Here is a 144,179-nt window from a genome sequence, read left to right on the forward strand (position 1 = left end):
TAGTTTTAGGTTTACAGAAAAATGAGTGGAAAGTACAGAGAATATGACCGTTTGCCTACTCCTCACTCCAGCTTTCCCTCTTAACAGCTTCTGACATTGTTACACATTTGTTACAACTCTAGTTTGTAATGAACTCTAGTTTACATTGGGGTTCAATATTTGTGTCACACTTCTATGGGTTTTGACAAATATGTGTCCACCATTATAGTACATTATATAGACTCGTAGTGTCCTAAAAAAAAAAAAAAAAAAAAAAAAAAAAACCTGTGTTCCACCTATTCATCTCTCCATCCCTCCATGGAATCCTTGATAACCACTTATCTTTTAACTGTCCCCAGTGTTTGCCTTTTCTTGAATGTCATACAGGTGGAACCTTATCAGTAAATGTTTTTTTTCCCCCAGGTTGGTTTCTTACACTTAGCAATGTGCATTTAGGATTTCTCTGAGTAGGTTTGCAGCTTGATAGCTCCTTTCTTTATTCCACACTATATTTGTTTATCTATTCACTGACTCAAGGACATCTTGGTTGCTTACAAGGTTTGGAAATTATGAAAAAACTATAAACATTTGTGTACATGTTTCTGTGTGATTGCCAAACTTCCAAAGTGTGGGAAATAAAGCCCACTGGCCCAAACCTACAGAATGGACTTGGAGACACAAGGTAAAGTGGGAAACAAGGCTTTAGTGAAGGTCTTGCAAGATGAGGTGTCTGGTGGGCAGGCACACCCAGGACAGTTACAACAAGCAATTTATTTTCTAGCATGCAAGTCCCTTCCCCAGTTTCTCATTGGCTGAGTACTATGGGGTAGATGAACAATCTTTCCAGAGGTTGCCTAAGTATATTTCCTTCTTTATGGGCTCACCCCTCCCTAACATCTTATTTCCCCTTTTCCTGCACACTTATTCCCGTTCTTATGTTTTTGAATTCACCAATAGAATAAGCTTGCACAAAACCCTAAGCATCTCACCCTCCCTTTGTTTGGCTGCTGGTAATTATTTTTTTTCACTCAAAGCTAGCTACCCTTGAAAACGGATCATTTTAAGTTTTTATTTCTTACAAATACCCTCCTCTTTTTCTTTGTAACTTTTTTGGTCTTATTTTCATTCCCATTTTTTGAGTCTTTTGATTTTTAAATCATTCTAAGATCTGTTGACTCTCCTCATCAAGTGGTTGAATCTAATTTGGCTTTTAATAACAGTGAATTATTTTGTTGGTAGGTCATGGACATCTGTTCGTTTATTGTTGCCTCAGTTAATTTTTGTGTTAACCTTTTCACGCAAAGGATAATGCAACACCCTATTGCTGTTAAGACTTCTGCTGCTATTATGAGAATGGTGATAATTGAGGCTAGCATCCCTTTCCATTTTTTAAACCATCCTTTTAAACAATCTGAATGGATCATCAATTCCAGTATTCTCTGCCAGCTCATTGGCTAAGGTCATTAGTCCTTGTAATGCCTTCGTGATGGTTCCATCAGGAGCTGTATTATTGGTAATAAAGTACAGCATTTCCTTCTCAGCATAACACAAACACCCCCTTCTCTGCTAATATGTCTGGTGCGATTTTCCCAGACCATCCCACTGGGGGCATCCAGTTGGCTAGCTACTCCTTATAGGGTGTCTCTGGTATAGTTTATAAATATATAGATTTAGAAGAGCCTGCCACTGATCTCCGATTTTGATGGCTGGGTGGATTTTCGGGTACTTTGTGGAATGCCAGGGTGAAGGGAATGGCCAACTGAAGTAAGGTACAAGTCCCTGGCCAATTTGATGGCGGTCTATGAAGGAGGTTTCTTTTCCCACAAAACCACCAGACATTGGCCCAGGGCACGCGGATTAATGAGTAGTTACCATTGCTGGGCTCACCAGTAATGTTCAAGATGCTGGTACAAGTCGCAAGTTCTCCCCCGGGTCTACTGAACTCTTCCCCCCTGCCTAGAGAGGCAAGAATAGTAGTTCACATTCCCTATGGAGAAAGAGGGTCCATAGGGTCCAACCTTTGCAGTTCAGGAAAGAGTAATGACAGACTCTTGCAGGTCTCATTTCCCCACACATTCTTGTCCTGGTAGACAGTCAACATGCAGTGCATTCTTCCAGGATCAGTACCCCCTCCAAGGGTGAATGGAACCACCTGTGCCTGTGGATGTCCAACCGCATATGCATAACAATCACTCTTCCTGTGGGCTGGCACCGTAAATTTGACCCATTCGACCCAGGCATTTGTATCTCCATACCCTGTCTCAATTTCTGAAGTCTGTCTGAGATCTTTTATTTCTATTATTTTTACTCTTTGGGGATCATTTGGAGAAGGAAATGGCAACCCACTCCAGTATTCTTACCTGAAGAATCCCATGGACGGAGGAGCCTAGCAGGCTACAGTCCATGGGGTGGTAAAGAGTCTGGACACGACTGAGCAACTTCACTTTCACTTTCACTTGGGATCATTACTGTGAGGACTAAAGTGTTCTTTGGAGTCTGGGGTTGGGACAATCGCCAACAAACTCGAGGTCCTATTTTTGATGAGTTTAAGAACAAATCACCTAGGGGATCTCTCCCGGTGATATCTGCTCCCAACCTGTAAGTCCGAGGTGCTACTTTTGGCTCTTGATCTAGGGTAACTGGGTCATTAACAGTCAAAAGTATAGGGTTGTGGCTGGTCCGAGTGCAGTGGTGTTTACAATTAATTGATTACAGCCAGTTACAGATTTCTTTGTTCCTTCTCCACTCCCACTGCTTCACTTGACTAGCCTTAAAAAAAAAAAAAAAAAGTATAGGGTTGTATTTTAAGTCCTGGCTGACTTCTGGTGGGATACCCTCAGACAGGTGTATTTTGGCTTTTAAGGGCCTTCAGCTTGGAGTTACCCAGCCATGTTTACTGTACAGCCCTGGAATTGTGTGGTCCACCATACAATGTGGTCTAAACTAGGGCAAGGATTTGCTTTAGTGTAGCCTGTGTCTGGTTCAGGGCAGAGATATATGTCTGCCTGTGAAAGTTGTTTCCGGTTTTCTAGGTTTTCACAAGGCAAACTCTGGCATGTATCAGATCTTATGGTCTGAGGTACTGAGGTTTAGTTATATTAATCACTAGCTTGGGGTCCCTTTCCAATTTCCTCATTAGCCTTCTGCTTTGTGAATAATCCATCCTACATTTATTAGTTTCCAGAAGTAGAGCCAACCCATTCTGTTACTAAACCTTTTTCTTTAGGGTCATCTTTAAGGGCTTTTAAAGTGACCCATGCATCTCCCACTGTTCCTCTTCCCCCTTCTCTGAAGTCTCAGTTACCTGCTTTTTAGCCTGAGTATAATGAGTCCAACCCTTTTCAGCGGTCCACACAGCTGTCTCAGTGTTCAGGAGCACTTGTAGGGCCCTCCCAGCTTGGCTGTCTTCTTCCAGGTTTCGATTAACACCAAGTCACCTGGCTGGAAATGATGAACTGACTGGAATTCGAAAGGTGGAGTCTGGGCGAGGAGCCCTTTTAATCTAAGGGATGCTAAAGTAGAGGAAATGGCCAGTATATAGTTTCTTATAAATTGATTGTTGGCTTCCAAAGTTGGGAGATCTGTAGCTCCTCCCAAATATGGGAACCCATATAGCAATTCATATGGAGACAGCCCCACATCTCTCCTTGGAGCCATCCTGATCAGAAGCACTATTGGGAGGCACTTGAAAAGTGAAAGTCGCACAGTTGTGTCCAACTCATTGCGATTCCATAGACTGTAGCCTACCCGACTCCTATGTCCATGGGGATTCTCCAGGCAAGAACACTGGAGTGGGTTGCTGTGCCCTCCTCCAGGGGATCTTCCTGACCCAGGGATATAATCTGGTTTCCTGCATTGCAGGCAGATTCTTTACCAACTGAGCGAAGTGGCCTGCCTCTGGGAGGCATTTCGTTCATGGTAATTTACTTTCTGAAATTAATTTGGTTATTTACTTAATTATCTGATTTATTCATTTATTTGTTCTACTTTCCCAGAGGTAGGGGGATGCCAGGGGGTGTGATAGTCCCATTTAACGTGTAAACATTCCATGACCCCTCAAAATACCTTAAAAGATAAAGTCATTCCCATTGTCTGAATCAATATTTTCCACCAGGCCAAATTTAGGTATAATTTTCTCTAGAATTATTTTGGTTACATTACCAGCAGTGGTAGTCGGAAGAGGGAAGACTTCTACCCAGCCAGAGAAGTGATCAACTACTACTAGTAAATGTCTCAGCCTTCCCACCTTGGGCAATCCACTCCTCCCATAGTATGCTTCCTAATTACCCTTTCATTTATTTTCTGATACGTTAAACAACTTTCACAGTAACTTTTTATTCCTTTCTGTATCCATTATTTAGTTTTTTCATAATCAAAATTACTTCCTTTTTCCTTCATAAAATGTTATTTTTTTATGTTGAAAATATACATCCTATTTTCCTTAAGTACTCAAGAACTGTCCTTTGTATTAGCATCCTGTAGATTGGTGAACATAGATACCAGTGATAATTTCTAAAAACTTTTGCTTTCTTATAGAAAACATCTCAGGATGGCACCAAACATTATTAATAGTTCAAAATCTCTTTAGTTTCTCTGTAAAAGGGAATTAGCTTCCAGTAATCAGTGTTTCAAAATTTTATTTTATTTGGAAATGACCTCCCTATTTAATAAACTTTCATCACTTAGTTAAGCACAACTCTACTTATTTTAGATAGACATTCCTAAATTATAATTATTTTTTTTTATTTTTTTATTTTTAATTTATAATTATTCTTAATAGAGTTTATCTTAAAGCTCTTATCTCATTTACACTTTTTCCTTAGTTTTTCCCACTTGAGTTACTTTCCTTGCTGACAAAAACTTGTAACATATATAATAATATTTAACATATTAAACCTAGGCACAATGAAAATATTATGCTTAATGACTCTCAGACATGTCTACATTAGGTAGATCTACATGTAAACATTAATACCAGGTATTTAATACTGAGTATTTCCGAGTTCACGTGAACCTGATATTTATTTAGGTTAATTTCTCTTGTATTTAGAATTGCTCAGTTTGTAAGCACTTTTCTTTAGGCCAATTAGATTAGAACATTCTCAGCGATATTATCTAAAGACAAAGACACATACTGAGATATACATATATCCAAATAGACACAAGAGATCTCATAGCTTTGTTTTCCAAACTTAGTTATGAATTAGATATCACAATATAAAACTCACTAGCTGTAAACAACAGTTGGAATAAGAAGATAAACAACAGTTGGAATAAGAAAATTTTATAAAGGCTTTATTCCTTTTTTTTTTTTTTTTAGTTCTGATATACTTTCAAGCAGTTTCTTGTTGGTTTCCTGCAAGGAAGTTACTTTTTTAAGAAGCTTTTAGATACCAAAGTAATCATGCTTGGCCTTTTCTAATTGTGTATGCAAAAATATCAGTTTTGGAATATAAAAGAACCCCAATTTGGACATATTTGTTGAGATCTCCTTTAATATAATTTCCGCAAATAACTACGTATTGCAAGTATGAGCTCCGTATGTATTATACATGAATTTGGCTGGAATGTTGAGTTTAGCTTTCTGACACCCCCTCATTTTTTTGAGATTCTGTTTTCCATTTTAAATTGAATTTGTCAGGGATAAAAATTCATAGTTAGTTGCTCAGCTTGAAAAATAATTTCATTGTCAAAATAGTGTAAATTAAGATAAAACTGATGATCATTATAAAAGTATGAAAAATATAATAAAAATGAGAAATATTAATAGAAAAAAATTTCATAGTGAAATTGTGTGGTGGGTCTGTGTGCTGTTTGTGAGCATAACTCTTCCAGGAATTACCCAGAGTCATTTCAGCTCAGATTCTCCCTATGGCAATCTTAAGACCACCGTGGCTGCTCAGGTCGCTGAATGGCCAATTCTTTTTTTTTTTTTGAATGGCCAATTCTTATTGTGACCCCCCGGACTAGCAAGCGTTTTAATTAATGAGTGAGTTTCCCTATGGGACCACTGCACAGTATGAGGACTAGGCCTCCACCACGTCCGTAAATTTCTCAGTCACCTGAGAAAACTGTAACCGGCCAAGAGGAGTCTTGCCCAATTTCTTCAGAGCAAAGTTCTCATACACTCTCCTCACTTTTATCCTGACAAATCCTACACTTTCTGTCGGCTCCAAACTCCTTCTTTCAGTTACAGGGTACCTGGCACCAGATACACTGCGTCTGGGCCTTGCAGATGCCCTCGCAGAAACCCACACCACAGTCCTTGCTGCTAGAGTTGCAGGGCTGCCAGGTCCACTTCAGGTACTCGCTCCCCAGGCCTCCCTTGTTCACATTGTCTTTCTTTTGGGGCATCGCGGAGGTGAGCAACAGCAGGGAAAGGAGGGCCAGGAGGAAGCCTCGGAGCTGCATCTCACTTGCTGCCTGTGCTGCTCACTCCCACCGGCGTCCAACAGTCAGGCAAATTGAGGAAAAGTATCAGATCTGCCTCTTACCTAACCACTCAGCCAAAACCACCCAGTCTTTTATAACTGAGTAACCCTTGGGTCCGTTTTTTTCATTTTTTTACCCTGAACCCTCAACATTCTCCCCAGTGAACTATCTGGGGAATATCAGAGGAGAATCCCTATCTCCCCTTTTCTTGTTCCTTAGGCCTAGAAACTTATTTCCCATTCTGTTAGTCTCTGTGTTGTTTTTCCTATGCACTCAACCTCCCAACACTGAAGGTTTCTTACACACACTCCCAGATTCACTTCGTCCATCTCGGTCATTTGCCTCTCGGGATGACGGAACAGTGGATTGGGAACCCTCACTTGTTTCATGTCTAGGATACTTCTCAGTTACATACACTTGACCTCTGAGAATTCCCAACCACCAAGGCACTACTTAGTAGTCCAATTTTTCTACCTTAGCTTGTTCACGAGGTTGCCGTGGTGCCTGCTTTCTCTTTTCCCGTGTCATCTCCAGTGTCCTCCAAATAACGGTCTCAGGTCTGTCTATGGCTTCTGTAGAGAACGAGGCACATGGAGAGCAGGCGACCCAAAGTGGGGTGAGACATGTCTCCCCATTCTACTGGAGTCCCACCTCCATGCAGGCATAGAGATCCCAAACAAGGCCCCAAAACTGTGGGAAATAAAGCCCACTGGTCCAAAGCCAAAGAATGGACTTGAAGACACGAGGTGCAATGGGAAGGAGGCTTTAATGCTGGTCTTACAAGATGAAGTGTCTAGAGGGCAGGCACACCCAGGGCAGTTAAAACAAGCAATTTATTTTCTAGCACATAAGTCCCTTCCCCAGTTCCTCATTGGCTGAGTACTATGGGGTAGATAAATAATCTTTCCAGAGGATGCCCAAGTATATTTCCTTCTTTATGGCCTGGCCCTTTCTCTTGTTTCCACTTTAGCTCTCATTTATTACTGTTCTTATGTTTTGAATTCACCAACAAAAGAAGCCAGGGCGAAACCCTGAGCATCCCACTTTCCCTTTGTTTGCGTGCTAGTAAATTTTCTTTCTTCCTCAAAGATAGCTATGCTTCAAAATGGACCACATTAACTTTTCATTTATTACATAGAGTGGTTAGAATATTTTGTACTCCTGTTGGCAATGAATGAGTTCATCTTGATTAACAACTTGACTAAAATTGGGGTTGATGTCACTTTTTCCATGAAGTCAGGGGCATATTTCACCTTGCTATGACTACCACCAAGTCCTCCACCCACAACTCCACAGGGGTACTTTCATAAAAATAACGAACAACTCTTTGAAATAAAGACTGTCAGAAACTGCAGGAGGTAAAAATGGGGATTTATTGAATATATAGTATATTTAAAGCTTTCCTAAAACTACCTAGACATTTATAGTGATGATGATTACAGAATCTCTACTCCTATTCCGAAAGGATCCATATAAAACGAACACACATTTTGTATGCGAGGTTACAACCTAGATTTCTTCCAAGTGGCAAAGCCCTTCAACGAAAGCATAATTATTACATCATCAAGGGAATTCTGCCCTCAAACTTGACCAATAACCAACTGAGAGATTATATCACATACTGATCGCCAGAAAACGTACCGTCCAGGACATGTGGACTCAGAATTTGCTAGACTGCTGTGAACCTGGACTACAGGTGGAAAGGATACTTTGGATATCCTCAAAGATATGACCTTATTGCCAAGGAAAAGACACCTAAAGGAGACACCTCTTTCTTCAAGAGTCCAGTGGAGCCAACACAGCTGGAAGGGTTTGGAAGAATATTGTGCTACCAAGGGCCTTTTTTAACATGCAAAGGATGGACGGAGAGGCACAGATCAGAGGGTGGTTGGCATTTCTAGAGAAACAGTGCAATCAAGCGGAAACCTTTTGAGAATGTCATGCAGGCCTTTCCTGTATATCCTGCTGGGGGAAGGCCTGTGACTGGAGGAAGTGAGGGTCTGGAGATCTCGGAAGACCCTGGGCGAAACTCGTGGCCTGTCTCTTCACCAGAACAGGTGTGGGAACAACAGGCAGTGGAATTCGGGGGCCTGGCATACCAAGCAAGGAGCCCTTGGTTGTCAAGCGCTCGGGGGCATGGCGTCGGCAGCGGCCATGTTCAAGAACAAGGCTCTGAAGCGCCTGCCCCCGGCCACCTGGCGATCCTGCAGGAAGGCTACTTTTGATAGGTTTACAAGGACTCAGGTTGCTGAACTAACGCTGCCTTTGCTCAGTCTTAGCATTAACGAAGCACCCCCATGGAAATAGGGCAAACTGGATTAAGATACTTCGGAAAATCATCTTTCTCAAAGGCAAAGGAGTAAACCAAACAGTACACCGGTGAGTTCTCTTCCACACCCATCAGACAGGTGAAATCGGCTCCAGGAACATAATGGCCCTTGCCAGGCTCAAGTTAAAATGGAATTCAGGCGCCCTTGAACTTGAGAATGGTTGATAGTTGAATCAAGCAGGGAAAACTGTAGCCACTAAGGATAGCTGAACACGCTACTAACCAGACAGTAACCCGAGAAATTCGCTGAGAGACCTGCCCTGAGAGGGGTGGCCTACTGTACTAAGCGGGTAACAGAACCAAAGCACGGCTGAGGGCTGTATTCCGCACCTACGAGAAGTGTGAAATCAGTGTCTGGTCTCGGTCTATGCCTCAACGCTGGCTCCACACCAAGGCAACGAAGGAGCCGGCGATCACGCTCTTTTCTTACTTTAGCGAGCCGCCACCTGGAAAGGAAAGAAAACACCATTTTGCACCTTTGCCACATATGCAGATCAACATCCTTCACTAAGAATTTAGCTTGAAAAATATAAGAAGCAAAACAAAAAACGCACCAGTCACCTCCTAGTTCCATTAACAGAAACCAAACAAAGAAACCCGATCGAACCACACTACCTACCCTGAGGAGTAAAAGTGAAAGTGAAGGCCCTCAGTCAAGTCCAACTATTTGCAAACCCACGGACTGGAGCCTAGTAGGGTCCTCCGTCCATAGGATATTCCAGGCAAAAATACTGGAGTGGGTTGCCATTTCCTTCTCCAGCAGCAGTCAGCCTAAATTTCCAGATGGTCTGGACTTTATTCTGGAAACCCACTGTGATGTAACTCACTGTGACCATTTAGTCGCCCGTAGAGTCACTTCCTGGCACTGAGGTTGCAGTTCCACATACTGATGACCTTACCTGCTTACCTAAACTAGTAGCCCTGAGGTTTGCGAAATGAATAACCTGTTAGCCCTGCATCCACGGATACACAACCGTTCTCACGCTTACCACTTATTGATTCCCGTGAGGGATGGATGGGTATCCTGGCACAAGGGCCACGTGACATAAGTCTAGGGTGTCTACAGCACGCTCAGTCACGTAGCTGGAAACCAGTGATCAAGGTGGACAGAGCCCCATAACTAAGAATGCTCTGTGGGGACCAATCTCTACACCTGCTCCAAAAGCATCCATAATTCCAGGAGCGCACACTATGATGCATGGCTAGAACCTGGATTTTTTCCAACTGCCAAGGGTTTTCAACCCAACCCTAATACGTGAATCATCAAGTTAATTCTGGTCCTAACCCTGATCAGTAACAACAAAGTGACAGAATCCATCACATCCCTGTCTCCCCAGGAAGCAGTGGCCAGGACACAGGGCTCAGAGTCTCGGACTGCTGTCTCAAGAGTCTCAGACTGCTGTCGATATGGACCAGAGCTGGACGGCTCCTCTCGATGTCCTTCTCTCTATGGACTTACTGCCCAGGAGAGCCCCCCGGAGAGGAGACACTCTTCCCCCAACACTCCAGTGGAGACAACGGAGCTGGGAGGGTTTGGAAGGTTTTTTTGGCTACCGTGGGCCTTTTTTAACACGCAAAGGGCGGAGGGAGAGGCCCAGCTCCAGAGGGTGGTTGGCATTTCTGGAGCAACAGTGCCATCAAGCGGAAACCTTTTGAGCATGGCATGCAGGCCCTTCCTGTGGATCCTGCTGGGGGAAGGCCCGTGACTGGGGTCTGGAGCACTCAGAAGATCCTGGGCGAACCTGGTGGCCAGCCACTTCAGCAGAACAGGTGTGGGACCAACAGGGAGTGGTGTCCTGGGGCCTGGCTTACCCACCAAGGAGCCCCTGGCTGTCAAGCGCTCGGGGGCATGGCGTCGGCAGCGGCCATGTTCAAGAACAAGGCTCTGAAGCGCCTGCCTCCGGCCACCTGGCGATCCTGCAGGAAGGCTACTTTTGATAGGTTTACAAGGACTCAGGTTGCTGAACTAACCCTGCCTTTGCTCAGTCTTAGCATTAACGAAGCACCTCCATGAAACCAGGGCAAACTGGATTAAGATGCTTCGGAAAATCATCTTTCTCAAAGGCAAAGGAGTAAAACACAAAGTATACCAGGGAGTTCTCGTCCACACCCATCAGATGTGTGAAATCGGCTCCAGGAAAAAAACGGCCCTTGCCGGGCTTGAGTTTAAATTAAATTCAGGCGCCTTCGAACTTGCAAATGTGTGACAGTTGAAACAAGCAGGGAAAACTTTTCTGATCATTACGGTCACACAACTGTAGCCACTGAGTATACCTCAACACGCTACTAACCAGACAGTAGCCCGAGATATTCGGTGAGAGACCTGCCCTGAGAGAGGTGTCTACTGTACAGAAGCGGGTAACAGAACCAAAGGACGACTGAGGGCTGTATTCCGCACCTACGAGACGTGTGAAATCAGTGTCTGGTCTCGGTCTATGCCTCAACGCTGGCTCCACACCAAGGCAACGAAGGAGCCGTTGATCACACTCTTCTCTTACTTTAGCAAGCCGCCACCTGGAATGGAAAGAAAACACCATTTTGCACCTTTGCCACATATGCAGATCAACATCCTTCAGTAAGAACTCAGCTTGAAAAACATAAGAAGCAAAACAAAAAACGCACCAGTCACCTCCTAGTTCCATTAACAGAAACCAAACAAAACCCTATCGAACCACACTACCTACCCTTAGGAGAAGTCAGCCTGAATGTCCAGATGGTCTGGACTTTATACTGCAAAGCCACTGTGACGTACCCGACTGTGACCATTTAGCCGCCCGTAGAGTCACTTCCTGGGACTGAGGTTGCAGTTCCACATACTAGTGACCGTTCCTGCTTACCTAAACTAGTAGCCCCGAGGTTTGCGAAATGAATAACCTGTTCGCCTTGCATCCACAGATACTCAAACGTTCTCCAGCTTACCACTTACTGATGCCCGTGGGGGATGGGTGTCCTGGCACAAGGGCCACGTGACATAAGTCTAGGGTTTGTTCAGCACGCTCAGTCACCTAGCTGGAAACAACTTACCAAAGTGGACGGAGCCCCATAAGTAAGAATGCTCTGTGGGGACCAATCTCTACACCTGTTCCAAAAGGATCCATTATTGCAGGAGAGCACACTATGATGCACGGGTAAAACCTGGATTTGTTCCACGTGGCAAGGGGTTTCTACCAAACCCTAATACGTGAATCATCGAGGTAATTCTGGTCCTAACTCTCATCAGTAACAACAAACTGACAGAATCCATCACATCCCGGTCTCCCCAGGACACAGGGCTCAGAGTTTCAGACACTGTTGTTGATGCGGACCAGCGCTGGCCGGCTCCTCTGGATGTCCTTTTCTCTATGGTCTCCTGGCCCAGGAGAGCCCCCGAGAGGAGACACCTCTTCCGCCGACATTCCAGTGGAGCCGACCCAGCTGGGAGGGTTTGGAAGGTTTTTCTGCCTACCGTGGGCCTTTTTTAACACGCAAAGGGCGGAGGGAGAGGCCCAGCTCCAGAGGGTGGTTGGCATTTCTGGGGCAGCAGTGCCATCAAGCGGAAACCTCTTGAGCATGGCGTGCAGGCCCTTCCTGTGGATCCTGCTGGGGGAAGGCCTGTGACTCTAGGAAGTGAGGGTCTGGAGCACTCAGAAGATCCTGGGCGAACGTGGAGGCCTGTCGCCTCACCACGTGCGTGTGGGAGGAACAGGTAGTGGTGTTCTGGGGCCTGGCATACCCACCAAGCAGCCCCTGGCTGTCAAGCGCTCGGGGGCGTGGCGTAGGCAGCAGCCACGTTGAGGAACAAGGCTCTGAAGCGCCTGCCCCCGGCCCCCTGGCCCATCCTGCAGGAAGGCTACTTCTGCTAGGTTTACAAGGACTCAGGTTGCTGAACTAAGCCTGCCTTTGCCCAGTCTTAGGATTAAGGACACACCTCCTTGGAACCAGAGTAAACTGGACTCACATCCTTCAGAAAATCATCTTTCTCAAAGGCAAAGGAGTAAACCAAACAGTACACCGGTGAGTTCTCTTCCACACCCATCAGACAGGTGAAATCGGCTCCAGGAACATAATGGCCCTTGCCAGGCTCAAGTTAAAATGGAATTCAGGCGCCCTTGAACTTGAGAATGGTTGATAGTTGAATCAAGCAGGGAAAACTGTAGCCACTAAGGATAGCTGAACACGCTACTAACCAGACAGTAACCCGAGAAATTCGGTGAGAGACCTGCCCTGAGAGGGGTGGCCTACTGTACTAAGCGGGTAACAGAACCAAAGCACGGCTGAGGGCTGTATTCCGCACCTACGAGAAGTGTGAAATCAGTGTCTGGTCTCGGTCTATGCCTCAACGCTGGCTCCACACCAAGGCAACGAAGGAGCCGGCGATCACGCTCTTTTCTTACTTTAGCGAGCCGCCACCTGGAAAGGAAAGAAAACACCATTTTGCACCTTTGCCACATATGCAGATCAACATCCTTCACTAAGAATTTAGCTTGAAAAATATAAGAAGCAAAACAAAAAACGCACCAGTCACCTCCTAGTTCCATTAACAGAAACCAAACAAAGAAACCGGATCGAACCACACTACCTACCCTGAGGAGTAAAAGTGAAAGTGAAGGCCCTCAGTCAAGTCCAACTATTTGCAAACCCACGGACTGGAGCCTAGCAGGCTCCTCCGTCCATAGGATATTCCAGGCAAAAATACTGGAGTGGGTTGCCATTTCCTTCTCCAGCAGCAGTCAGCCTAAATGTCCAGATGGTCTGGACTTTATTCTGGAAACCCACTGTGATGTAACTCACTGTGACCATTTAGTCGCCCGTAGAGTCACTTCCTGGGACTGAGGTTGCAGTTCCACATACTGATGACCTTACCTGCTTACCTAAACTAGTAGCCCTGAGGTTTGCGAAATGAATAACCTGGTAGCCCTGCATCCACGGATACACAACCGTTCTCACGCTTACCACTTATTGATTCCCGTGAGGGATGGATGGGTATCCTGGCACAAGGGCCACGTGACATAAGTCTAGGGTTTCTACAGCACGCTCAGTCACGTAGCTGGAAACCAGTGATCAAGGTGGACGGAGCCCCATAACTAAGAATGCTCTGTGGGGACCAATCTCTACACCTGTTCCAAAAGCATCCATAATTCCAGGAGCGCACACTATGATGCATGGCTAGAACCTGGATTTTTTCCAACTGCCAAGGGTTTTCAACCCAACCCTAATACGTGAATCATCAAGTTAATTCTGGTCCTAACCCTGATCAGTAACAACAAAGTGACAGAATCCATCACATCCCTGTCTCCCCAGGAAGCAGTGGCCAGGACACAGGGCTCAGAGTCTCGGACTGCTGTCTCAAGAGTCTCAGACTGCTGTCGATATGGACCAGAGCTGGACGGCTCCTCTCGATGTCCTTCTCTCTATGGACTTACTGCCCAGGAGAGCCCCCCGGAGAGGAGACACTCTTCCCCCAACACTCCAGTGGAGACAACGGAGCTGGGAGGGTTTGGAAGGTTTTTTTGGCTACCGTGGGCCTTTTTTAACACGCAAAGGGCGGAGGGAGAGGCCCAGCTCCAGAGGGTGGTTGGCATTTCTGGAGCAACAGTGCCATCAAGCGGAAACCTTTTGAGCATGGCATGCAGGCCCTTCCTGTGGATCCTGCTGGGGGAAGGCCCGTGACTGGGGTCTGGAGCACTCAGAAGATCCTGGGCGAACCTGGTGGCCAGCCACTTCAGCAGAACAGGTGTGGGACCAACAGGGAGTGGTGTCCTGGGGCCTGGCTTACCCACCAAGGAGCCCCTGGCTGTCAAGCGCTCGGGGGCATGGCGTCGGCAGCGGCCATGTTCAAGAACAAGGCTCTGAAGCGCCTGCCTCCGGCCACCTGGCGATCCTGCAGGAAGGCTACTTTTGATAGGTTTACAAGGACTCAGGTTGCTGAACTAACCCTGCCTTTGCTCAGTCTTAGCATTAACGAAGCACCTCCATGAAACCAGGGCAAACTGGATTAAGATGCTTCGGAAAATCATCTTTCTCAAAGGCAAAGGAGTAAAACACAAAGTATACCAGGGAGTTCTCGTCCACACCCATCAGATGTGTGAAATCGGCTCCAGGAAAAAAACGGCCCTTGCCGGGCTTGAGTTTAAATTAAATTCAGGCGCCTTCGAACTTGCAAATGTGTGACAGTTGAAACAAGCAGGGAAAACTTTTCTGATCATTACGGTCACACAACTGTAGCCACTGAGTATACCTCAACACGCTACTAACCAGACAGTAACCCGAGATATTCGGTGAGAGACCTGCCCTGAGAGAGGTGTCTACTGTACAGAAGCGGGTAACAGAACCAAAGGACGACTGAGGGCTGTATTCCGCACCTACGAGACGTGTGAAATCAGTGTCTGGTCTCGGTCTACGCCTCAACGCTGGCTCCACACCAAGGCAACGAAGGAGCCGTTGATCACACTCTTCTCTTACTTTAGCAAGCCGCCACCTGGAATGGAAAGAAAACACCATTTTGCACCTTTGCCACATATGCAGATCAACATCCTTCAGTAACAACTCAGCTTGAAAAACATAAGAAGCAAAACAAAAAACGCACCAGTCACCTCCTAGTTCCATTAACAGAAACCAAACAAAACCCTATCGAACCACACTACCTACCCTTAGGAGAAGTCAGCCTGAATGTCCAGATGGTCTGGACTTTATACTGCAAAGCCACTGTGACGTACCCGACTGTGACCATTTAGCCGCCCGTAGAGTCACTTCCTGGGACTGAGGTTGCAGTTCCACATACTAGTGACCGTTCCTGCTTACCTAAACTAGTAGCCCCGAGGTTTGCGAAATGAATAACCTGTTCGCCTTGCATCCACAGATACTCAAACGTTCTCCAGCTTACCACTTACTGATGCCCGTGGGGGATGGGTGTCCTGGCACAAGGGCCACGTGACATAAGTCTAGGGTTTGTTCAGCACGCTCAGTCACCTAGCTGGAAACAACTTACCAAAGTGGACGGAGCCCCATAAGTAAGAATGCTCTGTGGGGACCAATCTCTACACCTGTTCCAAAAGGATCCATTATTGCAGGAGAGCACACTATGATGCACGGGTAAAACCTGGATTTGTTCCACGTGGCAAGGGGTTTCTACCAAACCCTAATACGTGAATCATCGAGGTAATTCTGGTCCTAACTCTCATCAGTAACAACAAACTGACAGAATCCATCACATCCCGGTCTCCCCAGGACACAGGGCTCAGAGTTTCAGACACTGTTGTTGATGCGGACCAGCGCTGGCCGGCTCCTCTGGATGTCCTTTTCTCTATGGTCTCCTGGCCCAGGAGAGCCCCCGAGAGGAGACACCTCTTCCGCCGACATTCCAGTGGAGCCGACCCAGCTGGGAGGGTTTGGAAGGTTTTTCTGCCTACCGTGGGCCTTTTTTAACACGCAAAGGGCGGAGGGAGAGGCCCAGCTCCAGAGGGTGGTTGGCATTTCTGGGGCAGCAGTGCCATCAAGCGGAAACCTCTTGAGCATGGCGTGCAGGCCCTTCCTGTGGATCCTGCTGGGGGAAGGCCTGTGACTCTAGGAAGTGAGGGTCTGGAGCACTCAGAAGATCCTGGGCGAACCTGGAGGCCTGTCGCCTCACCACGTGCGTGTGGGAGGAACAGGTAGTGGTGTTCTGGGGCCTGGCATACCCACCAAGCAGCCCCTGGCTGTCAAGCGCTCGGGGGCGTGGCGTAGGCAGCAGCCACGTTGAGGAACAAGGCTCTGAAGCGCCTGCCCCCGGCCCCCTGGCCCATCCTGCAGGAAGGCTACTTCTGCTAGGTTTACAAGGACTCAGGTTGCTGAACTAAGCCTGCCTTTGCCCAGTCTTAGGATTAAGGACACACCTCCTTGGAACCAGAGTAAACTGGACTCACATCCTTCAGAAAATCATCTTTCTCAAAGGCAAAGGAGTAAACCAAACAGTACACCGGTGAGTTCTCTTCCACACCCATCAGACAGGTGAAATCGGCTCCAGGAACATAATGGCCCTTGCCAGGCTCAAGTTAAAATGGAATTCAGGCGCCCTTGAACTTGAGAATGGTTGATAGTTGAATCAAGCAGGGAAAACTGTAGCCACTAAGGATAGCTGAACACGCTACTAACCAGACAGTAACCCGAGAAATTCGGTGAGAGACCTGCCCTGAGAGGGGTGGCCTACTGTACTAAGCGGGTAACAGAACCAAAGCACGGCTGAGGGCTGTATTCCGCACCTACGAGAAGTGTGAAATCAGTGTCTGGTCTCGGTCTATGCCTCAACGCTGGCTCCACACCAAGGCAACGAAGGAGCCGGCGATCACGCTCTTTTCTTACTTTAGCGAGCCGCCACCTGGAAAGGAAAGAAAACACCATTTTGCACCTTTGCCACATATGCAGATCAACATCCTTCACTAAGAATTTAGCTTGAAAAATATAAGAAGCAAAACAAAAAACGCACCAGTCACCTCCTAGTTCCATTAACAGAAACCAAACAAAGAAACCGGATCGAACCACACTACCTACCCTGAGGAGTAAAAGTGAAAGTGAAGGCCCTCAGTCAAGTCCAACTATTTGCAAACCCACGGACTGGAGCCTAGCAGGCTCCTCCGTCCATAGGATATTCCAGGCAAAAATACTGGAGTGGGTTGCCATTTCCTTCTCCAGCAGCAGTCAGCCTAAATGTCCAGATGGTCTGGACTTTATTCTGGAAACCCACTGTGATGTAACTCACTGTGACCATTTAGTCGCCCGTAGAGTCACTTCCTGGGACTGAGGTTGCAGTTCCACATACTGATGACCTTACCTGCTTACCTAAACTAGTAGCCCTGAGGTTTGCGAAATGAATAACCTGGTAGCCCTGCATCCACGGATACACAACCGTTCTCACGCTTACCACTTATTGATTCCCGTGAGGGATGGATGGGTATCCTGGCACAAGGGCCACGTGACATAAGTCTAGGGTTTCTACAGCACGCTCAGTCACGTAGCTGGAAACCAGTGATCAAGGTGGACGGAGCCCCATAACTAAGAATGCTCTGTGGGGACCAATCTCTACACCTGTTCCAAAAGCATCCATAATTCCAGGAGCGCACACTATGATGCATGGCTAGAACCTGGATTTTTTCCAACTGCCAAGGGTTTTCAACCCAACCCTAATACGTGAATCATCAAGTTAATTCTGGTCCTAACCCTGATCAGTAACAACAAAGTGACAGAATCCATCACATCCCTGTCTCCCCAGGAAGCAGTGGCCAGGACACAGGGCTCAGAGTCTCGGACTGCTGTCTCAAGAGTCTCAGACTGCTGTCGATATGGACCAGAGCTGGACGGCTCCTCTCGATGTCCTTCTCTCTATGGACTTACTGCCCAGGAGAGCCCCCCGGAGAGGAGACACTCTTCCCCCAACACTCCAGTGGAGACAACGGAGCTGGGAGGGTTTGGAAGGTTTTTTTGGCTACCGTGGGCCTTTTTTAACACGCAAAGGGCGGAGGGAGAGGCCCAGCTCCAGAGGGTGGTTGGCATTTCTGGAGCAACAGTGCCATCAAGCGGAAACCTTTTGAGCATGGCATGCAGGCCCTTCCTGTGGATCCTGCTGGGGGAAGGCCCGTGACTGGGGTCTGGAGCACTCAGAAGATCCTGGGCGAACCTGGTGGCCAGCCACTTCAGCAGAACAGGTGTGGGACCAACAGGGAGTGGTGTCCTGGGGCCTGGCTTACCCACCAAGGAGCCCCTGGCTGTCAAGCGCTCGGGGGCATGGCGTCGGCAGCGGCCATGTTCAAGAACAAGGCTCTGAAGCGCCTGCCTCCGGCCACCTGGCGATCCTGCAGGAAGGCTACTTTTGATAGGTTTACAAGGACTCAGGTTGCTGAACTAACCCTGCCTTTGCTCAGTCTTAGCATTAACGAAGCACCTCCATGAAACCAGGGCAAACTGGATTAAGATGCTTCGGAAAATCATCTTTCTCAAAGGCAAAGGAGTAAAACACAAAGTATACCAGGGAGTTCTCGTCCACACCCATCAGATGTGTGAAATCGGCTCCAGGAAAAAAACGGCCCTTGCCGGGCTTGAGTTTAAATTAAATTCAGGCGCCTTCGAACTTGCAAATGTGTGACAGTTGAAACAAGCAGGGAAAACTTTTCTGATCATTACGGTCACACAACTGTAGCCACTGAGTATACCTCAACACGCTACTAACCAGACAGTAACCCGAGATATTCGGTGAGAGACCTGCCCTGAGAGAGGTGTCTACTGTACAGAAGCGGGTAACAGAACCAAAGGACGACTGAGGGCTGTATTCCGCACCTACGAGACGTGTGAAATCAGTGTCTGGTCTCGGTCTATGCCTCAACGCTGGCTCCACACCAAGGCAACGAAGGAGCCGTTGATCACACTCTTCTCTTACTTTAGCAAGCCGCCACCTGGAATGGAAAGAAAACACCATTTTGCACCTTTGCCACATATGCAGATCAACATCCTTCAGTAAGAACTCAGCTTGAAAAACATAAGAAGCAAAACAAAAAACGCACCAGTCACCTCCTAGTTCCATTAACAGAAACCAAACAAAACCCTATCGAACCACACTACCTACCCTTAGGAGAAGTCAGCCTGAATGTCCAGATGGTCTGGACTTTATACTGCAAAGCCACTGTGACGTACCCGACTGTGACCATTTAGCCGCCCGTAGAGTCACTTCCTGGGACTGAGGTTGCAGTTCCACATACTAGTGACCGTTCCTGCTTACCTAAACTAGTAGCCCCGAGGTTTGCGAAATGAATAACCTGTTCGCCTTGCATCCACAGATACTCAAACGTTCTCCAGCTTACCACTTACTGATGCCCGTGGGGGATGGGTGTCCTGGCACAAGGGCCACGTGACATAAGTCTAGGGTTTGTTCAGCACGCTCAGTCACCTAGCTGGAAACAACTTACCAAAGTGGACGGAGCCCCATAAGTAAGAATGCTCTGTGGGGACCAATCTCTACACCTGTTCCAAAAGGATCCATTATTGCAGGAGAGCACACTATGATGCACGGGTAAAACCTGGATTTGTTCCACGTGGCAAGGGGTTTCTACCAAACCCTAATACGTGAATCATCGAGGTAATTCTGGTCCTAACTCTCATCAGTAACAACAAACTGACAGAATCCATCACATCCCGGTCTCCCCAGGACACAGGGCTCAGAGTTTCAGACACTGTTGTTGATGCGGACCAGCGCTGGCCGGCTCCTCTGGATGTCCTTTTCTCTATGGTCTCCTGGCCCAGGAGAGCCCCCGAGAGGAGACACCTCTTCCGCCGACATTCCAGTGGAGCCGACCCAGCTGGGAGGGTTTGGAAGGTTTTTCTGCCTACCGTGGGCCTTTTTTAACACGCAAAGGGCGGAGGGAGAGGCCCAGCTCCAGAGGGTGGTTGGCATTTCTGGGGCAGCAGTGCCATCAAGCGGAAACCTCTTGAGCATGGCGTGCAGGCCCTTCCTGTGGATCCTGCTGGGGGAAGGCCTGTGACTCTAGGAAGTGAGGGTCTGGAGCACTCAGAAGATCCTGGGCGAACGTGGAGGCCTGTCGCCTCACCACGTGCGTGTGGGAGGAACAGGTAGTGGTGTTCTGGGGCCTGGCATACCCACCAAGCAGCCCCTGGCTGTCAAGCGCTCGGGGGCGTGGCGTAGGCAGCAGCCACGTTGAGGAACAAGGCTCTGAAGCGCCTGCCCCCGGCCCCCTGGCCCATCCTGCAGGAAGGCTACTTCTGCTAGGTTTACAAGGACTCAGGTTGCTGAACTAAGCCTGCCTTTGCCCAGTCTTAGGATTAAGGACACACCTCCTTGGACCCAGAGTAAACTGGACTCACATCCTTCAGAAAATCATCTTTCTCAAAGGCAAAGGAGTAAACCAAACAGTACACCGGTGAGTTCTCTTCCACACCCATCAGACAGGTGAAATCGGCTCCAGGAACATAATGGCCCTTGCCAGGCTCAAGTTAAAATGGAATTCAGGCGCCCTTGAACTTGAGAATGGTTGATAGTTGAATCAAGCAGGGAAAACTGTAGCCACTAAGGATAGCTGAACACGCTACTAACCAGACAGTAACCCGAGAAATTCGGTGAGAGACCTGCCCTGAGAGGGGTGGCCTACTGTACTAAGCGGGTAACACAACCAAAGCACGGCTGAGGGCTGTATTCCGCACCTACGAGAAGTGTGAAATCAGTGTCTGGTCTCGGTCTATGCCTCAACGCTGGCTCCACACCAAGGCAACGAAGGAGCCGGCGATCACGCTCTTTTCTTACTTTAGCGAGCCGCCACCTGGAAAGGAAAGAAAACACCATTTTGCACCTTTGCCACATATGCAGATCAACATCCTTCACTAAGAATTTAGCTTGAAAAATATAAGAAGCAAAACAAAAAACGCACCAGTCACCTCCTAGTTCCATTAACAGAAACCAAACAAAGAAACCGGATCGAACCACACTACCTACCCTGAGGAGTAAAAGTGAAAGTGAAGGCCCTCAGTCAAGTCCAACTATTTGCAAACCCACGGACTGGAGCCTAGCAGGCTCCTCCGTCCATAGGATATTCCAGGCAAAAATACTGGAGTGGGTTGCCATTTCCTTCTCCAGCAGCAGTCAGCCTAAATGTCCAGATGGTCTGGACTTTATTCTGGAAACCCACTGTGATGTAACTCACTGTGACCATTTAGTCGCCCGTAGAGTCACTTCCTGGGACTGAGGTTGCAGTTCCACATACTGATGACCTTACCTGCTTACCTAAACTAGTAGCCCTGAGGTTTGCGAAATGAATAACCTGGTAGCCCTGCATCCACGGATACACAACCGTTCTCACGCTTACCACTTATTGATTCCCGTGAGGGATGGATGGGTATCCTGGCACAAGGGCCACGTGACATAAGTCTAGGGTTTCTACAGCACGCTCAGTCACGTAGCTGGAAACCAGTGATCAAGGTGGACGGAGCCCCATAACTAAGAATGCTCTGTGGGGACCAATCTCTACACCTGTTCCAAAAGCATCCATAATTCCAGGAGCGCACACTATGATGCATGGCTAGAACCTGGATTTTTTCCAACTGCCAAGGGTTTTCAACCCAACCCTAATACGTGAATCATCAAGTTAATTCTGGTCCTAACCCTGATCAGTAACAACAAAGTGACAGAATCCATCACATCCCTGTCTCCCCAGGAAGCAGTGGCCAGGACACAGGGCTCAGAGTCTCGGACTGCTGTCTCAAGAGTCTCAGACTGCTGTCGATATGGACCAGAGCTGGACGGCTCCTCTCGATGTCCTTCTCTCTATGGACTTACTGCCCAGGAGAGCCCCCCGGAGAGGAGACACTCTTCCCCCAACACTCCAGTGGAGACAACGGAGCTGGGAGGGTTTGGAAGGTTTTTTTGGCTACCGTGGGCCTTTTTTAACACGCAAAGGGCGGAGGGAGAGGCCCAGCTCCAGAGGGTGGTTGGCATTTCTGGAGCAACAGTGCCATCAAGCGGAAACCTTTTGAGCATGGCATGCAGGCCCTTCCTGTGGATCCTGCTGGGGGAAGGCCCGTGACTGGGGTCTGGAGCACTCAGAAGATCCTGGGCGAACCTGGTGGCCAGCCACTTCAGCAGAACAGGTGTGGGACCAACAGGGAGTGGTGTCCTGGGGCCTGGCTTACCCACCAAGGAGCCCCTGGCTGTCAAGCGCTCGGGGGCATGGCGTCGGCAGCGGCCATGTTCAAGAACAAGGCTCTGAAGCGCCTGCCTCCGGCCACCTGGCGATCCTGCAGGAAGGCTACTTTTGATAGGTTTACAAGGACTCAGGTTGCTGAACTAACCCTGCCTTTGCTCAGTCTTAGCATTAACGAAGCACCTCCATGAAACCAGGGCAAACTGGATTAAGATGCTTCGGAAAATCATCTTTCTCAAAGGCAAAGGAGTAAAACACAAAGTATACCAGGGAGTTCTCGTCCACACCCATCAGATGTGTGAAATCGGCTCCAGGAAAAAAACGGCCCTTGCCGGGCTTGAGTTTAAATTAAATTCAGGCGCCTTCGAACTTGCAAATGTGTGACAGTTGAAACAAGCAGGGAAAACTTTTCTGATCATTACGGTCACACAACTGTAGCCACTGAGTATACCTCAACACGCTACTAACCAGACAGTAACCCGAGATATTCGGTGAGAGACCTGCCCTGAGAGAGGTGTCTACTGTACAGAAGCGGGTAACAGAACCAAAGGACGACTGAGGGCTGTATTCCGCACCTATGAGACGTGTGAAATCAGTGTCTGGTCTCGGTCTATGCCTCAACGCTGGCTCCACACCAAGGCAACGAAGGAGCCGTTGATCACACTCTTCTCTTACTTTAGCAAGCCGCCACCTGGAATGGAAAGAAAACACCATTTTGCACCTTTGCCACATATGCAGATCAACATCCTTCAGTAAGAACTCAGCTTGAAAAACATAAGAAGCAAAACAAAAAACGCACCAGTCACCTCCTAGTTCCATTAACAGAAACCAAACAAAACCCTATCGAACCACACTACCTACCCTTAGGAGAAGTCAGCCTGAATGTCCAGATGGTCTGGACTTTATACTGCAAAGCCACTGTGACGTACCCGACTGTGACCATTTAGCCGCCCGTAGAGTCACTTCCTGGGACTGAGGTTGCAGTTCCACATACTAGTGACCGTTCCTGCTTACCTAAACTAGTAGCCCCGAGGTTTGCGAAATGAATAACCTGTTCGCCTTGCATCCACAGATACTCAAACGTTCTCCAGCTTACCACTTACTGATGCCCGTGGGGGATGGGTGTCCTGGCACAAGGGCCACGTGACATAAGTCTAGGGTTTGTTCAGCACGCTCAGTCACCTAGCTGGAAACAACTTACCAAAGTGGACGGAGCCCCATAATTAAGAATGCTCTGTGGGGACCAATCTCTACACCTGTTCCAAAAGGATCCATTATTGCAGGAGAGCACACTATGATGCACGGGTAAAACCTGGATTTGTTCCACGTGGCAAGGGGTTTCTACCAAACCCTAATACGTGAATCATCGAGGTAATTCTGGTCCTAACTCTCATCAGTAACAACAAACTGACAGAATCCATCACATCCCGGTCTCCCCAGGACACAGGGCTCAGAGTTTCAGACACTGTTGTTGATGCGGACCAGTGCTGGCCGGCTCCTCTGGATGTCCTTTTCTCTATGGTCTCCTGGCCCAGGAGAGCCCCCGAGAGGAGACACCTCTTCCGCCGACATTCCAGTGGAGCCGACCCAGCTGGGAGGGTTTGGAAGGTTTTTCTGCCTACCGTGGGCCTTTTTTAACACGCAAAGGGCGGAGGGAGAGGCCCAGCTCCAGAGGGTGGTTGGCATTTCTGGGGCAGCAGTGCCATCAAGCGGAAACCTCTTGAGCATGGCGTGCAGGCCCTTCCTGTGGATCCTGCTGGGGGAAGGCCTGTGACTCTAGGAAGTGAGGGTCTGGAGCACTCAGAAGATCCTGGGCGAACCTGGAGGCCTGTCGCCTCACCACGTGCGTGTGGGAGGAACAGGTAGTGGTGTTCTGGGGCCTGGCATACCCACCAAGCAGCCCCTGGCTGTCAAGCGCTCGGGGGCGTGGCGAAGGCAGCAGCCACGTTGAGGAACAAGGCTCTGAAGCGCCTGCCCCCGGCCCCCTGGCCCATCCTGCAGGAAGGCTACTTCTGCTAGGTTTACAAGGACTCAGGTTGCTGAACTAAGCCTGCCTTTGCCCAGTCTTAGGATTAAGGACACACCTCCTTGGAACCAGAGTAAACTGGACTCATATCCTTCAGAAAATCATCTTTCTCAAAGGCAAAGGAGTAAACCAAACAGTACACCGGTGAGTTCTCTTCCACACCCATCAGACAGGTGAAATCGGCTCCAGGAACATAATGGCCCTTGCCAGGCTCAAGTTAAAACGGAATTCAGGCGCCCTTGAACTTGAGAATGGTTGATAGTTGAATCAAGCAGGGAAAACTGTAGCCACTAAGGATAGCTGAACACGCTACTAACCAGACAGTAACCCGAGAAATTCGGTGAGAGACCTGCCCTGAGAGGGGTGGCCTACTGTACTAAGCGGGTAACAGAACCAAAGCACGGCTGAGGGCTGTATTCCGCACCTACGAGAAGTGTGAAATCAGTGTCTGGTCTCGGTCTATGCCTCAACGCTGGCTCCACACCAAGGCAATGAAGGAGCCGGCGATCACGCTCTTTTCTTACTTTAGCGAGCCGCCACCTGGAAAGGAAAGAAAACACCATTTTGCACCTTTGCCACATATGCAGATCAACATCCTTCACTAAGAATTTAGCTTGAAAAATATAAGAAGCAAAACAAAAAACGCACCAGTCACCTCCTAGTTCCATTAACAGAAACCAAACAAAGAAACCGGATCGAACCACACTACCTACCCTGAGGAGTAAAAGTGAAAGTGAAGGCCCTCAGTCAAGTCCAACTATTTGCAAACCCACAGACTGGAGCCTAGCAGGCTCCTCCGTCCATAGGATATTCCAGGCAAAAATACTGGAGTGGGTTGCCATTTCCTTCTCCAGCAGCAGTCAGCCTAAATGTCCAGATGGTCTGGACTTTATTCTGGAAACCCACTGTGATGTAACTCACTGTGACCATTTAGTCGCCCGTAGAGTCACTTCCTGGGACTGAGGTTGCAGTTCCACATACTGATGACCTTACCTGCTTACCTAAACTAGTAGCCCTGAGGTTTGCGAAATGAATAACCTGGTAGCCCTGCATCCACGGATACACAACCGTTCTCACGCTTACCACTTATTGATTCCCGTGAGGGATGGATGGGTATCCTGGCACAAGGGCCACGTGACATAAGTCTAGGGTTTCTACAGCACGCTCAGTCACGTAGCTGGAAACCAGTGATCAAGGTGGACGGAGCCCCATAACTAAGAATGCTCTGTGGGGACCAATCTCTACACCTGTTCCAAAAGCATCCATAATTCCAGGAGCGCACACTATGATGCATGGCTAGAACCTGGATTTTTTCCAACTGCCAAGGGTTTTCAACCCAACCCTAATACGTGAATCATCAAGTTAATTCTGGTCCTAACCCTGATCAGTAACAACAAAGTGACAGAATCCATCACATCCCTGTCTCCCCAGGAAGCAGTGGCCAGGACACAGGGCTCAGAGTCTCGGACTGCTGTCTCAAGAGTCTCAGACTGCTGTCGATATGGACCAGAGCTGGACGGCTCCTCTCGATGTCCTTCTCTCTATGGACTTACTGCCCAGGAGAGCCCCCCGGAGAGGAGACACTCTTCCCCCAACACTCCAGTGGAGACAACGGAGCTGGGAGGGTTTGGAAGGTTTTTTTGGCTACCGTGGGCCTTTTTTAACACGCAAAGGGCGGAGGGAGAGGCCCAGCTCCAGAGGGTGGTTGGCATTTCTGGAGCAACAGTGCCATCAAGCGGAAACCTTTTGAGCATGGCATGCAGGCCCTTCCTGTGGATCCTGCTGGGGGAAGGCCCGTGACTGGGGTCTGGAGCACTCAGAAGATCCTGGGCGAACCTGGTGGCCAGCCACTTCACCAGAACAGGTGTGGGACCAACAGGGAGTGGTGTCCTGGGGCCTGGCTTACCCACCAAGGAGCCCCTGGCTGTCAAGCGCTCGGGGGCATGGCGTCGGCAGCAGCCATGTTCAAGAACAAGGCTCTGAAGCGCCTGCCCCCGGCCACCTGGCGATCCTGCAGGAAGGCTACTTTTGATAGGTTTACAAGGACTCAGGTTGCTGAACTAACCCTGCCTTTGCTCAGTCTTAGCATTAACGAAGCACCTCCATGAAACCAGGGCAAACTGGATTAAGATGCTTCGGAAAATCATCTTTCTCAAAGGCAAAGGAGTAAAACACAAAGTATACCAGGGAGTTCTCGTCCACACCCATCAGATGTGTGAAATCGGCTCCAGGAAAAAAACGGCCCTTGCCGGGCTTGAGTTTAAATTAAATTCAGGCGCCTTCGAACTTGCAAATGTGTGACAGTTGAAACAAGCAGGGAAAACTTTTCTGATCATTACGGTCACACAACTGTAGCCACTGAGTATACCTCAACACGCTACTAACCAGACAGTAACCCGAGATATTCGGTGAGAGACCTGCCCTGAGAGAGGTGTCTACTGTACAGAAGCGGGTAACAGAACCAAAGGACGACTGAGGGCTGTATTCCGCACCTACGAGACGTGTGAAATCAGTGTCTGGTCTCGGTCTACGCCTCAACGCTGGCTCCACACCAAGGCAACGAAGGAGCCGTTGATCACACTCTTCTCTTACTTTAGCAAGCCGCCACCTGGAATGGAAAGAAAACACCATTTTGCACCTTTGCCACATATGCAGATCAACATCCTTCAGTAAGAACTCAGCTTGAAAAACATAAGAAGCAAAACAAAAAACGCACCAGTCACCTCCTAGTTCCATTAACAGAAACCAAACAAAACCCTATCGAAACACACTACCTACCCTTAGGAGAAGTCAGCCTGAATGTCCAGATGGTCTGGACTTTATACTGCAAAGCCACTGTGACGTACCCGACTGTGACCATTTAGCCGCCCGTAGAGTCACTTCCTGGGACTGAGGTTGCAGTTCCACATACTAGTGACCGTTCCTGCTTACCTAAACTAGTAGCCCCGAGGTTTGCGAAATGAATAACCTGTTCGCCTTGCATCCACAGATACTCAAACGTTCTCCAGCTTACCACTTACTGATGCCCGTGGGGGATGGGTGTCCTGGCACAAGGGCCACGTGACATAAGTCTAGGGTTTGTTCAGCACGCTCAGTCACCTAGCTGGAAACAACTTACCAAAGTGGACGGAGCCCCATAAGTAAGAATGCTCTGTGGGGACCAATCTCTACACCTGTTCCAAAAGGATCCATTATTGCAGGAGAGCACACTATGATGCACGGGTAAAACCTGGATTTGTTCCACGTGGCAAGGGGTTTCTACCAAACCCTAATACGTGAATCATCGAGGTAATTCTGGTCCTAACTCTCATCAGTAACAACAAACTGACAGAATCCATCACATCCCGGTCTCCCCAGGACACAGGGCTCAGAGTTTCAGACACTGTTGTTGATGCGGACCAGCGCTGGCCGGCTCCTCTGGATGTCCTTTTCTCTATGGTCTCCTGGCCCAGGAGAGCCCCCGAGAGGAGACACCTCTTCCGCCGACATTCCAGTGGAGCCGACCCAGCTGGGAGGGTTTGGAAGGTTTTTCTGCCTACCGTGGGCCTTTTTTAACACGCAAAGGGCGGAGGGAGAGGCCCAGCTCCAGAGGGTGGTTGGCATTTCTGGGGCAGCAGTGCCATCAAGCGGAAACCTCTTGAGCATGGCGTGCAGGCCCTTCCTGTGGATCCTGCTGGGGGAAGGCCTGTGACTCTAGGAAGTGAGGGTCTGGAGCACTCAGAAGATCCTGGGCGAACCTGGAGGCCTGTCGCCTCACCACGTGCGTGTGGGAGGAACAGGTAGTGGTGTTCTGGGGCCTGGCATACCCACCAAGCAGCCCCTGGCTGTCAAGCGCTCAGGGGCGTGGCGTAGGCAGCAGCCACGTTGAGGAACAAGGCTCTGAAGCGCCTGCCCCCGGCCCCCTGGCCCATCCTGCAGGAAGGCTACTTCTGCTAGGTTTACAAGGACTCAGGTTGCTGAACTAAGCCTGCCTTTGCCCAGTCTTAGGATTAAGGACACACCTCCTTGGAACCAGAGTAAACTGGACTCACATCCTTCAGAAAATCATCTTTCTCAAAGGCAAAGGAGTAAACCAAACAGTACACCGGTGAGTTCTCTTCCACACCCATCAGACAGGTGAAATCGGCTCCAGGAACATAATGGCCCTTGCCAGGCTCAAGTTAAAATGGAATTCAGGCGCCCTTGAACTTGAGAATGGTTGATAGTTGAATCAAGCAGGGAAAACTGTAGCCACTAAGGATAGCTGAACACGCTACTAACCAGACAGTAACCCGAGAAATTCGGTGAGAGACCTGCCCTGAGAGGGGTGGCCTACTGTACTAAGCGGGTAACAGAACCAAAGCACGGCTGAGGGCTGTATTCCGCACCTACGAGAAGTGTGAAATCAGTGTCTGGTCTCGGTCTATGCCTCAACGCTGGCTCCACACCAAGGCAACGAAGGAGCCGGCGATCACGCTCTTTTCTTACTTTAGCGAGCCGCCACCTGGAAAGGAAAGAAAACACCATTTTGCACCTTTGCCACATATGCAGATCAACATCCTTCACTAAGAATTTAGCTTGAAAAATATAAGAAGCAAAACAAAAAACGCACCAGTCACCTCCTAGTTCCATTAACAGAAACCAAACAAAGAAACCCGATCGAACCACACTACCTACCCTGAGGAGTAAAAGTGAAAGTGAAGTCCCTCAGTCAAATCCAACTATTTGCAAACCCACGGACTGGAGCCTAGTAGGCTCCTCCGTCCATAGGATATTCCAGGCAAAAATACTGGAGTGGGTTGCCATTTCCTTCTCCAGCAGCAGTCAGCCTAAATTTCCAGATGGTCTGGACTTTATTCTGGAAACCCACTGTGATGTAACTCACTGTGACCATTTAGTCGCCCGTAGAGTCACTTCCTGGCACTGAGGTTGCAGTTCCACATACTGATGACCTTACCTGCTTACCTAAACTAGTAGCCCTGAGGTTTGCGAAATGAATAACCTGGTAGCCCTGCATCCACGGATACACAACCGTTCTCACGCTTACCACTTATTGATTCCCGTGAGGGATGGATGGGTATCCTGGCACAAGGGCCACGTGACATAAGTCTAGGGTGTCTACAGCACGCTCAGTCACGTAGCTGGAAACCAGTGATCAAGGTGGACGGAGCCCCATAACTAAGAATGCTCTGTGGGGACCAATCTCTACACCTGCTCCAAAAGCATCCATAATTCCAGGAGCGCACACTATGATGCATGGGTAGAACCTGGATTTTTTCCAACTGCCAAGGGTTTTCAACCCAACCCTAATACGTGAATCATCAAGTTAATTCTGGTCCTAACCCTGATCAGTAACAACAAAGTGACAGAATCCATCACATCCCTGTCTCCCCAGGAAGCAGTGGCCAGGACACAGGGCTCAGAGTCTCGGACTGCTGTCTCAAGAGTCTCAGACTGCTGTCGATATGGACCAGAGCTGGACGGCTCCTCTCGATGTCCTTCTCTCTATGGACTTACTGCCCAGGAGAGCCCCCCGGAGAGGAGACACTCTTCCCCCAACACTCCAGTGGAGACAACGGAGCTGGGAGGGTTTGGAAGGTTTTTTTGGCTACCGTGGGCCTTTTTTAACACGCAAAGGGCGGAGGGAGAGGCCCAGCTCCAGAGGGTGGTTGGCATTTCTGGAGCAACAGTGCCATCAAGCGGAAACCTTTTGAGCATGGCATGCAGGCCCTTCCTGTGGATCCTGCTGGGGGAAGGCCCGTGACTGGGGTCTGGAGCACTCAGAAGATCCTGGGCGAACCTGGTGGCCAGCCACTTCACCAGAACAGGTGTGGGACCAACAGGGAGTGGTGTCCTGGGGCCTGGCTTACCCACCAAGGAGCCCCTGGCTGTCAAGCGCTCGGGGGCATGGCGTCGGCAGCGGCCATGTTCAAGAACAAGGCTCTGAAGCGCCTGCCCCCGGCCACCTGGCGATCCTGCAGGAAGGCTACTTTTGATAGGTTTACAAGGACTCAGGTTGCTGAACTAACCCTGCCTTTGCTCAGTCTTAGCATTAACGAAGCACCTCCATGAAACCAGGGCAAACTGGATTAAGATGCTTCGGAAAATCATCTTTCTCAAAGGCAAAGGAGTAAAACACAAAGTATACCAGGGAGTTCTCGTCCACACCCATCAGATGTGTGAAATCGGCTCCAGGAAAAAAACGGCCCTTGCCGGGCTTGAGTTTAAATTAAATTCAGGCGCCTTCGAACTTGCAAATGTGTGACAGTTGAAACAAGCAGGGAAAACTTTTCTGATCATTACGGTCACACAACTGTAGCCACTGAGTATACCTCAACACGCTACTAACCAGACAGTAACCCGAGATATTCGGTGAGAGACCTGCCCTGAGAGAGGTGTCTACTGTACAGAAGCGGGTAACAGAACCAAAGGACGACTGAGGGCTGTATTCCGCACCTACGAGACGTGTGAAATCAGTGTCTGGTCTCGGTCTACGCCTCAACGCTGGCTCCACACCAAGGCAACGAAGGAGCCGTTGATCACACTCTTCTCTTACTTTAGCAAGCCGCCACCTGGAATGGAAAGAAAACACCATTTTGCACCTTTGCCACATATGCAGATCAACATCCTTCAGTAACAACTCAGCTTGAAAAACATAAGAAGCAAAACAAAAAACGCACCAGTCACCTCCTAGTTCCATTAACAGAAACCAAACAAAACCCTATCGAAACACACTACCTACCCTTAGGAGAAGTCAGCCTGAATGTCCAGATGGTCTGGACTTTATACTGCAAAGCCACTGTGACGTACCCGACTGTGACCATTTAGCCGCCCGTAGAGTCACTTCCTGGGACTGAGGTTGCAGTTCCACATACTAGTGACCGTTCCTGCTTACCTAAACTAGTAGCCCCGAGGTTTGCGAAATGAATAACCTGTTCGCCTTGCATCCACAGATACTCAAACGTTCTCCAGCTTACCACTTACTGATGCCCGTGGGGGATGGGTGTCCTGGCACAAGGGCCACGTGACATAAGTCTAGGGTTTGTTCAGCACGCTCAGTCACCTAGCTGGAAACAACTTACCAAAGTGGACGGAGCCCCATAAGTAAGAATGCTCTGTGGGGACCAATCTCTACACCTGTTCCAAAAGGATCCATTATTGCAGGAGAGCACACTATGATGCACGGGTAAAACCTGGATTTGTTCCACGTGGCAAGGGGTTTCTACCAAACCCTAATACGTGAATCATCGAGGTAATTCTGGTCCTAACTCTCATCAGTAACAACAAACTGACAGAATCCATCACATCCCGGTCTCCCCAGGACACAGGGCTCAGAGTTTCAGACACTGTTGTTGATGCGGACCAGCGCTGACCGGCTCCTCTGGATGTCCTTTTCTCTATGGTCTCCTGGCCCAGGAGAGCCCCCGAGAGGAGACACCTCTTCCGCCGACATTCCAGTGGAGCCGACCCAGCTGGGAGGGTTTGGAAGGTTTTTCTGCCTACCGTGGGCCTTTTTTAACACGCAAAGGGCGGAGGGAGAGGCCCAGCTCCAGAGGGTGGTTGGCATTTCTGGGGCAGCAGTGCCATCAAGCGGAAACCTCTTGAGCATGGCGTGCAGGCCCTTCCTGTGGATCCTGCTGGGGGAAGGCCTGTGACTCTAGGAAGTGAGGGTCTGGAGCACTCAGAAGATCCTGGGCGAACCTGGAGGCCTGTCGCCTCACCACGTGCGTGTGGGAGGAACAGGTAGTGGTGTTCTGGGGCCTGGCATACCTACCAAGCAGCCCCTGGCTGTCAAGCGCTCGGGGGCGTGGCGTAGGCAGCAGCCACGTTGAGGAACAAGGCTCTGAAGCGCCTGCCCCCGGCCCCCTGGCCCATCCTGCAGGAAGGCTACTTCTGCTAGGTTTACAAGGACTCAGGTTGCTGAACTAAGCCTGCCTTTGCCCAGTCTTAGGATTAAGGACACACCTCCTTGGAACCAGAGTAAACTGGACTCACATCCTTCAGAAAATCATCTTTCTCAAAGGCAAAGGAGTAAACCAAACAGTACACCGGTGAGTTCTCTTCCACACCCATCAGACAGGTGAAATCGGCTCCAGGAACATAATGGCCCTTGCCAGGCTCAAGTTAAAACGGAATTCAGGCGCCCTTGAACTTGAAAATGGTTGATAGTTGAATCAAGCAGGGAAAACTGTAGCCACTAAGGATAGCTGAACACGCTACTAACCAGACAGTAACCCGAGAAATTCGGTGAGAGACCTGCCCTGAGAGGGGTGGCCTACTGTACTAAGCGGGTAACACAACCAAAGCACGGCTGAGGGCTGTATTCCGCACCTACGAGAAGTGTGAAATCAGTGTCTGGTCTCGGTCTATGCCTCAACGCTGGCTCCACACCAAGGCAACGAAGGAGCCGGCGATCACGCTCTTTTCTTACTTTAGCGAGCCGCCACCTGGAAAGGAAAGAAAACACCATTTTGCACCTTTGCCACATATGCAGATCAACATGCTTCACTAAGAATTTAGCTTGAAAAATATAAGAAGCAAAACAAAAAACGCACCAGTCACCTCCTAGTTCCATTAACAGAAACCAAACAAAGAAACCGGATCGAACCACACTACCTACCCTGAGGAGTAAAAGTGAAAGTGAAGGCCCTCAGTCAAGTCCAACTATTTGCAAACCCACGGACTGGAGCCTAGCAGGCTCCTCCGTCCATAGGATATTCCAGGCAAAAATACTGGAGTGGGTTGCCATTTCCTTCTCCAGCAGCAGTCAGCCTAAATGTCCAGATGGTCTGGACTTTATTCTGGAAACCCACTGTGATGTAACTCACTGTGACCATTTAGTCGCCCGCAGAGTCACTTCCTGGCACTGAGGTTGCAGTTCCACATACTGATGACCTTACCTGCTTACCTAAACTAGTAGCCCTGAGGTTTGCGAAATGAATAACCTGGTAGCCCTGCATCCACGGATACACAACCGTTCTCACGCTTACCACTTATTGATTCCCGTGAGGGATGGATGGGTATCCTGGCACAAGGGCCACGTGACATAAGTCTAGGGTGTCTACAGCACGCTCAGTCACGTAGCTGGAAACCAGTGATCAAGGTGGACGGAGCCCCATAACTAAGAATGCTCTGTGGGGACCAATCTCTACACCTGTTCCAAAAGCATCCATAATTCCAGGAGCGCACACTATGATGCATGGCTAGAACCTGGATTTTTTCCAACTGCCAAGGGTTTTCAACCCAACCCTAATACGTGAATCATCAAGTTAATTCTGGTCCTAACCCTGATCAGTAACAACAAAGTGACAGAATCCATCACATCCCTGTCTCCCCAGGAAGCAGTGGCCAGGACACAGGGCTCAGAGTCTCGGACTGCTGTCTCAAGAGTCTCAGACTGCTGTCGATATGGACCAGAGCTGGACGGCTCCTCTCGATGTCCTTCTCTCTATGGACTTACTGCCCAGGAGAGCCCCCCGGAGAGGAGACACTCTTCCCCCAACACTCCAGTGGAGACAACGGAGCTGGGAGGGTTTGGAAGGTTTTTTTGGCTACCGTGGGCCTTTTTTAACACGCAAAGGGCGGAGGGAGAGGCCCAGCTCCAGAGGGTGGTTGGCATTTCTGGAGCAACAGTGCCATCAAGCGGAAACCTTTTGAGCATGGCATGCAGGCCCTTCCTGTGGATCCTGCTGGGGGAAGGCCCGTGACTGGGGTCTGGAGCACTCAGAAGATCCTGGGCGAACCTGGTGGCCAGCCACTTCACCAGAACAGGTGTGGGACCAACAGGGAGTGGTGTCCTGGGGCCTGGCTTACCCACCAAGGAGCCCCTGGCTGTCAAGCGCTCGGGGGCATGGCGTCGGCAGCGGCCATGTTCAAGAACAAGGCTCTGAAGCGCCTGCCCCCGGCCACCTGGCGATCCTGCAGGAAGGCTACTTTTGATAGGTTTACAAGGACTCAGGTTGCTGAACTAACCCTGCCTTTGCTCAGTCTTAGCATTAACGAAGCACCTCCATGAAACCAGGGCAAACTGGATTAAGATGCTTCGGAAAATCATCTTTCTCAAAGGCAAAGGAGTAAAACACAAAGTATACCAGGGAGTTCTCGTCCACACCCATCAGATGTGTGAAATCGGCTCCAGGAAAAAAACGGCCCTTGCCGGGCTTGAGTTTAAATTAAATTCAGGCGCCTTCGAACTTGCAAATGTGTGACAGTTGAAACAAGCAGGGAAAACTTTTCTGATCATTACGGTCACACAACTGTAGCCACTGAGTATACCTCAACACGCTACTAACCAGACAGTAACCCGAGATATTCGGTGAGAGACCTGCCCTGAGAGAGGTGTCTACTGTACAGAAGCGGGTAACAGAACCAAAGGACGACTGAGGGCTGTATTCCGCACCTACGAGACGTGTGAAATCAGTGTCTGGTCTCGGTCTACGCCTCAACGCTGGCTCCACACCAAGGCAACGAAGGAGCCGTTGATCACACTCTTCTCTTACTTTAGCAAGCCGCCACCTGGAATGGAAAGAAAACACCATTTTGCACCTTTGCCACATATGCAGATCAACATCCTTCAGTAAGAACTCAGCTTGAAAAACATAAGAAGCAAAACAAAAAACGCACCAGTCACCTCCTAGTTCCATTAACAGAAACCAAACAAAACCCTATCGAACCACACTACCTACCCTTAGGAGAAGTCAGCCTGAATGTCCAGATGGTCTGGACTTTATACTGCAAAGCCACTGTGACGTACCCGACTGTGACCATTTAGCCGCCCGTAGAGTCACTTCCTGGGACTGAGGTTGCAGTTCCACATACTAGTGACCGTTCCTGCTTACCTAAACTAGTAGCCCCGAGGTTTGCGAAATGAATAACCTGTTCGCCTTGCATCCACAGATACTCAAACGTTCTCCAGCTTACCACTTACTGATGCCCGTGGGGGATGGGTGTCCTGGCACAAGGGCCACGTGACATAAGTCTAGGGTTTGTTCAGCACGCTCAGTCACCTAGCTGGAAACAACTTACCAAAGTGGACGGAGCCCCATAAGTAAGAATGCTCTGTGGGGACCAATCTCTACACCTGTTCCAAAAGGATCCATTATTGCAGGAGAGCACACTATGATGCACGGGTAAAACCTGGATTTGTTCCACGTGGCAAGGGGTTTCTACCAAACCCTAATACGTGAATCATCGAGGTAATTCTGGTCCTAACTCTCATCAGTAACAACAAACTGACAGAATCCATCACATCCCGGTCTCCCCAGGACACAGGGCTCAGAGTTTCAGACACTGTTGTTGATGCGGACCAGCGCTGGCCGGCTCCTCTGGATGTCCTTTTCTCTATGGTCTCCTGGCCCAGGAGAGCCCCCGAGAGGAGACACCTCTTCCGCCGACATTCCAGTGGAGCCGACCCAGCTGGGAGGGTTGGGAAGGTTTTTCTGCCTACCGTGGGCCTTTTTTAACACGCAAAGGGCGGAGGGAGAGGCCCAGCTCCAGAGGGTGGTTGGCATTTCTGGGGCAGCAGTGCCATCAAGCGGAAACCTCTTGAGCATGGCGTGCAGGCCCTTCCTGTGGATCCTGCTGGGGGAAGGCCTGTGACTCTAGGAAGTGAGGGTCTGGAGCACTCAGAAGATCCTGGGCGAACCTGGAGGCCTGTCGCCTCACCACGTGCGTGTGGGAGGAACAGGTAGTGGTGTTCTGGGGCCTGGCATACCTACCAAGCAGCCCCTGGCTGTCAAGCGCTCGGGGGCGTGGCGAAGGCAGCAGCCACGTTGAGGAACAAGGCTCTGAAGCGCCTGCCCCCGGCCCCCTGGCCCATCCTGCAGGAAGGCTACTTCTGCTAGGTTTACAAGGACTCAGGTTGCTGAACTAAGCCTGCCTTTGCCCAGTCTTAGGATTAAGGACACACCTCCTTGGAACCAGAGTAAACTGGACTCATATCCTTCAGAAAATCATCTTTCTCAAAGGCAAAGGAGTAAACCAAACAGTACACCGGTGAGTTCTCTTCCACACCCATCAGACAGGTGAAATCGGCTCCAGGAACATAATGGCCCTTGCCAGGCTCAAGTTAAAATGGAATTCAGGCGCCCTTGAACTTGAGAATGGTTGATAGTTGAATCAAGCAGGGAAAACTGTAGCCACTAAGGATAGCTGAACACGCTACTAACCAGACAGTAACCCGAGAAATTCGGTGAGAGACCTGCCCTGAGAGGGGTGGCCTACTGTACTAAGCGGGTAACACAACCAAAGCACGGCTGAGGGCTGTATTCCGCACCTACGAGAAGTGTGAAATCAGTGTCTGGTCTCGGTCTATGCCTCAACGCTGGCTCCACACCAAGGCAACGAAGGAGCCGGCGATCACGCTCTTTTCTTACTTTAGCGAGCCGCCACCTGGAAAGGAAAGAAAACACCATTTTGCACCTTTGCCACATATGCAGATCAACATCCTTCACTAAGAATTTAGCTTGAAAAATATAAGAAGCAAAACAAAAAACGCACCAGTCACCTCCTAGTTCCATTAACAGAAACCAAACAAAGAAACCCGATCGAACCACACTACCTACCCTGAGGAGTAAAAGTGAAAGTGAAGGCCCTCAGTCAAGTCCAACTATTTGCAAACCCACGGACTGGAGCCTAGTAGGCTCCTCCGTCCATAGGATATTCCAGGCAAAAATACTGGAGTGGGTTGCCATTTCCTTCTCCAGCAGCAGTCAGCCTAAATTTCCAGATGGTCTGGACTTTATTCTGGAAACCCACTGTGATGTAACTCACTGTGACCATTTAGTCGCCCGTAGAGTCACTTCCTGGGACTGAGGTTGCAGTTCCACATACTGATGACCTTACCTGCTTACCTAAACTAGTAGCCCTGAGGTTTGCGAAATGAATAACCTGGTAGCCCTGCATCCACGGATACACAACCGTTCTCACGCTTACCACTTATTGATTCCCGTGAGGGATGGATGGGTATCCTGGCACAAGGGCCACGTGACATAAGTCTAGGGTGTCTACAGCACGCTCAGTCACGTAGCTGGAAACCAGTGATCAAGGTGGACGGAGCCCCATAACTAAGAATGCTCTGTGGGGACCAATCTCTACACCTGTTCCAAAAGCATCCATAATTCCAGGAGCGCACACTATGATGCATGGCTAGAACCTGGATTTTTTCCAACTGCCAAGGGTTTTCAACCCAACCCTAATACGTGAATCATCAAGTTAATTCTGGTCCTAACCCTGATCAGTAACAACAAAGTGACAGAATCCATCACATCCCTGTCTCCCCAGGAAGCAGTGGCCAGGACACAGGGCTCAGAGTCTCGGACTGCTGTCTCAAGAGTCTCAGACTGCTGTCGATATGGACCAGAGCTGGACGGCTCCTCTCGATGTCCTTCTCTCTATGGACTTACTGCCCAGGAGAGCCCCCCGGAGAGGAGACACTCTTCCCCCAACACTCCAGTGGAGACAACGGAGCTGGGAGGGTTTGGAAGGTTTTTTTGGCTACCGTGGGCCTTTTTTAACACGCAAAGGGCGGAGGGAGAGGCCCAGCTCCAGAGGGTGGTTGGCATTTCTGGAGCAACAGTGCCATCAAGCGGAAACCTTTTGAGCATGGCATGCAGGCCCTTCCTGTGGATCCTGCTGGGGGAAGGCCCGTGACTGGGGTCTGGAGCACTCAGAAGATCCTGGGCGAACCTGGTGGCCAGCCACTTCACCAGAACAGGTGTGGGACCAACAGGGAGTGGTGTTCTGGGGCCTGGCTTACCCACCAAGGAGCCCCTGGCTGTCAAGCGCTCGGGGGCATGGCGTCGGCAGCGGCCATGTTCAAGAACAAGGCTCTGAAGCGCCTGCCCCCGGCCACCTGGCGATCCTGCAGGAAGGCTACTTTTGATAGGTTTACAAGGACTCAGGTTGCTGAACTAACCCTGCCTTTGCTCAGTCTTAGCATTAACGAAGCACCTCCATGAAACCAGGGCAAACTGGATTAAGATGCTTCGGAAAATCATCTTTCTCAAAGGCAAAGGAGTAAAACACAAAGTATACCAGGGAGTTCTCGTCCACACCCATCAGATGTGTGAAATCGGCTCCAGGAAAAAAACGGCCCTTGCCGGGCTTGAGTTTAAATTAAATTCAGGCGCCTTCGAACTTGCAAATGTGTGACAGTTGAAACAAGCAGGGAAAACTTTTCTGATCATTACGGTCACACAACTGTAGCCACTGAGTATACCTCAACACGCTACTAACCAGACAGTAGCCCGAGATATTCGGTGAGAGACCTGCCCTGAGAGAGGTGTCTACTGTACAGAAGCGGGTAACAGAACCAAAGGACGACAGAGGGCTGTATTCCGCACCTACGAGACGTGTGAAATCAGTGTCTGGTCTCGGTCTACGCCTCAACGCTGGCTCCACACCAAGGCAACGAAGGAGCCGTTGATCACACTCTTCTCTTACTTTAGCAAGCCGCCACCTGGAATGGAAAGAAAACACCATTTTGCACCTTTGCCACATATGCAGATCAACATCCTTCAGTAAGAACTCAGCTTGAAAAACATAAGAAGCAAAACAAAAAACGCACCAGTCACCTCCTAGTTCCATTAACAGAAACCAAACAAAACCCTATCGAACCACACTACCTACCCTTAGGAGAAGTCAGCCTGAATGTCCAGATGGTCTGGACTTTATACTGCAAAGCCACTGTGACGTACCCGACTGTGACCATTTAGCCGCCCGTAGAGTCACTTCCTGGGACTGAGGTTGCAGTTCCACATACTAGTGACCGTTCCTGCTTACCTAAACTAGTAGCCCCGAGGTTTGCGAAATGAATAACCTGTTCGCCTTGCATCCACAGATACTCAAACGTTCTCCAGCTTACCACTTACTGATGCCCGTGGGGGATGGGTGTCCTGGCACAAGGGCCACGTGACATAAGTCTAGGGTTTGTTCAGCACGCTCAGTCACCTAGCTGGAAACAACTTACCAAAGTGGACGGAGCCCCATAAGTAAGAATGCTCTGTGGGGACCAATCTCTACACCTGTTCCAAAAGGATCCATTATTGCAGGAGAGCACACTATGATGCACGGGTAAAACCTGGATTTGTTCCACGTGGCAAGGGGTTTCTACCAAACCCTAATACGTGAATCATCGAGGTAATTCTGGTCCTAACTCTCATCAGTAACAACAAACTGACAGAATCCATCACATCCCGGTCTCCCCAGGACACAGGGCTCAGAGTTTCAGACACTGTTGTTGATGCGGACCAGCGCTGGCCGGCTCCTCTGGATGTCCTTTTCTCTATGGTCTCCTGGCCCAGGAGAGCCCCCGAGAGGAGACACCTCTTCCGCCGACATTCCAGTGGAGCCGACCCAGCTGGGAGGGTTTGGAAGGTTTTTCTGCCTACCGTGGGCCTTTTTTAACACGCAAAGGGCGGAGGGAGAGGCCCAGCTCCAGAGGGTGGTTGGCATTTCTGGGGCAGCAGTGCCATCAAGCGGAAACCTCTTGAGCATGGCGTGCAGGCCCTTCCTGTGGATCCTGCTGGGGGAAGGCCTGTGACTCTAGGAAGTGAGGGTCTGGAGCACTCAGAAGATCCTGGGCGAACGTGGAGGCCTGTCGCCTCACCACGTGCGTGTGGGAGGAACAGGTAGTGGTGTTCTGGGGCCTGGCATACCCACCAAGCAGCCCCTGGCTGTCAAGCGCTCGGGGGCGTGGCGTAGGCAGCAGCCACGTTGAGGAACAAGGCTCTGAAGCGCCTGCCCCCGGCCCCCTGGCCCATCCTGCAGGAAGGCTACTTCTGCTAGGTTTACAAGGACTCAGGTTGCTGAACTAAGCCTGCCTTTGCCCAGTCTTAGGATTAAGGACACACCTCCTTGGAACCAGAGTAAACTGGACTCACATCCTTCAGAAAATCATCTTTCTCAAAGGCAAAGGAGTAAACCAAACAGTACACCGGTGAGTTCTCTTCCACACCCATCAGACAGGTGAAATCGGCTCCAGGAACATAATGGCCCTTGCCAGGCTCAAGTTAAAATGGAATTCAGGCGCCCTTGAACTTGAGAATGGTTGATAGTTGAATCAAGCAGGGAAAACTGTAGCCACTAAGGATAGCTGAACACGCTACTAACCAGACAGTAACCCGAGAAATTCGGTGAGAGACCTGCCCTGAGAGGGGTGGCCTACTGTACTAAGCGGGTAACACAACCAAAGCACGGCTGAGGGCTGTATTCCGCACCTACGAGAAGTGTGAAATCAGTGTCTGGTCTCGGTCTATGCCTCAACGCTGGCTCCACACCAAGGCAACGAAGGAGCCGGCGATCACGCTCTTTTCTTACTTTAGCGAGCCGCCACCTGGAAAGGAAAGAAAACACCATTTTGCACCTTTGCCACATATGCAGATCAACATCCTTCACTAAGAATTTAGCTTGAAAAATATAAGAAGCAAAACAAAAAACGCACCAGTCACCTCCTAGTTCCATTAACAGAAACCAAACAAAGAAACCCGATCGAACCACACTACCTACCCTGAGGAGTAAAAGTGAAAGTGAAGGCCCTCAGTCAAGTCCAACTATTTGCAAACCCACGGACTGGAGCCTAGCAGGCTCCTCCGTCCATAGGATATTCCAGGCAAAAATACTGGAGTGGGTTGCCATTTCCTTCTCCAGCAGCAGTCAGCCTAAATGTCCAGATGGTCTGGACTTTATTCTGGAAACCCACTGTGATGTAACTCACTGTGACCATTTAGTCGCCCGTAGAGTCACTTCCTGGCACTGAGGTTGCAGTTCCACATACTGATGACCTTACCTGCTTACCTAAACTAGTAGCCCTGAGGTTTGCGAAATGAATAACCTGGTAGCCTTGCATCCACGGATACACAACCGTTCTCACGCTTACCACTTATTGATTCCCGTGAGGGATGGATGGGTATCCTGGCACAAGGGCCACGTGACATAAGTCTAGGGTGTCTACAGCATGCTCAGTCACGCAGCTGGAAACCAGTGATCAAGGTGGACGGAGCCCCATAACTAAGAATGCTCTGTGGGGACCAATCTCTACACCTGCTCCAAAAGCATCCATAATTCCAGGAGCGCACACTATGATGCATGGCTAGAACCTGGATTTTTTCCAACTGCCAAGGGTTTTCAACCCAACCCTAATACGTGAATCATCAAGTTAATTCTGGTCCTAACCCTGATCAGTAACAACAAAGTGACAGAATCCATCACATCCCTGTCTCCCCAGGAAGCAGTGGCCAGGACACAGGGCTCAGAGTCTCAGACTGCTGTCGATATGGACCAGAGCTGGACGGCTCCTCTCGATGTCCTTCTCTCTATGGACTTACTGCCCAGGAGAGCCCCCCGGAGAGGAGACACTCTTCCCCCAACACTCCAGTGGAGACAACGGAGCTGGGAGGGTTTGGAAGGTTTTTTTGGCTACCGTGGGCCTTTTTTAACACGCAAAGGGCGGAGGGAGAGGCCCAGCTCCAGAGGGTGGTTGGCATTTCTGGAGCAACAGTGCCATCAAGCGGAAACCTTTTGAGCATGGCATGCAGGCCCTTCCTGTGGATCCTGCTGGGGGAAGGCCCGTGACTGGGGTCTGGAGCACTCAGAAGATCCTGGGCGAACCTGGTGGCCAGCCACTTCACCAGAACAGGTGTGGGACCAACAGGGAGTGGTGTCCTGGGGCCTGGCTTACCCACCAAGGAGCCCCTGGCTGTCAAGCGCTCGGGGGCATGGCGTCGGCAGCGGCCATGTTCAAGAACAAGGCTCTGAAGCGCCTGCCCCCGGCCACCTGGCGATCCTGCAGGAAGGCTACTTTTGATAGGTTTACAAGGACTCAGGTTGCTGAACTAACCCTGCCTTTGCTCAGTCTTAGCATTAACGAAGCACCTCCATGAAACCAGGGCAAACTGGATTAAGATGCTTCGGAAAATCATCTTTCTCAAAGGCAAAGGAGTAAAACACAAAGTATACCAGGGAGTTCTCGTCCACACCCATCAGATGTGTGAAATCGGCTCCAGGAAAAAAACGGCCCTTGCCGGGCTTGAGTTTAAATTAAATTCAGGCGCCTTCGAACTTGCAAATGTGTGACAGTTGAAACAAGCAGGGAAAACTTTTCTGATCATTACGGTCACACAACTGTAGCCACTGAGTATACCTCAACACGCTACTAACCAGACAGTAACCCGAGATATTCGGTGAGAGACCTGCCCTGAGAGAGGTGTCTACTGTACAGAAGCGGGTAACAGAACCAAAGGACGACTGAGGGCTGTATTCCGCACCTACGAGACGTGTGAAATCAGTGTCTGGTCTCGGTCTACGCCTCAACGCTGGCTCCACACCAAGGCAACGAAGGAGCCGTTGATCACACTCTTCTCTTACTTTAGCAAGCCGCCACCTGGAATGGAAAGAAAACACCATTTTGCACCTTTGCCACATATGCAGATCAACATCCTTCAGTAAGAACTCAGCTTGAAAAACATAAGAAGCAAAACAAAAAACGCACCAGTCACCTCCTAGTTCCATTAACAGAAACCAAACAAAACCCTATCGAACCACACTACCTACCCTTAGGAGAAGTCAGCCTGAATGTCCAGATGGTCTGGACTTTATACTGCAAAGCCACTGTGACGTACCCGACTGTGACCATTTAGCCGCCCGTAGAGTCACTTCCTGGGACTGAGGTTGCAGTTCCACATACTAGTGACCGTTCCTGCTTACCTAAACTAGTAGCCCCGAGGTTTGCGAAATGAATAACCTGTTCGCCTTGCATCCACAGATACTCAAACGTTCTCCAGCTTACCACTTACTGATGCCCGTGGGGGATGGGTGTCCTGGCACAAGGGCCACGTGACATAAGTCTAGGGTTTGTTCAGCACGCTCAGTCACCTAGCTGGAAACAACTTACCAAAGTGGACGGAGCCCCATAAGTAAGAATGCTCTGTGGGGACCAATCTCTACACCTGTTCCAAAAGGATCCATTATTGCAGGAGAGCACACTATGATGCACGGGTAAAACCTGGATTTGTTCCACGTGGCAAGGGGTTTCTACCAAACCCTAATACGTGAATCATCGAGGTAATTCTGGTCCTAACTCTCATCAGTAACAACAAACTGACAGAATCCATCACATCCCGGTCTCCCCAGGACACAGGGCTCAGAGTTTCAGACACTGTTGTTGATGCGGACCAGCGCTGGCCGGCTCCTCTGGATGTCCTTTTCTCTATGGTCTCCTGGCCCAGGAGAGCCCCCGAGAGGAGACACCTCTTCCGCCGACATTCCAGTGGAGCCGACCCAGCTGGGAGGGTTTGGAAGGTTTTTCTGCCTACCGTGGGCCTTTTTTAACACGCAAAGGGCGGAGGGAGAGGCCCAGCTCCAGAGGGTGGTTGGCATTTCTGGGGCAGCAGTGCCATCAAGCGGAAACCTCTTGAGCATGGCGTGCAGGCCCTTCCTGTGGATCCTGCTGGGGGAAGGCCTGTGACTCTAGGAAGTGAGGGTCTGGAGCACTCAGAAGATCCTGGGCGAACCTGGAGGCCTGTCGCCTCACCACGTGCGTGTGGGAGGAACAGGTAGTGGTGTTCTGGGGCCTGGCATACCTACCAAGCAGCCCCTGGCTGTCAAGCGCTCGGGGGCGTGGCGAAGGCAGCAGCCACGTTGAGGAACAAGGCTCTGAAGCGCCTGCCCCCGGCCCCCTGGCCCATCCTGCAGGAAGGCTACTTCTGCTAGGTTTACAAGGACTCAGGTTGCTGAACTAAGCCTGCCTTTGCCCAGTCTTAGGATTAAGGACACACCTCCTTGGAACCAGAGTAAACTGGACTCATATCCTTCAGAAAATCATCTTTCTCAAAGGCAAAGGAGTAAACCAAACAGTACACCGGTGAGTTCTCTTCCACACCCATCAGACAGGTGAAATCGGCTCCAGGAACATAATGGCCCTTGCCAGGCTCAAGTTAAAATGGAATTCAGGCGCCCTTGAACTTGAGAATGGTTGATAGTTGAATCAAGCAGGGAAAACTGTAGCCACTAAGGATAGCTGAACACGCTACTAACCAGACAGTAACCCGAGAAATTCGGTGAGAGACCTGCCCTGAGAGGGGTGGCCTACTGTACTAAGCGGGTAACACAACCAAAGCACGGCTGAGGGCTGTATTCCGCACCTACGAGAAGTGTGAAATCAGTGTCTGGTCTCGGTCTATGCCTCAACGCTGGCTCCACACCAAGGCAACGAAGGAGCCGGCGATCACGCTCTTTTCTTACTTTAGCGAGCCGCCACCTGGAAAGGAAAGAAAACACCATTTTGCACCTTTGCCACATATGCAGATCAACATCCTTCACTAAGAATTTAGCTTGAAAAATATAAGAAGCAAAACAAAAAACGCACCAGTCACCTCCTAGTTCCATTAACAGAAACCAAACAAAGAAACCCGATCGAACCACACTACCTACCCTGAGGAGTAAAAGTGAAAGTGAAGGCCCTCAGTCAAGTCCAACTATTTGCAAACCCACGGACTGGAGCCTAGTAGGCTCCTCCGTCCATAGGATATTCCAGGCAAAAATACTGGAGTGGGTTGCCATTTCCTTCTCCAGCAGCAGTCAGCCTAAATTTCCAGATGGTCTGGACTTTATTCTGGAAACCCACTGTGATGTAACTCACTGTGACCATTTAGTCGCCCGTAGAGTCACTTCCTGGGACTGAGGTTGCAGTTCCACATACTGATGACCTTACCTGCTTACCTAAACTAGTAGCCCTGAGGTTTGCGAAATGAATAACCTGGTAGCCCTGCATCCACGGATACACAACCGTTCTCACGCTTACCACTTATTGATTCCCGTGAGGGATGGATGGGTATCCTGGCACAAGGGCCACGTGACATAAGTCTAGGGTGTCTACAGCACGCTCAGTCACGTAGCTGGAAACCAGTGATCAAGGTGGACGGAGCCCCATAACTAAGAATGCTCTGTGGGGACCAATCTCTACACCTGTTCCAAAAGCATCCATAATTCCAGGAGCGCACACTATGATGCATGGCTAGAACCTGGATTTTTTCCAACTGCCAAGGGTTTTCAACCCAACCCTAATACGTGAATCATCAAGTTAATTCTGGTCCTAACCCTGATCAGTAACAACAAAGTGACAGAATCCATCACATCCCTGTCTCCCCAGGAAGCAGTGGCCAGGACACAGGGCTCAGAGTCTCGGACTGCTGTCTCAAGAGTCTCAGACTGCTGTCGATATGGACCAGAGCTGGACGGCTCCTCTCGATGTCCTTCTCTCTATGGACTTACTGCCCAGGAGAGCCCCCCGGAGAGGAGACACTCTTCCCCCAACACTCCAGTGGAGACAACGGAGCTGGGAGGGTTTGGAAGGTTTTTTTGGCTACCGTGGGCCTTTTTTAACACGCAAAGGGCGGAGGGAGAGGCCCAGCTCCAGAGGGTGGTTGGCATTTCTGGAGCAACAGTGCCATCAAGCGGAAACCTTTTGAGCATGGCATGCAGGCCCTTCCTGTGGATCCTGCTGGGGGAAGGCCCGTGACTGGGGTCTGGAGCACTCAGAAGATCCTGGGCGAACCTGGTGGCCAGCCACTTCACCAGAACAGGTGTGGGACCAACAGGGAGTGGTGTTCTGGGGCCTGGCTTACCCACCAAGGAGCCCCTGGCTGTCAAGCGCTCGGGGGCATGGCGTCGGCAGCGGCCATGTTCAAGAACAAGGCTCTGAAGCGCCTGCCCCCGGCCACCTGGCGATCCTGCAGGAAGGCTACTTTTGATAGGTTTACAAGGACTCAGGTTGCTGAACTAACCCTGCCTTTGCTCAGTCTTAGCATTAACGAAGCACCTCCATGAAACCAGGGCAAACTGGATTAAGATGCTTCGGAAAATCATCTTTCTCAAAGGCAAAGGAGTAAAACACAAAGTATACCAGGGAGTTCTCGTCCACACCCATCAGATGTGTGAAATCGGCTCCAGGAAAAAAACGGCCCTTGCCGGGCTTGAGTTTAAATTAAATTCAGGCGCCTTCGAACTTGCAAATGTGTGACAGTTGAAACAAGCAGGGAAAACTTTTCTGATCATTACGGTCACACAACTGTAGCCACTGAGTATACCTCAACACGCTACTAACCAGACAGTAGCCCGAGATATTCGGTGAGAGACCTGCCCTGAGAGAGGTGTCTACTGTACAGAAGCGGGTAACAGAACCAAAGGACGACTGAGGGCTGTATTCCGCACCTACGAGACGTGTGAAATCAGTGTCTGGTCTCGGTCTATGCCTCAACGCTGGCTCCACACCAAGGCAACGAAGGAGCCGTTGATCACACTCTTCTCTTACTTTAGCAAGCCGCCACCTGGAATGGAAAGAAAACACCATTTTGCACCTTTGCCACATATGCAGATCAACATCCTTCAGTAAGAACTCAGCTTGAAAAACATAAGAAGCAAAACAAAAAACGCACCAGTCACCTCCTAGTTCCATTAACAGAAACCAAACAAAACCCTATCGAACCACACTACCTACCCTTAGGAGAAGTCAGCCTGAATGTCCAGATGGTCTGGACTTTATACTGCAAAGCCACTGTGACGTACCCGACTGTGACCATTTAGCCGCCCGTAGAGTCACTTCCTGGGACTGAGGTTGCAGTTCCACATACTAGTGACCGTTCCTGCTTACCTAAACTAGTAGCCCCGAGGTTTGCGAAATGAATAACCTGTTCGCCTTGCATCCACAGATACTCAAACGTTCTCCAGCTTACCACTTACTGATGCCCGTGGGGGATGGGTGTCCTGGCACAAGGGCCACGTGACATAAGTCTAGGGTTTGTTCAGCACGCTCAGTCACCTAGCTGGAAACAACTTACCAAAGTGGACGGAGCCCCATAAGTAAGAATGCTCTGTGGGGACCAATCTCTACACCTGTTCCAAAAGGATCCATTATTGCAGGAGAGCACACTATGATGCACGGGTAAAACCTGGATTTGTTCCACGTGGCAAGGGGTTTCTACCAAACCCTAATACGTGAATCATCGAGGTAATTCTGGTCCTAACTCTCATCAGTAACAACAAACTGACAGAATCCATCACATCCCGGTCTCCCCAGGACACAGGGCTCAGAGTTTCAGACACTGTTGTTGATGCGGACCAGCGCTGGCCGGCTCCTCTGGATGTCCTTTTCTCTATGGTCTCCTGGCCCAGGAGAGCCCCCGAGAGGAGACACCTCTTCCGCCGACATTCCAGTGGAGCCGACCCAGCTGGGAGGGTTTGGAAGGTTTTTCTGCCTACCGTGGGCCTTTTTTAACACGCAAAGGGCGGAGGGAGAGGCCCAGCTCCAGAGGGTGGTTGGCATTTCTGGGGCAGCAGTGCCATCAAGCGGAAACCTCTTGAGCATGGCGTGCAGGCCCTTCCTGTGGATCCTGCTGGGGGAAGGCCTGTGACTCTAGGAAGTGAGGGTCTGGAGCACTCAGAAGATCCTGGGCGAACGTGGAGGCCTGTCGCCTCACCACGTGCGTGTGGGAGGAACAGGTAGTGGTGTTCTGGGGCCTGGCATACCCACCAAGCAGCCCCTGGCTGTCAAGCGCTCGGGGGCGTGGCGTAGGCAGCAGCCACGTTGAGGAACAAGGCTCTGAAGCGCCTGCCCCCGGCCCCCTGGCCCATCCTGCAGGAAGGCTACTTCTGCTAGGTTTACAAGGACTCAGGTTGCTGAACTAAGCCTGCCTTTGCCCAGTCTTAGGATTAAGGACACACCTCCTTGGAACCAGAGTAAACTGGACTCACATCCTTCAGAAAATCATCTTTCTCAAAGGCAAAGGAGTAAACCAAACAGTACACCGGTGAGTTCTCTTCCACACCCATCAGACAGGTGAAATCGGCTCCAGGAACATAATGGCCCTTGCCAGGCTCAAGTTAAAATGGAATTCAGGCGCCCTTGAACTTGAGAATGGTTGATAGTTGAATCAAGCAGGGAAAACTGTAGCCACTAAGGATAGCTGAACACGCTACTAACCAGACAGTAACCCGAGAAATTCGGTGAGAGACCTGCCCTGAGAGGGGTGGCCTACTGTACTAAGCGGGTAACACAACCAAAGCACGGCTGAGGGCTGTATTCCGCACCTACGAGAAGTGTGAAATCAGTGTCTGGTCTCGGTCTATGCCTCAACGCTGGCTCCACACCAAGGCAACGAAGGAGCCGGCGATCACGCTCTTTTCTTACTTTAGCGAGCCGCCACCTGGAAAGGAAAGAAAACACCATTTTGCACCTTTGCCACATATGCAGATCAACATCCTTCACTAAGAATTTAGCTTGAAAAATATAAGAAGCAAAACAAAAAACGCACCAGTCACCTCCTAGTTCCATTAACAGAAACCAAACAAAGAAACCCGATCGAACCACACTACCTACCCTGAGGAGTAAAAGTGAAAGTGAAGGCCCTCAGTCAAGTCCAACTATTTGCAAACCCACGGACTGGAGCCTAGCAGGCTCCTCCGTCCATAGGATATTCCAGGCAAAAATACTGGAGTGGGTTGCCATTTCCTTCTCCAGCAGCAGTCAGCCTAAATGTCCAGATGGTCTGGACTTTATTCTGGAAACCCACTGTGATGTAACTCACTGTGACCATTTAGTCGCCCGTAGAGTCACTTCCTGGGACTGAGGTTGCAGTTCCACATACTGATGACCTTACCTGCTTACCTAAACTAGTAGCCCTGAGGTTTGCGAAATGAATAACCTGTTAGCCCTGCATCCACGGATACACAACCGTTCTCACGCTTACCACTTATTGATTCCCGTGAGGGATGGATGGGTATCCTGGCACAAGGGCCACGTGACATAAGTCTAGGGTTTCTACACCACGCTCAGTCACGTAGCTGGAAACCAGTGATCAAGGTGGACGGAGCCCCATAACTAAGAATGCTCTGTGGGGACCAATCTCTACACCTGTTCCAAAAGCATCCATAATTCCAGGAGCGCACACTATGATGCATGGCTAGAACCTGGATTTTTTCCAACTGCCAAGGGTTTTCAACCCAACCCTAATACGTGAATCATCAAGTTAATTCTGGTCCTAACCCTGATCAGTAACAACAAAGTGACAGAATCCATCACATCCCTGTCTCCCCAGGAAGCAGTGGCCAGGACACAGGGCTCAGAGTCTCAGACTGCTGTCGATATGGACCAGAGCTGGACGGCTCCTCTCGATGTCCTTCTCTCTATGGACTTACTGCCCAGGAGAGCCCCCCGGAGAGGAGACACTCTTCCCCCAACACTCCAGTGGAGACAACGGAGCTGGGAGGGTTTGGAAGGTTTTTTTGGCTACCGTGGGCCTTTTTTAACACGCAAAGGGCGGAGGGAGAGGCCCAGCTCCAGAGGGTGGTTGGCATTTCTGGAGCAACAGTGCCATCAAGCGGAAACCTTTTGAGCATGGCATGCAGGCCCTTCCTGTGGATCCTGCTGGGGGAAGGCCCGTGACTGGGGTCTGGAGCACTCAGAAGATCCTGGGCGAACCTGGTGGCCAGCCACTTCACCAGAACAGGTGTGGGACCAACAGGGAGTGGTGTCCTGGGGCCTGGCTTACCCACCAAGGAGCCCCTGGCTGTCAAGCGCTCGGGGGCATGGCGTCGGCAGCGTCCATGTTCAAGAACAAGGCTCTGAAGCGCCTGCCCCCGGCCACCTGGCGATCCTGCAGGAAGGCTACTTTTGATAGGTTTACAAGGACTCAGGTTGCTGAAGTAACCCTGCCTTTGCTCAGTCTTAGCATTAACGAAGCACCTCCATGAAACCAGGGCAAACTGGATTAAGATGCTTCGGAAAATCATCTTTCTCAAAGGCAAAGGAGTAAAACACAAAGTATACCAGGGAGTTCTCGTCCACACCCATCAGATGTGTGAAATCGGCTCCAGGAAAAAAACGGCCCTTGCCGGGCTTGAGTTTAAATTAAATTCAGGCGCCTTCGAACTTGCAAATGTGTGACAGTTGAAACAAGCAGGGAAAACTTTTCTGATCATTACGGTCACACAACTGTAGCCACTGAGTATACCTCAACACGCTACTAACCAGACAGTAACCCGAGATATTCGGTGAGAGACCTGCCCTGAGAGAGGTGTCTACTGTACAGAAGCGGGTAACAGAACCAAAGGACGACTGAGGGCTGTATTCCGCACCTACGAGACGTGTGAAATCAGTGTCTGGTCTCGGTCTACGCCTCAACGCTGGCTCCACACCAAGGCAACGAAGGAGCCGTTGATCACACTCTTCTCTTACTTTAGCAAGCCGCCACCTGGAATGGAAAGAAAACACCATTTTGCACCTTTGCCACATATGCAGATCAACATCCTTCAGTAAGAACTCAGCTTGAAAAACATAAGAAGCAAAACAAAAAACGCACCAGTCACCTCCTAGTTCCATTAACAGAAACCAAACAAAACCCTATCGAACCACACTACCTACCCTTAGGAGAAGTCAGCCTGAATGTCCAGATGGTCTGGACTTTATACTGCAAAGCCACTGTGACGTACCCGACTGTGACCATTTAGCCGCCCGTAGAGTCACTTCCTGGGACTGAGGTTGCAGTTCCACATACTAGTGACCGTTCCTGCTTACCTAAACTAGTAGCCCCGAGGTTTGCGAAATGAATAACCTGTTCGCCTTGCATCCACAGATACTCAAACGTTCTCCAGCTTACCACTTACTGATGCCCGTGGGGGATGGGTGTCCTGGCACAAGGGCCACGTGACATAAGTCTAGGGTTTGTTCAGCACGCTCAGTCACCTAGCTGGAAACAACTTACCAAAGTGGACGGAGCCCCATAAGTAAGAATGCTCTGTGGGGACCAATCTCTACACCTGTTCCAAAAGGATCCATTATTGCAGGAGAGCACACTATGATGCACGGGTAAAACCTGGATTTGTTCCACGTGGCAAGGGGTTTCTACCAAACCCTAATACGTGAATCATCGAGGTAATTCTGGTCCTAACTCTCATCAGTAACAACAAACTGACAGAATCCATCACATCCCGGTCTCCCCAGGACACAGGGCTCAGAGTTTCAGACACTGTTGTTGATGCGGACCAGCGCTGGCCGGCTCCTCTGGATGTCCTTTTCTCTATGGTCTCCTGGCCCAGGAGAGCCCCCGAGAGGAGACACCTCTTCCGCCGACATTCCAGTGGAGCCGACCCAGCTGGGAGGGTTTGGAAGGTTTTTCTGCCTACCGTGGGCCTTTTTTAACACGCAAAGGGCGGAGGGAGAGGCCCAGCTCCAGAGGGTGGTTGGCATTTCTGGGGCAGCAGTGCCATCAAGCGGAAACCTCTTGAGCATGGCGTGCAGGCCCTTCCTGTGGATCCTGCTGGGGGAAGGCCTGTGACTCTAGGAAGTGAGGGTCTGGAGCACTCAGAAGATCCTGGGCGAACGTGGAGGCCTGTCGCCTCACCACGTGCGTGTGGGAGGAACAGGTAGTGGTGTTCTGGGGCCTGGCATACCCACCAAGCAGCCCCTGGCTGTCAAGCGCTCGGGGGCGTGGCGTAGGCAGCAGCCACGTTGAGGAACAAGGCTCTGAAGCGCCTGCCCCCGGCCCCCTGGCCCATCCTGCAGGAAGGCTACTTCTGCTAGGTTTACAAGGACTCAGGTTGCTGAACTAAGCCTGCCTTTGCCCAGTCTTAGGATTAAGGACACACCTCCTTGGAACCAGAGTAAACTGGACTCACATCCTTCAGAAAATCATCTTTCTCAAAGGCAAAGGAGTAAACCAAACAGTACACCGGTGAGTTCTCTTCCACACCCATCAGACAGGTGAAATCGGCTCCAGGAACATAATGGCCCTTGCCAGGCTCAAGTTAAAATGGAATTCAGGCGCCCTTGAACTTGAGAATGGTTGATAGTTGAATCAAGCAGGGAAAACTGTAGCCACTAAGGATAGCTGAACACGCTACTAACCAGACAGTAACCCGAGAAATTCGGTGAGAGACCTGCCCTGAGAGGGGTGGCCTACTGTACTAAGCGGGTAACACAACCAAAGCACGGCTGAGGGCTGTATTCCGCACCTACGAGAAGTGTGAAATCAGTGTCTGGTCTCGGTCTATGCCTCAACGCTGGCTCCACACCAAGGCAACGAAGGAGCCGGCGATCACGCTCTTTTCTTACTTTAGCGAGCCGCCACCTGGAAAGGAAAGAAAACACCATTTTGCACCTTTGCCACATATGCAGATCAACATCCTTCACTAAGAATTTAGCTTGAAAAATATAAGAAGCAAAACAAAAAACGCACCAGTCACCTCCTAGTTCCATTAACAGAAACCAAACAAAGAAACCCGATCGAACCACACTACCTACCCTGAGGAGTAAAAGTGAAAGTGAAGGCCCTCAGTCAAGTCCAACTATTTGCAAACCCACAGACTGGAGCCTAGCAGGCTCCTCCGTCCATAGGATATTCCAGGCAAAAATACTGGAGTGGGTTGCCATTTCCTTCTCCAGCAGCAGTCAGCCTAAATGTCCAGATGGTCTGGACTTTATTCTGGAAACCCACTGTGATGTAACTCACTGTGACCATTTAGTCGCCCGTAGAGTCACTTCCTGGGACTGAGGTTGCAGTTCCACATACTGATGACCTTACCTGCTTACCTAAACTAGTAGCCCTGAGGTTTGCGAAATGAATAACCTGTTAGCCCTGCATCCACGGATACACAACCGTTCTCACGCTTACCACTTATTGATTCCCGTGAGGGATGGATGGGTATCCTGGCACAAGGGCCACGTGACATAAGTCTAGGGTTTCTACACCACGCTCAGTCACGTAGCTGGAAACCAGTGATCAAGGTGGACGGAGCCCCATAACTAAGAATGCTCTGTGGGGACCAATCTCTACACCTGTTCCATAAGCATCCATAATTCCAGGAGCGCACACTATGATGCATGGCTAGAACCTGGATTTTTTCCAACTGCCAAGGGTTTTCAACCCAACCCTAATACGTGAATCATCAAGTTAATTCTGGTCCTAACCCTGATCAGTAACAACAAAGTGACAGAATCCATCACATCCCTGTCTCCCCAGGAAGCAGTGGCCAGGACACAGGGCTCAGAGCCTCAGACTGCTGTCGATATGGACCAGAGCTGGACGGCTCCTCTCGATGTCCTTCTCTCTATGGACTTACTGCCCAGGAGAGCCCCCCGGAGAGGAGACACTCTTCCCCCAACACTCCAGTGGAGACAACGGAGCTGGGAGGGTTTGGAAGGTTTTTTTGGCTACCGTGGGCCTTTTTTAACACGCAAAGGGCGGAGGGAGAGGCCCAGCTCCAGAGGGTGGTTGGCATTTCTGGAGCAACAGTGCCATCAAGCGGAAACCTTTTGAGCATGGCATGCAGGCCCTTCCTGTGGATCCTGCTGGGGGAAGGCCCGTGACTGGGGTCTGGAGCACTCAGAAGATCCTGGGCGAACCTGGTGGCCAGCCACTTCACCAGAACAGGTGTGGGACCAACAGGGAGTGGTGTCCTGGGGCCTGGCTTACCCACCAAGGAGCCCCTGGCTGTCAAGCACTCGGGGGCATGGCGTCGGCAGCGGCCATGTTCAAGAACAAGGCTCTGAAGCGCCTGCCCCCGGCCACCTGGCGATCCTGCAGGAAGGCTACTTTTGATAGGTTTACAAGGACTCAGGTTGCTGAACTAACCCTGCCTTTGCTCATTCTTAGCATTAACAAAGCACCTCCATGAAACCAGGGCAAACTGGATTAAGATGCTTCGGAAAATCATCTTTCTCAAAGGCAAAGGAGTAAAACACAAAGTATACCAGGGAGTTCTCGTCCACACCCATCAGATGTGTGAAATCGGCTCCAGGAAAAAAACGGCCCTTGCCGGGCTTGAGTTTAAATTAAATTCAGGCGCCTTCGAACTTGCAAATGTGTGACAGTTGAAACAAGCAGGGAAAACTTTTCTGATCATTACGGTCACACAACTGTAGCCACTGAGTATACCTCAACACGCTACTAACCAGACAGTAACCCGAGATATTCGGTGAGAGACCTGCCCTGAGAGAGGTGTCTACTGTACAGAAGCGGGTAACAGAACCAAAGGACGACTGAGGGCTGTATTCCGCACCTACGAGACGTGTGAAATCAGTGTCTGGTCTCGGTCTACGCCTCAACGCTGGCTCCACACCAAGGCAACGAAGGAGCCGGTGATCACACTCTTCTCTTACTTTAGCAAGCCGCCACCTGGAATGGAAAGAAAACACCATTTTGCACCTTTGCCACATATGCAGATCAACATCCTTCAGTAACAACTCAGCTTGAAAAACATAAGAAGCAAAACAAAAAACGCACCAGTCACCTCCTAGTTCCATTAACAGAAACCAAACAAAACCCTATCGAAACACACTACCTACCCTTAGGAGAAGTCAGCCTGAATGTCCAGATGGTCTGGACTTTATACTGCAAACCCACTGTGACGTACCCGACTGTGACCATTTAGCCGCCCGTAGAGTCACTTCCTGGGACTGAGGTTGCAGTTCCACATACTAGTGACCGTTCCTGCTTACCTAAACTAGTAGCCCCGAGGTTTGCGAAATGAATAACCTGTTCGCCTTGCATCCACAGATACTCAAACGTTCTCCAGCTTACCACTTACTGATGCCCGTGGGGGATGGGTGTCCTGGCACAAGGGCCACGTGACATAAGTCTAGGGTTTGTTCAGCACGCTCAGTCACCTAGCAGGAAACAACTTACCAAAGTGGACGGAGCCCCATAATTAAGAATGCTCTGTGGGGACCAATCTCTACACCTGTTCCAAAAGGATCCATTATTGCAGGAGAGCACACTATGATGCACGGGTAAAACCTGGATTTGTTCCACGTGGCAAGGGGTTTCTACCAAACCCTAATACGTGAATCATCGAGGTAATTCTGGTCCTAACTCTCATCAGTAACAACAAACTGACAGAATCCATCACATCCCGGTCTCCCCAGGACACAGGGCTCAGAGTTTCAGACACTGTTGTTGATGCGGACCAGCGCTGACCGGCTCCTCTGGATGTCCTTTTCTCTATGGTCTCCTGGCCCAGGAGAGCCCCCGAGAGGAGACACCTCTTCCGCCGACATTCCAGTGGAGCCGACCCAGCTGGGAGGGTTTGGAAGGTTTTTCTGCCTACCGTGGGCCTTTTTTAACACGCAAAGGGCGGAGGGAGAGACCCAGCTCCAGAGGGTGGTTGGCATTTCTGGGGCAGCAGTGCCATCAAGCGGAAACCTCTTGAGCATGGCATGCAGGCCCTTCCTGTGGATCCTGCTGGGGGAAGGCCTGTGACTCTAGGAAGTGAGGGTCTGGAGCACTCAGAAGATCCTGGGCGAACGTGGAGGCCTGTCGCCTCACCACGTGCGTGTGGGAGGAACAGGTAGTGGTGTTCTGGGGCCTGGCATACCCACCAAGCAGCCCCTGGCTGTCAAGCGCTCGGGGGCGTGGCGTAGGCAGCAGCCACGTTGAGGAACAAGGCTCTGAAGCGCCTGCCCCCGGCCCCCTGGCCCATCCTGCAGGAAGGCTACTTCTGCTAGGTTTACAAGGACTCAGGTTGCTGAACTAAGCCTGCCTTTGCCCAGTCTTAGGATTAAGGACACACCTCCTTGGAACCAGAGTAAACTGGACTCACATCCTTCAGAAAATCATCTTTCTCAAAGGCAAAGGAGTAAACCAAACAGTACACCGGTGAGTTCTCTTCCACACCCATCAGACAGGTGAAATCGGCTCCAGGAACATAATGGCCCTTGCCAGGCTCAAGTTAAAATGGAATTCAGGCGCCCTTGAACTTGAGAATGGTTGATAGTTGAATCAAGCAGGGAAAACTGTAGCCACTAAGGATAGCTGAACACGCTACTAACCAGACAGTAACCCGAGAAATTCGGTGAGAGACCTGCCCTGAGAGGGGTGGCCTACTGTACTAAGCGGGTAACAGAACCAAAGCACGGCTGAGGGCTGTATTCCGCACCTACGAGAAGTGTGAAATCAGTGTCTGGTCTCGGTCTATGCCTCAACGCTGGCTCCACACCAAGGCAACGAAGGAGCCGGCGATCACGCTCTTTTCTTACTTTAGCGAGCCGCCACCTGGAAAGGAAAGAAAACACCATTTTGCACCTTTGCCACATATGCAGATCAACATCCTTCACTAAGAATTTAGCTTGAAAAATATAAGAAGCAAAACAAAAAACGCACCAGTCACCTCCTAGTTCCATTAACAGAAACCAAACAAAGAAACCCGATCGAACCACACTACCTACCCTGAGGAGTAAAAGTGAAAGTGAAGTCCCTCAGTCAAGTCCAACTATTTGCAAACCCACGGACTGGAGCCTAGTAGGCTCCTCCGTCCATAGGATATTCCAGGCAAAAATACTGGAGTGGGTTGCCATTTCCTTCTCCAGCAGCAGTCAGCCTAAATTTCCAGATGGTCTGGACTTTATTCTGGAAACCCACTGTGATGTAACTCACTGTGACCATTTAGTCGCCCGTAGAGTCACTTCCTGGCACTGAGGTTGCAGTTCCACATACTGATGACCTTACCTGCTTACCTAAACTAGTAGCCCTGAGGTTTGCGAAATGAATAACCTGTTAGCCCTGCATCCACGGATACACAACCGTTCTCACGCTTACCACTTATTGATTCCCGTGAGGGATGGATGGGTATCCTGGCACAAGGGCCACATGACATAAGTCTAGGGTGTCTACAGCACGCTCAGTCACGTAGCTGGAAACCAGTGATCAAGGTGGACGGAGCCCCATAACTAAGAATGCTCTGTGGGGACCAATCTCTACACCTGCTCCAAAAGCATCCATAATTCCAGGAGCGCACACTATGATGCATGGCTAGAACCTGGATTTTTTCCAACTGCCAAGGGTTTTCAACCCAACCCTAATACGTGAATCATCAAGTTAATTCTGGTCCTAACCCTGATCAGTAACAACAAAGTGACAGAATCCATCACATCCCTGTCTCCCCAGGAAGCAGTGGCCAGGACACAGGGCTCAGAGTCTCGGACTGCTGTCTCAAGAGTCTCAGACTGCTGTCGATATGGACCAGAGCTGGACGGCTCCTCTCGATGTCCTTCTCTCTATGGACTTACTGCCCAGGAGAGCCCCCCGGAGAGGAGACACTCTTCCCCCAACACTCCAGTGGAGACAACGGAGCTGGGAGGGTTTGGAAGGTTTTTTTGGCTACCGTGGGCCTTTTTTAACACGCAAAGGGCGGAGGGAGAGGCCCAGCTCCAGAGGGTGGTTGGCATTTCTGGAGCAACAGTGCCATCAAGCGGAAACCTTTTGAGCATGGCATGCAGGCCCTTCCTGTGGATCCTGCTGGGGGAAGGCCCGTGACTGGGGTCTGGAGCACTCAGAAGATCCTGGGCGAACCTGGTGGCCAGCCACTTCACCAGAACAGGTGTGGGACCAACAGGGAGTGGTGTCCTGGGGCCTGGCTTACCCACCAAGGAGCCCCTGGCTGTCAAGCGCTCGGGGGCATGGCGTCGGCAGCGGCCATGTTCAAGAACAAGGCTCTGAAGCGCCTGCCTCCGGCCACCTGGCGATCCTGCAGGAAGGCTACTTTTGATAGGTTTACAAGGACTCAGGTTGCTGAACTAACCCTGCCTTTGCTCAGTCTTAGCATTAACGAAGCACCTCCATGAAACCAGGGCAAACTGGATTAAGATGCTTCGGAAAATCATCTTTCTCAAAGGCAAAGGAGTAAAACACAAAGTATACCAGGGAGTTCTCGTCCACACCCATCAGATGTGTGAAATCGGCTCCAGGAAAAAAACGGCCCTTGCCGGGCTTGAGTTTAAATTAAATTCAGGCGCCTTCGAACTTGCAAATGTGTGACAGTTGAAACAAGCAGGGAAAACTTTTCTGATCATTACGGTCACACAACTGTAGCCACTGAGTATACCTCAACACGCTACTAACCAGACAGTAACCCGAGATATTCGGTGAGAGACCTGCCCTGAGAGAGGTGTCTACTGTACAGAAGCGGGTAACAGAACCAAAGGACGACTGAGGGCTGTATTCCGCACCTACGAGACGTGTGAAATCAGTGTCTGGTCTCGGTCTATGCCTCAACGCTGGCTCCACACCAAGGCAACGAAGGAGCCGTTGATCACACTCTTCTCTTACTTTAGCAAGCCGCCACCTGGAATGGAAAGAAAACACCATTTTGCACCTTTGCCACATATGCAGATCAACATCCTTCAGTAAGAACTCAGCTTGAAAAACATAAGAAGCAAAACAAAAAACGCACCAGTCACCTCCTAGTTCCATTAACAGAAACCAAACAAAACCCTATCGAAACACACTACCTACCCTTAGGAGAAGTCAGCCTGAATGTCCAGATGGTCTGGACTTTATACTGCAAACCCACTGTGACGTACCCGACTGTGACCATTTAGCCGCCCGTAGAGTCACTTCCTGGGACTGAGGTTGCAGTTCCACATACTAGTGACCGTTCCTGCTTACCTAAACTAGTAGCCCCGAGGTTTGCGAAATGAATAACCTGTTCGCCTTGCATCCACAGATACTCAAACGTTCTCCAGCTTACCACTTACTGATGCCCGTGGGGGATGGGTGTCCTGGCACAAGGGCCACGTGACATAAGTCTAGGGTTTGTTCAGCACGCTCAGTCACCTAGCTGGAAACAACTTACCAAAGTGGACGGAGCCCCATAAGTAAGAATGCTCTGTGGGGACCAATCTCTACACCTGTTCCAAAAGGATCCATTATTGCAGGAGAGCACACTATGATGCACGGGTAAAACCTGGATTTGTTCCACGTGGCAAGGGGTTTCTACCAAACCCTAATACGTGAATCATCGAGGTAATTCTGGTCCTAACTCTCATCAGTAACAACAAACTGACAGAATCCATCACATCCCGGTCTCCCCAGGACACAGGGCTCAGAGTTTCAGACACTGTTGTTGATGCGGACCAGCGCTGGCCGGCTCCTCTGGATGTCCTTTTCTCTATGGTCTCCTGGCCCAGGAGAGCCCCCGAGAGGAGACACCTCTTCCGCCGACATTCCAGTGGAGCCGACCCAGCTGGGAGGGTTTGGAAGGTTTTTCTGCCTACCGTGGGCCTTTTTTAACACGCAAAGGGCGGAGGGAGAGGCCCAGCTCCAGAGGGTGGTTGGCATTTCTGGGGCAGCAGTGCCATCAAGCGGAAACCTCTTGAGCATGGCGTGCAGGCCCTTCCTGTGGATCCTGCTGGGGGAAGGCCTGTGACTCTAGGAAGTGAGGGTCTGGAGCACTCAGAAGATCCTGGGCGAACGTGGAGGCCTGTCGCCTCACCACGTGCGTGTGGGAGGAACAGGTAGTGGTGTTCTGGGGCCTGGCATACCCACCAAGCAGCCCCTGGCTGTCAAGCGCTCGGGGGCGTGGCGTAGGCAGCAGCCACGTTGAGGAACAAGGCTCTGAAGCGCCTGCCCCCGGCCCCCTGGCCCATCCTGCAGGAAGGCTACTTCTGCTAGGTTTACAAGGACTCAGGTTGCTGAACTAAGCCTGCCTTTGCCCAGTCTTAGGATTAAGGACACACCTCCTTGGAACCAGAGTAAACTGGACTCACATCCTTCAGAAAATCATCTTTCTCAAAGGCAAAGGAGTAAACCAAACAGTACACCGGTGAGTTCTCTTCCACACCCATCAGACAGGTGAAATCGGCTCCAGGAACATAATGGCCCTTGCCAGGCTCAAGTTAAAATGGAATTCAGGCGCCCTTGAACTTGAGAATGGTTGATAGTTGAATCAAGCAGGGAAAACTGTAGCCACTAAGGATAGCTGAACACGCTACTAACCAGACAGTAACCCGAGAAATTCGGTGAGAGACCTGCCCTGAGAGGGGTGGCCTACTGTACTAAGCGGGTAACACAACCAAAGCACGGCTGAGGGCTGTATTCCGCACCTACGAGAAGTGTGAAATCAGTGTCTGGTCTCGGTCTATGCCTCAACGCTGGCTCCACACCAAGGCAACGAAGGAGCCGGCGATCACGCTCTTTTCTTACTTTAGCGAGCCGCCACCTGGAAAGGAAAGAAAACACCATTTTGCACCTTTGCCACATATGCAGATCAACATGCTTCACTAAGAATTTAGCTTGAAAAATATAAGAAGCAAAACAAAAAACGCACCAGTCACCTCCTAGTTCCATTAACAGAAACCAAACAAAGAAACCGGATCGAACCACACTACCTACCCTGAGGAGTAAAAGTGAAAGTGAAGGCCCTCAGTCAAGTCCAACTATTTGCAAACCCACGGACTGGAGCCTAGCAGGCTCCTCCGTCCATAGGATATTCCAGGCAAAAATACTGGAGTGGGTTGCCATTTCCTTCTCCAGCAGCAGTCAGCCTAAATGTCCAGATGGTCTGGACTTTATTCTGGAAACCCACTGTGATGTAACTCACTGTGACCATTTAGTCGCCCGTAGAGTCACTTCCTGGGACTGAGGTTGCAGTTCCACATACTGATGACCTTACCTGCTTGCCTAAACTAGTAGCCCTGAGGTTTGCGAAATGAATAACCTGGTAGCCCTGCATCCACGGATACACAACCGTTCTCACGCTTACCACTTATTGATTCCCGTGAGGGATGGATGGGTATCCTGGCACAAGGGCCACGTGACATAAGTCTAGGGTGTCTACAGCACACTCAGTCACGCAGCTGGAAACCAGTGATCAAGGTGGACGGAGCCCCATAACTAAGAATGCTCTGTGGGGACCAATCTCTACACCTGCTCCAAAAGCATCCATAATTCCAGGAGCGCACACTATGATGCATGGCTAGAACCTGGATTTTTTCCAACTGCCAAGGGTTTTCAACCCAACCCTAATACGTGAATCATCAAGTTAATTCTGGTCCTAACCCTGATCAGTAACAACAAAGTGACAGAATCCATCACATCCCTGTCTCCCCAGGAAGCAGTGGCCAGGACACAGGGCTCAGAGTCTCGGACTGCTGTCTCAAGAGTCTCAGACTGCTGTCGATATGGACCAGAGCTGGACGGCTCCTCTCGATGTCCTTCTCTCTATGGACTTACTGCCCAGGAGAGCCCCCCGGAGAGGAGACACTCTTCCCCCAACACTCCAGTGGAGACAACGGAGCTGGGAGGGTTTGGAAGGTTTTTTTGGCTACCGTGGGCCTTTTTTAACACGCAAAGGGCGGAGGGAGAGGCCCAGCTCCAGAGGGTGGTTGGCATTTCTGGAGCAACAGTGCCATCAAGCGGAAACCTTTTGAGCATGGCATGCAGGCCCTTCCTGTGGATCCTGCTGGGGGAAGGCCCGTGACTGGAGGAAGTGAGGGTCTGGAGCACTCAGAAGATCCTGGGCGAACCTGGTGGCCAGCCACTTCAGCAGAACAGGTGTGGGACCAACAGGGAGTGGTGTCCTGGGGCCTGGCTTACCCACCAAGGAGCCCCTGGCTGTCAAGCGCTCGGGAGCATGGCGTCGGCAGCGGCCATGTTCAAGAACAAGGCTCTGAAGCGCCTGCCCCCGGCCACCTGGCGATCCTGCAGGAAGGCTACTTTTGATAGGTTTACAAGGACTCAGGTTGCTGAACTAACCCTGCCTTTGCTCAGTCTTAGCATTAACAAAGCACCTCCATGAAACCAGGGCAAACTGGATTAAGATGCTTCGGAAAATCATCTTTCTCAAAGGCAAAGGAGTAAAACACAAAGTATACCAGGGAGTTCTCGTCCACACCCATCAGATGTGTGAAATCGGCTCCAGGAAAAAAACGGCCCTTGCCGGGCTTGAGTTTAAATTAAATTCAGGCGCCTTCGAACTTGCAAATGTGTGACAGTTGAAACAAGCAGGGAAAACTTTTCTGATCATTACGGTCACACAACTGTAGCCACTGAGTATACCTCAACACGCTACTAACCAGACAGTAACCCGAGATATTCGGTGAGAGACCTGCCCTGAGAGAGGTGTCTACTGTACAGAAGCGGGTAACAGAACCAAAGGACGACTGAGGGCTGTATTCCGCACCTACGAGACGTGTGAAATCACTGTCTGGTCTCGGTCTACGCCTCAACGCTGGCTCCACACCAAGGCAACGAAGGAGCCGTTGATCACACTCTTCTCTTACTTTAGCAAGCCGCCACCTGGAATGGAAAGAAAACACCATTTTGCACCTTTGCCACATATGCAGATCAACATCCTTCAGTAAGAACTCAGCTTGAAAAACATAAGAAGCAAAACAAAAAACGCACCAGTCACCTCCTAGTTCCATTAACAGAAACCAAACAAAACCCTATCGAACCACACTACCTACCCTTAGGAGAAGTCAGCCTGAATGTCCAGATGGTCTGGACTTTATACTGCAAAGCCACTGTGACGTACCCGACTGTGACCATTTAGCCGCCCGTAGAGTCACTTCCTGGGACTGAGGTTGCAGTTCCACATACTAGTGACCGTTCCTGCTTACCTAAACTAGTAGCCCCGAGGTTTGCGAAATGAATAACCTGTTCGCCTTGCATCCACAGATACTCAAACGTTCTCCAGCTTACCACTTACTGATGCCCGTGGGGGATGGGTGTCCTGGCACAAGGGCCACGTGACATAAGTCTAGGGTTTGTTCAGCACGCTCAGTCACCTAGCTGGAAACAACTTACCAAAGTGGACGGAGCCCCATAATTAAGAATGCTCTGTGGGGACCAATCTCTACACCTGTTCCAAAAGGATCCATTATTGCAGGAGAGCACACTATGATGCACGGGTTAAACCTGGATTTGTTCCACGTGGCAAGGGGTTTCTACCAAACCCTAATACGTGAATCATCGAGGTAATTCTGGTCCTAACTCTCATCAGTAACAACAAACTGACAGATTCCATCACATCCCGGTCTCCCCAGGACACAGAGCTCAGAGTTTCAGACACTGTTGTTGATGCGGACCAGCGCTGGCCGGCTCCTCTGGATGTCCTTTTCTCTATGGTCTCCTGGCCCAGGAGAGCCCCCGAGAGGAGACACCTCTTCCGCCGACATTCCAGTGGAGCCGACCCAGCTGGGAGGGTTTGGAAGGTTTTTCTGGCTACCATGGGCCTTTTTTAACACGCAAAGGGCGGAGGGAGAGGCCCAGCTCCAGAGGGTGGTTGGCATTTCTGGGGCAGCAGTGCCATCAAGCGGAAACCTCTTGAGCATGGCGTGCAGGCCCTTCCTGTGGATCCTGCTGGGGGAAGGCCTGTGACTCTAGGAAGTGAGGGTCTGGAGCACTCAGAAGATCCTGGGCGAACCTGGAGGCCTGTCGCCTCACCACGTGCGTGTGGGAGGAACAGGTAGTGGTGTTCTGGGGCCTGGCATACCCACCAAGCAGCCCCTGGCTGTCAAGCGCTCGGGGGCGTGGCATAGGCAGCAGCCACGTTGAGGAACAAGGCTCTGAAGCGCCTGCCCCCGGCCCCCTGGCCCATCCTGCAGGAAGGCTACTTCTGCTAGGTTTACAAGGACTCAGGTTGCTGAACTAAGCCTGCCTTTGCCCAGTCTTAGGATTAAGGACACACCTCCTTGGAACCAGAGTAAACTGGACTCACATCCTTCAGAAAATCATCTTTCTCAAAGGCAAAGGAGTAAACCAAACAGTACACCGGTGAGTTCTCTTCCACACCCATCAGACAGGTGAAATCGGCTCCAGGAACATAATGGCCCTTGCCAGGCTCAAGTTAAAATGGAATTCAGGCGCCCTTGAACTTGAGAATGGTTGATAGTTGAATCAAGCAGGGAAAACTGTAGCCACTAAGGATAGCTGAACACGCTACTAACCAGACAGTAACCCGAGAAATTCGGTGAGAGACCTGCCCTGAGAGGGGTGGCCTACTCTACTAAGCGGGTAACAGAACCAAAGCACGGCTGAGGGCTGTATTCCGCACCTACGAGAAGTGTGAAATCAGTGTCTGGTCTCGGTCTATGCCTCAACGCTGGCTCCACACCAAGGCAACGAAGGAGCCGGCGATCACGCTCTTTTCTTACTTTAGCGAGCCGCCACCTGGAAAGGAAAGAAAACACCATTTTGCACCTTTGCCACATATGCAGATCAACATCCTTCACTAAGAATTTAGCTTGAAAAATATAAGAAGCAAAACAAAAAACGCACCAGTCACCTCCTAGTTCCATTAACAGAAACCAAACAAAGAAACCGGATCGAACCACACTACCTACCCTGAGGAGTAAAAGTGAAAGTGAAGTCCCTCAGTCAAGTCCAACTATTTGCAAACCCACGGACTGGAGCCTAGTAGGCTCCTCCGTCCATAGGATATTCCAGGCAAAAATACTGGAGTGGGTTGCCATTTCCTTCTCCAGCAGCAGTCAGCCTAAATGTCCAGATGGTCTGGACTTTATTCTGGAAACCCACTGTGATGTAACTCACTGTGACCATTTAGTCGCCCGTAGAGTCACTTCCTGGGACTGAGGTTGCAGTTCCACATACTGATGACCTTACCTGCTTACCTAAACTAGTAGCCCTGAGGTTTGCGAAATGAATAACCTGGTAGCCCTGCATCCACAGATACACAACCGTTCTCACGCTTACCACTTATTGATTCCCGTGAGGGATGGATGGGTATCCTGGCACAAGGGCCACGTGACATAAGTCTAGGGTTTCTACAGCACGCTCAGTCACGTAGCTGGAAACCAGTGATCAAGGTGGACGGAGCCCCATAACTAAGAATGCTCTGTGGGGACCAATCTCTACAACTGTTCCAAAAGCATCCATAATTCCAGGAGCGCACACTATGATGCATGGCTAGAACCTGGATTTTTTCCAATTGCCAAGGGTTTTCAACCCAACCCTAATACGTGAATCATCAAGTTAATTCTGGTCCTAACCCTGATCAGTAACAACAAAGTGACAGAATCCATCACATCCCTGTCTCCCCAGGAAGCAGTGGCCAGGACACAGGGCTCAGAGTCTCGGACTGCTGTCTCAAGAGTCTCAGACTGCTGTCGATATGGACCAGAGCTGGACGGCTCCTCTCGATGTCCTTCTCTCTATGGACTTACTGCCCAGGAGAGCCCCCCGGAGAGGAGACACTCTTCCCCCAACACTCCAGTGGAGACAACGGAGCTGGGAGGGTTTGGAAGGTTTTTTTTGGCTACCGTGGGCCTTTTTTAACACGCAAAGGGCGGAGGGAGAGGCCCAGCTCCAGAGGGTGGTTGGCATTTCTGGAGCAACAGTGCCATCAAGCGGAAACCTTTTGAGCATGGCATGCAGGCCCTTCCTGTGGATCCTGCTGGGGGAAGGCCCGTGACTGGGGTCTGGAGCACTCAGAAGATCCTGGGCGAACCTGGTGGCCAGCCACTTCACCAGAACAGGTGTGGGACCAACAGGGAGTGGTGTCCTGGGGCCTGGCTTACCCACCAAGGAGCCCCTGGCTGTCAAGCGCTCGGGGGCATGGCGTCGGCAGCGGCCATGTTCAAGAACAAGGCTCTGAAGCGCCTGCCCCCGGCCACCTGGCGATCCTGCAGGAAGGCTACTTTTGATAGGTTTACAAGGACTCAGGTTGCTGAACTAACCCTGCCTTTGCTCAGTCTTAGCATTAACGAAGCACCTCCATGAAACCAGGGCAAACTGGATTAAGATGCTTCGGAAAATCATCTTTCTCAAAGGCAAAGGAGTAAAACACAAAGTATACCAGGGAGTTCTCGTCCACACCCATCAGATGTGTGAAATCGGCTCCAGGAAAAAAACGGCCCTTGCCGGGCTTGAGTTTAAATTAAATTCAGGCGCCTTTGAACTTGCAAATGTGTGACAGTTGAAACAAGCAGGGAAAACTTTTCTGATCATTACGGTCACACAACTGTAGCCACTGAGTATACCTCAACACGCTACTAACCAGACAGTAACCCGAGATATTCGGTGAGAGACCTGCCCTGAGAGAGGTGTCTACTGTACAGAAGCGGGTAACAGAACCAAAGGACGACTGAGGGCTGTATTCCGCACCTACGAGACGTGTGAAATCAGTGTCTGGTCTCGGTCTACGCCTCAACGCTGGCTCCACACCAAGGCAACGAAGGAGCCGGTGATCACACTCTTCTCTTACTTTAGCAAGCCGCCACCTGGAATGGAAAGAAAACACCATTTTGCACCTTTGCCACATATGCAGATCAACATCCTTCAGTAAGAACTCAGCTTGAAAAACATAAGAAGCAAAACAAAAAACGCACCAGTCACCTCCTAGTTCCATTAACAGAAACCAAACAAAACCCTATCGAACCACACTACCTACCCTTAGGAGAAGTCAGCCTGAATGTCCAGATGGTCTGGACTTTATACTGCAAAGCCACTGTGACGTACCCGACTGTGACCATTTAGCCGCCCGTAGAGTCACTTCCTGGGACTGAGGTTGCAGTTCCACATACTAGTGACCGTTCCTGCTTACCTAAACTAGTAGCCCCGAGGTTTGCGAAATGAATAACCTGTTCGCCTTGCATCCACAGATACTCAAACGTTCTCCAGCTTACCACTTACTGATGCCCGTGGGGGATGGGTGTCCTGGCACAAGGGCCACGTGACATAAGTCTAGGGTTTGTTCAGCACGCTCAGTCACCTAGCTGGAAACAACTTACCAAAGTGGACGGAGCCCCATAATTAAGAATGCTCTGTGGGGACCAATCTCTACACCTGTTCCAAAAGGATCCATTATTGCAGGAGAGCACACTATGATGCACGGGTAAAACCTGGATTTGTTCCACGTGGCAAGGGGTTTCTACCAAACCCTAATACGTGAATCATCGAGGTAATTCTGGTCCTAACTCTCATCAGTAACAACAAACTGACAGAATCCATCACATCCCGGTCTCCCCAGGACACAGGGCTCAGAGTTTCAGACACTGTTGTTGATGCGGACCAGCGCTGGCCGGCTCCTCTGGATGTCCTTTTCTCTATGGTCTCCTGGCCCAGGAGAGCCCCCGAGAGGAGACACCTCTTCCGCCGACATTCCAGTGGAGCCGACCCAGCTGGGAGGGTTTGGAAGGTTTTTCTGGCTACCGTGGGCCTTTTTTAACACGCAAAGGGCGGAGGGAGAGGCCCAGCTCCAGAGGGTGGTTGGCATTTCTGGGGCAGCAGTGCCATCAAGCGGAAACCTCTTGAGCATGGCGTGCAGGCCCTTCCTGTGGATCCTGCTGGGGGAAGGCCTGTGACTCTAGGAAGTGAGGGTCTGGAGCACTCAGAAGATCCTGGGCGAACCTGGAGGCCTGTCACCTCACCACGTGCGTGTGGGAGGAACAGGTAGTGGTGTTCTGGGGCCTGGCATACCCACCAAGCAGCCCCTGGCTGTCAAGCGCTCGGGGGCGTGGCGTAGGCAGCAGCCACGTTGAGGAACAAGGCTCTGAAGCGCCTGCCCCCGGCCCCCTGGCCCATCCTGCAGGAAGGCTACTTCTGCTAGGTTTACAAGGACTCAGGTTGCTGAACTAAGCCTGCCTTTGCCCAGTCTTAGGATTAAGGACACACCTCCTTGGAACCAGAGTAAACTGGACTCACATCCTTCAGAAAATCATCTTTCTCAAAGGCAAAGGAGTAAACCAAACAGTACACCGGTGAGTTCTCTTCCACACCCATCAGACAGGTGAAATCGGCTCCAGGAACATAATGGCCCTTGCCAGGCTCAAGTTAAAATGGAATTCAGGCGCCCTTGAACTTGAGAATGGTTGATAGTTGAATCAAGCAGGGAAAACTGTAGCCACTAAGGATAGCTGAACACGCTACTAACCAGACAGTAACCCGAGAAATTCGGTGAGAGACCTGCCCTGAGAGGGGTGGCCTACTCTACTAAGCGGGTAACAGAACCAAAGCACGGCTGAGGGCTGTATTCCGCACCTACGAGAAGTGTGAAATCAGTGTCTGGTCTCGGTCTATGCCTCAACGCTGGCTCCACACCAAGGCAACGAAGGAGCCGGCGATCACGCTCTTTTCTTACTTTAGCGAGCCGCCACCTGGAAAGGAAAGAAAACACCATTTTGCACCTTTGCCACATATGCAGATCAACATCCTTCACTAAGAATTTAGCTTGAAAAATATAAGAAGCAAAACAAAAAACGCACCAGTCACCTCCTAGTTCCATTAACAGAAACCAAACAAAGAAACCGGATCGAACCACACTACCTACCCTGAGGAGTAAAAGTGAAAGTGAAGTCCCTCAGTCAAGTCCAACTATTTGCAAACCCACGGACTGGAGCCTAGTAGGCTCCTCCGTCCATAGGATATTCCAGGCAAAAATACTGGAGTGGGTTGCCATTTCCTTCTCCAGCAGCAGTCAGCCTAAATGTCCAGATGGTCTGGACTTTATTCTGGAAACCCACTGTGATGTAACTCACTGTGACCATTTAGTCGCCCGTAGAGTCACTTCCTGGGACTGAGGTTGCAGTTCCACATACTGATGACCTTACCTGCTTACCTAAACTAGTAGCCCTGAGGTTTGCGAAATGAATAACCTGGTAGCCCTGCATCCACGGATACACAACCGTTCTCACGCTTACCACTTATTGATTCCCGTGAGGGATGGATGGGTATCCTGGCACAAGGGCCACGTGACATAAGTCTAGGGTTTCTACAGCACGCTCAGTCACGTAGCTGGAAACCAGTGATCAAGGTGGACGGAGCCCCATAACTAAGAATGCTCTGTGGGGACCAATCTCTACACCTGTTCCAAAAGCATCCATAATTCCAGGAGCGCACACTATGATGCATGGCTAGAATCTGGATTTTTTCCAACTGCCAAGGGTTTTCAACCCAACCCTAATACGTGAATCATCAAGTTAATTCTGGTCCTAACCCTGATCAGTAACAACAAAGTGACAGAATCCATCACATCCCTGTCTCCCCAGGAAGCAGTGGCCAGGACACAGGGCTCAGAGTCTCGGACTGCTGTCTCAAGAGTCTCAGACTGCTGTCGATATGGACCAGAGCTGGACGGCTCCTCTCGATGTCCTTCTCTCTATGGACTTACTGCCCAGGAGAGCCCCCCGGAGAGGAGACACTCTTCCCCCAACACTCCAGTGGAGACAACGGAGCTGGGAGGGTTTGGAAGGTTTTTTTGGCTACCGTGGGCCTTTTTTAACACGCAAAGGGCGGAGGGAGAGGCCCAGCTCCAGAGGGTGGTTGGCATTTCTGGAGCAACAGTGCCATCAAGCGGAAACCTTTTGAGCATGGCATGCAGGCCCTTCCTGTGGATCCTGCTGGGGGAAGGCCCGTGACTGGGGTCTGGAGCACTCAGAAGATCCTGGGCGAACCTGGTGGCCAGCCACTTCACCAGAACAGGTGTGGGACCAACAGGGAGTGGTGTCCTGGGGCCTGGCTTACCCACCAAGGAGCCCCTGGCTGTCAAGCGCTCGGGGGCATGGCGTCGGCAGCGGCCATGTTCAAGAACAAGGCTCTGAAGCGCCTGCCCCCGGCCACCTGGCGATCCTGCAGGAAGGCTACTTTTGATAGGTTTACAAGGACTCAGGTTGCTGAACTAACCCTGCCTTTGCTCAGTCTTAGCATTAACGAAGCACCTCCATGAAACCAGGGCAAACTGGATTAAGATGCTTCGGAAAATCATCTTTCTCAAAGGCAAAGGAGTAAAACACAAAGTATACCAGGGAGTTCTCGTCCACACCCATCAGATGTGTGAAATCGGCTCCAGGAAAAAAACGGCCCTTGCCGGGCTTGAGTTTAAATTAAATTCAGGCGCCTTTGAACTTGCAAATGTGTGACAGTTGAAACAAGCAGGGAAAACTTTTCTGATCATTACGGTCACACAACTGTAGCCACTGAGTATACCTCAACACGCTACTAACCAGACAGTAACCCGAGATATTCGGTGAGAGACCTGCCCTGAGAGAGGTGTCTACTGTACAGAAGCGGGTAACAGAACCAAAGGACGACTGAGGGCTGTATTCCGCACCTACGAGACGTGTGAAATCAGTGTCTGGTCTCGGTCTACGCCTCAACGCTGGCTCCACACCAAGGCAACGAAGGAGCCGGTGATCACACTCTTCTCTTACTTTAGCAAGCCGCCACCTGGAATGGAAAGAAAACACCATTTTGCACCTTTGCCACATATGCAGATCAACATCCTTCAGTAAGAACTCAGCTTGAAAAACATAAGAAGCAAAACAAAAAACGCACCAGTCACCTCCTAGTTCCATTAACAGAAACCAAACAAAAACACCCTATCGAAACACACTACCTACCCTTAGGAGAAGTCAGCCTGAATGTCCAGATGGTCTGGACTTTATACTGCAAACCCACTGTGACGTATCCGACTGTGACCATTTAGCCGCCCGTAGAGTCACTTCCTGGGACTGAGGTTGCAGTTCCACATACTAGTGACCGTTCCTGCTTACCTAAACTAGTAGCCCCGAGGTTTGCGAAATGAATAACCTGTTCGCCTTGCATCCACAGATACTCAAACGTTCTCCAGCTTACCACTTACTGATGCCCGTGGGGGATGGGTGTCCTGGCACAAGGGCCACGTGACATAAGTCTAGGGTTTGTTCAGCACGCTCAGTCACCTAGCTGGAAACAACTTACCAAAGTGGACGGAGCCCCATAAGTAAGAATGCTCTGTGGGGACCAATCTCTACACCTGTTCCAAAAGGATCCATTATTGCAGGAGAGCACACTATGATGCACGGGTAAAACCTGGATTTATTCCACGTGGCAAGGGGTTTCTACCAAACCCTAATACGTGAATCATCGAGGTAATTCTGGTCCTAACTCTCATCAGTAACAACAAACTGACAGAATCCATCACATCCCGGTCTCCCCAGGACACAGGGCTCAGAGTTTCAGACACTGTTGTTGATGCGGACCAGCGCTGGCCCGCTCCTCTGGATGTCCTTTTCTCTATGGTCTCCTGGCCCAGGAGAGCCCCCGAGAGGAGACACCTCTTCCGCCGACATTCCAGTGGAGCCGACCCAGCTGGGAGGGTTTGGAAGGTTTTTCTGGCTACCATGGGCCTTTTTTAACACGCAAAGGGCGGAGGGAGAGGCCCAGCTCCAGAGGGTGGTTGGCATTTCTGGGGCAGCAGTGCCATCAAGCGGAAACCTCTTGAGCATGGCATGCAGGCCCTTCCTGTGGATCCTGCTGGGGGAAGGCCCGTGACTGGAGGAAGTGAGGGTCTGGAGCACTCAGAAGATCCTGGGCGAACCTGGTGGCCAGCCACTTCACCAGAACAGGTGTGGGACCAACAGGGAGTGGTGTTCTGGGGCCTGGCTTACCCACCAAGGAGCCCCTGGCTGTCAAGCGCTCGGGGGCATGGCGTCGGCAGCGGCCATGTTCAAGAACAAGGCTCTGAAGCGCCTGCCCCCGGCCACCTGGCGATCCTGCAGGAAGGCTACTTTTGATAGGTTTACAAGGACTCAGGTTGCTGAACTAACCCTGCCTTTGCTCAGTTAATGCTTAGCATTAACGAAGCACCTCCATGGAACCAGGGTAAACTGGATTAAGATACTTCGGAACATCATCTTCCTCAATGGCAAAGGAGTAAAACACAAAGTATACCAGGGAGTTCTCGTCCACACCCATCAGATGTGTGAAATCGGCTCCAGGAAAAAAACGGCCCTTGCCGGGCTTGAGTTTAAATTAAATTCAGGCACCTTTGATTTTGAAATGTGTGACAGTTGAAACAAGCAGGGAAAACTTTTCTGATCATTGCGATCATACACTGTAGCCACTCAGTATACCTGGACAAGCTACTAACCATACAGTAACCCGAAGACTTCGGTGAGATACCTGCCTTGAGAGAGGTGCCTACTGTACAGAAGCGGGTAAGAGAACCAAAGCATGACTGAGGGCTGTATTCCGCACCTACGAGACATGTGAATTCAGTGTTTGCTCCTGGTCTATGGCTCAACGATGGTTCCACACAAAGGCAACGTACGAGCCATTCATCACTCTCTTTTCTTACTTTAGGAAGCCTCCACCTGGAAAGCAAAGAAAATACCATTTTACACCTTTGCCACATATGCAGATCAACATCCTTCAGTAAGAATTCATCTTGAAAAACATAAGAGACCAAACAAAAAACACACCAGTCACCTCCTAGTTCCAATAACAGAAAGCAAACAAAAACACCTGATTAAGCCACACTACCTACTTTTAGGAGAAGTCAGCCTAAATGTCCTGATGGTCTAGACTTTATACTTCAAACCCATTGTTATGTAACTGACTGTGACCATTTTGTTGCCCGTAGAGTCACTTGCTGGGAGTGAGGTTGCAATTCCACACAGTAATGATGTTTCCCGCTTACCTACACTAGTAACCCTGAGCTTTGCGAAATGAATAACCTGTTAGCCCTGCATCCACTGATACTCAAACGTTCTCCCGATTACCACTTATTGATTCCCGTGAAGGATGAGTGTCCTGCCAGAAGGGAGAAATGACAGTTAGGTATTTGCTGAGCACTCCCAGTCACCTAGTTAGAAAGAAGTTACAAAACTCGATGCAGCCACTTAAGTAAGAATTTTGTGTAGACACCAATATCCATACCTATTCCCCAAGGATCCCTATTACAGGAACACAGCCTTTGTATGTGTAGCTAGAACCCAGATTTATTCCAAGTAGCATAGGTCTTCAACCAGCCACTACTTATGTAAATCATCAAGGTTAATTCTGGCCCTAATCCTGACCAGTAATAGCAAAGTTACAGACTGAGGAGCTAAGATGGCGGAGTAATAGGACGGGGAGACCACTTTCTCCCCTACAAATTCATCGAAAGAACATTTGAACGCTGAGCAAACTCCACAAAACAATTTCTGATCACTAGCAGAGGACATCAGGCAGATGTCCCAGAAAACCAGCCCATTGTCTTCGAAAGGAGGTAGGACCAAATATAAAAGATAAAAAGAGAGACAAAAGAGTTAGGGACAGAGATCCGTCCTGGGAAGGGAGTCTTAATAGAGGAAGTTTCCAAACACCAGGAAACCCTCTCACCGGGATTCTGGGGGAAGTTTTCGAATCTCGGAGGGCAACCTAACCGGAAGGAAAAATAAAAACAATAAACAAAGTTACAGAATACATCACATCCCAGTCACCAGGAAATGGGGATCAGGCCATGTGGACTCAGAATCTCTTAGAGTGCTATGGACATGGACACAGATATGGATGGCTTCTTTTGCTCATCCTTATCTGTACATTCTTACTGCAGAGCAAAAGAGGAAACATCTCTTTCCACAACATTCCAGTGGATGGCTTGGAAGACTCTTGGCCCCCATGGGCCTTTTTTCACCTGCAAAGGGTGGAGGGAGAGGCCAGGCTCCAGAGTGTGGATAGCATTTCTGGGGCAAGAGTGCCATCAAGTGGAAACTTTTTGAGCCTGGCCTCTTAGTCCTTTGGTCAATCTTACAGGAAATCAGTCCTGAATATTCATTGGAAGGACTGATGCTGAAGCTGAAACTCCAATACTTTGGCCACCTGATTCAAAGAACTGACTCATTGGAAAAGACCCTGATGCTGAGAAATATGAAGGCAGGAGAGAAGGCGAGGACAGAAGATGCGATGGTTGGATGGCATCACCAGCTTGATGGACATGAGTTTGGGCAGTCTCCAGGAGTTGGTGATGGACAGGGAGACCTGGTGTGCTACAGTTCATGGGGTCACAAAGAGTGACTGAACTGAACTGAACTCCTGGTCCTACCCCTGGATCCCGCTGGGAAAGGCCTGTGAGGGGAAGAAGGGAGGGTTTGGAGCACACAGAGGATTCTGGGAGAACCTGGCCATGGTGCACCCCTCTAGAGCAGGTGTGGAAGGGACAGGCAGTGGTGTTGAGTGCGGGCTTGCAGGCCCAGTGAGGATACCAAAGCTGCAGGCCCTCCGGGGCGTGGCCTAGGCAGCTGCTATTTTCAGGAACAAGGAGCTGAAGCTACCGCCCCAGGGCCTCTGGCCAGGGGATCCTCGCCAGTCCCGCAGGAGCAAAGTCCGCCAGTGTAGTCCCTGGGGTCTCAGGGCTACCGGGGATCCAGGATCCATTGCTGCCAGGAGCCGTTATGGGAGGTCCCGCCCGTGACGAGGTCATGGAGAGATTGCCGGGCAGGCAAGGCCGTCCGGGACCCCATCCATGATGAGGTCACGAGGAAAAAACCTGACAGGCAAGGCCGTCTAGGATAAGGGACCCTCCAGGTTGGCCTCGGCCTCTACCCTACCCTATATCCTTCCCCCTTATCTGCTGTTGTTCTTGTTTGCCCTGCTGCGGATTCTTGTGTTGCCTGCCGAGAGCTCTCCTGCTCCTCTTTCACTGAATGAAGACCAACTTAAAACCCTAATTAATAAATCTCTTGGACGCTGGTACCCTATGAAGGGGCCAGGGATGAAGGAAATGCTTCAGTTCAAACCCTTTTGCTGGCATTCTGGCTTGTTTGATAAATGTGTGCTCTCGTTGCACAAAATGCTCATGATTGTTCTAAACATCCTAAGCACAGTACGCTAACAAAAGAAACTATTAAGCATAGGTCCCTCCACGGGGTGAGAAAAGCCCCACAAATATTGTAGCCACATATACGCCTAATAGAAAATAGTTTAGATAGAGATTAGCTGGTGACTTCTTGCAGGTAATTAACTTTTGGACTAAGAGCCTGTTTTGTGCCATATCTGCTGTTTTTGCAATCCTTTGCATTTCTGTTCTGTGAAAATGTAATACTATCTAGTTCCCACAGAGATGACGCTTATTAGAAAGAAAATAGATTAATTATAAGAAAGACAGGGTCGGCTACTGAAGTTGCTTAAAGTTGCACCAGGTGCAAACCATAAATTGTCAACAGGCCTGAAAGCCAAAAGATATTATACATAGAGATTAACCATTAAAAGGCCCTAATAGGCATAGAGCCCTTTGGGGGGTGAGGAAGCCCTATTAAAAAATACAAAAAATATTGTTTTAAAAGTGGTTACTAGATCAATGTTTGATTGATGTTAATGTGCTGAGGTTGTGCAGTGGAAACTATTGTTAATACAGTTGGAGATCTAGTAAAATAAGAGTTTAGCCCTAGTGTAAAAACAATAAGATAATTATTAATTTTAACCAAGAGTGCTAAACAGGGGCTGCCTCACCAGAGCCACAGAGTCTTTGTGTGTTAAACTTTTTGGATAAATTTAGCTGAGAATTTCTGCAAAAAGACTGACTTTTATGTTAACAAGATTGTATGTCTATTATGTTACAACTTGCTGTACCATGAGACTGCCACTTTTCTGTTTTCTGCTAACCTCAAGGCCAGAAGATAATGTACAAAAAATCTATGGGAAAAGACTCTCATAAACAAAAATATACAGAGCACTCCTGGTTTCGTGAAGGACAAGCTGATATAATGTTAAACTAAGTCTGTATGCTTATCTGCCCCTTAGAAATGTACCAACTTAGGGTATAAAGGCTATGGTGAAAAATAAAGCAACTGCCAGACTCTGCCGCACCTTCCTGGTCTGGTCTCTCTCTCTTTTTCTTTCTCTCTCTCTCTCTTTTTCTTTCTCTCTCTCTCTCATTCGCCGACGCCGTTCATCCTGAGGGTTCCCCTGGATCCTGCTGGGGCTGGACCCCGGCACATTGCCCAGGTGCAGGCGCAGTGCTTCGCCACCATGCACAAAGCTGAAACGGGAAAAGGTGGCCACCCTGTTAGGGGTAAACATCCAGCAGACAGGATGTGGAATTTTGCCTGATGTAGACTTGGTCCCAGACCCAGACAAATACATGTGCACTTTATGTCCGGCTTGGAGTTGAATTTTTGTTTACTTTTGCTACTGGCAAAGAGAGTCCGGATCTCATGCCCCACAGGATCCCGTGAGGCCCTTCCTGTACCTTATGACACAGGGTATCCAGACCCACTCGCGGTGGGAAGAAACTGGTCCCTGACTGGTACGCTGAGTTGGGCGTCACCATCCGCATCCAGCGAGGGGATCCAGGTCCATGTTCCGCCTGTATTACCGGACATTCCCTCACCTCTAGAATTGTTTCAAGTGGCCCCAAAACCTTTTTACCCATGAAATGCTTATAATCCCACTATAAACAATGTACAGTCCTTTACATGAAAATCCCTGACCGTTTTATTTCGATTGCCCTCCTTCCCTGATGGCTCAGTTGGTAAAGAATCTGCCTGCAATGCGGGAGACCCCGGTTCGATCTCTGGGTTGGGAAGATCCCCTGGAGGAAGGCATGACAACCCACTGCAGTATTCTCGCCTGTAGAATCCCATGGACAGAGGAGCCTGGCGGGCACAGTCCACGGGGTCGCAAAGAGTCGGACACGACTGAGCGACTAAGCACAGCACATTCTTCCACGTGGTTCAATGCATACCTGAGAATGGAGCTACATTTTTTTTTTTTTTTTTTAGGTCAAAAACCCATGAAAGGAAATGTTACTTCTCTAGGGATGCATTCCCAGATGCCCAGTCCCCGTGGGCAGCACGTCAATCTCACCCGACCAAGCGGACTCCAGGGCGGCCACATAAATGGGGAGGAAGGGAAAAGCAGCTGGCGAGCCTCCCACACTCCTCCGGCCCGCCCCGCCCTCTGCCCACTGGAACCGCTTCCAGGCCCACCGACCGGGAGGCCCGGGAGGCTCTACTTGGACCCTCTCCCTACTGGCGCGAGGGCACAGAACACACACGGCAGTACAATCCCGGTGCCCACGCTCACCCAGCCCAGCCTAAACGCCGAACCACGGCCTGGCCCACGCGGCGCCCCGCTGCCCGTCTCCGCCTCCCCCAGGCCGGCCGGGCTGCAGCCATCAGTGGCCTACCTTGCACGCAGGGTACAGGCTGCTCAGACGTTAGAGGATGGGGAGGGTCCCTGGGACCAGAAAGGCTGCCGGTCCCGGCCCGCGTCGCCTCGCGTTGCCCCAGGGAAAGGACACGAAGGAGGGCTGAGGGGACCAACGTGGCTGAGGCCACGCTCCGGCGGGAAAGACCCGATCCCCTCTGAGCTTCGCACGGTAGCCGGCGAGGTTCGGCTGCGACCCCGCTCACCCCTGCCGTAAAGCGTCGCCGGCGTTACCCGGCGAATACGACCCCATCCCCCACCCGCCCACCGTCGTGGGCGTCTCCTCGGAGACGCAATGGAGGTAGAGTGCTGAGGTGGGAGGGGTTGATCTTCGCCCCGCGTCGTGGGCGTCTCCTTGGAGACGCACTGGAGGTGGGGCGCTGACGAGGGAGGGGTTCCGAATCGGGTTCCTCGCTGTTGGCCCCGCCCAGGGGAGGGCTGAGACAGCTCTCAGTTTGTCCCAGGAGTGTGAGCGGGAGAGGAGAGATTGGGAAGGTGACAGGAAACCTCTGGAGAGCCCACTTGTCTCCCTTGTAGGGTCCATGCCGCCAGCAATGAAAGTGAAGGAATGGTAAAAACGGAAATTTTACTGTTCGGCAGTCGCAAAACTATACAGTGGAAGTGAGAAATAGATTTAAGGGGCTAGATCTGATAGAGTGCCTGATGAACTATGGATGAAGGTTTGTGACATTGTACAGGAGACAGGAATCAAGACCATCCCCAAGAAAAAGAAATGCAAAAAAGCAAAATGGCTGTCTGAGGAGGCCTTACAAATAGCTGTGAAAAGAAGGGAAGCGAAGGAGAAAAGGAAAGATATACCCATCTGAATGCAGAGTTCCAAAGAATAGCATGGAGAGATAAGAAAGCCTTCCTCATGGCTGCTATCCAAAAGTCTACAAGCAATAAATGCTGGAGAGGGTGTGGAGAAAAGGGAACCCTCTTACACTGTTGGTGGGAATGCAAACTAGTACAGCCGCTATGGAGAACAGTGTGGAGATTTCTTAAAAAACTGGAAATAGAACTGCCATATGACCCAGCAATACCACTCCTGGGCATACATACTGAGGAAACCAGATCTGAAAGAGACACGTGCACCCCAATGTTCATCGCAGCACTGTTTATAATAGCCAGGACATGGAAGCAACCTAGATGCCCATCAGCAAATGAATGGATAAAGAAGCTGTGGTACATATACACCATGGAATATTACTCAGCCATTAAAAAGAATTCATTTGAATCAGTCCTAATGAGATGGATGAAACTGGAGCCCCTTATACAGAGTGAAGTAAGCCAGAAAGATAAAGAACATTACAGCATACTAACACATATATATGGAATTTAGAAAGATGGTAACAATAACCCTATATGCAAAACAGAAAAAGAGACACAGAAATACAGAACAGACTTTTGAACTCTGTGGGGGAATGTGAGGGTGGGATATTTCAAAAGAACAGCATGTATATTATCTATGGTGCAACAGGTCACCAGCCCAGGTGGGATGCATGAGACAAGTGCTCGAACCTGGTGCACTGGGAAGACCCAGAGGAATCGGGTGGCGAGGGAGGGGGGAGGGGGGATCGGGATGGGGAATACGTGTAAATCTATTGCTGATTCATGTCAATGTATGACAAAACCCACTGAAAAAAATAAATAAATAAATTTAAAAAAAAAGAAAAAAAAAAAAAAAGAAAGCCTTCCTCAGTGATCAGTGCAAAGAAATAGAGGAAAACAATAGAATGGGAAAGACTAGAGATCTCTTCAAGAAAATTAGAGATACCAAGCGAATATTTCATGCAAAGATGGGCACAATAAAGGACAGAAATGGTATGGACCTAACAGAAGCAGAAGATATTAAAGAGGTGGCAAGAATACCCAGAAGAACTGTACAAAAAAGATCTTCATGACCCAGATAATCACGATGGTGTGATCACTCACCTAGAGTCAGACATCCTGGAATGTGAAGTCAAGTGGGCCTTAGGAAGCATCACTATGAACAAAGCTAATGGAGGTGATGGAATTCCAGTTGAGCTATTTCAAATCCTGAAAGATGATGCTGTGAAAGTGCTGCACTCAATATGCCAGAAAATTTGGAAAACTCAGCAGTGGCCACAGGACTGGAAAGGGTCAGTTTTCATTCCAATCCCAAAGAAAGGCAGTGCCAAAGAATGCTCAAACTACCGCACAATTGCACTCATCTCACACACTAGTAAAGTAAGGCTCAAAATTCTCCAAGCCAGGCTTCAGCAATACGTGAACCGAGAATTTCCAGATGTTCAAGCTGGTTTTAGAAAAGGCAGAGGAACCAGAGATCAAATTGCCAACATCTGCTAGATCATCAAAAAAGCAAGAGAGTTCCAGAAAAACATCTATTTCTGCTTTATTGACTATGCCAAAGCCTTTGACTGTGTGGATCACAATAAACTGTGGAAAATTCTGAAAGAAATGGAAATACCAGACCACCTGACCAGCCTCTTGAGAAACCTGTATGCAGGTCAGGAAGCAACAGTTAGAACTGGACATGGAACAACAGACTGGTTCCAAATAGGAAAAGGAGTATGTCAAAGCTGTATATTGTCACCCTGCTTATTTAACTTATATGCAGAGTACATCATGAGAAATGCTGGGCTGGAGGAAGCACAAGCTGGAATCAAGATTGCCAGGAGAGAAATATCAATAACCTCAGATATGCAGATGACACCACCCTTATGGCAGAACGTGAAGAGGAACTAAAAGGCCTCTTGATGAAAGTAAAGGAGGAGAGTGAAAAAGTTGGCTTAAAACTCAACATCCAGAAAACTAAGATCATGGCATCTGGTCCCATCACTTCATGGCAAACAGATGGGGAAACAGTGGAAAGAGTGGCTGACTTCATTTTTCTGGGCTCCAAAACCACTGCAGATGGTGATTGCAGCCATGAAATTAAAAGATGCTTACTCCTTGGAAGGAAAGTTATGACCAACCTAGATAGCATATTAAAAAGCAGAGACATTACTTTGCCAACAAAGGTCCGTCTGGTCAAGGCTGTGGTTTTTCCAGTGGTCATGTATGGATGTGAGAGTTGGACTATAAAGAAGGCTGAGCGCTGAAGCATTTGAACTGTGGTGTTAGAGAAAACTCTTGAGAGTCCCTTGGACTGCAAGGAGATCCAACCAGTCCATCCTAAAGGAGATCAGTCCTGGGTGTTCATTGGAAGGACTGATGCTGAAGCTGAAACTCCAATACTTTGGCCACCTGATGCGAAGAGCTGACTCATTTGAAAAGACCCTGATCCCAGGAAAGATTGAGGGCAGGAGGAGAAGGGGACGACAGAGGATGAGATGGTTGGATGGCATCACTGACACAATGGACATGGATTTGGGTGGACTCCGGGAGTTGGTGATGGACAGGGAGGCCTGCCATGCTGTGGTTCATGGGGTCGCAAATAGTGGGATACGATTGAGCGACTGAACTGAACTGAGTTGCAAAACTATTTAGAGGAAAAAGTTTAAGTAAGTACAATATCAAACGATGTTACAAGTTTGTATCCTTCATATGCTTGAGGTTATTATTACTTGAATTATCCCTCCTCAGGTGAGAGGCAGAGTCCCAAGAGGAGATGCTCTTTGTGCCTGGTCACCTTCTGCTCTTTGTCAAGGGCCTGTTTGGGAGCCACTACCTCTTAAGTGCCTTTTCCTGGGGTTACCTCAGGTGGTGTCCACACCGGCTTGGTGTGGGGATGTTATGTATCTGAGAGTCGCAGCGACACACAGGTTATTCCTGTTTGACGGGTGCCTTGACTAATTTTTCCTGTGGAGGAAAGTTACATTCTCCTCTAGGGAAATAACTTTCAAATAAAGGAGACATGGGCTTCCCCGGTGGCTCAGAGGTATAGAATTCGCCTGCAGTGCGGGAGACAGGTGTTCAATCCCTGAGTTCAGAAGATCCCCTGGAGAAGGAAATGGCAACCCACTCCAGCCTCCTTGTCTGAAGAATCCCATGGACAGAGAAACCTGGTGGGCTACAGTCCATGGTGTCGCACAGAGTCCCACACGACTGAAGCGACTTAGGCAAGGCAGAGAAAACACATGTAGCACAGATAAGAAAAAGAAGGTAACAGATAATGCCTCCACTCAGAGATGACAGATATTAAATCGGGGCTTGTGTCTACCTGGTACCTTGTTCTTTACAGAGGGATTAGTGGAGCCTAGCAAGTGGGAGATTGATACAAATAAAGATTGTCTTTAGAAACAATGGTCTCTTGGAGCTTGAGTAACCTGCAGCATTTTGGTGGCTAAAACGATCAAGACTGTGAAGATGGTCTTATTAGCTGGTTATTTCCATAGACAAATGTAATTCAAGCTTGATTATTCTTTAAGGAAAAACATCTTCACAAATACAGAAGTTTTTCAAGGGAGAACTGAAGTCACCCCTACCCAGAAACCCCTACCCTTCAAAGAAACATTTGAAGTAAACCCATGAGCTCTGCACCCACTGCAGGGCAGCACAACTGGCCTGCTGCCTACCCCTAATGCCTCAGGATTTCCTGCTCCCATTCTGCTCCCCACACAGGACCTGCACAGGCTGAGGGCCCCCAAGACCAACCTGCTGTCTGGCTAGTCCCAATCTTAGCTCAGGATCTGACTCTTGGCCCCTTTATGCCCCCATTCCCTGTTTTGTGGGCAGAGGTGGTGGGAATTTCCAGGGCAGAAAGGAGAAGGACAATGAGGGCCCTCAGGTGCTTAGTTCTGCCCAGGCAACTGCCTCCTTGCATTTCAGGTCAACAAGGAAATTTCACAAAACCCAGCCACTTGCAACTCCTAAGGAGTGAAGGGAGGAGTTCATGCCCTGCTACAACTTACCTACCTTGTTGAGGGTGGAAAGGGAAGAGAGTGTCCACGTCCTCTCCAGGTGGAATTGCCTGACCAGCCTCTGGGCTCTGGATCTCAGCTGCCCCTCTGGATTTCTCCGTGAGTTTCTTTTCCTTCACTCTAGGCAGAAGTGACTGTTTCTCCACATGGAGATCCAAGTCAAATTCTTTTTTAATGTGTCCCTTCCCTGCATGAACACAGATTAAATAATGACTCACTGTGCCTGGAAATCGAGGTCCAAAGAAGTTGCGTGGCTTTTCCACCTGGTTCACACACAGGGGGCTCTCATGGTGCAGATCCACTGCTCTCTCCATGCAAATAGCCACTGAATGCAAGAGAAGATGCTCAACATGAATAATCATTGGAGAAATCAACATGAAAATCCCGAGAGATACCACTTCACATCTACCAGGGCAACTCTTTTCTTTTCTTTTTTTTCAGGCTTCTTTCATTTTATTTTTTTTTCTTTTTTAAAAAAAATTATTTATTTTGATTGGAGGCTAATTACTTTACAATATTGTAGTGGTTTTTACCCAACATCGACATGAATCAGCCACAGGTGCACATGTGTTCCCCATCCAGAACCCCCCTCACACCTCCCTCCCCATCTCATCCTCCAGAGTCATCCCAGTGCACCAGCCCTGAGACTCTGTCTCATGCCTCGAACCTGGACCAGTGATCTGCTTCACATATGATAATATACATGTTTCAACACTACCCTCTCAAATCATCCCACCCTCGCCTTCTCCCACAGAGTCCAAAAGACTGTTCTTCACATCTGTGTCTCTTTTGCTGTCTCAGATCTAGGGTCATCGTTAACCATCTTTCTAAATTCCATATATATGCATTAGTATATGGTATCGGTGTTTTTCTTTCTGACTTACTTCACTCTGTATAATAGGCTCCAATTTCATCCACCTCATTAGAACTGATTCAAATGCATTACTTTTAATGGCTTAGTAATATTCCATTGTGTATATATATCACAATTTCCTTATCCATTCATCTGCCAATGCTCATCTAGGTTGCTTCCATGTCCTGGCTATTGTAAACAGTGCTGCAGTGAACATTGGGATACACGTGTCTCTTTCAATTTTGGTTTCCTCAGTGTGTATGCCCAGCAGTGGGATTGCTGGGTCATATGCCTGTTCTATTTCCAGTTTTTTAAGGAATCTCCACACTGTTCTCCATAGCGGCTGTACTAGTTTGCATTCCCACCAAGAGTGTAAGAGGGTTCCCTTTTCTCCACACCCTCTCCAGCATTTAGTGCTTGTAGACTTTTGGATAGCAGCCATTCTGACTGGTGTGAGGTGGTACCTCATTGTGGTTTTGATTTGCACCTCTCTGATAATGAGTGATGTTGAGCATCTTTACATGTGTTTGTTAGCCATCTGTATGTCTTTGGAGAAATGTCTGTTTAGTTCTTTGGCCCATTTTTTGATTGGGTCGTTTATTTTTCTGGAATTGAGCTGTAGGAGCTGCTTGTATATTTTTGAGGTTAATTCTTTGTCAGTTGCTTCAGTTGCTATTATTTTCTCCCATTCTGAAGGCTGTCTTTTAATTTTGCTTATAGTTTCCTTCGTTGTGCAAAAGGTTTTAAGTTTAATTAGGTCCCATTTGTTTATTTTTGCTTTTATTTCCATTACATGGGAGGTGAGTCATAGAGGATCCTGCTGTGATTTATGTCAGAGAGTGTTTTGCCTATGTTTTCCTCTAGGAGTTTTAGAGTTTCTGGTCTTACGTTGAGATCTTTAATCTATTTTGAGTTTATTTTTGTGTATGGTGTTAGAAAGTGTTCTAGTTTCATTCTTTTACAAATGGTTGACCAGTTTTCCCAGCACCAGTTGTTAAAGAGATGTCTTTTCTCCATTGTATACTCTTGCCTCCTTTGTCAAAGATAAGGTGTCCATAGGTGTGTGGATTTATCTATGGGCTTTCTATTTTATTCCATTGATCTATATTTCTGTCTTTGTGCCAGTACCATACTGTCTTGATGAGTGTAGCTTTGTAGTATAGTCTGATGTCAGGCAGGTTGAGTCCTCCAGTTCCATTCTTCTTTCTCAAGATTGCTTTGGCTATTCGAGGTTTTCTGTATTTCCATACAAATTGTGAAATTATTAGTTCTAGGTCTCTGAAAAATAACCGTTGGTAGCTTGATAGGGATTGCATTGAATCTGTGGATTGCTTTGGGTAGTATACTCATTTTCTTATATTGATTCTTCCAATCCATGAACACGGTATATTTCTCCATCTATTTGTGTCATGTTTGATTTCTTTCATTAGTGTTTTGTAGTTTTCTATGTATAGGTCTTTTGTTTCTTTAGGTAAATTTATTCCTAAGTGTTTTATTGTTTTCATTGCAATGGTGAATGAAATTGTTTCCATAATTTCTCTTTCTGTTTTCTCATTGTTAGTGTAAAGGAATGCAAGGGATTTCTGTGTGTTAATTTTATATCCAGGGCAGCTCTAATTTTAAAGATGAAAATAAATGGAATAAGGATATGCAGAAATTGAAACCCTTATATGCTGCCGTATGAGAATGTAAAATGGTGGGGACACTATAGAAAGTAGTTTGGCACTTCCACCAAAATTTCAACCTAGAGTGACCACATCAACAGCAATTTCACTCCTAGATATATATCCCAGAGAATTTAAAACAAACATTCAAATGGAAACTTGTACATGAATATTTATGGCTGCATTATTCACAAAGCCAAAGTGGAAACAACCCACATGTCCACTGACTGTTGAATTTTTATGCAAAATGTGCTATATACCCTTACCATGGATTTTTATTTAGCTATAATATGAAATGAAGTAGTGATACATACTGAAATATGAATGAATCTTGAAAACACTATGATAGATGAAAAAAGCTAGACACCAAAGAACACATTTTGTAAGATCTCATTCACTTAAAATATCCAGAATAGACACATCTACAGAGATTAAAAACTTAACTTGTGGTTTTCAGGGGTTTGTGAGAGGGAGTGTTGGAAAGAAAACATTTTTCTCTACTATCTCAGACTCAACTGGCTTGAGTCCTGAAAATTAATTAACAGTAAATTAATAGGAGAAAGGTTTATTAACTATGTAGGAACTTTCATATGAAAAGGCTCCTTAATGGGCTAGAGATAGGAGTTTATATACCAACTTTTCAAGGGGCTTGGTGGATTAGAACTTCAAAGGATGGAAGCATCTGATAAGGCTTATTTATGCAATCTTGAAATGTTCCCTGGTGGCTCAATTGGTAAAGACTCAACCTGCAATGCAAGAGACCTGAGCCTGATCCCTGCATCAGGAAGATCTCCTGGAGAAGGCGATAGCACCACACTCCAGATTCTTGCCTGGAGAATCCCATGGATAGAGGGGCCTGGCAGGCTACAGTCCATGGGGTCACAAAGAGTTGGACAGGACTTAGCAACTAAACCACTAAACCAATATCCAAGTTCAGGCCTCCTTGATTAGGGACACACATCCCCACCTCCCATTCCCACCTCCTAGCAATGTGGGTGGGGTTGTAACAGCTGTCTCTTACAAAGTTCAGCTTTAGTCAGATAAGACAGGTTCAGAAATGACTTATTTCTGTCTATTTCAAGGGCTTCCTGATAGCTCAGTTGGTAAAGAATCCGAATGCAATGCAGGAGACCCCAGTTCGATTCCTGGGTCAGGAAGATCTGCTGGAGAAGGGATAGTCTACCCACTCCAGTATTCTTGGGCTTCCCTTGTGGCTCAGCTGGTAAAGAATCTGCCTGCATACACACTGAGGAAACCAGATCTGAAAGAGACACGTGCACCCCAATGTTCATCGCAGCACTGTTTATAATAGCCAGGACATGGAAGCAACCTAGATGCCCATCAGCAGATGAATGGATAAGGAAGCTGTGGTACATATACACCATGGAATATTACTCAGCCATTGAAAAGAATACATTTGAACCAGTCCTAATGAGATGGATGAAGCTGGATCCCATTATACAGAGTGAAGTAAGCCAGAAAGATAAAGAACATTACAGCATACTAACACATATATATGGAATTTAGAAAGGTGATAACGATAACCCTATATGCAAAACAGAAAAAGAGACACAGAAATACAGAACAGACTTTTGAACTTTGTGGGGGAATGTGAGGGTGGGATATTTCAAAAGAACAGCATGTATACTATCTATGGTGAAACAGATCCCCAGCCCAGGTGGGATGCACGAGACAAGTGCTCGGGCCTGGTGCACTGGGAAGACCCAGAGGAATCGGGTGGAGAGGGAGGTGGGAGGGGGGATCGGGATTGGGAATACATGTAAATCCATGGCTGATTCATATCAATGTATGACAAAACCCACTGGAAAAAAAAAAATAAAAATTAAAAAAAAAAATTCAAAAAAAAAAAAAAAAGAATCTGCCTGCAATGCGGGAGACCTGGGTTCGATCCCTGGGTTGAAGAAGGGAAAGGCTACCCATTCCATTCTGGCCTGGAGGATTCCATGGACTGTATAGTCCATGGGGGTCACAAAGACCAGACACAACTGAGCAACTTTAATTTCACTTCACTGCCTCTCTTGTAGCTCAGATGTTTTTGATTTGAACTTAATCTTTGTACCATTCAGGTGGGTTATCAGTCCTATCAGGAGAATAGGCATTCATTGATAACAAGTATAGACTTTCTTTGGGGGATGTCGAAAATGTCCTAAAATTTATTGTGGTCATGGATCCACAATTTTCTGAAAATACTAAAAATCAGTAACCAGTACATTTTAATATTGTGAATTATATGGTATGTGAAGAGCATATCAAAAATTTAAATAGTAAATCAATGATACATTTAATAAAATTTCAGTAAAAGGTCGATGGGAAATTTTATATTGGGGGTGAATTAAGGTTAGAATACTACAACCCACTGATCAACCTTTACATCAAAGTGTGGGATACAACGTAGGTGTTCAGATATGATACAATAGGGGTACGAAGCATCATCTAAAATGTTCTTGCTAAAATAACTGAGCCTGAATTTAACCAAGTTCATAGATCTCACTACAGGATGTTCTGTTTCTAATGGAACCTGTTCAGGACAGGATGCATATAAATACAGAATGTGAGTGATGCTACGGGACAAATAATCCAGTCTTTTCATCAGGAGAATAGCAAAAAAAAAAAAAAAAAGAGGAGCAGGGGCTGTTATTGGTGAAAAAAGGACTAAGTCCTATTTCAGTTAATGCTATGTAAGTTACCTGTTCAGATCCTAAGAACAAATCAAATTTAAGAGAGATATTTAGGTCAAATAGCTATATTGGACATGGATAGTTTCATGTGGCATTAGGGAATAATTGTAATTTTTCTTAGATGTAGTAATTGTATTTTGGTTATATATTTTAAAGTCCTATTTGTTACAGTTTATGTTACAGTAGAGTATGTGGATGGAGGAAGGCTTCCCTCATACTAAGTTGGTAAAGAATCTGCCTGCAATGCAGGAGACCCTGGTTCAATTCCTGGGTCGGGAACATTTCCTGGAAAAGGAAATGGCAACCCACTCCAGTATTCTTGTCTAGAAAATCCCATGGACAGAGGAGACTGGCAGGCTACAGTCCATGGGGTCACAAGAGTCGGACACAACTTAGTGACTAAGCCACCACCACCACATGTGGAGGAAATAACTTCTTAAGGTTTAGACATGGTATCACAAAATACTGGGAATGTGCTTTGGAATATGCTAGAAAAAAAAGAAAACTTGACAAAATGTTGATTGTTAAAACTACTGACTGACATATAGAATTCTTATTATATTGTTATATATTCTTTGTTTGAAATGATTCATGATAAAGAGCTAAAACTATCCAAAAGCAACTATGCAAACAAAACTGATAGGTCATTGCATTTTGAGTATGCTATTGAGTAATATGGGTGAAAACATCAACCTGAAAGAGTTGATTCCGGTTGCATTACCAAGATGTAGTTGGTTGTATCTCCAGTTAGGACTGGAAACAGGTGATTTTTAAATAGTGTAGAATTATTCAACCTCTTAATTATAATGTGGAGTATCTATATCTAATGATCCCTGTGTAAGAATGTAAATATGGAGAAGAAGTTCTGGAGGATACATACTGTACATTTAACAGGGTCAGCTCAGAATGGCATGAACTTTTAGGGCTGGTGGCCAAAGGTAACCTTCATCATTTGCTGAGCACCTACTATGGGCTAACTACTCTTCCTCATGCTGGAAATACAGACACAAAAGAGACATAAATCCCTCTTCACATGGGGCTCACATTCTAGTGGGGGATACTGAAAAGTAAGCTCAATGAGATACAGGTGTATCCTGATAGATAATGACACCTGCTGTCTCCACAGAAAAGCAGAGAAGGGGAATTGGACATGGGGAGGGGGAGGGACCTGCACTTGCAGGTAGGTTGTCTGGCCAGGGCCTCCCTGAGAAGGGGACATAAAGGCCTGAAGAAGTGGCCAAGTGGTGTGGGGATGTCCCTGTGGAAATCTGGGGCATCATCCTCTGAGGATCACATCCTGTGTGCCGCTTATGAAGTTATGCTGTTAAATCATTTAGATAGTTATGAATACAAATAGTCATTTACCCTCCAGTTTTGAAGCAAGAGGAGCTGTGATGTATTCTGTTAGTTTGTTATTGGTCAGGGTTATGGCCAGAATTACTTTGATGATTCACATAATTAGGGTATGGTTGAAGACCTTTGCCACTTTAAATGAATCCAGGTTCTAGCTATGCATACAAAGTGTGTACTCCTGTAATATGGATCCTTTTGGAACAGGTGTAGAGATTGGTCTCTACAGAGCATCTTACTTAAGTGACTTCTTCCAGTTTTGTAACTTGTTTCTAGCTAAGTGACTGAGAGTGCTGCACAAACCCCAGTCATTTGTCCCTTGTGCCAGGACACTCATCCCTCATGGGAATCAATAAGTTATAAGCAGGAGAATATTTGTGTATCTGTGGATGCAGGACTAACAGGTTATTTACTTCAGGAACCTCAGGGCAAGTAGTTTAGGTAAGCAGAAAGGCTCATCAGTATGTTTGACCACAACCCTCAATCCCAGAAAATTACTCTATGGAGTGACTAAATGGTCACAGTGGGTTATATCACAATGGGTTTGTAGTATGAAGTCCAGACCATCTGTACATTTAGGCTTATTTCTCCTAAGGGTAGGTAGTTTCTGGCTGGATTTCTTTAAATGGAATTAGAAGACTGGTGTGTTTTTGTTTTGTTTCTTATGTTTTTCTTGCTGAATTCCTACTAAGGGAAATTAATTTGTATCTGTTGCAAAGGTATTCAACAGTATTTTCTTTATTTTCAGGTGCAGTTAAGAAAATCAAAGGGCTTGATCAACAGCTCATACATTGCCTTGGTTTGGACCCAGAGTGCAACAGCAGACACTGACTTCACATTTCTGATAGGTATGTAATACAGGCCTTAGTTGTGCTTTGATCCTGTTTCCCCCTTCTGTACAGTAGGCTCCTCTCAAGGTAGGTCTCTAACCAAATTTCCTCAGTTAGTGTCTGGTTAGTAGTGTGTTCATGTATGTGCTCAGTCACTTCAGCCGCGTCCGACTCTTTGTAACCCCATGGGCTGTAGCCCACCAGGCTCCCCTGTCCATGGGATTCTCCAGGCAAGAATACTGGAGTGGGTTGCCATTTCTTTCTCCAGGGGTGTTCATGTATACTTAGTCGCTATAGTTGTTCATCGTAATGATCAGAAGAGTTCTTTCTACCTGTGTGGTTCAAATATCAGCCTATTTGTAAGTTCCAACACCCCTGAACTCAGTTTCAACTCAAAGCCCAGAAAAGGCCATTATTTTACTGTAGCCAATTTCACACATCTGATAGGTATGGAAGAGAACTCCCAGGTGTACTTTTTGTTTTATTCCCATGCTTTTTCCAAAGATGACTTTCTAAAGTGTTTTAATCTAATTTATACTGGTTCCATGGTGGTGCGTTCTCAATGCTTAGACTGAACAAAGGCAGGGTTATTTCAGTAACCTGAGACCTTTTAAAGCTATCAAAATAACCTGATAGTTTCACAAATCCTAGATTTAGTAAGAAATTTGAGGTTAAACTGTTCCCTGGGTTGCTGAAGAAAGGACCTGTCATTCTATGTTGGAATCTCTGAAGGATGATGTGAAATTTCCCATGTGAAATGTACTTTGCTGTAGTGCCTCCTAGTTAAGAAGCATTGTTTATACATTATTGAAATCTCTATTAGGAAGGATACAGCAGAAACTCACTTGTTGTTCCCTTACAGAAAGAAACTAGAATTGTCAAATGCCTGTTATGTATTATTCTTCTGGTTTATAGCTTAGGGCATGCTCAGTATTATTGAAAGAGGAATAGGTTATTATTTATGATGTACTGTTTGTGATTCTAATAGTAATACACACACAGGTGATTTAGAAAGTTATACTAGTTTAATGGGGGAGTCATAAAGGACTGTTTTCCAGTAGTTGTACCGGCCTATCACCTCTTATGGACCATATCATTGTCACACCCTCCTGTTGATGTGGGTGAGGGTGAGCATTCAGCAGATTTTGACTTCATATGGTGTATCCTAGCTTTCTATGACATCTATGTTCTGTGAATCAGTGGTTGGGGCAGGGAGAGATGAGGGGAGGAGAGAGAAGGTGGTCAGCTTCATAAACCCCTTATGACCTCATCAACCTGTGACCTCAGATTTTGAACAAATCCTTTTACTGCTCCAGGTTTTGATATCGTCACCTAATTTATGAGTAAGTAAATGAAAAATTCCTACATTTTGTGGTCAAATTCCTTTTTGAGAAGCTGATGAATAGTATGGAAATTAATTTTTAAAAGTGTGTATCTGTACATATGTATACAATTAGCAGCTACTTTAGGAAGTTTAAGGACCTATGGCCCTCTCTTAAGAGCACCTGGACTTAGGGAGGTCACTGTCTTTTCCAGTTTCACACATCTGTCATTTTAGTGCCTTCCATAATTCAAGTCATATCTGACCCATGCCTGGAACTCTCCAATAGTTTCTCACTGAAATTAGAATGAAAATATTTACCAAGCATGGCCAGCAATGAACAAGATTTGGCTACTCTTTGCCCTGATTACTTAACCTCTTTCCTCCTTGGTTACTTTGCCCTGGACACACAGGTTTGTTCCTTTGGGGCTTTATTAGTAGGAGTATAATTTACAGAAGATAAAGTGTCCTGTTTGAAATGTACAATTTGATAATTATTGACATGTTTCACCTGAGATGTGACTACCACCCTAAGAATAATAAACACATCCATCACACCCCAAAACCTTTTTGCTTCCCTTGGTATAAATGTAAAGAGAACTAAATTTTCCTACAGAGAGGTTCTCTAGTTCTTTGTTTCATGCTGAACTAGGGATACTTTATTATTATGAAAATTATATATGTTGGGAAAAAACTTGATCCTGGTTTATTTGAATATGTCTGAGAAATTTCTTTCTTATGTTTTTGATATTTTATGTCCCAGATCAAATTACTCAAGTAAAATCTTTTGTAGGATTCTCATATTAATGAGTGTTATGATATATTCTCCTATCAATGCTTTCATTTTAGGCATTTTGAATGTTAATCCTAGTACATTTGTAGTCCCTGGCATATTTCTACCCATAACAAATCTTAAAAGAAATTTTATAGAATTTTGTATTCATAAAAGTTGAAAAATCCTTAATCATTTAAAAATGGTAAAAATGTGCTTAAAATATATTTATGGATGCTTGCTTATGGTCCTCAACAAGCCTAAAGTTGAATTCAACAAGTTGGCTAAGGAAAGAGTACATGGTAGCTTATGATTTGTGTGGGATAGGCCAATTTCTCTTTAATGGCAATAGACATAAAATGATCATCTACAAAACAGTTAATTTTATGTTACATATTGTAGGAAAGTAAAAAGTTTTTTTTTCAACCTTCTTAGGGTCCCTGGCTAGGTCTGAAAATGAAACTGATAAAGATAGATGGACAGGAGAAAGGCATAGAGATTTATTTGGCAGAAGGTTTATGTGAGATGAGAGTCTTCATAAGAAAATGAAGACCTGAGGAAATGGTTAGATTTGTGTAGTTTATGCTAAGTGTGAGAAAGAATGGAAAATCATGAAGGAATATGATAGGTTAAGGAAAATGAGGTAACTCTAATAAATGGGGGTCATTTCATCAAGGCCTCTTTGTTTGGATTCTTCTTAGTGTCCCTTCTAATTGAGATAAAGATGCTCCTTTCCTCCAGGTATGGGCTTCCCTGGTGGCTCAGATGGTAAAGAATCCACCTGCAATTCAGGAGACCCGGGTTCGATCCCTGGTTTGGGAAGATCTTCTGGAGAAGGGATTGGCTACCCACTCCAGTATTCTTGCCTGGAGAATTCCTCCCAGACAGAGGAGTCTACAGTCCATGGGGTCACAAAGAATCAAACACAACTGAGTGACTAACACTTCCTCTAAGTATAAGAAGGGTACCTGTCACATAAAGGTTTTATTACCTGTTTCAGGGGAGAAAAGCATGTCAGAGAGGTGATCAAAGAGGCCAATTTGTTTCTACCTTTTCTCAAACCTCTTCAACTTAAAATATTCAATATTGTCAGTGTGCCATATTTTAGGATATCATGTCCTAAACGCACATCATTATACTTTACCACAGTAAAACAAATGATACCCTGCATCGAATAATTATAGGATGGTGGCAGCCACCTAAGGGGTAGGATTTAATGTTATAATTTCTAACCACTTTTGTTTAATTTTAATGAATTCTTGTGTGGACTAGTCAAAATTTGGAGGAAATAAACATTTTAAAAAATGATAAGAATTATTAAATGTTAGATTAAAATAGTCTAAATTTTTATCACACCTCTTCTCCTTTCTCTTTTGCAAGATCTTTTAAATATTGTTTCAGTTATGCAATACTTTATACTTCTAGACCCAAAACATAACCTCTGAAATTTCTTTTCCCTGTAAATTAAACTTACTGTAATCTATATACCTTACTCTTCACCTTCAATACTTATAAAAGACAAACACTAGCCATATTAAAGTAATAAATGAAATGAAATAAAAGTAGGTTGTCGAAAGGATATGATTAGAAGCAATCAACCTCAATACATCCCTATTGCATTCCTTCAGCTTTCACTTGCTTACAGTGGGTAGATCCTTGGAGATCTGCGAGATGGCTGTCTAGTTCTATCTATGTTCTATGGTCTTCTTCTTGATAGCAATGAAAGCCAAGTCCCCCCACCCCCTTTTCTTAGAGTGAGATCATTCAGCTTCTTTGGATTTTCTACTGCACATTTAAAAATGATATTCCTAATTCATATGGCTTGGTGAAATTTGAGGTTGTCTTCTTTTTAATGTCTTACACAAATCCTTTTGAGCATTTGCCAGCTTTGTAAATACCTAGATTGTCTTTTGCTTGTTTCATGAAAGCATAGCTACAGTTATGCTAGATCCTACTGAAAGTTTCATGCCTTTTCTTTCTACATACTATGAATCTTTAATATAGTATTTCTTTCCTGTTGGTGGAAGGGAAAAGGATTGAAGCAGAAGCCAAAAGCTCTAGCTTTCATCTGTCTGACTAAAGTGCTTTCATCTTGCTATTTCTTCAAATTTTACTTTTCATGGAGATTAAATTATCACTTTTCCTCTATCACTCAAGACATTACAGAGCCTCACAAAAGTTACTTAAGGGTTTCTGAAGAAATGTCTTTGATTTTTATGTCATGAGAATAAATTCTAACAACTTGAGCATCACATGTTTGCATGAAGCTGTCAGTTTTATTGGTGATAAAAATGCAAGCTTTCAGATTAATAGACCTTTATGTATCTATTGTTCTTATTTTAAGTAGCACACTCAACACTCACTTTGAGAATATTGGAATCTACTTAGTTTTAGGCAATTTGACCAGTCACAAAGACTGGAGCAAATTGTGACTGTGTCTGCCAAAGTTTTCTGTAAAGATATATTTTGGGGAAAGGAGCACTTAAAAATAATAACAAAGTTAATACAGTGTTTGATGCTTTATTCTCTTCACCAATGTTTAAAATGAAACCATCTATGTTCTCCCAGAGACTATTTGTACCCCTTTATTGTTCTGAATCATTTAAAGAATCAGTAAAAAGCAAAAGAAGTAGCAATAGTAGTAGTTACAGAATGATAAGCAGTAAGATCTGATCTCAGTCACACTTCTTAGATCTTAGCTCCTTCATCATCAAATGTGGAGGACAAAATTAGTGGACTTCTAAGAAGACCTCTTCCCACTTACATACTTCAGGCTTGTGTGATTCTATGTGTGGTTAGTTTTAAATTGCAAGCAGAATGATTGTGTGCTTCTCTGAAAAGGTAGCAATGAAACATTTACATTAGAAAGTTGTGGACAATGTGCTTGTGTAGGCACTATGCTCAAAAGGCCCAGGGGAGAAGCCAAATTCAGGAGAGGAGATGGGAATATGGATTCAGAGAAATCATGACATTAATAGTAGTAAAGTTGAACAGGGTGGCACTTGTGGTAAAGAACCTGCCTGCCAGTGCAGGTAAACCTAAGAGACTCAGGTTTGATCCCTGGATTGGAAAGATTCCCTGGAGGAGAGCACGGCAACCCACTCCGGTATTCTTGCCTGGGGAATCCCATGGACAGAGGAGCCTGGCTATGGTCCATAGGTTCACAGAGAGTTTGACTCAACTGAAGTGAAGTTGAACAAGCTGACATCTTCCCAGTGGACTAGGAAATCAGATCATTGATCATGAAAGCTCTGGGGAAGGTTTAAAATTTAATGAAACTAGAGAAGATTTGGATCATCCACTGTGGCACATTTTCCAAGGATTCAAGTATGAATGGATAAAACAATTATTAAGTATTTAGTATTTCAGGTTTGACCCCATATTGCTCACCAACTCTCTCTTCAGACTTGACTCTGAATGCCTTTTATAATTTCTAAAGTTCAAATATACTCTAAGAATGAATATTTACTAAGAGTTAAGGTAATTTTTATTGTTCTACATAAACTGAAGACAATTCTAGACAAGATCTATCACTTTTAGAAACATAAGTAGAATTGTTATGATATGCGTCCAGCCTTCTAAAATGACTTGAGGTGACATAGAAACAAAGATGAAATAAGATGAATATGGTCCTTCTTTAGCTGAACTTAAGAAGTGATCATGCTAAGTATGCAGGCTTGTTTAGACTTGTTTAGAGGCTTGAATGAGATAGGAGCTTTGGCAGGACATTGCAGAAGAATGTTGACCATTCAGCTAATCTCTCTGGCTTAGCACTGTACCTCTCACATTCCATCTTATAATATTTTATACAAGTGTTTTAATATGCCATCTCGAGGAGAATGCTGTTATGGCAAATATCACTCTACTGTCTGATTTTGTGGTGTATATCTTTTAGAATGCTAGAAAATCAAGGTGAAATGTATTTAAGTAGTTGAACTGATGGCTTATCTTTAGTCTTCATTTTCTAATTTATTAAACTTAAATGCGTGGTATACAACATTAAAAAACAGCATAAATTATTGATATCTAATTTTCAACAGCAAACAATAAAAATGTCTGATACTTGAAAAAAAATACGGCCCATCCACTTAAAAAAATTTTATAATTTTTCTTTTTCAGGGGTAAAAACGGTTTTGTCTGTCTTGAGTTAGGGCATGTTTCTTCGTTACTACCACTACCACCACCAGCATTAGCCCCATCTTCACATAGGGGTTTTAAATTGTCATGAAAATAATCTTGAGTGAGGGGCTAGGAACAAGAAAAGAATGTTGCATTTAGTTCATATGTAATATTGTTTAATACTGTCATAAAATTATGTTATGAAGTGTGTGTTTATGGTGATGATCATTGCAGACAAATGAAGAACCTAACCTAAGCTGAAAACAAGGTGCCAGGGCTTCCCTCATGATTCAGTGGTAGAGAATCCACCTGCCAATGCAGGAGACATGTGTTCGATCCCTGATCTGGGAAGATCCCACATGCCACAGAGCAGCTAAGCCCATGCACCACAACTATTGAGCCTGTGCTCTAGGGCCTGGGAGCTGCAACTACTGAGTCCACGTGCTACAACTACTGAAGCCCATGTGCCCTAGAACCTGTGCTCTGCAGCAAAAGAAGCCACCACAATGAGAAACCGGTGCACGGCAATTAGAGAGTAGCCCCAGCTTGCTGCAACTAGAGAAAAGCCCACACTGCAGTGAAGATCCAGCAAAGCCAATAAATAAATAAAATTACATTTATGAAACAACCAAGATGCAAAAAAAAAAAAAAAAAAAAGGAATAAAAGATTAAAAAAAAAAAACTTGGAACAGAATTTCAGCAAATTGAATCTAACTGAATGATGCTTGCTCCTTGGAAGAAAAGCTATGATCAACCTAGACAGCATATTAAAAAGCAGAGACATTACTTTGTCAACAAAGGTCCATCTAGTCAAAGCTATGGTTTTTCCAGTAGTCATGTATGGATGTGAGAGTTGTACTATAAAGAAAGCTGAGCACCAAAGAATTGATGCTTTTCAACTGTGGTGTTGGAGAAGACTCTTGAGAGTCCCTTGGACTACAAGGAGATCCAACCAGTCCATCCTAAAGGAAATCAGTCCTGAATATTCATTGGAAGGACTGATGCTGAAGCTGAAGTTGAATACTTTGGCCACCTGATGAGAAGAACTGACTCACTGTAAAAGACCCTGATGCTGGGAAAGATTGAAGGCAGGAGGAGAAGGGGATGACAGAGGATGAGATGGTTGGATGGCATCACCAACTCGATGGACATGAGTTTGAGTAAGCTCTGGAAGTTGGTGATGGACAGGAAAGCCTGGCGTGCTGCAGTCCATGAGGTCACAAAGAGTCGGACACAACTGAGCGACTGAACTGAACTGAACTGAACTGAATGAAACTATATGTATATTGTATCATATCAAGATGTGGTACAAAATTATCTGTTAAATGGAAGGAAAATGTGACCAGTAACAGACTTTCTGGTATATTAACATTTTAGTTTAAATAACTTTACAAATCTGATTTCCCCAAGACAGAGTATTTCCATGTGTGGAAAGACTTAAGCATTAGTTTTTTTTTTTTTTTAAGTTGCCTAAATATTTTGTGACAGGACATATTATACAAGCAAAACTGTTTTTGATAGAAATTTTTCATTTTAATTTGAAAACTTAGGCCCACTTTTGTGTTACTCTCAGTTCTCCAGAGAAACAGAATCAATAGGAGGTATGTATATCTATATATATATGAATTGGCTCACATGATTATCATGGCAGGCAAGTCCCAAGATCTGCAGGCTGAGATGGCAAGCTGGAGACTCAGGAAAGCCTTTGCCGTAGTTCTAGTCTGAATTCAAAGGGATGAGAACCTTGAAGCCAATGGTTTATAGTTGGAAGACCAACACTCTTGAGACCCAGGAAGAGCCAGTGTTTCAAGTCCTAATGCATGAAAAAAGATGATGTCCCAGTTCAAAGGCAGTTAGAGAGGAAGAATTTTCTTATTGGTGGATCAGTATTTTTGTTGTAATCAGACCTTCAACTTATTGGATGAGGCCCACCCACATTAGGGAGAACAATCAGTTTTACTCAGTCTACCAATTCAAATGTTAATCTCATTCATCCAATAACACCCTCACAGAAACACCCAGAATAATGTTTGACCAAATATCTGGGTGCCCTCTTGCTCAGTTATGTAGATGCATAAAATTAACCATTAGAACCACATTTCCTTTCATGAAGAAAATCTTCAATTACTTTTAATGATCCAAAAGGCTTTTGTAGTCTTCTGTAATCTTGACTACCATCATTTCAAGACCTATCAATGTTACATTCCCACCTGCATTCTCTTTGAGGAAGGCTTTTATATATACCTAAAGTCTTTATTACATAGTCTACAGTTTACAACTAAGTACTCTCCTTAAGACAGTTTGTGTTTGAAGAGAATAGTCAGAATGTGAAGACTGTATCTTAAAATAGTGGATTCTCAATAGGCATTTGTTGCTTGAACTGGTCTGTTTCTACCATTCTACTGAAAGGTTATGTAAAAACTCAACAATGAACTCCAAATGACCCTATCTGGTGGCCCTTTCTTAGCCTAACTCTGCTTTACTATATCTGGAATATTTGTTAATTTTTTTGGTAAAGTTTTGCTTCTCTGGTACCTCAGTCAGAAAAGAGTCTGACTGCAGTGTGGGAGACCCAGGTTCAACCCCTGGGTTGGGAAGACCCCCCTGGAGAAGGAAATAGCAACCCACTTTAGTATTCTTGCCTGGAGAATTCCGTGCAGAGAGGAGCCTGGTGGGCTACATTCCATGGGGTCACAGAGAGTCAGACATGACTGAGTGATTAACACTTCAACACACAGAAGTCCTAGTCACAGTTATTAGACAAGGAAAAGAAGTAAAAGGAATCCAAATTGGAAAGAACAAGAGGCATGTGTCATGACACTTTACATATCATGTACTACATAGAATATGTCAACAAATTCAGTAATGTTGCAGGATAAAAAATTAATACACAGAAATTTGTTGCACTTCTATGTACTAACAATGAACTATCAGGAAGTGAAATTAAAACAATCCTGTTTAAAATCATGTGAAGAAGAATAAAATACCTTTGAATAAATCTAATGAAGGAAGTAGAAGATCTGTACTTGGAAGCCTATAAGACATTGATGAAAGAAATTGAAGATGGAAAAATATACCTCATTCATGATTGGAAGAATTAATATTGTTAAAATTACTGTACTACCCAAGGCAATCAACAGATTCAATGCAGTCTCTGTTAAAATACCAATTTTTCACAGAACTCAAATAATTCTAAAATTTATATGGAAACATGAAAGACCCCAAATAGCCAAAACAATCTTGAGAAAGCAAAGCTGGAGGTATCAGACTTCCTATTTCAAACTGTACTACAAGCTGTAGTAATCAAAACTATATAGTACTGGCACAAAAGCAAATATAAACCAATGGAACAGAATAGAGATCTGAAAAATTGATCCACACTTATATGGAAATTAATCTGTGACAAAGGCAAGAATATACAATGAAGAAAAGATGGCCTTTTCAGTAAATGGTGTTGGGAAAATTGGATAGCTACATGCAAAATAGTCAAGTTGGATTATTCTCTCATACCATGCACAAATATATATTCAAAATGGATTAAAGGCTTGAATATAAGACCAGAAACCATAAAACTTCTAGAAGAAACACAGGCAGTAAACTCTTTGACATTGGTTTTAATAAAAATTTTTTGCATATGTCTCCTCAGACAAATTGGAGAAGGAAATGGCCACCCACTCCAGTATTCTTGCCTGGAGAATCCCAGGGATAGAGTAGCCTGGTGGGCTGCTGTCTATGGAATCACACAGAGTCGGACACAACTGAAGCGACTTAGCAGCAGCAGCAGCCTGAGACAAGGAAAACAAAAGCAGTAATATACATTTGTCAAAATCAGTAGAATTTACAATAAAAGAGTGAACAATAATGTAAACTATGAATTTTAATGCTTCAGTATTGCTTCACCAGTTATAACAAATGAACCACACTGTTACAAAACGTTAATAATGGGGTACCTGAATGTATATGTGTAGAGGGGATGTATTGAGGTAGATGAGAATTCTGTACTTCCCACTCAAGTTTTAGGTAAAACTAAAACTGCTCTAAAACATAAATTGTGTTAGTTTAAAAAAGCCAACAATCCTAAAAATGATTCAGAAAGAAAAAATGAGATCAACAATAAGGGAATTAAATTTAGATTGCTATCCAACTTTTCAACAGTATTCTGGATGTAAGAAGGCAACGGAGATATCTTTGTTTAATATTGAGCAAAAGAACTTTGAGCCTAGAATTTTTACCTACCTAAACTGTTATTCAATGTGAAGGAATGATAAAAATATTCTTTGGGATACTAGGCCTTACAGGGTCTGCTACACAAGAATCCATATTGGAAACTTGATCAAAAGAAGTCTTTAAATGAGAATAGAAAAAAAATTCAAATGATAGATCTAGAAATATAGCAAGTTAATATGATCAAATTTCTTTGCTAGGTTTATTTATGCCTTAAAAATAAAATAAACATAATTCAAGTACTAGAGAAGGAAAAATGTATATTCATCATAGCCTATAACTAAAATTACAGACAACGGTAACATAATGGAGATGAGATGTGACAAAATTAATTTGACAGCATCCTGAATTTCTCATTTTATTTGGGAGAAGTTATCATTAATGGGCTTCCCAGGTGGCTCAAGTGGTAAAGAATCTGCCTGCCTAGGCAGGAGACACAGGCAGGAGACTTGGGTTTGACCCCTGGGTCGGGAATGTCCACTAGACTAGGAAATGGTAACCCACTCCAGTATTGTTGCCTGGAAAATCTCATGGACAGAGGAGCCTGGCAGGCTACAGTCCATGGAGTCTCAAAGAGTTAGACATGACTGAACACACAGACACACACACACACATACAGATGTTAATACTGTTAAACAATTAAAAAAAAAGACATGTGCATGACTCTCAAGTTAAGGGCAAATACCACAGAACATTTAAAAAACCTTCACTTTTAAAACAACATGGAGAGGAAAAGACTGACCAATAGAAAGCACTTAGTGGAAACAAAAAGAAACTCTGTAGTATAATCTGATTCCAGGCATAAAAAGTAAATTTTTTTTCATAAAAAGTAAATTCATTGAGTCCAATAGCTAGAAAGTCAGATTTTCTCTTCTTTCAGACACCATTTTACCAAACACTGAATTCTCCAGTTCCCAAGGTTTTAATATTTTTTAAGGCTGGCTATGTTCAGTTCAGTTCAGTTCAGTCACTCAGTCGTGTTTGAATCTTTGCGACACCATGTATCGCAGCACGCCAGGCCTCCCTGTCCATCACCAACTTCCAGAGTCCACCCAAACCCATGTCCATCGAGTCGGTGATGCCATCCAGCCATCTCATCCTTTGTCGTCCCCTTCTCCTCCCGCCCCCAATCTTTCCCAGCATCAGGGTCTTTTCTAATGAGTGGCTCTTCGCATGAGTTGGCCAAAGTATTGGAGTTTCAGCTTCAGCATCAGTCCTTCCAATGGACAATCAGGACTGATCTCCTTTAGGATGGACTGAATGGATCTCCTTGCAGTCCAAGGGACTCTCAAGAGTCTTCTCCAACACCACAGTTCAAAAGCATCAGTTCTTCAGCGCTCAGCTTTCTTCACCGTCCAACTCTCACATCCATACATGACTACTGGAAAAACCATAGCCTTGACTAGATGGACCTTTGTTGGCAAAGTAATGTCTCTGCTTTTAAATATGCTATCCAGGTTGGTCATAACTTTCCTTCCAAGGAGTAAGCATCTTTTAATTTCATGGCTGCAATCACCATCTGCAGGGAATTTGGAGCCCAGAAAAATAAAGTCTGACACTGTTTCCACTGCCTCCCCATCTATTTCCAATGAAGTGAAGGGACCAGATGCCATGATCTTAGTTTTCTGAATGTTGAGCTTTAAGTCAACTTTTTCACTCTCCTCCTTCACTTTCATCAACAGGCCTTTTAGTTCCTCTTCACGTTCTGCCATAAGGGTGGTGTCATCTGCATATCTGAGGTTATTGATATTTCTTTGGCAATCTTGATTCCAGCTTGTGCTTCCTCCAGCCCAGCATTTCTCATGATGTACTCTGCATATAAGTTAAATAAGCAGGGTGACAATATACAGCCTTGACATACTCCTTTTCCTATTTGGAACCAGTCTGTTGTTCTATGTCCAGTTCTAACTGTTGCTTCCTGACCTGCATACAGGTTTCTCAAGTGACAGCTCAGATGGTCTGGTATTTCCATCTCTTTCAGAATTTTCCACAGTTTATTGTGATCCACACAGTCAAAGGCTTTGGCATAGTTAATAAAGCAGAAATAGATGTTTTTCTGGAACTCTCTTGCTTTTTCAATGATCCAGCAGATGTTGGCAATTTGATCTCTGGTTCCTCTGCCTTTTCTAAAACCAGCTTGAACATCTGGAAGTTCACAGTTCACATATTGCTGAAGCCTGGCTTGGAGAATTTTGAGCATTACTTTACTAGCGTGTGAGATGAGTGCAATTGTGCAGTAGCTTGAACACTCTTTGGGATTGCCTTTCTTTGGGATTGGAATGAAAACTGACCTTTTCCAGTCCTGTGGCCACTGCTGAGTTTTCCAAATTTGCTGGCATATTGAGTGCAGCACTTTCACAGCATCATCTTTCAGGATTTGAAATAGCTCAACTGGTATTCCATCACCTCCACTAGCTTTGTTCGTAGTGATGCTTTCTAAGGCCCACTTGACTTCACATTCCAGGATGTCTGGCTCTAGGTGAGTGATCACACCATCGTGATTATCTGGGTCATGAAGATCTTTTTTGTACAGTTCTTCTGGGTATTCTTGCCACCTCTTCTTAATATCTTCTGCTTCTGTTAGGTCCATACCATTTCTGTCCTTTATCGAACCCATCTTTGCATGAAATATTCGCTTGGTATCTCTAATTTTCTTGAAGAGATCTCTAGTCTTTCCCATTCTGTTGTTTTCCTCTATTTCTTTTTTTCCCCTCTATTTCTTTGCATTGATCACTGAGGAAGGCTTTTTTTAAATCTCTCCTTGCTATTCTTTGGAACTCTGCATTCAGATGGGAATATCTTTCCTTTTCTCCTTTGCTTTTTGCTTCTCTTCTTTTCACAGCTATTTGTAAGGCCTCCTCAGACAGCCATTTTGCTTTTTTCATTTCTTTTCCATGGGGATGGTCTTAATCCCTGCCTCCTGTACAATGTCACAAACCTCTGTCCATAATTCATCAGGCAGTCTGTCTTTCAGATCTTGTCCCTTAAATCTGTTTCCCACTTCCACTGTATAATAATAAGGAATTTGATTTAGGTCATACCTGAATGGTCTAGTGATTTTCCCTACTTTCTTCAATTTAAGTCTGAATTTGGCAGTAAGGAGTTCATGATCTGAGCTGCAGTCTGCTCCCGGTCTTGTTTTTGCTGACTGTATAGAGCCTCTTCATCTTTGGTTGCAAAGAATATAATCAATCTGATTTCGGTGTTGACCATCTGGTGATGTCCATATGTAGAGTCTTCTCTTGTGTTGTTGGAAGAGGGTGTTTGCCATGAGCATTGTGTTCTCTTTGCAAAACTCTATTAGCCTTTGCCCTACTTCATTCTGTACTCCAAGGCCAAATTTGCCTGTTATTCCAGGTGTTTCTTGACTTCCTACTTTTGCATTCCAGTTCCCTATAATGAAAAGATATCTTTTTTGGGTGTTAGTTCTAAAAGATCTTATAGGTCTTCATAGAACCATTCAGCTTCAGCTTCTTCAGCGTTACTGGTTGGGGCCTAGGCTTGGATTACCACGCTATTGAATGGTTTGCCTTGGAAACGAACAGAGATCATTCTGGCTATGTTCAGCAATAAGCAATTAGTGCATATGTAGGTGGTATCCACAGCATCCATAATTTGTCTATGTTCTAATTTTGCTCCAGTCTTGTAGTCTAGTCATAAAGAAACAGAAGATATAGATATACATATCCTGTGTGTATGTGTTTAGTTTGCTAAGGATACGTATGAACATTTTTACACTTAGGTTGTTGAAAAGGAGAAAAAAAGGAACTCAAAATAGTCTGGTGGCTACTCTCCTTTAGGTCACTAGAGGGGGATCATGCTTCACTTTTACTCAATTGAAAAAAATGCAACTTTTCAAAGTGGACCTGGTTTTTCCATCCTTCCTACTCTGAGCCAATATTTTCTTTCCAGGGAATCCTGTTCCTTCTACTTGTTCCAGAGGCTCTGAAAGTCTAGATATGCTTGAGAGGATTAATCTGTGCCTGAGAACCTAATGGAAGCTAACAAAGTTTACATTCCTTCATATGTTCATTAGTCACCAGAGCTAATTACTAGAGTCCTGCTCAACTTATAGTAGCAACGATAGTGCTTTCTGGCTTCCTGAGCTACAGAGGCCCCTTTCTCTTCATATAACACACACACACACACACACACACACACACACACAGAGTTATTTCTGTAGGATCTTGGATTTAGTGAGGCAGCCAATGGTGAAAGAAAGTTGGTTTTTTCCAATTACTACCACCCAAATGCTTCAGTTTGAAATATTTCAGTTCAACATCTGTCGAAGTTTAATAATCTAAAATGCAGTGGGAAAGCAAAGACTGAGTCTTTTTTAAATAGTTTATAATTGTGAAATGATTTTTTCTTTATTAGAGGTTATTATTTGATTGTCTAGGTGTAGCCATGTCTAGAAAATAAAGAACATAGGAAGATCCAAAAGAAACATTCAAGACCTTCAAATTAAGAGTATAAATTAGAATTCAGTTAAGGAAACAGAATTTCACATACAAAACTGGTCTGAGACTCAGGAAGTACAAGGGAGCCTTGGCCCTTTACCCATAAGATACTTTGGGACACAGAAAATTTATGCTTAGGTGAGGCTGGAACCTGAAATATTTGGAATGGGACAGATGCTGGAGGAAAGGCCTAGCTTCAGGTGATAAAAATAAGCCCAGCTGAGAAGGCAGAGGTTCAGAAGCCTTCCTTGTTTGTTTTTTAAAAAGATTTTTTCTTTCTTTCTTTCTTTTTTTTTTTTGATGTGGACTATTTTAAATTCTTTATTGAATTTGTTACAATATTGCTGTTTTAGGTTTTTTGGTTTTTTTTTTTTTTTGACTGGGAATCATGTGGGATCTTAACTCCCTGCAGAGATCGAAGCCGCACCCCCTGCATTGAAAGGTGAAGTCTTAATTAACCACTGGACCCACAGGGAAGTCTCACCTTGTTTCTAACATCAGAGGGAGGGTACCAAAGGATGGGCTTGTATGGAAGTTTATGTGATGTTCGCTGGTAGGGGAGTGAGCAGTTTTTTTTTTAAGACAATACTTGACTCCCTTCTCTGTATCTCAAGACTTAAAAATAGTCTTGTCAATATATAGCACGTTAAAAATATTGCTGAATAACAATCACTTCACTTTTGGAGAATGCTTTTCTCTTGTTCTTTCCTTATTCAGAACAGGCAGTGACAGATAGGTGTAGTCAAGGCTACACCTGGGTGTACATTAGAATCTCATCTGGTGCTTTAAAAATATAACCATTTTGGAAAATTCTTTGATAGTATATATAAAATTGAACATATACATACAATGCAATTTCACTCTTAAATATAAAACGATGTTTCCCAACCTATTTTTCATTATCATCCCCCAAGAATCTTTTTAGATCCTTTGTCCTTATCATACCCACCCCAACATGATACTACAGACATAGTCTATATTGGTTTATTATGTATTGGGGCCTTTTAGAGGGCCACAAACCACTTTAACACCTTAAGGTTTCTTTTGCCTCCCCAGAATCAGTTTTTATCCTTTTGAGGGTGCTATTGCTTCGCTGGATGGTTTCAAGCCTAGCAATATGGGCCTATGTTCATTAAAAGGCATGCGTGAGAGTGTTCTTAGTAGCTTTATTCTTATTTGCCCCAAACTGTACATCAACCAGTGAGTGGTTTAAAGTATTGTGAGGGAATTCCCTGGTGGTCCAGTGGTTAGGACTCTGTGCTTTCACTGGTTGGGGAACAAGTATCCCACCAAAAAGAAAAAAAAAAGTCTTGTGGTACATACATACATCTAAACTACTACATAGCAAAAAAAAAAGAAGAAATGGACCACTGATTCATACAGCTGTACATTTGTTTTATGCATTTTCTCTATGTATGTTAAGAAAAATATATTGATGCCCATGTCCTGTCTCTTCTCAGATAGACAATTGAATCAGAGTCTCTGGGAGAGAGGTCTGAGCAGTGGCAGATTTGAAAAGCTCCTCAGGTGATTTTAATGTACACATTAAATGTAAGAGACACTGAGGTGGTGGTTGAAGCATGGATTTTAGAATCAGAGAGTCATGGGTTCAAATCCTGCCATTTACTAATTGTTGTGTCTCAGACATTTTTCTCATGTGTAAAAAGGGCATAAACATGCTATCTATCCTACAGGGCTGTTGTACGGATGTGTCAAAGAAGTCCCAGAATATAGAAAGTGCTCCATAAATGCTAGTTTCCAACCTCTTTACACCTCTCCACTACTCTTGAATACTAAGAAGAGCTTAAAACTATTGCAATTACTGTGGCTGCCCAGGAATCTTGCCCTGAGTTAGAAGTGCTCATATACACACATGGCTTGAATTATTAAATGTGGGTGTTGTACTACAGCCCCTTCAGCCCCTTCCCAAACAGATATTGTATATGGAGTATCTTCTTCATCAGTGATTTACTTTGTGGGCTGGTGTTATTTCTACCTGCTCTTATTCCTACTTATTGTCTATCTCATTGCCATTCTGTTTTCTAACCTCTGCCACATGATGAAAGCAGGTGACGACTAGCATCAAGCACTAAAACTTGTCAGGTATAGGTCAGATGTCCTCATCCATGGTAACTTTTTTTCTATTGCTCCTTCAAATTAGACCAAGCAACCTCTTTTGTCTAGACTCTCTTTCCATGGACTCTCAGTAGATAGTTTTTCAGAATATTTTTCAGTTCATTTGGGATAATTTTAGTTTAAATTTTTAAAAAAATAATCACCCCCATGATCTGATAGGTTGGGAGATAGTATTATTTCTATTTCTGAGAATGGGATTTCTGACTTTTCCCAGAGCTAGAAATAATATAATCTCAGACATGAAATTTTCCTAAAGATCACACAGCCTAACTTCCCTATGTGATATGTGAAATCCCATTACAATTTTCTTGCTAAGTAGTTATTGAGTTTCTGCTGGAACACCTTTAGTAATAGGCTGTTTACTGCCTCCCAAGGGTGGCCCGCATCATTTTTTTTTTTTTTTTTTGTCTGACTCTGACTATTGGAAGAGATTTGGGAGTCTCTGGGGACCTTCTATTTCTAGGATTCTATGATTATTATGATTTTATTATTTTCTGAGGCAGTGCTTCTTAAAGCATGACCTGTGGACCGCCTGCATCTGGATCATCTGGGAGTGCTTGTGATAGATGCAGATTTGTAAGCCTCCTCCAAAATTTGTGAGGCTACTAGTCATTTGTGCCATCTCCATATTTATTATATAGGGTTCGGATGGAGATATCTCCTTTCCCTTGGATTGGCCTTGATGTTTAACTGGTCAATCTAATCAGGATGTGCTTGAGAAGGGGGAGTGCAGAAAGGGTCAGAGTTTGATTTGCTCCAAACTCAGAACCTCTAAGACTACCATGCCTTTTTTGTTCTTCTCCGGGAGTATTATATCCTGCTCTACACTTGGTGGCTATGTTCAGGGCCTTGCCCCACTTTTATTTGCTCTGGCTGTACTCTTCTCAGGGTGGTTCTAGCCTTCCTTTCTGGGATAGTATGAATCCAGCATAAGCTCTCAAGGCCTCTCTTGAATTTTTTGTTTTAATAATTAACTAGAGAGAAATGCCTCATCTGACTCATGATTTATGCAGTTATTCAAGCACTAGTGTTTAGCAGCCCCCAAATCAACCCAGTGTTAAATTATATACCTTTAGCTTTGGGTCCATTTATATGTATGGGAATCCTGGGTCCATTTATACATATGCTCCTGCAGATGTTTATGCTATAACTGAGTCTTGGGAACCAACATTTACTGTTGTTGTTTAGTCGCTAAGTCACGTCCGACTCTTTGTGACCCCATGGACTGTAGCCCCCCAGGCTCCTCTGTCCAAGGGATTTGCCATGCAAGAATACTGGAGTGGGTGGCAATTTCCTTCTCTAGGAGATCTTCCTGGACCAGTAATTGAACCCATGTCTTCTGCATTGCAGGCGGACTCTTTGCTGACTGAGCCACCAGGGAAGCCCAACCAACATTTATAAAGAGTTACTAAATTACTCATTGATAGTTTTCCAATAGTTTAAGTTTCTTTACCCAACAAAGCATCTTATTGTCAAAATAAAATGATAGGGGTGGGGAGTGGTTTATTTTCGCAGTGATTTTTTTTTAAAGAAAACATTTTAAACCTTACAGTTCAGTATCTTGAAAAGTACAGTGAAAGTGAAAGTTGCTCAGTCGTGTCAGACTCTTTTCGACCCCATGGAATTCTCCAGGCCAGAATACTGGAGTGAGTATTACCCTTTCCCTTCTCCAGGGGTTCTTCCCAACCCAGGGATCGAACCCAGGTCTCCCACATTGCAGGCAGGTTCTTTACCAGCTGAGCCACAAGGGAAGCCCAGGAATATTGGAGTGGGTAGCCTATCCCTTCTCCAGCGTTTCCCAACTCAGGAATCGAACCAGGGTCTCCTGCATTGCAGGTGGATTCTTTACCAACTGAGCTATCAGGGCAGCCCATAAAGTACAGTAGTACAGTAAAACACCTGGCATATGGGGACTGCCGCTGAGTGAACAGGCACAAAGAGTGAAGAGGGAGAGGAGGTGGGAGATGGTAGAGCTGAAAGATCATCAGCAATAGGAGATGGAGAGCAAGCTGCAGTTTCACTCACGTCTGACATCAATGGCACAGGTTCTGGTTCATTGCTGGATTCGATTCCATCTACCCACTTGAGAAAATGATTCAGTGATGTCTGGGTAGTACTGTACCAGCTACACCACTGCTGCTCTTATGCTTGCTTCTGGACATCCTGGGCTTGAAATAGGGATACTGAACTACTGTACTCTATATAGTAGTATACAGTAAAGTACACAAAAGCACAACCACTTGTAGAGGATGCACGCATGTGACAATGTACGCCAGACACGTGAACTAACTTACATGATTGGACATGCAAATACATGTTTGCATCTTTGAAAGTTCAAAATTTGACAGTTCATATGTAGGGAACTTACTGTATTATTAGACTTCCCTATCCTACCCTAGCCCTGAGAATCATCTAAGTAGTTGAATCCCACTCCTCTTACCCCTTTCACCCTCAGAAAATGCTTAATCGCTCAGTCTAACATCTCAATTATACAGTGTTTCCATAGTGATTCTTGAAAGAAATATATAAATTTATAAAATATTTGTCACACTCAACTGAAGTTGGTCATCTGCATTCAGGAAATAACTTGTCAGGTCCCAACCCTAATGCTGAACATGCCAGATGAAGGCAATAATAAATAATCTGTCAACAGCAGCAGGTAGAATGGAAGCTGTGGTTATAGGGATGTCTTCCTCCTCATCTTTTTCTAAGATGTATTTTATTTTATTTATTTATTTTTTTGCCACACCATGTAGCCTGTGGGATGTTAGTTCCCCAACCAAGGCTCAAACCCAGGCCCTTGACAGTGAGAGTGACGAGCCCTAACCACTCACCCGCTAGGGAATTCCCCTTCTATTCATCTTAAACTGCTAGTTAGAAAGGCAGCAGGGTGCTGCTTGAGTCCTGAGCCAGACCCAGTGGTTGACATGAAATAATAGCTCAGGACAGTTCCTCTCCTATGCCTTCTTTCCACTGACACAGTCCAGCCAATGTATAGACACAGTTCTAATAACTGGAGCTTTGAAAAGCACATATCTCTGCTTAGGTAAATTTGGGGATCAGATGACTTGGAAGGCCACTTTCATTACTTCTGCCTGAAGAAAGAGACATGTGATTTTTATTAGATGGGATAACATAAAATGGGGGATTTTCAGAACTCATTTTTCTGTTCAGATTTAAATTTCTCACATCAATCAAATTGCTAAAAAGGGAATGAATTCTGACAATTTAGTTAGCTTTAAGATTTGAACTTTCTAGTTTGATCAAACAACAGAAAATCCAATTAGTAAGCTTGGTGATTTGGTCATGGCCTAAATTTAACATGGAAAGCATTAAGCTTTAATAGGCTGCATATTTCAGCTTGAATTATCTATCTATATCTAACTATATTCAGGAACATTTGAGAGAATATTTACAGATATTTGTAACAAATGTTTCCCTATGGCTTCAATATAATTATTTGGCTTTGTGAAGAGACTGGTGATATTTGAGAATTTCAAAGACTCATGGGAATTTATAATATCTGAATAGGGACTAAATCATAAGTTTTGGAACAGAGATTTGAAAATGCCAAAAAGAAAGATTTCATGGTTACTAGAGTGGTTAATTTGATTTATTTAAATAGAGCATTTAAGGTATTAATATGAAGATATGTCAACAGGGAATTTTTGCTCAGATGCAACTTTTGAAATCTTAAGGGTATTAACTTAGAGTAAAAGAACATCACAATGTGGACTAATGAAAGAGTGTAATGAGGAGTCAGGTAGATGAATGTACTGGCTTTCAAAAGTACTGGCAAAAATATTCATGTGACTTATGGAAAATAATAGATATGACAATTTTGGCAGCAGGATGCCTATTTTTTTTTAACAGAGAAAAACACCTTCTGAAAACACGTATGTTACAGTTAGAAGCACATAAATAGTTGTAGGAAAGAAAGTCACACCCAAGATAATGCAGAAATGGTAAGCTAGAACATTTTGAAGGGTTGAGTCACTCAGTGGATTTTTGTCAATGTGTGACAGGTGGCTTGTGCCTATTGTGGGCCAGTGAGATTCACCTGTGTTGCAAGAGGAATAGTCCAGAATCTTTTTATTATTTCTGGCTATATAAAAATGGTAAATGTCCCTCCCTAGACAGAAACCACATTCTCACTCTGGGCAGGGCTTTTAGCATAACTGGACAGTGCACACCAGCCTTAGAACAGGCAGGAAAGGAGCAGAGTCTACCTCCTTACCCATTCCTTGAAAAGAAAAGGAGAGATCTGAATTAGGCTATTCATTGGCAAGAAGGTGTTGATTTTGGAGGTAGGATATGGGGGGAGTGTGTAGTAAAGGGAGCAGAAGCACAACTATTAAATTTGTTCCAGGCACAAAAGGAGGCTTTGAGTGAGTTTAGCAGTGATTTTGATTAGCAGAGCTTGTGATTTAACAATCATTTTGCTCTTCTGGGAAACTGTTCTCACATTGCTTGGGGATCCTGATTGGCTCATTCTATTAAAGTGGCAGGTATAAATAGCAGCAAGAATGAATAAGATGAGGCAAGGCAGGCAGAGGGGTGGCAGAAGACTCCTGGAAGCATGGTGACTGGGGCACAGTTTGCCTTGACTTCTTTGTAAGATGGTAGAGGATTGGCAAGTGAAAGAGAAATTCTTGGTGACATAATGTAGCCTGCATGCATGCCTGCTCAGTCATGTCTGACTCTGTGCGACCCTGTGGACCACAGCCTGCCAGGCTCCTCTATCCATGGGATTCTCCAGGCAAGAATACTGGAGTGGGTTGCTGTGCCCTCCTCCAGGGGATCTTCCCAACCCAGTGATCAAACCTGAGTCTCTCAGAAAGTCTCTTGCATTGGCAGGCAGGTTCTTTACTGCTAGTGCCACCTGGGAAGCCCATATTGTAGCCTAGTTACCCTAAATGGACCCATCAGCATCCAGTCAGGTAGCACTTCAGTTATGCAAAGTACAGTCTAACTTCACTCATGATAAAGTAACACAAAGGTGACCATAGGTATAAATTCTTTTTTTTTTTTAGGTATAAATTCTTATAAATCCTCAATTACCTCTCACATGTACATAACTGAAACAAAAATCCCTGATTAAAATATAAATTCGATGTTAGTGTAAAAAAGAAATCATAGATGCATACATTTCTAGTCTCTTCTATTCACTAATTACCTTTCCATTCATGTTTTTTAATTTTTATTTATAAAAAATTGAGCATCTGAAAAGTGAAAGTATTAGTCCCTCAGTCGTGTCTGACTCTTTGTGACCCCATAGACTGTAGCCCCCTAGACTCCTCTGTCCATGGAATTCTCCAGGCAAGAATACTGGAGTGGGTTGCCATTTCCTTCTCCAGGATATCTTCCTGACCCAGGGATTGAACCTGGGTCTCCTACATTGTGGGCAGACTCTTTACCCACTGAGTCACCAGGGAAGACCCTTTTAATTAAGCGTCTACTATGTACCAAATAATGTACTAAGCAGTAGAGATGCAGAAATATCAATGAAAAAGTCCCTGCCTTCGGACCTTTACTGTGTGATAGAAGAATCATACAAGTAAATCAGTATTCATAAGTCAGTGTAATAAGGTGCTGACATTATACACAGAGTACTGAGGGTACAGAAAAGGAGGAGGAAAAATAATTTTCCCTGTACCCTTCTAGATTTTTGACTGAGACCCCCCTGAAATAAAGATTATCAGGAGAAAAACAACAAAGTTTAATAGCATATGTACCTCTTATATACATGGGAGATATCCAGGGAAACTAACTCCCTGAAATGGCCCAAGTCATCGTAGTAAATACTATCTCCAACTAAAAACAAAAGATGTTGGGGAGTAGGGGAGCCAGTCACAGCAGACTCGGGAAAAACACAGTAAACAAGAGTAAGGTTATCATGCAGATTTAGGTCATGACCTTCTCCATTGATAAGAATTTCCAGAGATTTAGTCATCCCACTCTTCTTTAAGGACAGAGGAGGAGACATCCCTACAAATGTAGATTTCCCTTATAAATGGAAATGTCTCTTACAAAAGGATAACTTCTACTCAGTTTTCAGAGCTTCTCCAATGTCTACCATTTCTTAAAAAGTGTTAGTCTCTTAGTCGAATCTGACTCTTTGCAGCCCCATGGACTGTAGCCCACTAGGTTTCTCTGTCCATGGAATTCTCCAGGTAAGATACTGGAGTGGGGTGCCATTTCCTCCTCCAGGGGATCTTCCTGACCCAGGGATCAAACCCAGGTCTCCTGCATTGCAGGCAGATTGTTTACCACCTGAGCCACCAGGGAAGCCCTTTTCTTAAACATGATCAGCTTAAAACAATCCTTAGGATAAAGAGACATATTTTAGGGTGGCAATTTCTCCTCTCCTTCAAGGGTCAGGGAAATCTTCTTGGAGGAGTTTATATTTGAGTTATGTTTTGAAGGAAAAGTTTAGAGTTAGCCAGCAGACAAGGGGAAAAAAAAAGATTAGGAATGTAGGCTAATTCTAAGCAGAGAGAACTGCATGAGTGAAAGTACAGATATGAAGCAGTGCAATACATTCAGGAAAGTGCAAGCAGTTCCATATGGCTAATGCATAGAGGGCATGTGGAGAAGAGGCAAGAAGTGGAGCTAGCTGTGTTGGTAAGGACTGGTTCAGGAAGGGCCTGCACTCTAAATTACTGCTTTAGCTTTATTCTGAAATCTATGTGCAGTCATTGTAAAGAAGTGATATGATTAGATTCATATTTCAGGAATTTCAAGTAGGAGTTCTATGGGAGAATGGATTCCCCAGGGCCAAACTACAATCAGGTTTCACAAAGTTATCTTGTTTCTCTTATTGCCAAGATGGTGTCTTTACTGTTTCTCTCTTGTACTGCTTACATTTAAGATCTGGAATACTAGGACTTGGGTGAGGAAGAGAAGGGTGGACCTTCACAATGACTCATACATCTTTGGCTTGAGAGGCTGAGTGGGTATTGATGTCATTAATGGAGAAAGAAATCAGAACTGGAGAAAGAAGAGTTCAATTTGAGACATGTGGAATTCTCAGTGTCTTTAGATTATCCAAATAGAGATATCTAAGACACTTGGATATGTGAGTTTTGAGCTTGAGAGAGAGGTATAGGTTGGATGCCACTCCTTACAGGTAAATTTTGTGTAAGTGCATGGGAAAACACGGGAAAGTGTATAATATGAGAAGAACATAGAGCTGACATTGGAATCCTGGGTAATGACAATATTTAATCAATGAACAAAAGCAGTGCTTTCAAAAGTGTTAAATGACAGCCTTCTAGTACATTTGTAGGTGGTAGAGGAGCAAACTATGGAACTTCTCTCATCTGATGGCCTTGATTTTCTCAGCAAGTAGAAAACAAAAGTTGCCTCTCAAAGCAATGCAAGCAAAAATAGACTATAGTTTGAGGAGAGTAGCAACTCTTTGAAGTAGGTATTGAGGGGAGTAGGAGAAGGTAATATTTAGTGACTTAAGCCTCATTGAGATTGAAGATCAGGAATTTGTAGGATGATTTTATACAGCAGTGCTCATTACCCTAGAGAAGCTGAGTGATTGGATTGATCCAGGGATGAGGTTTGGTGAACCAGGTATGAGAGAAGGACAAAGCAACAAAAGAAATGAAAATATGTTTAAGAGAAGCAGTGACATGATGGGCCATGGGAACAAAAGTAGATCCAGAAAGGGGCTGATAGATGTGGAGAATATGAAAAATTACCTGTTTCATATTTTCCAAATCTATCTGGTAGACAAATAATGGCACATTTCTTGGAAATAAAGACAGAAACATCTGTAGTGACATGAAGTTATGGTAAAACAAAGGAAACACAAAAACAAAAAACTTAAGTCTTGAAATTGAGCATTTTTGAAGGTTTATTGTTGTTCAGTTGCTCAGTCATGTCCAACTCTGCGACCTCAAGTACTGCAGCACACCCGGCTTCCCTGTCCTTCACCATTTCCTGAATGTGCTCCAACTCATGTCCATTGAGTTGGTGGTGCCATGCAACTATCTTGTCCTCTGTTGTTCCTGACTCCTCCGGCCTTCAATCTTTCCCAGCATCAGAGTCTTTTCTAATGAGTGGCTCTTCACATCAGCTGGCCAAAGTATTGGAGCTTCAGCTTCAGCTTCAGCATCAGTCCTTCCAATGAATATTCAGGATTGATTTCCTTTGGGATTGACTGGTTTGATCTCCTTGCAGTCTAAAATTGCTAGAAATTTCCATTTTTAAAGGAAAATTCAAATCTTTTTTTTTTTTTTTTTTTTTTTTTTTTTCTTTTTTTTTTTTATTTTTTTTAATTTTTTTATTAGTTGGAGGCTAATTACTTCACAACATTTCAGTGGGTTTTGTCATACATTGATATGAATCAGCCATAGATTTACACTTATTCCCCATCCCGATCCCCCCTCCCACCTCCCTCTTCACCCGACTCCTCTGGGTCTTCCCAGTGCACCAGGCCCGAGCACTTGTCTCATGCATCCCACCTGGGCTGGTGATCTGTTTCACCATAGATAGTATACATGCTGTTCTTTTGAAACATCCCACCCTCACATTCTCCCACAGAGTTCAAAAGTCTGTTCTGTATTTCTGTGTCTCTTTTTCTGTTTTGCATATAGGGTTATCATTACCATCTTTCTAAATTCCATATATATGTGTTAGTATGCTGTAATGTTCTTTATCTTTCTGGCTTACTTCACTCTGTATAATGGGCTCCAGTTTCATCCATCTCATTAGGACTGATTCAAATGAATTCTTTTTAATGGCTGAGTAATATTCCATGGTGTATATGTACCACAGCTTCCTTATCCATTCATCTGCTGATGGGCATCTAGGTTGCTTCCATGTCCTGGCTATTATAAACAGTGCTGCAATGAACATTGGGGTGCACGTGTCTCTTTCAGATCTGGTTTCCTCAGTGTGTATGCCCAAAAGTGGGATTGCTGGGTCATATGGCAGTTCTATTTCCAGTTTTTTAAGGAATCTCCACACTGTTTTCCATAGTGGCTGTACTAGTTTGCATTCCCACCAACAGTGTAAGAGGGTTCCCTTTTCTCCACACCCTCTCCAGCATTTATTGCTTGTAGTCTTTTGGATAGCAGCCATCCTGACTGGCGTGTAATGGTACCTCATTGTGGTTTTGATTTGCATTTCTCTAATAATGAGTGATGTTGAGCACCTTTTCATGTGTTTGTTAGCCATCTGTATGTCTTCTTTGGAGAAATGTCTGTTTAGTTCTTTGGCCCATTTTTTGATTGGGTCATTTATTTTTCTGGAATTGAGCTGCAGGAGTTGCTTGTATATTTTTGAGATTAATCCTTTGTCTGTTTCTTCATTTGCTATTAATTTCTCCCAATCTGACGGCAAATCTTTTACAAATATGAAATCTCCCATTTTAAAATATCAGCAACTAATTAAAAAAAAAATACTATGAGGGCCAAAGCACATCTTCAGTGGGAACGCAGCCCATAAGCTGCCAGAGTGAACCTCTAGGATAGAAAGCAGTATACCCAGATGGCCTGAGGCTCAAAGTAAGACCAACTTGTTAACAACGGTGACTATCTCCTTCCTCCTCCCTGGGCTATGGCAGACATCACTAATTTGATCAGGTATACAGGGCTTCATGAAGCAGCTATCAATCGGTTGGATTTGGCATGCAAGATGAAACCTAATTTGCCATAACGTTTCTATCATTTTCAAGAAAGTTTCTGAGTCTTTGAACTTGCTTTGGTCTTTGTAAAAAGAACAGGCATACTGTAATGTTTCAATCCAGTTTCACCCTCACAGGATCTTCAGGTGGACTTTCTTGTTGAATGTGTGCTTTGCATGTTTTCAGAAACCTCTTCACACCAGTAACTGTATGTTTAAAAAATGTCCAGTGATGTGCTCAGAGGTCCTGAGTGAGAACTAGTATAACGTTAAAAGTTGAACAAATGAAACCTTTCATCTGTTCCTAGGTATATCTGGCTTCTGGTAGCTTTGCCATTAATAGTTGACAGCCTGTTGCTGCCTGGAACACTGAAGGGTTGTTAAACAGCTCTCTGCCCTTAGGAAGAGTGGGAGATGACTGGGAGGCTTCTAGACAGAGGCATGAATCAAAAATGCCAGGCATGTTTAGCTATATGGTTTATTAACTCATTTACTGAAGTGTGTGCTTGTATCTGTTAAATCTTTTTAAGTTTAGGCATTCTTGCTGTGGAATGATTTTCTTTTGGGTATTTAAATACCTAAATACCTCATTCATATTTAAATACCCCCATTAGCACATTTCTAATTTCCTTTATAAGCAAAACATGCTCTTTCTTTGCAGGCATTGTTGTCAGCTCTTCAACCCCATGCTCTTCACTTAGCCAGCTGTTTCCATTGCCTCTGCTGCAAGCCCCCAGGCCAGATTCCCGTGGCAGCAGGGGAAAGAGAACAGCTGAAGCTGGAACAGTGAGCTTTCTTAGCTGCCAAAGTCCACTTGATTCTGACGCAATGCGGCTGCATTCTCCATTTGAAATTTGTTCCCGTTCTGCTTTTGGTTTTCAGCATCTACCCTTATCCCATCACCCTCTAGTTTCCCCCCACCCCACCACCTCACCCTTGGCCTCCCCTCTTTCCTTAGGATCCTGAAGTAGATTACTTGCTTGACCCTGTAGGGCTTCCAATTTGCCTGTTTTGCCTTGACTCACTGCTCGTCCAGATCATGCTCACTCTTGTTCCTAAGAGGCTGCTTGATCTGCTCATGACCTGCCCTCCACCCATCCCTGTCTCTGGCTCTGGATCCTGTTCTCTATCTCTGGCTGCCTGCCTGACACATACTGCCTTGCTGCCTGGTGTGTCATGGATTTGCTGATTTTCTGTGGCACCTGAAACCGTATAAGCAGAAAAATTCATGATTTCTCTGTTAAACTGTGCTTCTCTCCAGTGTTCCTTGTTAGATATTATGATTAGTTTGCTCCTTGTCTTCCTTGGGGTTGAATTACTTTTCATTTGGCCTGAATTTTAAGATAATGTCAGCACCATGCCAAATATTATAGATATTATGAAATGTCAAAATAATTTTCCATTTCCATTTTTATTGTACAATTGAGAAAATAGAATAGTAATAATAATGATAATAATATAGCTAACATGACTGAGTTCTTGCTGTGCCCTAGACACTGTATTATAGGCTTTATTTGCATTATCTAATCTTTTCAATTGCAATTTAATGTGAGTTATAATGTTACCCACATTTTAGAGTTGAGGAAACTGAAGCACAGAGAAGTTTGCTAGTCTGCTCAAGGTTGCAAGGCTTAATTAGTACTGTTGCAGGAAGGGGGACCCCTTCCAGGGCCCGAAACTGGGCTCTTGCCTAACAATCGGAAATGAATTGTCCGAGGAAACACATGTGCTGACAAAGCAAGAGATTTTATTGGGAAAGGACGCCTGGGCGGAGAGCAAGAGGGTAAGGGAACCCAGGAGAACTGCTCTGTCACATGGCTTGCAGTCTCGGTTTTATGGTGATGGGATTAGTTTCCGGGTTGTCTTTAGCCAATCATTCTGACTCAGAGTCCTTCCTGGTGGTGCATGCCTTGTTTAGCCAAGATGGATGTCAGAGAGGATGATTCCGGGAGGTGGTCAGACATGTGGTGTCTCCTTTTGACTTTTCCTGAACTCTTCCAGTTGGTGGAGGCTTATTAGTTCTGTGTTCCTTACCAGAACCTCCTGTCATAAAACAACTCATGTGAATGGTTACTAAGGTGCCTGGCCAGGGTGGGCGGTTTCAATCAGTGTGCTTCCCCTAACAGTACCAGATCTGGAATTTGAATTAGTATCAGTTTTGTAAGTATCCCAAAGTCTGAGCCCCTGAATATCATTAAATACCATTTCTTTCATAGGGATAATTTTGTTTTATTTATTTGTTTTTTATTGGAGGATAATTGCTTTACAATGTTGTGCTGGTTTCTGCTGTACAACAATGTGAATCAGCTATAAGTGTGTATATCCCCTCCTTCTCACCCCACCCCTCATCTAACCACTCCAGGTTATCACACAGCATTGAACTGAGTTCCCTGTGCTATACAGCTGTTTCCCACTATCTATTTTATACATGGTAGTGATCTTGGTGAGGCAGCAGTACACGGTGGCATGAAGCAAGATCTTAATTCCCTGCCAAGGAGTTGAACCTGGGAAGCCTGGATGAAAACCAGGAATCCTAGCCATCAAACCAGCAAGGGCTAGAAGCTAGAAGCTAATTTTCCCTGGATCTTTGCCCCCAGTGAAAAATGCATTTATCATGGAGGCAGAAACTGTAAATGCAGGTACAAAGTTTATTATTAGACACAGCACAACAACATGTGGGAGAGCACATAGAGAAATAATTTGTTTAGTTGAGAGAGAAGCAAAGCAGAGATCCACACCCAGAGATAAAGGGTGTGGGCATCCCCCCAATGAAGAGGAGCCCAGTAAAGAGGTGGTTAAGTCGTTTATATAGGTCAGTTCTTCTGGGCCTTTGTCTTTCTTCAGGCCAATTATCTGATTTCTTTTTCCACACCTGACAAACCCCAGGATCCTCCCCTGGGGTGCACACACACCCCTTGAAGTGAAGGCTTCTGGGGGGAGCAAGACTCATTATGACCTGGTGTTATCCCCTGACTTTTGACCCACAAGGAGCCCTTCTGCACATGTGTAGTGTCTTCCTTGTCCCCAAAGAGGGAGGCGTGTAGATCTCTTAATCCTTTACTCAAACAAGATTTTGCTTCTCTTTGTCCTTGCCATGACTGTTACCTTAAGGTGTTTACAAGAGATAAACACTGGTTGTTTATGCTGTTTCTGTTGTTACTTCCATTTTGGGGAGCAAACAGGCTGATTGTAAATGCCTCAGCTGGAGCCCACCTATCAAGAGAAGGGAAATGCAAACAGGAGGCTAGTTGTAAATGTCTAAACTGGAGCTCATCTATCTCCTACATCATTAGTGTATATAAGTCTGTGTTACTCTCTCAATTCATCCCCCCTCTCCTTTCCCTGCTGTGTCCACAAGTCTGCCCTCTATGTCCGTGCCTCTATTCCTGCCCTGAAAATAGGTTTATCAGTACCATTTTTCTAGATTCCATATATATGCATTAGCATATGCTATTTGTTTTTCTTTTTCTGACTTATTAGGTTGGTGCAAATGAAATTACAGTTTCAAACCACGAATTTTAAATCATTGTAACTGGACTCAGACACATCTTTATTAATCAAAATAGGAACCATTACAATCAACACTTTTTTGCCTACAAGAAATAAGTTTGCTTATTCTTATAGCATAGAAATCTGTGCTTTGGTGTTTGACAAACTCTTGGAAAGCATTATCTGCCTCCTGCTGGTTTTAGAAGCATTTTCCCTCCTAAAAGTTGTTGAGATGCTTGAAGAGGTGGCTATCAGTTCATGAGAGGACAGATGAATATGGCAAATAAGTTAAAACTTCGTAGTCCAATTCTTCAGCTTTTGAAGCATTGGTTGTGTGACATGTGGTTGGGCGTTAGTCGTGGAGAAGAATTGGGCCCTTTCTGTTGCCCAATGCCAATTGTAGGCACTGCAGTTTTTGGTGCATCTCATCGATTTGCTGAGCATACTTCTCAGATGTAATGGTTTCGCTAGGATTCAGAAAGCTGTAGTGTGTCAGACTGGGAACAGACCACCGAACAGTGACCATGACCTTTTTTTTGGTGCAAGTTTGGCTTTGGGAAGTGTTTTGGAGCTTCTTCTTGATCCAACCACTGAACTGGTCATTGCCAGTTTTTGTATAAAATCCATTTTTTTTTGTCTCACATCACAATCCAGTTGAGAAATGGCGTGTTGTTGTATAGAATAAGAGAAGATGACACTTGAAAATGATGATTTTTTTTTTTTTTTTTTTGATTTTCGGTCAGCTCATGAGGCACCCACTTATCAAACGTTTCTGTGTCCAATTTGCTTCAAATGCCAAATGGCCACAGAATGGTCAACATTGAGTTCTTCAGCAAATTCTCCTGTAGTTGTAAGAGGATCAGTTTCAATGATCGCTCTCAATTGTTGTCGTCAACTTCCCGTGGCTAGCCACTGTGCCCCTCCTCACCTTCAAGACTCTTGTCTCCTTTGCAAAACTTCTTGAGCCACCAGTGCAATATACGTTTGTTAGCAGTTCCTGGGCCAAATGCAGTGTTGATGTTGCAAGTTGCCCCCAGTGCTTTACGACCCATTTTGAACTCAAATAAGAAAATATCTCATTTTTTTTTAAATCTAACATCATTTCCTGTGGCCACTACTGAGTTTTCCAAATTTGCCGACGTATTGAGTGCTGCAGTCAATGGGTCGCAAATAGTTGGACACGTCTTAGCGACTGAACAACAACAACTAACATCATTTCCATAGTCTAAAATAAATATAAAATAAATGGTAAGTAACAAGTCATTAGCAAAAAACATAAAATGAGAAATGCACATTACAATGATATATAACATATCCACATTTATTTAGAATGTATTCCAATATCAGGGGCTTCCCTGGTGGCTCAGCAGTAAAGTATCTACCTGCAATGCAGGAGATCCAGGTTTTATCCCTGAGTTAGGAAGATCCCCTGGAGAAGGGAATGGCAACCCATTCTAGTATTCTTGCCTGGAGAATTCCATGGACAGAGGAGCCTGGTGGGTTATAGTCCATGGGGTTGCAAAGAGTTGGACATGAAAGAGTGACTAACACCTTGCTTCATTCCAATATCAAACAGCAAATTTCAACAATGCAAAAACCAGTTACTTTTGCACTAGCCTAAAACTTCACTCTGTATAATAGGCTCTAGATTCATGCAACTCACTAGAACTGACTCAATCTGGTCCTTTTTATAGCCTAGTAATATTCCTTTGTATATATGTACCACATATTCTTTATCCATTTATCTGTTGATGGACATCTAGGTTGCTTCCATGTCCTGTCTATTGTAAATAGTGCTTCAATGAACACTGGAGATACGTGTGTCTTTTCTTTTTTTACATGTGTCTTTTTGAATTATGGTTTTCTTTCTTTCTTTTTTTTTTCTTCTTTTTTTCCATTTATTTTTATTAGTTGGAGGCTGATTACTTTACAATATTGTAGTGGTTTTTGTCATACATTGACATGAATCAGCCATGGATTTACATGTGTTCCCCATCCTGAACCCCTCTCCCACCTCCCTCCCCATCCCATCCCTCTGGGTCATGCCAGTGCACCAGCTCCGAGTGCTTGTCTCATGCATCCAACCTGGACTGGCGATCTGTTTCACACTTGATAATATACATGTTTCGATGCTGTTCTCTCAGATCATCCCACCCTCGCCTTCTCCCATAGAGTCCAAAAGTCTGTTCTGTACATCTGTGTCTTTTTCTGTTTTGCATATAAGGTTATCGTTACCATCTTTCTAAATTCCATATATATGCGTTAGTATACTGTATTGGTCTTTATCTTTCTGGCTTACTTCACTCTGTAAAATGGGCTCCAGTTTTATCCATCTCATTAGAACTGATTCAAATGTATTCTTTTTAATGGCTGAGTAATATTTCATTGTGTATATGTACCACAGTTTTCTTATCCATTCGTCTGCTGATGGGGACCTAGGTTGCTTCCATGTCCTGGCTATTATAAACAGTGGTGCGATGAACATTGGGGTGCACGTGTCTCTTTCAGATCTGGTTTCCTTGGTGTGTATGCCCAGGAGTGGGATTGCTGGGTCATATGGCAGTTCTATTTCCAGTTTTTTAAGGAATATCCACACTGTTCTCCACAGTGGTTGTACTAGTTTGCATTCCTACCAAGAGTGTAAGAGGGTTCCCTTTTCTCCACACCCTCTCCAGCATTTAGTGCTTGTAGACTTTTGGACAGTAGCCATTCTGACTGGCGTGTAATGGTACCTCATTGTGGTTTTGATTTGCACTTCTCTGATAATGAGTGATGTTGAGCATCTTTACATGTGTTTGTTAGCCATCTGTGTGTCTTCTTTGGAGAAATGTCTGTTTAGTTCTTAGGCCCATTTTTTGATTGGGTCGTTTATTTTTCTGGAATTGAGCTGCAGGAGTTGCTTGTATATTTAATCTTTTGTCTGTTTCTTCATTTGCTATTATTTTCTCCCATTCCTAAGGCTGTCTTTTCACCTTGCTTATAGTTTCCTTTGTTGTGCAAAAGCTTTTAAATTTAATTAGGTCCCATTTGTTTATTTTTGCTTTTATTTCCAGTTGAATTATGGTTTTCTCAAGGTATAATTTTGTTTTAAATATTTTCTTTGCTTCTGTTAATACTTTTCCCCCAAATTTGAGACTGCACCTCTTTCACCTTATCATGTGGTCATATTTCAATATACTGTCTCTTCTTACTAAAATAACATATTCTTGCAAATGTATTATAAACTAGAGGAGGTCATACTAGAAAATAAGAAATTAAGATCTGGAGCCAAAATGCCTGGGATCATGCACCAGATCTGCCACTTAATAATCCAAGTGACTTTGAGAAAATTACTTGTCTCTTTATGTCTCATTTTCCTTATCTATATAACTAGTAATAGCATTTCATATATTTTGTGGTCATGAGGATTAAATGAAATCATACTCATAAAGTACTTACAGTAGTGCCTGCATATAGTAAGTGCTCAAAAATAACTTGAGATATAATTTATAGATAACTTAAAATTTCCATGTTATAGTTATAGCTTGATTATTTTTCCTTTGTTTCCATTCATTTACCTATCCATCCATACATGTATTCATCCATCCTTACATCACTGATTCATTTTACAAACTCATGTTTGGTACTCTGAGCAAGGTTTTCCTACCTTCAGAGAGTCAAACTATGTAAAAATCTTCAGGAGTTCACTTCTTTTGGTGGAACTCCTGCTTGTGCAAGAACACTTTTTTTTTAATTTCTGGAAGAAGATCAGGGCTTTGCACAGACCAAATGGCAATATAGGACATTCAGGTTATCAACGAGTACACGGAACACCATTTTCCACTTGCCACCTTTCTAGATACTGGCAAAGTTATAGACACTTAAGAGATCTAATTTTATGAAGACCATTAAGAATGCTATACCCAAGGTAAGAAATCACCTGAAGTGCTATCATTCTCAAATAGTAGCTTCATTATAATCTAGATGATATTGAAAGAAGATTATCTTACCATGGCATGGCAATGGTTCTTATGAACAGTTGATATCTATAAATTAGTGAAGGGCCTTGGGAAATCAGGCCTGTGGAATAGCCCTATTGGCAAATATGTTGGTTCTGGCACCAGACTGATTTTGTGGTCATACATGCAATTCAGAGAAATTCTTTAACCTTCATATATGAGAATATATCACCACTATCCCAGGAGCCCTGGCCTAAAGATGGCAAGAATGTTTGTGTCTGCTGGGAGATATTGTTTGTAGTGGTTACAGTTTTCTAATATGAATGGAAAGTGAGTTTTTGAGGAAATAATTGTGAGTCTCTGGCCAAAAGAGGCAGAGAATTAAGAAGAAATAGAGGCAATTTGCAGTGGATAGCTTCAGCTTCTTTAAAGTATCACCAATTTGAACTCTATTAATGTATTCTTATGGGACTAGTTTCTGATGACTTTCTTAGTAAATGTCTAATACTCCTAGTTTGGATGTGCTGGATTAGTACTTGTTTCACAAATTTGCCAGATATCCCTATGGCTACTATCATCTCAACCTGAAGAAACTCTATTAGGATATGTAACACAATTACTTGTTGCAAAACTGCACTTGTAGAAGAGTACCACTGGTGAAGAGTCACCCTACATTTATTGTTGCACCTACTGTTCCCTCTGCCTATGGTATACTTCCTCTACTCTTTTCTTAGTTACCTTCTATTCACTTTCAAATCTCAGTCCAGTTTTCTCTCAAATAAATCATCCCTGACATTTATTGAAAGCTTACTTATGAGCTGGGAAGTAAGCTAGTCAGATATATAATATCTCATTATTTTATGTACACCACGTTCAAGGTCAGGAGGGGCGGCCGTGAGGAGATAGCCCTCGTCCAAGGTAAGGAGCAGTGGCTGTGCTATGCTGGAGCAGCCATAAAGAGATACCCCATGTCCAAGGTAAGAGAAACCCAAGTAAGACGGTAGGTGTTGTGAGAGGGCATCTGAGGGCAGACACACTGAAACCATAATCACAGAAAACTAGCCAATCTGATCGCATGGACCACAGCCTTGTCTAACTCAAAGAAACTAAGCCATGCCATGTGGGGCCACCCAAGATGGGTGGGTCATGGTGGAGAGGTCTGACAGAATGTGGTCCACTGGAGAAGGGAAATGGCAAACCACTTCAATATTCTTGCCTTGAGAACCCTATGAACAGTATGAAAAGGCAAAATGATAGGATACTGAAAGAGGAACTCCCCAGGTCAATAGGTGCCCAATATGCTACTGGAGATCACTGGAGAAATAACTCCAGAAAGAATGACGGGATGGAGCCAAGGCAAAAACAATACCCAGTTGTGGATGTGACTGGTGATAGAAGCAAGGTCCAACGCTGTTAAGAGCAATACTGCATAGGAACCTGGAATGTTGGGTCCATGAATCAAGGCAAATTGGAAGTGGTCAAACAGGGGATGGCAAGAGTGAATGTCGACATTCTAGGAATCAGCGAACTAAAATGGACTGGAATGGGTGAATTTAACTCAGAGGACCACTATATCTACTACTGTGGGCAGGAATCCCTTAGAAGAAATGGAGTAGCCATCAGGGTCAACAAAAGAGTTCAAAATGCAGTACTTGGATGCAATCTCAAAAATGACAGAATGATCTCTGTTCGTTTCCAAGGCAAACCATTCAATATCACGGTAATCCAAGGCTATGCCCCAACCAGTAATGCTGAAGAAGCTGAAGTTGAACGGTTCTATGAAGACGTATGAGACCTTTTAGAACTAACAGCCAAAAAAGATGTCCTTTTCATTATAGGGGACTGGAATGCAAAAGTAGGAAGTCAAGAAACACCTGGAATAACAGGCACATTTGGTCTTGGAGTACGGAATGAAGCAGGGCAAAGGCTAATAGAGTTTTGCCAAGAGAACACACTGGTCATAACAAACACCCTCTTCCAACAACACAAGAGAAGACTCTACACATGGACATCACCAGATGGTCAACACTGAAATCAGATTGATTATATTCTTTGCAGCCAAAGATGGAGAAGCACTATACAGTCAGCAAAAAAAAGACCAGGAGCTGACTGTGGCTCAGATCATGAACTCCTTATTGCCAAATTCAGACTTAAATTGAAGAAAGTAGGGAAAACCACTAGACCATTCAGGTATGACCTAAATCAAATCCCTTATGACTATACAGTGGAAGTGGGAAATAGATTTAAGGGACTAGATCTGATAGACAGAGTGCATGATGAGTTAAGGATGGAGGTTCGTGACATTGTACAGGAGACAGGACTCAAGACCATCCCCATGGAAAAGAAATGCAAAAAGCAAAATGGCTGTCTAAGGAGGCCTTACAAATAGCTGTGAAAAGAAGAGAAGCGAAAAGCAAAGGAGAAAAGGAAAGATATTCCCATTTGAATGCAGAGTTCCAAAGAATAGCAAGGAGAGATAAGAAAGCCTTCCTCAGCGTTCAATGCAAAGAAATAGAGGAAAACAACAGAATGGGAAAGACTAGAGATCTCTTCAAGAAAATTAGAGATAACAAGGGAACATTTCATGCAAAGATGGGTTCGATAAAGGACAGAAATTTTATGGACCTAACAGAAACAGAAGATATTAAGAAGAGGTGGCAAGAATACCCAGAAGAACTGTACAAAAAAGATCTTCATGACCCAGATAATCACGATGGTGTGATCACTCACCTAGAGCCAGACATCCTGGAATGTGAAGTCAAGTGGGCCTTAGAAAGCATCACTACGAACAAAGCTAGTGGAGGTGATGGAATACCAGTTGAGCTATTTCAAATCCTGAAAGATGATGCTGTGAAAGTGCTGCACTCAATATGCCAGCAAATTTGGAAAACTCAGCAGTGGCCACAGGACTGGAAAAGGTCAGTTTTCATTCCAATCCCAAAGAAAGGCAATCCCAAAGAGTGTTCAAACTACCGCACAATTGCACTCATCTCACATGCTAGTAAAGTAATGCTCAAAATTCTCCAAGCTAGGCTTCAGCAATACGTGAACCGTGAACATCCGGATATTCAGGCTGGTTTTAGGAAAGGCAGAGGAACCAGAGATCAAATTGCCAACATCTGCTGGATCATTGAAAAAGCAAGAGAATTCCAGAAAAACATCTATTTCTGCTTTATTGACTATGCCAAAGCCTTTGACTGTGTGGATCACAATAAACTGTGGAAAATTCTGAAAGAGATGGAAATACCAGACCACCTGACCAGCCTCTTGAGAAACCTGTATGCAGGTCAGGAAGCAACAGTTAGAACTGCACGTGGCACAACAGACTGGTTCCAAATAAGAAAAGGAGTATGTCAAGGCTGTATATTGTCACCCTGCTTATTTAACTTATATGCAGAGTACCTCATGAGAAATGCTGGGCTGGAGGAAGCACAAGCTGGAATCAAGTTTGCCGGGAGAAATATCAATAACCTCCGATATGCAGATGACACCACCCTTATGGCAGAAAGTGAAGAGGAACTAAAAGACCTCTTGATGAAAGTGAAAGAGGAGAGTGAAAAAGTTGGCTTAAAGCTCAACATTCAGAAAACTAAGATCATGGCATCTGGTCCCATCACTTCATGGCAAACAGATGGGGAAACAGTGGAATGAGTAGCTGACTTCTTTTTTGGGGGCTCCAAAATCACTGCAGATGGTGATTGCAGCCATGAAATTAAAAGATGCTTACTCCTTGGAATGAACGTTACGAGCAACCTATACAGCATATTTAAAAGCAGAGACATTACTTTGCCAACAAAGGTCCGTTTAGACAAGGCTATGGTTTTTCCAGTGGTCATGTATGGATGTGAGGGTTGGACTGTGAAGAAAGCTGAGCGCCGAAGAATTGATGCTTTTGAACTGTGGTGTTGAAGAAGACTCTTGAGAGTCCCTTGGACTGCAAGGAGATCCAATCAGTCTATCCTAAAGGAGATCAGTCCTGGGTGTTCATTGGAAGGACTGATGCTGAAGCTGAAACTCCAATACTTTGGCCACCTCATGTGAAGAGTTGATTCATTGGAAATGACCCTGATGCTGGGAGGGATTGGGGGCAGGAGGAGAAGGGGATGACAGAGGATGTGATGGCTGGATGGCATTACCGACTCCACGGATATGGGTTTGAGTAAACTCCGGGAGTTGGTGATGGACAGGGAGGCCTGGCATGTTGCTTTCATGCGGTCGCAAGGAGTCGGACATGACTGAGTGACTGAACTCAACTGAAAGAGACATTTGCTGAGAGAATTTACGTTGCCAAAAGTCACATAGCAAGTAAGTGCTAGAGTTTGGTCTCTATCATAGGTTCATTCCATGCTACAGCCCACATTTTCCTTTCTTTCTTTTTTTTAAAACCGAATGCCATATTGTACTGAAGCCCATTATGCTCATGATTTTACTACAGCATGTGTATGGAATTCTTTAGGTCAGGAGCCCAGTGATAGGAATGAGCAAAAGCTACTGTGAACTGGTTGATCAAAGAATTGTGGCTACAAATCTTGCCTTCTTCCAGATAAGCATGAGTCTAAAAAGGTTGATTTAGGCTAGGATGCAGTGATTTTAGAGTTTCTAAGCTGGATGGCAGTGAGGAAGGACTTGCCCATGAGAAATTACAAAAGAAAGCATATTATGCCTCCTAGAGAAATTAAAATAGAAAACCAGACAGATCAACCAATGTGTATGTCAATGCACAGAAGCGAGAAAGAAAAGGTGGATGCAGATATTCATTCTTTTCTTCTTTCAGCAAGTATTTATTGCATCGTTCTAATTGTTGAGGATACAGAAGTTTATGATACAGATGTATTACTTCCCTTATGGAACATATATTTTAGTGAGACAGTAGGATAGAAACTGAGGAAATAATTAAAATTTTGAAGTTTGAAAACTATAGAGGAAATCCCTGAGCTATAACAACATGATTAGAGTAGCTTTCTGTAGCTATGACCATTGCTTGAGAAGGAAGACTGGTATGGGTTTATGGTTTTGGCAGTAATAATCATACTTAGCATTTATTAAGGTCTACTATATAACAGGCGTTGTTCTAGATACCTCATATATATTATCTACCTGTGAGATCTAGCTGTGAGATAGTGTTATCCCCATTTCATAGATAAATTGACTGTAGCTTCAACTGATTGAATAGTGGCCTGAGATCAAATTACTTCAAATTGCAGCCCTGGGATTCACATATGGATTTTTTATTTAAAAATCAGATTCTTTCAGAGATTATGTGCTAAATTTTCCAAACATGGAAATAAAGAAATCCTAATGCAAATGAAAAAATGTTGAACATTGTTAGTCATCAAGGAAATGAAAATTAAAACTGTAATGAGATAATACTTCACACTCATTAGAATGATAAAAGTTAAAAATTTGACCATATCAAGTGTTGTCTGGGGTGTAGAGCAATTGGGGCACTCCTCCTCTTCTGGTGGAGATATACAATGGAATGAACACTTTGTAAAATAGTTTAGCAGTTTTTTTAAAATAAAATCAAACATATAGGTACCATATGACTGAGCAATTCTATTCCTAGTTATTTACCCAAAAGAAGTGAAGACACATATCCACATAAAGATTTGTTTGCAAATGTTGATAGCAGTTTTTTTTTTCATAATAGTCTTAAAGTGGAAACAACCCAAATTTCTATCAGTAGGTAAATGGATAAACAAAGCATTGCACAGCTGTAAATGGAATACCCTGAAACAATGAAGAAATGAACTATCAGTCATGCAACAATATGGATGTCTTAAAAACATCATAATAAGCAAAATGAGCCAACCTCAAAAAAAGCACACACTGTGTGATTTCACTTACATGAAGGTCTAGAATTATAAAAATGAATTATGTTTATAGAAATAAAATTAATGTCTGCTTATGTGGGTGGCATTGACTGCAAGAGACATGATCATGAAAGAGTTTTCTTGGGTGATGGAAATGTTTTATATCCTGATTGAAGTGGTGATTACATAGATGTATACACTTGTCAAAACTCATCAAGCTGTATATTTAAAACATGAATTTTATTGTCTGTAAATAATACCTCAACAGGGTTGTTTAAAAATTCTAATGCAGAATGATACATGCAATAGGAGCACATGGGGATACAACATAGAGCTACCTAACTCAAGGTTGGAGATAAGAGGGGAGGGAGAAAAAGACAGAGACAGAGATAAACAGAGAGAGGCAGAGACAGAGAGTGTTTTCATGAAAAAATGATTTCCAGATTGACTTAATAAATAATATGAATTAATTAGCTGAAGCTCTGGAGAAAAGGCATTTGTAATTGAGAAAATAGTTTGTTCAAATTTCAAAGCATGAGAGATATTGTTACTGAACTCAGGTTCAGCTGCTTGTCGCTCAAAAGCAAATAGTCAGGAGACAAGTGTTGGTAGAAAGGAAAGTTGCTTTAATCAGAAAGCCAGCAATTTGAGTAGAGAGTGGGCTCTTGTCCCAAAACTAGCTCTGAAGATTCTGCTCAGTCATTACAGTTTTTATTTATTTATTTTTGGCTGTGCTGGGTCTTCATTACTGCACGAGGGCTTTCTCTAGTTGTGGCGAGATGGGGGTACTCTTTGCTGTGGTGCACGAGCTTCTCATTGTGGTGGCACAAGGACTCTAGAGCTTGAGGACTCAGCAGTTGTGGCACACAGGCTTAGTTGCCACATGGCATGTGGAATCTTCCCCGGCCAGCGATTGAACCAGTGTCTCCTGCATTGGCAAGTAGATTCTTAACCACAGGACCACCAGGGAAGCCCCATGGCAGTTTTTAAAGGTAGAAAAGGGGGAATAATTTCAGTTAATCATTGAGGCAGAATGTTAGATTCTGTGTCATTTTCTATTTTGTGCAGGCTGGTTGATTCCTCATAATCTTTCTTCATATGCTATCTCATCTGCCTGGTAAAATTAAAAGCAGAAGTTGAAAGGGCATGATAAAAGGAATAAAGTAACCTCTGATGGGACTTTCAGTAATTGTAATCTAGAATTTAAGAATGGGGATGAAAATTATAATTGTTACAAGCACATTGATGTAAAGTAACATCTGCTTTTATACAAAGAAACATCTGCTTTACCCCTAAAATATGTTTATAATTCCATTGGATAGAAATATGGAGCACTCTGACAGAGAAGTATCCAGTTGGCTTGAGAGAAAATAAACGACCGTGGGAGGAATATACTTAGGATGACCCTCTCTTCTTTAGAAAGGAGACCTAGGACTATGCAAAGGAAGACCTTCTGACTTGCCAAAGTAAAATTTCAGGCAAAAGTTTGCTTACAAGATCGGACAATTCAACCTTGTCAGTACCTGATTTTTATTTATTTGACCTTCAGTGAAAAAATGAGACTAAGCACACTTAAAAATACAAATAATTTCAAACCTCTAAATAAGTCTGACAACTGCATGTACACTTTTGGATAAGCGTTTTGTTCAAAAGATAGGAAAACCATAAAGGCAATACAAAACACATCTCTCTGACTTTTTAGTATCTTCCAAATTCACCATTTTAGTAGATTTATGGAGTTCTGAACTTTTATATGACTAAATTGTTTTGATGTCTTTATTTTAGTGGCCTAATTTTAGCCTAAATCCTACTTAACTTCTGTAGTTTTTGACAGAGTTGACCACTCTTCTCTTGAAATTCTTCTATGTCCTTTGTGACACAGTTTTCTCTTGTATATCTTCCTATGTTTCAGGATCTCATCCTTAATCTCTTTTTCAGATGTTCCAAGATTCTACAAGCCCATTAGGTTTTAACTGAGGCCTCTTACACACTAAGGTTGTGTTTAAAGTCAGTATGATCCTGCCTGCCACTTAACAGTGAGGAAAATCCAGAATTTTGCAACTTCCAATTTGAATGCTTTTCAGAGTTGACAGTATAGCCCCACTAGGTTTTTGACAGCCTTTTTCCTCTTAAAACAACTTGAATGAGTCAGCTCCATCATGAATTTCATTCTTACTAGTCATCATTGTTCCAAATGCAAATATCTAGGTCTTTTTCACTATGCTGTGCTTCTTAACTTCACTCTACTTTCCATAGCTGACCTCACTCCAATATTTTTTAATTTGCCCTCTGAAATCCTTATTCCATGATAAATGAGTCCCTTAGGAAAATCCCTTCAGAGAATGCTGCCCCCAACTCTTACCTTAAATCCTCTGAAGAAACTTCCAACAATAGTTGTCTGTAAGTAATAGCACATGGGGGTGGGGGAAGAAAAATGGAAGAAAATCTAATTTTACAACTCCAGAGTGCTTATTATGTGTCAGCCGGGTCTGGAAGATTGATTTATTCCTACATTCTCAATGCAGTGTGGTTTTAGCTTGAAAACATTCCACATTTATATATAGTTTGCCAGCTAACTTTTAAGGGGGCATCCCAGGTGGCACTAGTGGTAAAGAATCCACCTGCCAATGTAGACGATGCAAGAGACACAGGTTTGATCCTTGGATTGTGAAGAACCCCTGCAGTAGGAAATGGCAGGCTACATTCCATGGGGTCGCAAAGAGTCAGACATGACTGAACACACACCTAACTTTATTGAATGTGGACTTTTTTTACAATAGTGATTTTGTTCTCTACATATTGTTCATAACCTAATTTTTTATTTAATAATATGAGAGGAATATTTTTCAATGACATTAAATATTTTCTTCAACTGACATAGGGACCTCAAATCTGGCACTCTGTGACAACCTAGAGGGGTGGAATGGGGTGGGAGGTGGAAGGGAGGTTCAAGAGGGTGGGGACATATGTATACTTATGGCTGTTTCATGTTGATATGTAGCAGAAACCAACACAGTATTGTAAAGCAATTATCTTCCAATTAAAAAGAAATAAATTTTAAAATTTTCTTGACATTTATCAAGAAGACCATGATTTAATTGGTAATACATTGTTAGAACTTAATTTTCTAAATTTCTGTCCTAAAATATACTGTGACAATCAACTTTGGACCTAAATCACTGTGGTCTTCTCTGATTAGATAAACAGGTCCTAAATTCTGATTGGAACACATTCCTAGATGTTCAATTGTTCTATCAGTTGGCTTAAAAAGTATGAACATTTTCAAGACTTTTGTTTTGGTTCTTCTTTGTGAACCTGATTTTTAGAACTGACACGTTTGTTTTCATTGGAAAGTTAATACATGTTCATTGTGTACAATTTAGAACATAGAGTAAACAGAATAAAACAAAATTAATATCTAATTCTAAAGATATTAAGTATTAACAAGTATGTGTTGTTTCTCTTCCTCTCTTAAATAAAATTGGGATACTATACATACTATTTAATAACCTAATTTTTCACTGAATACATCATAAATATTTTTACATGTCATTAAAAAGTCTTCAGAAGCATTGTATTCTAATGACTACATATTGCCACATCATATAAGCGTACTATATTTAATCTATAATTTTAGATATTTGGTGGTTTCTAAATTTTATGATTATAAATAATACTATAATAAATATCTGGGTACATATATCTTTATGCTGTGTTGTAAGTAGTTTTTCAGTTGTTCAGTTGTGTCTGACACTTTGTGACCCCATGGACTGTAGCCTGCCAGTTTCCTCTGTCCATGGGGATATTCCAGGCAGTAATACTGTAGTGGGTTGCCATGCCCTCCTCCAGGGGATCTTCCCAACCCAGGGATGAAGCCCATGTCTCCCGCACTGCAGGCAGATTCTTTACTGTCTGAGCCACCAGGGAAACCCACATGTATCTTTGTATAAGTTTATAATTCTATCCTTAGAGTAATTCCAGAAATGTAATTGATGGGTCAAGTTATGTGATTATTATAACTGATATAATTAGAAGAGAAAAATTGTATTAATTTCCATTCCCCCAGCAAGGTATTAAAGTGTTTGTATATCCCTCACCCTTGCAAGTTTAGATATTATACTTTAAAAACATGTTAATTTTGTAAGCAGATATACTGGTATTACTTTGGATTTATTTGACTTCAGTCTTTTACCTTTGACTATAACATGAGCTGGGCTTCCCAGGTGGTGCTCGTGCTAAAGAACTAACCTGCCAATGCAGGAGATCTAGAGGTGCAGGTTCCATCCCTGTGTTGGGAAAATCCCCTGAAGGAGGGCAGGGCAACCCACTCCAGTATTCTTGCCTAGAGAATCCCATGAACAGAGGAGCCTGGTGGGCTACAGTTCATAGGGTCGAAAACAGTTGGACATGACTGATGAGACCTAGCATGCACGTGTGATACAAACTGTGGTTTTTCACAGCTACCCTTTATAAGGTTTAGGAAATTCCCTTCTATTTCTAATTCTGTGAGTGTTTTTATCATAAAAGGTGTTGGATTTTTGTTAAAATTTTAAAAATTTATTGGTCAATGTATAACTTTCTAATATTAAAATTAATTTTTAATCATACATATAATGCAAAATTCAAACATTAAAGGTAAGGTTAAAGTCCCTTTGACACCATCCTAAAATTTGAGCCCATTCTCCCTCCCTAGAGATGAGCACACTTATGAATTTGGTGATTATCCTTCCAAATATTTATAGATATCACCATAGAAAATATGCAGTATTATATGTTAATATATGTACACATGAATGGTATCTGTATCTCTATATTTATACCAATTACCTCTATTTCTCTCAATTATGTCTTATATATATTTCAATGTTAGATATCCTTATTCTTCTTAAGCCCTATATGCTATATATGTATATTCTAACTCATGAATTTATAGTTATGATTCAGGAAGCATAAGAAAGAAAATAAATGAATAAAGCACTCAACTCATGATGTTATAACAAAAATGTATGGAATGTAGAAATGTATGTAGATGAAAAGGATGTTAAAATAAAAAAACATAAGTGTTGGGGGATTAATTTAAAAAAATCCAAAGTCATTTTCATGGAATCACACACACATATTCAAACAAAGTTTAAGCAGATCAAGTCAAAAAATAAACAAACTACATGTAAATCCATGGCTGATTCATGTCAATGTATGGCAAAAACCACTACAATATTGTAAAGTAATTAGCCTCCAACTAGTAAAAATAAATGAAAAAAAAAAAACTAGTGAGATTAGAAATTATTCAGTTCAGTCCAGTCACTCAGTTGTCTCTGACTCTTTGCAACCCCATGGACTGCAGCATACCAGGCTTCCCTGTCCATCACCAATTCCCTGAGCTTGCTCAAACTAGTCCAGTCTATCAAGTCGGTGATGCCATCCAACCATCTCATCCTCTGTCATCCCCTTCTCCTCCTGCTTTCAGTCTTTCCCAGCATCAGGGTCTTTTCCAATGAGTCAGCTCTTCGCATCAGGTGGCCAAAGTATTGAAGCTTGAGCTTCAGCATCAGTCCTTCCAATGAATATTCAGGATTGATTTCCTTTAGGATGAACTGGTTGGATCTCCTTGCAGTCCAAGGGACTCTCAAGAGTCTTCTCCAACACCACTGTTCAAAAGCATCGATTCTTCAGTGCTCAGCTTTCTTTATGGCCCAACTCTCTCATCCATACATGACTACTGGAAAAACCATAGCTTTGACTATATAGACCTTTGTCGGTAAAGTAGTGTCTCTGCTTTTTAATATGCTGTCTAGGTTGGTCATAGCTTTTCTTCCAAGGAGCAAGCATCTTTTAATTTCATGACTGCAGTCACCATCTGCAGTGATTTTGGAGCCCAAGAAAATAAAGTCTGTCATTGCTTCCATTGTTTCCCTATCTATTTGCCATGAAGTGATGGTACTGGATGCCATGGTCTTAATTTTTTGAATGTTGAGTTTTAAGCCAGCTTTTTCACTCTCCTTTTTCACCTTCATCAAGAGGCTCTTTAGTTCCTCTTCGCTTTCTGCCATAAGGGTGGTGTCATCTGCATATCTGACGTTATTGATATTCTCCTGGCAATCTTGATTCCAGCTTGTATTTCATCCAGCCTGGCATTTTTTTTTTTAAATTGAAAATTTTGATGAAATTGAAAATTTTGTTAGAAGATAGAAATGATCAATGTTTGCTCAATAATACTGAAAAACATGAACACAAGAAGAGTACGCTGAAGATACTGGAAAGCTGTCAAATAATGATGTACATGAAACAGTGTTCCCCAACCCCCGGGCCATGACTGTTAGGAACCAGGCTGGCTGCATAGCAGGAGGTGAGCAGCAGGCAAGTGGGCTGAACCTTCTGTCTTCCATCCCCTTACCCAGCTATGGAAAAACTATCTTCCATGAAACCTGTCCTTGGTGCCCAAAAGATTGGGGACCACTGACATAAAAGACTAAAACAGGTTTTGTTTTCCTGCACCCCTCCCAAACTTCCATGGAGCAAATAATTCTTGTTCCAAATAGGCAATTACAGGGTTACATATGAGATTCAACGCTTCTTAATTTATACTTACAAAGTTAGCATAACTCTGTTAGTGATATCTGAGAAAGATACAGAACAAAACAACATACTGATCTTATTTATGAATATATATGGAAAAATCCCAAGTGATTTATCAGATGGTTTCCAGGGTTATTTTGAGAATATAACACACTGTGACTAAGCAGATTGTATTTACAAAGGGCATTGGTGTTTCAGAGTTTGTAACACTATTAATAAAATTCATCATAATTTTATAAAATGTATTAAAATATAGTCAATTAAAATTTTACATCTGTTCCTGAATTTAAACAAGCAAATAACTAAACTCTTAGCTAAGAATACAATTATACTTACATAATATGATAAAACTTTCTCTAGTCAATATCTAAATTTTTATCTGATGGTGAAAAATTAAACACATTTCTATTAAAATCTATCAATGCCATCATTTCATTTTTTTCTCATTATTCTGGAAATTCTACTTAGTGTGACAAAAGGAGAAGTAAAAATCCATATTACAAAGAAGAACACAAAATCATCACTATTTGCAATTGTAAAATTGCTCCCTAGTAAACCCAAGAGTCATCAGAAAAAAATCATTAGAAAAAATAAGAGAATTCAGTAGTTTCCAGTTGCAAAATATAGGGCAAAATTTAAGTTTGATCATATACCTACAATAGTAAATTTGCAAACATAATGGGGAAAAAAGCCTATTCACAAAACAAAATTATAGCAAGAAATGCTCAGGGACCTTTATGAAGAAAGCTATTAGACTTCACAAATGTTATGTTAAAAGAAACATGACTAAGCAGAGATTCTGTTTCTGAATGAGAAGATAGTATTGCTCTGATGCCAGAGATATAGATGTATATATTTAATATAATTCAAATTAGAATTTCCAAAACTACAGTGCTATATGTGGTACTGGTATTAGAATAAGTGTTCACATAAGTGATGCAGAAGAGAAAACTCTCCACATTCCCCAAACATAGTTTAGTATATGATTAAGGTTTCATTTGGCTCATTTGTGTATTCCTGGTTCATCTTTATAAATGTATGGTTGTTGATTAGATATAGATGGAAATCTTCCCATTGGGTTTATGGTTTTGTTCCAATCTGAGTTTTCTTGTATATAATTTTATTTGTTTATTTGGGCATGCTGGGTCTTCATTGCTGTGCGGATTTTTCTCTAGTTGTGGCAAGCAAGGGCTACTCTCTAGTTGTGGTTCACGAGCTTCTCATTGCCATGGCTTCTTTTGTTGTGGAACACAGGCTCCAGAGCATTTGGGCTTTAATAGTTGCAGTGTGTAGGCTCAGTAATTGTGGCTCCTGGACCCTAGAGAACAGGCTCAATAGTTGTGGCACATGGTCTTATTTGCTCCATGGACCCTATGGACTTGGCTTGTGGGTTCTTCCCAGACCAGAGATTGAATCGGTGTCCCCTGCTTTGGCAGGAGGATTCTTTACTACTGAGCCACCAGGGAAGCCCAATCTGAGTTTCTTCAACTTCAGTAAAGGAGGTTAAATAATTGCTTTTATTTTTTATTTATTTTTAAAAATTAGATAATTAATTTATTTTACTTTACAACATTGTATTGGTTTTGCCATACATTGACTTGAATCTGCCATAGGTGTACATGTGTTCCCCATCCTGAACCCCCCTCCCACCTCCTTCCCCATCCCATCCCTCTGGGTCATCCCAGTGCACCAGCCCCGAGCATCCTGTATCATGCATTGTACTTGAACTGGCTGCTTTTATTTTAATAATTAATTTAGTTTGCCTCTTAAATTTTGCTTTATTTAATGCTTCTCTTTACTTAAAAAATCTTAGTTTATTATGTGCTTAATCTTTTTCTTTGTTTCTTTTATGTTATTATGTATAATAGTGCTTATTCTTGTTTAAAACAGTAACACCATATTTGTGTCTGTAATTCTTAAATGTCAACATTAAAAACTTTTTTTTATGGGAAGACCCAGAGGAATCGGGTGGAGAGGGAGATGGGAGGGGGGATCGGGATGGGGAATAAGTGTAAATCTATGGCTGATTCATATCAATGTATGACAAAACCCACTGAAATGTTGTGAAGTAATTAGCCTCCAACTAATAAAAAAATTAAAAAAAAAACACACCTTTTTTTTATTTGGCTGCATTGTGTCTTAGTTGAGGCATGTGGGATTGTTCTTTGTGGCACATAGACCTAGTTGTGGCACACAGGCTCCTGATTGCAGGGGCTCAGTAGTTGTGGCATGCAGGTTTAGTTGCTCCTCAGCATGTGGGATCTTAATTTCCTGACCAGGGATTGAACTCTTAGCCTCTGAATTGCAAGGTGGATTCCTAACCACTAGGAAAGTCCCAAATATCATTATTAGAATAAAAAGATTTTTTAAAAAATAAAAAGTTTTCTATCACTTTCTCTATATAAGATGAGGATATTAGCATGTTTCAATTTATTCCACCACAGCGTCTCCTATCTACCACTTTGCTTTTGCTGTTTATTTTTTGAAGTTTTGCATGCTGCATGCTAAGTCACTTCAGCTGTGTTCAAATCTTTGTGACCCTATGGACTGTAGCCCACCAGGCTCCTCAGTCCATGGGATTCTCCAGGCAAGAATACTGGAGTGTTGCCATTCCTTTCTGTAGGGGATCTTCCTGACCCAGAGATAGAACACAAGTCTCTTGAGTCTCCTGCATTGGCAGGCAGGTTCTTTACCACTAGTGCTATCTGGGAAGTGTAGGCATTCTTGCCTGAAAACTCCATGGACAGAGGAGCTTGGCAGGCTACAGTCCAGGGGGCTGCAGAGTCAGACATGACTGAGAAAACACTATGAGAATACATTTTTATAATTCAAAAGTCATAAAAGAGTATATAGTGAAATATTCTCATTACCACTATACCAGCTACCTAGTTCCCCTTTCTGCAGGCAAGCAACCAAAGTTATCACTTTGTCAAGGTGTTATTATACAATAATAATTTCCTTTTTTGCCTTTTTCTGCTGGGAGATTTTCTCTATTCCTTTCAGAGCAAACATGTTATATTGATTATTTTCATATTATCAATCAGCTCAAGCAAAATGTGGATATAGTTGCTGGTTCTGTTCTTATTTTTTAAAACTTGCTGTGATGGGTCTGTTAAGATTTTCTATTTCTTCCTGGTTCAGTTTTGGAAAGTTATACTTTTCTAAGAATTAGTCCATTTCTTCCAAGTTGTCCATTTTATTGGCATCTAGTTGCTGATAGTAGTCTCTTATGATCCTTTGTATTTCTATGTTGCCTGTTGTGATTTCTCCATTTTCATTTCTAATTTTGTTGATTTGCTTCTTCTCTATTTTTTTCTTGATGAGTCTGGCTAACGGTTTGTCTGTTTTATTTATCTTCTCAAAGAACGAGCTTTTAGCTTTGTTGATTTTTGCTATGGTCTCCTTTGTTTCTTTTTCATTTATTTCTGCCTTATTTTTTATGATTTCCCTCCTACTAACCCTGGGGTTCTTAATTGCTTCTTCTTCTAGTTGCTTTAGGGGTGGAGTTAGATTATTTATTTGATTTTTCTCCTGTTTCTTGGGGTAAGCTTGTATTGCTATGAACCCTCCCCTTAGCACTGCTTTAACTGAATCCCATAGGTTTTGGGTTGTTGTGTTTTCATTTTCATTCATTTCTATGCATATTTTGATTTCTTCTGTGATTTGTTGGTTATTCAGAAGCATGCTGTTTAGCCTCCATATGTTTGTATTTTTAATAGTTTTTTTTTTTCCTGTAGTTGATATTTAATCTTACCGCACTGTGATCAGAAAAGATTCTTGAGATGATTTCATTTTTTTTTTAAATTTACCAAGGCTAGATTTATAGCCCAAGATGTGATCTATCCTGGAAAAGGTTTTGTGTGCACTTGAGAAAAAGGTGAAATTCATTGTTTTGGGTGAACTGTCCTATAGATATCAATTAGGTCTAACTGGCCCATTGTATCATTTAAAGTTTGTGTTTCCTTGCTAATTTTCTGTTTAGTTGATCTATCCATAGGTGTGAGTGGGGTATTAAAGTCTCACACTCTTATTGTGTTACTGTTAATTTCCCCTTTCATACTTGTTAGCATTTGCCTTACATATTGCAGTGTTCCTGTGTTGGGTGCATATATATTTATAATTGTTATACCTTCTTCTTGGATTGTTCCTTTGATCATTATGTAGTGTCCTTCTTTGTCTCTTTTCAGGGCCTTTATTTCAAAGTCTATTTTATCTGATATGAGTATTGCTACTCCTGCTTTCTTTTGGTCTCCATTTGCATGAAATATCTTTTTCCAGCCCTTCACTTTCAGTCTGTATGTGTCCCTTGTTTTGAGGCAGGTCTTTTGTAGACAGCATATACAGGGGTCTTGTTTTTGTATCCATTCAGCCAGTTTTTGTCTTTTGGTTGGGGCTTTCAACCCATTAATATTTAAGGTAATTATTGATAAGTATGATCCCATTGCCATTTACTTTGTTGTTTTGGGTTCGAGTTTATAAACCTTTTCTGTGTTTCCTGTCTAGAGAAGATCCTTTAGCATTTGTTGGACAGCTGGTTTGGTGGTACTGAATTCTCTCAGCTTTTGCTTGTCTGTAAAGCTTTTGATTTCTCCTTCATATTTGAATGAGATCCTTGCTGGGTACAGTAATCTGGGTTGTGCATTTTTCTCTTTCATCACTTTAAGTATACCTGCCATTCCGTTCTGTAGTTTCTGTTCCCTGAAGAGTTTCTATTGAAAGATCAGCTGTTATCCTTATGGGAATCCCCTTGTATGTTATTTGTTGTTTTTCCCTTGCTGCTTTTAATATTTGTTCTTTGTGTTTGATCTTCATTAATATGATAAATATGTGTCTTGGGGTGTTTTACCTTGGGTTTATCCTGTTTGGGACTCTCTGTGTTTCTTGGACTTGGGTGGCTATTTCCTTCCCCATTTTAGGAAAAAATTTAACTACTATCTCCTCAAGTATTTTCTCATGACCTTTCTTTTTGTCTTCTTCTGGGACTCCTATGAATCGAATGTTGTGGCATTTAGCATTGTCCCAAAGGTCTCTGAGATTGTCCTCATTTCTTTTAATTCTTTTTTCTTTTTTCCTCTCTGCTTCATTTATTCCCACCATTCTATCTTCCATCTTACTTATCCTCTCTTCTGCCTCAGTTATTCTATTGTTGGTTTCCTCCAGAGTGCTTTTGATCTCAGTTATTGCATTATTCATTATTGATTGACTCTTTTTTATTTCTTCTAGGTCCTTGTTAAACATTTCTTGTATCTTCTCAGTCCTTGTCTCCAGACTATCTATCTGTAACTCCATTTTGTTTTCAAGATTTTGGATCATTTTTACTATCATTATTCTGAATTCTTTTTTAGGTAGACTCCCTATCTCCCCCTCTTTTGTTTGGTTTGGTGGGCATTTATCATGTTCCTTATTCCTGCTGAGTATTTCTCTGCCTTTTCATCTTGTTTAGATTGATGTGTTTGGGGTGGCCTTTCTGTATGCTGGAATTTTGTGGTTCCTCTTTATTGTGGAGGTTCCTCCCTGTGGGTGGTGTTGGATGAGTGATTTTTCAAGGTTTCCTGGTTAGGGAAGCTTGTGTCGGTGTTCTGGTGGGTGGAGGTAGATCTCTTCTCTCTGGAATGTAATGAAGTGTACAGTAGTGAGTTTTGAGGTGTCTATGGGTTTGGTGTGACTTTTGACCACCTGTATTTTAAGGCTCAGGGTTATGTTCCTGTGTTTTTGAAGAATTAGCTAGGTATGTCTTGCTCTGAAACTTGTTGGCTCTTGGGTGGAGCTTGGTTCAGTGTAGGTATGGAGGCTTTTGGATGAGATCTTGTCGATTAATGTTCCCTGAAGTCAGGAGTTTTCTGGTGTTCTCAGGTTTTGGATTTAAGTCTCCTGCCTCTGGCTTTCAGTCTTATTCATTTTTTTTTTTTTTACTCATTCAGTAAATTTTATTAAATGGTTATAATGAATTAAAATTTATATGAAAACTGTCTGAAGAAATAGGTGTATTAAAATGTTTTACTTCTATGACTGATATCGCATACATACATATTTTCAGATATGTAACATGGACCATTTTCATCTTAGCTGTCCTACTACTAGTTGAAAAATAAGCCTTTGTAGTTTCAGTTGCTGGTCAGTTTTATTCTTACAGTAGCCTCAAGACTTTGCCATCCATACAGCACCAATGATAATTCATCTAGGTTAATGGTGAAAAGATTCTCCACAGTGAGGGACACCCAGAGAGGTTCACAGAGTTACATGGAGAAGAGAAGAGGGAGGACAGAGATAGAGGTGACCAGGAGGAGAAGAGGGGGAATCAAAAGGGGAGAGAGCAGTCTAGCCAGTAATCAATTTCCTATGTGCTCTCCACAGTCTGGAACCCCCAGAGATGTTCATGGAGTTACACAGAGAAGAGAAGAGGGAGGAAGGAGATAGAGGTGACCAGGAGGAAAGGAAGTGAAGTGAAGTGAAAGTTGCTCAGGGAGAGGAGGGGGAGTCAAAAGGAGAGAGACCAATCTAGCCAGTAATCAGTTCCCTAAGTGTTCTCCACAGCCCGGAACACCCAAAGAGATTCACAGAGTTAAGTAGAGAAGAGAAGGAGGAGGGATGAGATAGAGGTGACCTGGGGGAGAAAAAGGAGAGTCAAAATGGGAGAGAGCAATCAAGCCAGTAATCTCACTCCTAAGTAAAAATGTGTATTGAAGATTGGATTCTTAAAGGTACAAAATTGATAATACCAAAAAGCAAAGATTAAAAATCTAGAGTAGAGGTTAGATGCTCAAAAATACAATATTAAAAAAGCAAAGCAAAATCGCAAAAATTATTTAAAAAAATATATGAACTTTGCTTTAAAAATAGGGTCTTTTTTTGCAAGGTAATAGTAGGTTATAAAAATGAAAATTAAACGAGTAATAAAGAACTTAAAAATAGCAAAAATTAAAAAAAATGATAATAGTAAAATATATCTTGGAATTTCTCTGGAGCTGTTGCGGGCATTGTGGGGTCAGTTCAGTTTTAGATAGTTCCTTGTTCCAGTTTATACTTCTTTGCAAGATCTATAGGCCCATTCCAATGCAGTCAATGCTAACTACAGGGTTTTAATCTGTTGCAGCTGTCACTACCAAAGCAGTTCCCTCTTCTTTGTTTATTTTGTCTTCCTCTGTTTGCAAGTCTCTTCAGTGTCTAATTTCCGCCCTGACACAAGGGGGCAAAGGCGATCATTTATTTAGGCTCACTTGTTCAATTGTGGGGAGGGAGGAACACTGCAACAAATGTCACTGTTGTGTGTGGGGAGTGCTCACAGTGTCTGGGCCACAGTGGATTTGCCCCTGCTCATGCATGTGTGCTTTCCCAATCTACACTGCTCAGGCTTCAGGTTGCCCTGCAGGGGAATTGTCTAAAGCAGGCCCTGGGTTGCATGCACTTCCCAGGTCTAAGCCACTCAGGTGCAGGTTCTCAGGTACTCCACAAAAGCACAGACTCAATTGGGCCTGCGTTTTGTGCCCTTTCCAGGTCCGAGCAGCTCAGGTGAGCAGGTACTTGATGCGCAAGCACACTCTACCCAGGTGGGTGGTGCATATTATCACCTCCCCAGTCCCAGCCGCTTGGTTTCCTAGGTGCACTGCAAGAGTGCCGTCTCAGGTGTACTGTGTGTCTTCTCTGGGGAGCTGATCTCTGACTGCGACCCTCCTGGCAGATGTCAACTGTCTAGGATCTCCGGAAGACTTGGTTAGCAACTGGGAGCCTGCTCACAGTTTGGTGGATGATGCCATCTCTAGGGCCAAGATTGCCCCTTGCCTTCCAGCTCTGGCTGCTGCCCACCTGCCTCTCTACCTCTGGTGGGGGGAGGGGCCAGTCCACAGCCAGCTGGGTCTCCTCTGGTGTTCGCTTAATCCTTTGTTCTGTGAGCGGGCCAGGTTGTGCCTTAGAGCTTTTCACGGGGAAGTTCTCGCTCTCTCTTTTTTTCTTCTCTCTCTGGCTATCCCACAGTTTGGGTTGCTGTCTCACATTAGCTCCCTCAGATTGTCCTCAGGGCATTCAGGCCTGGTCCTTACCCTAAGCACGCAGCCCACGCCTCCCTGTTCCACCCCCACTCACTGCTGGCAGACAAGAGCATCTGGGCTACTTCCCCACTGGGAGTTGAGGTTAGGTGCATAATCTGTGGGTTGTTTTTTTTTTTTTTTTCCCCTCCTGGTTATGTTGCCCTCTGAGATTCCAAAACTCCCCACAGACCTGCCGGTGAGAGGGTTTCCTGGTGTTCGGAAAATTCTCCTTCATGACTCCCTCCCTAGGACAGGTCTCCATCCATCCCTAACTCTTTTGTCTCTCTTTTTATCTTTTATATTTTATCCTACCTCCTTTCAAAGAGAATGGGCTGCCTTTCTGGCTGCCTGGTGTCCT

The 144,179-nt window shown here is 45.2% G+C and overlaps 1 long non-coding RNA gene across 15 annotated transcripts; it reads right to left on the reverse strand.

Moving 5' to 3' along the window:
* Positions 1-7,765: 7,765 nt before the first annotated feature.
* On the reverse strand, positions 7,766-77,290 carry LOC122689228. Of its 15 annotated transcripts, XR_006339754.1 has the most exons (34): positions 77,048-77,286; positions 72,136-72,251; positions 70,229-70,344; positions 68,161-68,276; positions 66,286-66,401; positions 64,217-64,332; positions 62,342-62,457; positions 60,264-60,379; positions 58,389-58,504; positions 56,321-56,436; positions 54,446-54,561; positions 52,400-52,515; positions 50,525-50,640; positions 48,479-48,594; positions 46,604-46,719; positions 44,536-44,651; positions 42,661-42,776; positions 40,615-40,730; positions 38,740-38,855; positions 36,672-36,787; positions 34,797-34,912; positions 32,729-32,844; positions 30,854-30,969; positions 28,786-28,901; positions 26,911-27,026; positions 24,843-24,958; positions 22,968-23,083; positions 20,900-21,015; positions 19,025-19,140; positions 16,957-17,072; positions 15,082-15,197; positions 13,014-13,129; positions 11,139-11,254; positions 7,766-9,186 (listed from the first exon to the last, which is right to left on the reverse strand). It is a non-coding gene; the product is annotated as an uncharacterized LOC122689228 (long non-coding RNA). The 15 variants fall into 15 exon arrangements; XR_006339765.1 differs by lacking the exon at positions 50,525-50,640 and having other exon boundaries at positions 77,048-77,290; XR_006339767.1 differs by lacking the exon at positions 38,740-38,855 and having other exon boundaries at positions 77,048-77,290.
* Between the last annotated feature and the right edge of the window lie 66,889 nt (positions 77,291-144,179).

Source organism: Cervus elaphus, chromosome X (assembly GCF_910594005.1).
Source record: "Cervus elaphus chromosome X, mCerEla1.1, whole genome shotgun sequence".
Classification (NCBI taxonomy): Eukaryota; Metazoa; Chordata; class Mammalia; order Artiodactyla; family Cervidae; genus Cervus; species Cervus elaphus.